Source organism: Neolamprologus brichardi, chromosome 12 (genome assembly GCF_056152115.1).
Source record: "Neolamprologus brichardi isolate AB-2024 chromosome 12, ASM5615211v1, whole genome shotgun sequence".
Taxonomy (NCBI): Eukaryota; Metazoa; Chordata; class Actinopteri; order Cichliformes; family Cichlidae; genus Neolamprologus; species Neolamprologus brichardi.
This window is the reverse complement of record NC_142115.1, coordinates 6,938,989-7,083,167: the sequence shown is the minus strand read 5'-3', so window position 1 is coordinate 7,083,167 and position 144,179 is coordinate 6,938,989. Positions and strand designations below refer to the sequence as shown.

Below are 144,179 nucleotides of genomic sequence, written 5' to 3'. Positions count from 1 at the left end.
ACCTCCTGTGAGGTGCAGCATGTCTAAAAAGACTCTGCTCCAACTTTGGTGCACAAAACTCTAGCATGTTATATGTCTGTTAGGATACTTTATGGATACAGGTTGGCCTCCATTGGACTCCAAAGTTCTAATATGGCAGCCAAAAAGCCAGTTTTGGAGTTCAGACACCTTTAAAATACATCCTGCCCCAACAGGATCTTTGAGCTTAGGTTGATATACCTACATGCAGAGTGTTTTTTTTTCCCTCTGAGGTCTAACATGAGCTTGGCACTGTCCCTTCAGTACCAAAACTAGAGAACAATTTTCAAGTCAAGCATTTGATATTCTGATAGCACAGAGTTAGAGTTTAGGGCTAGGATACTTTTTAAAGAAGACGTCACACATAGAAATCCAAGCACTTACTCGGATTTCTGGCAAGTCATTTATTGTTGCTTTATTCCCTCAATTTTCTGGAAAAAGTTTTAGCAATGTTTTGAGAGAAATGCTGCTGTTGTCAAATAATTCCTTTTGGAGGTCATAAGAGCATTTTATTCTTTATTCTGTTCATATGCAAACAGCCCTGAGAAAAAAAGAATTAAAAAGATCAGTACATAAATTCAGCTTTATTGAAATGAACAGTAGTTTTGATACAAGCAGGAGCTGAGGGAAAGCTCAAAACAGTGCACTGCTCAGATACAAAAACTGCCACTGTCAGAGTTGTTGGCCCACTGGATTAGTAGTCTGGATAATCCCTTTATAGTTGTTCCTTTAAAAGATGGGAGGAATAAAAAGATTAGTTGAAAAACGTGGAGTAGATGGACCCCTCCCCCTCCCACTGAGAGCCAAAAGCTTGATTAAGAATTCTGCAGGAAGCTAAAGTCTTAACTCGTGTAGTAAACGGAAACTCCCTTTATCCCTACACTGAAAACTTCCACACCATTCAAGTCTTTGCGGCATGCGTCGACCTGACGTGTAGTTAGACTTCTCACGAGGTTCCCGTTGGGTTACGTAGAAAGTTACAGCGCATGGTTAAAATGGGGTTCTGGTTATTGCACAAGTTATGACGTAGTTGGGATGTAGAAGTATAATTCACGTGTAACACAAACTGAGTTTTTTTGTTGTCTCCCGCGACCCCGCTTTAAACTTACTTTATATACAGTACAAAACATGCATTCCATGTTATTCCACAACTATCAGTCTTACAATGTACACTGACTTCACAAAATTAAATAGAAATCATAATAAAATCAAATAATACACAAACTCTATACATCCGTCACAGACTCTACACGCAAGACATACTTGGCTACTCCTATTTCTCCAACACTTTTAAAACAAACAAAACCAAAAACAAACATTTTTTCAAGGTTTTATAATTTATACACCACACTGTGCTCTGACTACTGGGCTATTTTCAAAATAGCCTGAGGTAAGCTTTAGCACATGAAGACATCCTGTAGTTCATTTTCAAAGGCTATACAAATTAAATTAAATATGATTTAGTGCCACAAATCATTGAAGACCAACAGACACAAACAAAAGAAATGTAAAAAGGGTTCCTGTTGCATGTTGTTCTCTCACATGTTGTTGTAAACAAATTCACCCACAAAGTGTCAAAGTACATTTAGTCACTTTAACTGACCAAATTTTGTTTGATCAAGTTACAGAAAGTTTCAGTTATCAAGTAGTGCAACACAATTCCAACAAACAAAATTACTCTACAGTGACAGAAAAAAAGGCAAAAAAACTCCTAAAAGGCATGACAGGTCAAAATAATAATGATAATTAAAAAATAAAAAAGACCATTCAGTGTTCCCTTTTATGCTTGCGGCCAACGTCTACTTCATCCAGGCCGGTGGCAGATCTGGACTGCTGCAGTTTTTGGAGCTGAGAGTGTGTACGGAGTGGCTGCTTCTTGAGCTTCTCCAGGTGAATATCAATGGGGTCACGTTCAGGCTCTACGACTGGGACGGGCAGGTAGCCACCGTCCCTGGGCAGGCACATGCACCATCCAGCACCAGCCAGGTCCAACTCGCTGTAATTAAACTTCTTCAGTTTGAAGTCCACCATGTCAGCTGATTCGCTCATCTCCACCAGAAGGTTCCAGAAGATGCAGCTCAGGATGATACCCAGCAGCTGCAGGAAGAGGATCAAGACACAGTCATCCTGTCAGTACTCATCTGAGTTGCTAATCATGAAAAATTTATCAAATAATTGTTATGATAATTTTTTCAAGGAGGATCTAGTGTTTTCCCTTGTTTTCTGTCATATATACAAGGTGGAAATCTGCATTAAACATAGCCAGTTTGAAACAATGAGGTCAGTGTACGTACAAGTAATCCCTAATGGGAAAGGACTTCTTTAATATGGTCATCAGAGCACCTTTAAAGTGAAGATGACTTTAAAGGCAAAGGGGCCAAAACTGCTCATGTCAGACAGACAGGACAACCTGAGGGCCTAAAATAAGATCAAGATTATTTTTGCACTGTGAATCATCCAAAGCTACTCTAGTAGAATAATCAAAAATCAATTTTCTGTGTGCAATGCATTTATTAACAAGGCTGATCAATCATGCAAGAAGCATTTGAGAACTACTAACAACTCCCATGTGCTTCTTACGCGCAGGTATCTTAAATCATGCCAAGCTAAGGTTCGATATATTGAGGATTCATGCTGCTCTGCCCAATGACTCTAATTTGCTGCATAGACCCAGACTTCAACTAAAACAAAAAACATGTTTTGAAGACAAGTCGTTCTGTCTCACCCCATCTCATCCTCCACAATAAGCAAGATGTTAAGGCAATACTCTGCTCTAAGCATCTTTTTCATCTTTGTCATTTATTTGGCACCAAGTCAACAAACAGTGCTGTCGAATAGTATTTGCCCCTTTCCCGATTTCTTAATTTTGTCCAAAAGTCAGTTTTTAAATTACAATTTAATTTATTAAGGGTAAAACGCACTTTCCAACTCTACCTGGCATAAGTGTAACACAGCATTTGATAAAAAGATAAAAAGAACATCACACCAATATTCAAACATGGAGGTGGTAGTGTGATGGTCTGGGGCTGCTTTGCTGCTTCAGGACCTGGACGACTTGCTTGAACTTGACTTGACTGAATCATAAATTCTGGTCTCAACCAGAAAATCCTGAAAGTTCATACTCTGAAGCTCAAGGACACTCATGTTATGCAGCAGGACACTGATCCAAAATACCAACAAGTCCACCTTTGGGTGTTTCACTTCCCTAATCAAAGTCCAGACTTCAATGAGAATGAGATGCTTTGGCATGACCTTAAACAGGCTCTTCATGCTGAAAAAACCTCCAATGCGGCTGAATTTTTTTTTTAAAGTATAAAGACAAGTGGGGCAGAATTTCTCCTCAGTGATGTGAAATATCTGATAGCAGTTATTGGTGCTAACGGGGGCACAACCATTTATTAGGTTTAAGGTCACTTTTTCCACACAGGGTGTGACAAATATGCAAAAAAGAAAAACCTCTAAGAAATCAGGAATGGGACCTATACTTTTTCACAGTACTCTATTATTGAAACAGATTTTCAGTTTATGTTTGAGGTTGGATTCAGTATGGAAGTTCAACCATCCATTGTCTTCTGCTTTTCCTTATCAGGCTGGAGCCTATCACAGCTGTCATAGGGCAGCACGGTGGTGGTTAGCACTGTTGCTAATGTCCGACTCCACCATCAAGCCAGGGCCTTTCTGTGTGGAGTTTGCATGTTCTCTCTCCGGCTACCTGCCACAGTCCAAAGACATGCAGCTACTGGAGCTGGGTATGGAAGTTAGAAGAAGAAAATGCTACTCATCCATACAAGTTCTTTGCTGTCACTTATTTTACCTTTTCTTTAAGAAGCTGGTGGACAGACTTGTACTATAGTGCTTTTCTACTCAGTAAAAAGCACTGAGCACATTCACCCACACTCTCCCTCGCTCTCTCTCTCACGCACACACAGTGCTTTTTTCTACATATTTAAATGCTCAGTAATCATTTGAAACAGATTATTTCAGTTGCCTAAGGACAGCTGACATGCTGACTGGAGGAGGTGGATCAAAACAGCCATCTTCCAATTAGTGGATTAGTGGACATAGTTTTGTTCTATACACTGCACACAATGCCAGTGTTGGTATGTGAACTAGTCAGGGTTTTTGCTGATGGCAGTAAAGCAGCAGCAAAAATGCAGAAGATTTGTTCTGCACGTTGGTGCGAGAGCTGCTCTTTCATGTGCTGAACTCACAACAGTGGACTCTGTTAATGCGAGCTGCCGGCACAGTTTGGCAGAGAAACACTCACAGTGGTAACAGAAAAATTCCATTCATAATTTCCTTATGGAGTTTCGGCCACAACTCTGCTGTGAAGAGAGTCATGTGAATGCTGGCCATGCAATACAATAGTAGGGCAGCAGTAGAGCGCCCTCTAAAATGGATATGTTGGAATGTATTGTATTATAAAAATCATATCCAGCTGTAACAGGATAGAAGTAGCTACTCTTTTCTAAAAGTCAAGTCAGATCAGAGATAAATTTAGAATTCAGAATGAAAATCAACAAACAAAACTGGGTGCTTGTTAGATTCCCAATACTTGATCAGCTTCAGCTGCTTCCAAACAGAGAAAGTCCTCCCAGAAGGCCACCTGGCATCGCACATGCAGATTAACCATTAGAGGTTGCAGGAGACCACAAATTAGGGCTGTGCGATATGACCAAAATCTCATATCCCGATATAAGAATTCTATCGTCCCGATAACGATATAAATCACAAAAATGTAACATTTTCTGTAAATTATGTGAATCTCGGGCAGCTCGACTTGTGGGAAGTGTTTCCAGCTGCGCGTCATGTAGCTGGAGTCGAGTGTTTTAACTGATGCATGAAACTATACATTTTTAGACATAAGTTACAGCCGCCGTTTTCTTTGTGAGTATTTATTACACGGCGTGCTGCGGGGAAAAGCCTGTTCTAACGTTTGAGTCTAAGGTTTATTTTTTTAGCACCTGGCGGCTCTTTTTTACTTCTCATCCGTAAATAATCTGCTCTTTCACGTGATTCAGTTTATTTTGAAAAGTCTCAACAGGATCTTGAGCTTTATTGTGAAAGGTTTATGTGGAACATAAACAAGCGGACACGCGATGGTGTTACTGTTGTTGTTGCTAACCACAACGCATAAAAACAGGTGTTTCTCCGTCTGTAGTGTGGTTATATTAAATATAAGAGAAAGAGAGAACTTTGATAAATTAATATAGCCACTACAGTGACCATCAAAACCATGAAAAAATATTGCCGTAAACAGTTTATTTTGCGACACCACGAAACAAACGATAGCGTAAAATGAAACGATTGACGTTTTTATATCGTCATCCGATATATATCGTTATATTGAACAGCCCTACCACAAATTAAATAAATGATTCATTAGTATTAGTTTATGTAGAGTTGAATGAAACATCACTTTGAACCCACACAACAAATGAATAAATCAGGCATTAACATATAGTTAGTGTTGCTTGATGTAATGTATGAATGTGTAGGAGAATGTTCATTATAGCACCAGTGTGGGGAAGTCACCTGTGATCTTAAACCTGTGCAATTAATTTGAAAATATGTATTTTATCCAAAAATGACAACATTCTATTAAATAAAAATAACGACATCAGAGTGCACTGCAGTTTCAAGGAGACAGACATACAATTATCCACATTTGGCAAAAGGAGACTACTTTGTGAGGGGACACACGGAGGGTTCACCACAAGATGCAAAAAAGCAAGAAACAGCGAAGCCAGGTTACAATTTGCAAAAAGAAATCTGAAAAGCCAGAGCAATACTGCAGCAGGATTCTTTGAACCAGGGACACTAAGATTAAGCAGTGACACAATGACACAGAAAAAATGCCATCGTTTATGATCAGAACCATGCAGCATAACTTCTAAAACACAAATGAGGTAGTTTGGTGCCATGGAGACATGGCTTACAACGACACGGGGACAACAGTGATTAGTAAAAGGCATCCACGAGTTTTAGATGGTAATAAGGTAGAAATATTCTGCATTGACAATTCTGCCAGGAAGACGCACTAACAAAGAGCACAAATGCTTTGGAAGCCTTTACTACAGCAACAGAAAGCAGCTGTAATAAAGAGCTGAAACATATACAAGTAAAATAAACCACTGTTTCCAGATATCAAGCAGCACTCTTTTCTTGATCTTATTTCTATTCCTAACAAAGTGTTAAAAATAACCATTTTGTGTTTGATTATGTCAACTTGTTCAATTATATTTCGGAAGCCGAAAGCAGGGGACTGTGTAGAAAAGCAGCATCTCTATGGTTATCGTCATGGTTTGGTGAAGACCCTCAAATAAAAGCTGAAAGTCTGCGCTGTGTAAGCAAAAGGCAAAGCTATAAAACAAGTGGTCCAGAAATATTGTATTGTGACACAATGTATGATGAGTATTTTACTTTTGTCACAACAAAGAGAAGATATAAATGTGGTAACATAGTTAACAACCACCACTGCAGTGGACACATTTTATTACAATGAGACTATGAAAACAAAAACAACAACATCCACCCTCACTAAATATCTGTATGTTAATCTGTTTCCTCTAAATATTCATTTTTTCCCCAGTCATCAGTGGGAGCGGCGTCATGAGGTCTCCACAGAAGACACAGCGTTAAACTCTGCTGTTAAGAACTTCCTATTATAACCTTATAATGAATCCAAAGAACCACAAATTAAAAATAGCCTGATGTACGCTCTGTTTTGATTGAAGCTTTAAATCAAGAAATAAATATGCATTAAAAAAGAAACTACACTAATGTTTCTGTACAGAAAGTCTCGGTGTGCTGTCACATGTACACAGACTCTTATGTACAACTTCCAGAGTTACTTTCTGTTTCCATGATGCACAATATTCCTCTGTAGAGGTTGTATGAAATCTAAATTCATCCACAGGACAGTTTGTGTCCTGCCGTCTGTCCATAACCTCAGATTTATTAAACATTATTAAGCAGTGAGACTGTCACAATTGGGGCTACTGAAGGAGGCAGGTGAAGGTTAACTTAGGCTTTACTGAAAAAACAAATCCTATTTTTCTTTCTGGCAGCAGAAAAGGTAGACTCTTTCCCAGTCAGGAAAATTTAAAAGCAAATGAACCTAACCGTCAGAGTAAGTGATGGCTTACAGTTTTGATAACAGGATTCTGCGGAAGAAGTGCAAATAGTTTCAAAAAGAGTCGCATTTCAGTGAGTCGGTGCCTCGAGTTTTTAATTACCTGTGGCAGCCCAATGGCACAGCAGAGTCCAACGGTTTTTCCAATGTTGTCACTCATCCAGAGGTTGACTGCGTGGATGCAGCCTCGCACATGGATCAGCTCATGCAGGGTTTCACGCTGATACACAGACCAGACGAAGACAACAACAAGACAGTTTCATTTTCAAAGTCAAACTGAGCTGCTGCTAATAATAAACAGAAGTAGAGAATTTCGACAAAGTACAAAACTGTAACACTAATTAGCCGCAACATTAAAACCACAGACAGGTTAAGAGTTTAACATCTCTTTACAATGCAGTGACCAGCTGGGGTCACTTGTGTGAATGTAAGTTTTACATGAACAAACACACTCCATACAAACGGTGCTCCCTGATAGCAGTGGCTTGTGGAAGGAAGGGTTCAAGGAACCCAACAGAGAGTTCAAGGCATTGACCCGACCAATAGAAATCATCAGATCCCCCTCTGTCCCCTTCTGGTTGCCTGTGCCTCAATTTTATTCTGCAACCTAGACATCCACATTACTCACACTCTCACATAACACATACATATAGGGCCTTGGGGGTGGGCACGTTTTACAGCATCCAGAGGATGGTCGGTGTATTCCACCCACCTCTGGCGCTGGTGCCCTACCCTCAATTTTAAATGCATATAGACACTAAGGGTTTTCGGGAGGAGCCGTGCTGCTCTCTGAGAGGAAGCAGGAACCATGCTCTCCTGTGTTTTAAATGCACTTTAGAACAGCACACAGCAACACTACATATGAGCGGGCGTAGGGAGGTTTGGGGTCTTCACTCACCCCGGTTCTGTTAGCCGTCAGGGCTGGGGGGCTGGGAGGAGGTGCTGGCCGTCAGATTGGGGTCTGGGATGCGGGGCCTCCCTGCTACTGCAGATAAGGAGGTGGTCCGCTTGCCTCCACCCCAGAGAGAAGGGTTACATCTCCTGGGCTTAGTTGCGGCTTGCCCCTCTGGGGGCGGGGGTACCTGGACCTGTGTTATAGAGTATGTTTGAGGAGTGTGACTGTCTGTGCAGTGTCTATTTGTGTCTGTCTACACGTTGGGTGAGTGCTGAGTATTTGGTTGTGTATATGGGGGTGGGAATGCACGTTTGTGTCCGCGTGCGCCTGTTCGTCTGTGTCTATATGTCAGGTTGGGTCTTAGACTCAACCTCTCTGAGTACATCTCAGGCCCTCCAAAGTACGGAGGCCTATCTCCCCTCACCACACTGCCTGCCGGTGGCTGATGCCCTCAGACGTTGGTGTGTTGGTGGTCGACTTGTCAACTGGGGCTGGGCGCTCATGTATGTACCGGCTCACTCCTGGTGGCCGATTGGCGGGCCTGGCACCTGTGGCCCGGCTGGGCCCCTTCCAGGGGGTGGGGTGCCCTCAGGCCTCTGGGCCTGGGTGACGTCATTTGGGGCTCTACTCAGCTCTTCCCAGGAGGGTGGCACCGTTCCCCCCCCTTTTGGTGGTCCTCCTCAGGTCCTCGTACTCTGGGGCCTCTGGATATCTGGGGCCTGGATCTCCTCCATACCTGCTTCATACCCTGGGGGACGGGGCTATGGCTCCCCACACTCCCTAGCAGATCGTTACATGGAGAAATCTTTGGAATACAAGCATGCTGATCCACACAGGTGTGCACACAGGTGTCCACAGACGCGGACTGCCTCAAAGCACATTGTGCGCTGTCTATCTTGTGTGCTGCACAATATCATTTAATATTTAGTATCTACTGTTATCTACTGCTAGCTAGTTTATTGTGATGGTGCTGTTTTTATTATGTTGCTCTTTTTTTGTTTTCTTTCTCTTCTGTTTTTCTTCTCCATACAGGTGATCCAGGTGTTTTGTTTGTTTTTCTTTCTTTCTTCCCCCCTTTCTCACCGTCTCTTCTCCCCTCTGGTTTTCTTTCTCTCCCTCTCTTTCTTTCATTCTTTCTCCCTGTCCTAGCCCCCAGTCATGTCTGTCCCGTTTGTAGCAACCGAAAAATAAAAAATAAAATAAAATAAATACATAATTATAATAAAGGTCAATCAAATGGACCAATATGGCAAGGCCATGATGATCCACTTGGTAAAATAAATCCGCTTGGCATCTTTCTTGGCCTTAAGACAACAATTCTGATGGCTAAAGATCCAAACGGGACATAAAAAAAAAACAAAAAACAAAAAAAACCCATCAGATCCTGATCTAGTCGAGCCTCTGTGGAATGTGCTGGAACAAGCCTGATGCCCCACCCTAAAACCCACAAGAATTCTGTTGCCAATGCTCCAGTGCCAAACACAACAGACAGTCAGAGGATCATTGGCAGAGGTGTTGCTCATGCAGGTGGTTTTAATGCTGTGGCTGACTGGTGTGAGGTAGAAGTCACTTTCTGCAGTCACAATTAAAAAGTAGATATTATAAAAGTAGATATAAAGTAATACAAATGAAAAGCCAACTGAATACAAGATGGGTGACAGCCATTAAAATAAATGCCTTGTTACAGTATTAGCATTTCTACAATACTACATCATACTAATGTCAGGTAAAGAAAAAAAGGGGGTCACTCAAGTAATATATGAGGAACACATTAAAGTTGTATTCCTCATGTATCTTTCAGTGTGTGTGTGTGTGTGTGTGTGTGTGTGTGTGTGTGTGTTCAGACATTTGTTTGTATGTAGATCTCCACATTAAAGAAAAGACAGATTTGGACAGCGGTGTTGAGAAGAGATCAAATTACATTTAGTCACCTACAGAATTGACAGGATTGGACAGAGTAAGGCTGTCAAACAAAGCAGCTGCAGGACTGCAAGATTCACTTTGGATGTCATATTACTTGACAGAAGATCAAGATGTCGGTATTACGAAACAACGTTTGAACAGAAAAACAACAACATCTACTTCAATATACTTTTGTGCATCAGGAGGTGAGGCTTGCCCTCAGTTACATTGTGGTTGTGTTGCCCCGTGTATATGAGATCTCCAAAAATGTTGATGTTATGATCCACAGATAGAAAAACCATGTGATAAAAGTTATTATGTTGTTCCTACCTGTTTATCCAGAGTCTGGTAACCACACAGGGTGTTGATGACGTCTTCCGTCTGTGCAAAGAGCAAAGATGTCCAGAGTCAGAAACAAGATTTAAGCTGAGCCACGGTGACCAGAGACACCACCATGGGAACATGTAGACTGAAGCTCCTCACGGGGGGGTTGCTCCTGTCCCCTGCCAACTAGAGCGTAAACTCAGGCCTTGGCAAAATTGCTGCAGCCATGACAGATAGGAACTGATAATGCCACAAACATAGCCAACGTTCAGCCTTCATAAGCAACTCTTCTATCTCTGCTCTGTGTGTGTGTGTGTGTGTGTGTGTGTGTGTGTGTGTGTGTGAGTGTGTGAGAGAGAGAGAGAGAGAGCTGGATAACTGTCATTAATTTCTTCAGCACACTCCGCTGCTTCCAGAGACGCTATCAGTGCTTTGAGCACAAGAGCAAGAATGATACTCGGCATATGGGAGATGGAAGGTGGCCGCAAGTGACCAACATTTCCCTTAGAGAAAGAAATCATCCAAAGGCTCATAGCTTTGATTCACACCCTATTTCCTGTTAGCTGGATGATGTTTTTCTCTCACAAAATCAATTACGAATGGGTTGTGGAGATAAAATCCCCTCTTCTTTCTTTGATAAAGCACAGGCCATCGCTACCCCGATGAGAATTTGTGGACATGTATGAGCAGGACAGAGATAATCAGACAGAGCAGCAGGTCAAGGTAATATCACTGATGACATCACTCTTTCCTGGCCACAAGATATCAGTATTTGCCAATTAGAGGGCTGAAGTGGCTCTAAAATGTGTTCCCACCATAGAGAGAATGTCCGCGAGGCTGGTTTAAAGAGCCGTTTGAGGCCTTTGAAATAACCAAACATACACAAACTTTGTGTTGTTCATATGCCCATATAGCCATACACCTGTCTGAAAAACAAGTAGTTCAAACCTAAGTTTCTGCTTTAGCTGCGAGCTAAGCTCTCTAACTTTCAGAGGACTTCAAATGCCTATAGCTGCAAGCAAAGGAGTAAGCAGCAAATCACTTTTCACTGACGGTGAGTTAGCATCAAAAGTCATAGCCTCACACATACAATTATCTAGTAACCACGGGAACATAAATGTACAGCATTAAAGCATTAAACTATTTCCATATCTCCAGTAAAGAGGGCAGAAGTTCAATCAAACGCCGATTATTCTAACTTGGTTAGTCTCGGTGTAAAGAAAGAGTCATCTGATCGTCATCCATAATTAACATCAACAGCAGCTGAAGTAAACATTTAGATATTTAAGTACAAATTTGCCTGCGTCTTCTTTCCTCTTTTATGGTGTCTGGGAACTGTAAACTCACTAACAGCAGAGGAAAACTAATAACATATGTCCTCGGTTATATTTTATACAGTGTCTAGCTACAGTGTTAAGCTATAAATTAGACTCTTTGATTTAAAAAAAAGAAGAAGCTTAAAGACATTTCTGAATTTGACTGTCTTACATGGGCTCATGTCGAGCTAATGGTTCAGATGTTCAAATGATTGAGTTTTCTGTGAGCTGATTTATCTTACCTGCTCTTCTTCCTTTTTAAAAAAATCGTTTTGTTTGACCAGCATTGAAACTGAAAGGTAACAACTGATTTTGCTCTCAATTATCAGAACTACAATGGACTGGACTCTAGGTGTAAATAAATCCCTAACCAGCACCAGAAACAGCATGGTTTTAATAACAGCTTCCATACCATGTTTGTATTGTGTGTGTATGTGTGTTGTTTGAACTCACCTTGTGGCGAATACAACATGTGTATGGAACCCCACATGCTAGTGGACCAGTACCATTGCAGAAATGGTACTGGTTGACTTCCCAGTCCTTATACTCATCTCCTCCACAACATGAAAACTGGGAAATAAATGAGGGTAAAGGAAAAAGGCCGTTAGGAGCCAAGCATGAAGCAATAACAAAACAAAAGAGTGCCCAATTCAAAGCGGTGCCTGTATATCCACCTCCTACAGAAATGTCACTGTGGCAATGCAGTAGAAATAAAGTGGTCATGTAAAGACAGGAGAGTTTCTGGCAATCAGTTAAAGGCTATCATTTTAAAGCACTTCGAGGAGAAAATTCTCCCCTTGACAAAGGACATCTCCATCTCTGCAATCACCTGGGCAGCTGCATGCTGTTACACAAGACAGCACACAGATAAGACAGGAGGACAGGCAAGCAGGAGCAGGATTTACTGTGCTCTCCACTGATGAAAAAGTCCTCGATAGAAAGCCTTTGAAAATGCTGTGATAGTTAAGAGGCAACATATCATTTCTGAGTAGACACTGAAAGCTTAAATGTCCTTTTCAGCCGATCTTTAAAGTTCAATAAATAAATATCCTGTATCTGAAGAGTGTTAGGTCAGCAGAGCTGACACTAGGTGCAATCTAAGTGCAGTGCCTATAAAAGGCAAACAACTGAACTCGTTTAAATTTGGCTGTCATTCCCTATGAAGCAGTCACGCTGTGCAGCAGTACACAGGCCATGATGTTTACTGTGCCACACCACACAGATTCCTAATTCTGCACAGTTATTGTCTGCGCTTGGTTCCTGCCCACAGCCGTACCATACTACATTTGTATGCAGCAGAAACAGTCTCCTAACGTTTTGATCACATCTTGTACTAATATCAGAGCTCACTCCCTGGATATCCCACTTGCACTTGGGAGCACTCAATCTCACTCTATGTGTCAAATTAAGGACTTTCTTTTTCCGAAAGTGGAATGTGGTGAGCAGGACGGGTGGTACATCTCAGCCCTGCTGAAAAAGAATAGTTCATAACCCCTAAAACCTCTAAAAATTCCTGTGAGTGTGAACTACTTCATGTACAAACTGTGTTTGCGCATGCACTTCTGAAGGGTGAACTAGCACGAGACTGTCTCCTATTAAGGTGGAGCTTAATATACTATAATAATGAGACAATTACTCTGGTTATCCACTGGCAGATCACTGAGTGAGACTTTAAACACAGTCTGCAAACACACTCAAGCAAATGAAATACTTAAAAGGTTGTCTAGATAACCTCTAGATGGTACAGCCCACATCCTATTATTCCATTGGCTCATCAGTCAGCTACAGCACCTGTATAGAAAAGTATTTCACAAAAAGACGTTGACTGTCTGTCAACATTTTCTAATACATCACTACCTTTTGCTGCACGTAGTCCAAGATGTTTTTGAAGTCGAGATCGTCGTAGTAGTGTTTAATTCCTTCTCGTATAGTGCTCTGAAACAAGGCAGACGTCTAGATGACACAGAGGGAGAAACGCAGAGGAGAAGGAGTCATGGTTATAAATAATAGCAATCATAAAGTACAGCGAAGAAATAATGGGGTGACCAGAGCTGATTATAGTTCTGACTGGGAGTAATGTTCAGTACACTCAGAAGGTTTTCTGATCCTTCAAAGTTTTCTATATTTTGTTATATTTTAGGCTAATTTTAAAATGGATTCAGTTCATTTTCACACTTGTTCTTCTTCAGAAAAACAGGCTTTACTTACTATGTACTAAGTGAAGAGTCTGAATACTTATACTGAATACTTAATAAAAGCACCTTATGAAAGCACCTGCAGCTGCATGATATCTACAGGTCTTTTGGGGATTGATTGTATCAGCTGACACACCTGTATTTACCTGTCCTCCTTCTTCTTCTTTTTTTAAATATATATTTTTTGGCCTTTTTTAGCTTAATTTGATAGACACAGTGAAGAGAGGACAGGAAAGCAGGGGCAGAGAGAGAACTCTAACCCGGGCCAGCCGCTATCAGCTGTATGGCATGTGGTTGCCCGCTCCAGGCACTGAACTAAACCCGCGCCCTCAGGCATCTTTCTTTTTAAAGGTCGTCTTGTTGGCAGAATTGTTCACACTTACCCAGCTTGGTAGGGGAGTGTCAGTGTACAGCAATTTTCAGGCTTGTCCAGTGATATTCTACTAGGTTCATATCAGGACTGTACTACTCGAGAGCATTAAACCATTGTTAACATGGAGACCATTTCCCCTCAGAAGAACAAGAACACTGGAAAACACTTTCCTTCAGGATTGCACCATCTGGGCAGGGCTAGCATAGTAGGTAGAGTGATCGAAAGGTCGGGGGGTTTGAGTACCCCTGAGCAAGGTACCATCCTTACATACTGCTCCCCGGGCGCTGGATTGCTGGCTGCCCACTGCTTCACTGAGTGAATGGGTTAAATGCAGAGGAGTAATTTCCTATGGGGATTGTTAAATATCAACAAAATCCCAACAGGATTAACAAAGTATGCATTATTTATTTAATTTAATTTTATTATTATCTCTTCCTGCCTTCATCCTTTACTTTATTCTGACAATTTTGAACCTGTTGCAGAAGAATATGGCCAGAGCATGATGCTGCCACCGCCATGTAGTACTTGTGGTTTCAGGCACTATGTACCGAAACACTTCAAATCACTGTATTTTATAACTTGCAATGCCCCAGAAACCTTCATGCATCCTTTCCCAGATCTGTGGATTGCAGGAGATTCATCAACTAGGTCAACAGACAGTTCTCTCAACTTCGTGATTTGGTTTTCCATCTGAAATTCCATCAACTGTCTGACCATCTGTAGGCAGGAGTGTGCTTCTGGTAATCACGTCCAGTGAATTCAATTAGGCATATTGCTTTGAGCTTTAGCATCTTAAGGACCTTCACCAGAAGCAGGATGCAGTATAGCATACACAACCGTGAGTATTATAACAAAGGGCCTGAATACAAATATAAATGAGGTAATTCCAGCCTTCCATTTCTAAGAAATAAGCAATTCCAAACTCTCCATTTTGGCTCATCATTATAGAGTTTTGTATTCAGTCTGATGAGGAAACAAAATATTGAAGGGACTGAAAACCATGCAAAATACACTGAACCGTGGACTGAGTAGACTGCAATAGATGCACAGAGGACATGAGATGTTTACCTTTTTTTCAAAGATCAGAGCTGTGGCGAGAGCAATTGCCTGGAGAAGCAGCAAGACACAGAGAACACAAAGGAACTGTGGAAGAAGAAAAAAAAGAGTTACACAGCATAAAAGTATAATGGGTAATGGTGTGCTGACAAACTAAGAAAACAAACTAGATCTTTTTTTTTTTTAAACTAAGAATAAATTTAATTCTGTAATCGAGCAAAATGTGCTCAGTTCAGTTGCTCAACACAAAGACGCACAGCATAATGGACCCGTTTCAGATTAAACTTAAAAAATAAATGGATCAGTAAGGCTAAAAACCCACCAACACTGAACAGCCAAGACCTGCTGTCATACAGAAACTGTTCAAAGCTAATTGGATTTATTTGTTATAAGTATATAACAAATAAAGTATAAGTATATACACCCCCGGCTTTTCCGTGGCATGCTTCCAGAACTGTCTCGTCACAACTGAATCCAAACAGGGCCAGCTAACTCATTTTACTTCTTTAACTTGATGGTTGACAAAAATGAACTGGGCTGTTGAGTTGTTTGTGCATTATCTGAAAGCTGTGATAAACACTTGTTCAAAGATCATTTATAAGTGAGGAATGGCCTCTCTGTAATTCTGTTGTAAATTATTAATAGATTGTAAGAGTTCAGACTTTCAGTTTATTAGGTCACTGACATTATTACTATTAAGCTTATTGATATTGTTGATTTGAACCCGGTCCTCCAGTATTTAAAGTATTTTTGGTTATTTATTTGAACAATACACAAATCTGCAGATGTTCTGCTACTATACAATTTGGCTTAAGCATGTACTGATTGGCTCAAATGTAAGCTTTAGATTAGTGTCTGTTTTAACAGAAAACACTTAAGAACAGGCACACTGCTTTAGTAAAACTGTCATTAAATCTTCAATTAATTCTTCAGTTTTTTGGAAACAGAGTTAAACAAAAAACAAAAGAACTTGGTAAAATTGGGTTGCTATAAAGAGAAGCAAATACCAGTCGAGGGGAACATAATTTGTATTTCCCCATTAACTTCATGTCTTTCATGATATAAAATTAGTTCTTTTCATCACAGTATAAACAGAGGCATTACATTTTTTTATTGCCAACTTTTAATCCCCGTTTTAATTTAAGTTATTTAGCTATAGCTAATTAAATTGTTACACAGCAAACACAAAAAACATTTCCCTGCTCCCTTTGAGTTTTTTTCCTCCTACTACTGTCAAACCACGAGCTGTGCTGAATTTAAGGAGTAAAGAGTGATCAGTGGTTTAAATGGCTGTGAACTCATTTTTACGCGGTTTGATGAATGCGGCAATTTGTGCATGAATATGTCCAGAAACATGTTTAAATAAATGTTTTAATTTTCATTACCCGTTTCATTCTGAAACCAAATGTCAAATTTACGAAATTATCAACACGTACATAAACATGAATACATTATTCTGTATCAAAAAGAATAGCATCAACACAGATATGGTAAATATAAAATACAGTCATGGTCAGATGTTTGTATACACTCATCACGGTCATGAACGTCTGAGTTTTTAATGAATTCTTTGAACTGTTCTTTTTCCAGGGTGGAATGATTGTACAGCATACATTTTTTCTGGCTTTGAAAAACAAGAAGTGTGTGCACACATTTGAATTTGTTTTAGATTTCCACACAAGGCTCAAATATATACACACTCACTAATATTTTTAGTGAAATGTCTATTAGCAAGTTGCACCTTGACCAGATGCTTTTACATCAACAAGCTTCTGGCATAATTCTGACTGGATATTTGACCATTCTTCTTGGTAGAGTTCATTCAAACTGGCTGGTTTCCTGATAAGGAGCTGGCTTAGTCCACAAACTGTCAATATGGTTTGTCATTTCTCAAAAAGAACAGTTAAAAAAAAAAAAAAATTAAAAACCATAAATTACCATGACATTCATGCCCGTGATGAGTGCATATCAACTTCTGACAACAACTGTTTATCATTACAATTAACCTCATCCATTCATGCTTCTTCTTATTTTCTGTCATATACAGGATGGTAGGCGCTCATATTAAACACGTCCAAATCTGAGAATGAATGGATGCAGAGCACCAAGGCCCAGTATAAGATAAACTAGGATTATTTTGAACTGGGAGCCCCCAAAGTGAAACTTTATTAGATTCCAGGAAATATGAAGCAAGGAAATGAGCAGTACCTGCAAGACACATCCCCCACCTGTCCGCCTCTATTTCCCTTACCATGTGTAGCAGGGTCTTATTGTCCCGGAGGGATCCAACCATGCCCACCACTGACACAGTGAACATGACCAAGCCCAGCAGGATGAGCACCACGGCAGGAGCAAGGAAAAGACCCTCCAGGGTTCGATTCTTCTGCCTTTCTACTTCAGCATATACTCCCACGCACAGTACACAAAGACCCATCAGCTGGAGACAGAGAAACAGAATCGGAGGGAGGTCATGCGATGAATACGTCAGAAAATCTTATACAAAAAACTTTATATTTACCTGTGTATTTACTGTGATACTGCTTGGTGAGTAGTACTAACTGAAAACTTTAAAGGACTTAAAAGTCTAAATTTCCTGCTTCAACACTTGCTTTAATATTTTTCAGAATTAAGATGCCCTTTTAGTCAAAACTGTCTGAGAAGAAATGCCAATGCCAACAGACAAGGCTGAGCTACTAAATGGAAACTAAAAGCAGTTTGTTGAAAATAAAAAGGAACAAAAAAAAAACTTGATATGAATTTGACTGGTATGCTTCTCTTACGTGGGTAAAAAAGCTTTAGCATGCAAACAATTTACCCTGCCTGCTTAAAGGCTGACTCAGACATTTAATTGAGAAGTGACAAAAATCCCTCTTTAAAAAAGTATCTTTAATAGTTCAGCAAAGGTCACTTCCACATAATTTCTACAGTCACAGTTTACTTGAGGCCAGACTAACAAATTATTGTTAGGTGAATGTGCTACTTCTCAGCCAGGATGAGGCTCCAGACCACTCAAAATTCAACTATATCTGTCCATCCAACTTAGGTCATGGTGGGGTCTGGAGCCTGTCCCAGCTGTCATTGGGCGAGCAGCTGGGTACACTCTGGACAGGCCGCCAGACCATGACAGTGTTAACACAGAGGACACACAATCGTACACTATCAGCCACGCCTCCTTCTGTGGGAGGAAGCTGGAGAACCTGGAGAGAGGGCACAGAGAGAACATGCAAGGCCACAGCCAGCACCACTATGTCAACTGCAATATACCCACTCACTGACGTTACACAGAGAATGAAAGAAAGTGAAGTCACAACTGGCAATTTATAAGCCCAAACCATTTTGCACTTAAAAGGAGGAAGCAGCGCAATAGCTCAAATTTTAAGTTGCGATCGGAAGCGAAAAGTTTCAGGCTTCACACAGCTGAGCACTGTGCATGTACAAGATTGCACTGGTCTTTAATGAGTTTAATCAAGTTCACACAAAGAAACTTTGAGTTATGAGTAATGACCTGCTGAACCTCAATCTATGCTAGGTTTCTTGCCAGTCTTTATCACTTAGAGCAAAGTTGTATCACTCAGTCGGACAATGCTGTATACCTAATATGGTGCTGACGCAGTCATAATCAAAGAAGTTACTGCAATACATACATAATTAATGTTAATTATGTAATTACACGATTAATGTTATGAAAAATTGATTCATAAACTGATCCGCAAGGCCAGTAATGTTGTGTCTGGTGTTTGAGAGGCGGATGCCCACAATAAGGACAATGCTGGACAATACTTCCCACCCACTCCATGACGTGCTTGCTAGTCACTGGAGCACATTCAGTGAGAGACTGAGATGCACCACTGAACTACACAGGAAATCATTCCTGCCTGTGACTCCCTGCACAACTCCTCCATCTAATGCACAGTACACAGTGCAACAGTTAAACCCTTCTGAACATGCTCTACAGTAAAATAAAGTTTTACAGGTAGAGTAAAATGTCAGTCTGTATATTTCACCTCTGCAATATTATGGATATTTGTAATTGAGCTTTTTGAAAATATTAGAGCTATTTCTTATATTTTGTAAACTTTGTAATATATTATATTATTTAATTTAGTTCAGTTTGTTACTGTTATTGTCAAACAATTTCCTTAGGGATTAATAAAGTATTCTAATTCTAATTAAAACCCAGAAAGAGTGCAAGAGAGAGTTTTGGGTTTTTTTGTCAAGCATGCTGAATTAAACTTCTGGGTGAAATTTTAAGATAATTTAAAATGTCCTTTGCATTACTTTTGATTGTTGAATTTTTAGGCCTCAATTACACCACCGTGTGCCTATATAGGCTCGTTTTTCATCAATTCATCCATCCATTCTCTTCTGCTTATCCTTAACAGGGGGGCTGGAGCCTATCCCAGCTATCATAGGGTGAAAAGCTTCATAGATCTTGCTATTCTGTCACAGGGCTAACACAGAAAGACAGACAACCGTTCACATTTAAGCGGGATTTACAGTCTCGTAAATGTGTCCGTCTGCATACGGACAAAGGGGGGGGGGGACGCATGGGGAGATCCGAGATGTGCTCCTGTGCAGTCCTCCAAGATCCTGAGTGTGGGTTGCTGAAGTAGATGATGTAAGTGAATGCTAAATGTTGAGTGGCTGACAAGTGGGCCAAAACACAGAAGGTAGCTATAGCAGAGTTCACTGGGAAAAGGCATGAAAGGTTCACATAGTGGCTACAGTGACACTTTTTACTGTTTCTAAACTCTTGGTTTCACTTCAGCTCTTTGTATGATACAACTTCACTCTTCTCTCCACCTAGCTGACCAACAACTGCGGCCCACAGACCGATTGGTCAGTAGATGGAGTCGACCTGGTCAACGATCTTACTGTGAGGTAACAGTTCTAACCCACCGTGCCATCGTGTTTCATTTCTTCTATACCATCCCAGCTCACAGCAAATACTAACAAATACCAGCCCTTCAGACTTCGAACCCTAATTAAAAGCAGAGATTAGCCAGTGTATTTTAAGTTTGGATAAACAACACCACCAATCCTACAGGGACAGCAAAAACACTGGAGCATCTTTTAGCCTGCGTTAAGTTTGTTTTGTCACTCTGTGCAATCAAATCAAATGAGAGCAGAATTACATCGTTGCTGCAGTAACACAAAGCAGGAAATGCTCCCTTCAGACATTTTTAATCGGCATTACGCAATATCAGTGATGATGGCCTCATTTTACTGCTTAAATTCTCTTGTATGGCTGATTTAGGAATCGTTCCTAAGAGACATGACCGTTATAGATAAAATCTAAAGTAAATAATCTCCCAGTTTATTAAATGTACAGATTCAGAAGCTTTGGTTTCTTGTAAACAAACCCCTAAATGGGCTGGAGCTGCCCTCGTTGCTCACATAATGTTGGATCAAGGCAAGAAAATGTGAAAGGATTGTAAGGGGCAAAGAAAAAGGGGCAAAATTGTATGCTGGTGAAACATAATGATCACCATTACATAATAACAAACAACCCCAGGTCCATAGTCACACCCTTGCTTTACACTTTGGTGTCCAGACAGTTTCATTAGATACTTGTTACTTTCTGCTGACATATGAGAAAAATAGAGGGTTGTTTAACTAATGGAAGTGGTACAAAAAGGGAAGGACCAACCCGTAGTTGCTTCCCTGTTATTGATTTTCATTTGGAAACAGAGGCAATCTGCTTTAAGAGTAGGGTCCATCTACTTCAGCTCCAATTACAATTCACAACCATCTATAAAGCACTGGCAGATCCTGTACATCTGGCTTATTTCCAATATCAGCGCTAACCTTTCTCACAGAAGTAAAGAAGATAAGAGAGTTAACACAAATGGATCACAAACCCCCAAAACCACATTGGGTTGTGAGGGGGGCAAAAACAGTGACACATTCACACAATTCTGTGCGTGTTTGACTGTAATAATTAATAATTGAGCATTAAGAGAGAGACATAGGTGAAGGCTGACTAGATGAACGGCAGTTTGCAGTGCTAATGGAAACAAGTTAAGCTTATAGCTTATATATAGCTGGCTGTGGTGCAAACTGAACATTACTCTAACATTCTTTCTGCAATTCAAAGTGATATTGAGGTGGGGTTATGGATGCCGGGAGGCAGGGAAAAAAAACACATGCTAAGAATGACTCATCTTTACTTCTTAATGCCCTTGCAAGACATTCATGGACTCTTCCAGCATTTTAAGTGGTTGCCAGATCCTTAATTACCACCAGCCACTTTATGAAGGAATAACACGAGAAAATTCAAGCAGATAGTTCATTAAGCTGCCAAAATTCCTGCAGGGATAGAGAACTTCTGCAGCTAAAACTAAAGTTAAAAGGTTAGGTGCAACTTACTAAAACAGAGCTGGACATGCAATAATGAAATGTCAGATTTTGATGTCACCTTTGCATAAGTGTGACCATCCTAATGAAACTTTATGTCAGTGTTTACATTGATAAAATTTAAATTAGTCAATTTATCTACTGGGCTAGTTAGGAGTCAAAGAAATCTGTTTCTGTTTGCTCACCTTCCTTCACCTTAAAGTAATAAACTGAATAATCTGTGTGTAATAATGTTATTTGTGTACATTAAACTATTTGTACAACCGCGATGATTAAATAAAGATAATCGAATGAACATGAATAAAACACAATTTCTGGATTTAACCTGCATTACACAAATGATACGATGTATTATTAGGAATTATGATAAGGAAAATAATTAGCATCTATCAGCGGCGCCGAATTTTCTGTCGGCGTATTATTTACTCACGTCATCGTACCTTTAACTGGATCCAACGCCCTGCACCACGATGCTGTTTGTTAGTCCGAACCCCCGGTGTATTGTTTTAATGCCAAATTGAGGAATGAATGTCTCGGCATTGTCTTATTTAAAAGGCAGGTGTTATAACAGGTTATGCTTTGGGGCGATACATGGGGCCTTACGGGAAAATGTCTTTCCGCAGACGTAACCAGCTAGCTAGTATCCAGACAATTCCAAACCGAAAGCCATTGGAAAAATACACCCAATTTAATTCTACATTTCCCAACACAAAGTAGTGATTAGAAACTCTTAAATTCCTAATAATTATAATATTTTAGTAAATGTGGAAAGTGTGCTATCGAACTCAATACGGTTTCTTTCAGTTTGATCACACATATATCCAATCTGAAGCTGTGCCCCATATGTATGTGGAATTTAGCTAGTGTACAAGGAAAATCGGTGATTTCCATTCAAATTACAGTTCAAAGACCATTTATCTTTGTTCAGTGATATATGCCGAATTCCATAGTAGATTATGTATTTTTGCAATATGGCTTAAGTTATATGCTACAAAATACACATGACTCTACAGCAGGTGGTATATATTGAAACACCAGTGTTTTCAATGATCATTGGAATGATGTCTTGGCGATGATACTGGATGCTTAGGGTCTTGAGTTAGCGGACACTGTTGCAGCGCAAATGAACTTACTACCAAGGCTGACATTAATTTTTGGACCAGAAACTTACCGAGAAGAGCATTGAGTAGATATTTAAGGTAAATTTGATGAAGTAGTAGAAGTAGTTGGTTTTCCTTAGTTCATTGTAGGAAGGCATGGTTGCTTGCGATAATAAAGCTAGCTTAAAAAAAAAAAAGCTAACTAGCTATCTCTCGTTTAGTTCGAGCGATATAAAAAAATAATGAAAAATAAAATATTCTTGAAGAAATACAAAACAAAAACTTTTAGGAGACCTAGTTGTGTTTTAATAACGTAGCACCTCTCATTTCTCATATATTATTGTGGCTCACCACCGAAACAAAACCACTTCCGTGCGGCCGGCCAGTCCACGCTTTGTTTTGACTACATTCTTAAAGGGGCAGTGCACACAACCTCATTTACGTCAACTCAGCAGCCAGATACTGTACACCTGTAACAGCATTTGTTGCTTAGTTCAAGTTCTTGCACTTATTTATAGATATGTATTTTTGTAGCGTTTATGGGAAAAACATAGCAATGTAAAGCAAGACAGTCTGTATTTTAATTTAAAGGTGCTCATGGCTCCCTGAGGTAGCATAATATCCTCAAAATTGTGACAAAAGTCTGTCTTTGAAAGAGTAGAATTCTAAAAAAAAATAAGAATAAAATAAAATAACCACCCTCAAAAAACAACTAAATAAATAAATGCTTGAAAAATGTTTGTAAATGAATTGGTTTTGGATTAAAAAATAAATAAATAAAATGAGAATATAGGCGGTAGGGATTGTTACAAGCAGTGCGCAATCAATGTGCAGTTTATTAGTTACACCATTTCAGCTGGCAGTTAACACAAATATCTAATCAGCCAGTCATGTGGCAGCAACTCAGGACATTTCGGCATGCAGTCATAGTCATGACGACTTGTTGAAGTTGTGGAATGCAGATAAAAGGTGGTTTATGGGCCTTTTTGCTGCTTATAATGTCCATTGAGTGGACTTTTAACATCCAAAGAGGATGGCAAATGGGTTGATATGAGTATTTCAGAGACTTGATCTGCTGGGATTTTCCCAACAACCATCTCTGGGGTTTACAGTGAACGGTTAAAAAAGCCAAAATATCCGATGAGCAGCAATTTTAAGGGCAAAAATGCCTTGTTGATTTCAGAGGCCAGAGAAGAATGGGAAGACTGTTTCAAGCTGATAGAACCACTTATTATTTGATCCAAATTTGTTGTTGCTCTATAAGAGCATCTCTGACAGCACGTCAAACTTTGAAGCAGGTGGGTCTCAGCCGCAGTAGACCACACTGGCTAAACTCCTTTCAGCTAAGTCTCATTTTCCGGTGTAACATTTGGATGGTAGAGTCAGAAATTGGTAAATTGGGGTAAACAACATCAGAGCTGCTTATAATGATGGTGGCACAATGATGTGAGGTATTTTTCTTGTCACACTCAGGGCCTCTTAGTACTAAAAGAGTATTATTTAAACACCAAAGCCTGTCTGAGTATTGTTTCTTAACCATGTCCATCCCTTTATGGCTACAGTGTACTTATCTTCTGATGGTGCTTCCAGCAAGATAATGCACCAGGTCACACATTATCAAACCCTCTCAAACTGGCTTCTTGAACATGACAATGAGTTAATTGTTCTCAAATGGTCTCCACAGTGATATGATAAAATGGGAGATCTGCATCATGGATATTTAACCAATAGCAGCAGCTGCTTAATGCTGTTGTGGCAATATTGATAAAAATCTAGACAGAATCTTCCACTTTTTATGCATCAATTGCCAAGCAGAATTACATGCTTCTGTTCTGAAGGAAAACAGGGAGCTGAACCCAGTACTAGCAAAAAGTAACTAATAAAGTGGCCATGAGTGTATGTTGCATTTCTTTTAAATGATAAAAAAAATTATATAATAAATGAAAGATATTGAAATGAACATGTGTCTATGTATGTAAAAGAAATGGGAACATGTGTGCAAACAGTTCAGGGGAAGAAACAAGCTGCTATGAGTATTTGTAATGCCTTGAAATGACTCGCAGCTAATCCCAGCTCTTGCTTTACATTGCGTCATTTGTTGCCTCCACTTGTTACTTGTTGGTCATGCTGTGTTTGGCTTGCTTTTATGTAATTGCTTACTCATTCACAAATAGATTAAAGGTATATTATCACAGCCATTTCTTTTTCTGAGATTATCACCTTTAATAGATGTTTTATCTCTGTCTTTTATTTTTTCAGTTCTTTATTAGCGGGACAATCATATAGCTGTGTTGGATTTTTAGATGATGTGCAGCCTCACCTGCTGTGTACGCACCGCTTTGTATGTTGCACAGTAAGGCCTCAGCTAGCATGAGTCATACTAATTTTAAATGAAATCAATTATTGCAATCCTTGTGCCATATAGGGATGGGTACTGGTATCGATACCGGTGCCATTATGGCACCGGTTCTGACATAAACGGTAGTAACCAGACCGAAAAGCAGCGCACATTTCGGTGCTTTATTTTGGTGCTTTTTTTTCCTGAGATGTCATACACTTTGGATTCTAGCCAATCATTTTACCTTTGCAAGCGTAGTAGGCGGGCCCAGGTACGTACTTTCTTTTAGAGCAGAGCTACAGATTAAAAATGCCCAAGGCGAAGCGGTCAAAAGTCTGGCTGTACTTCACAGCAAAAGATGCAAACTCAGCAGCCTGCAACAAGTGCTTTAAGGTGATACTGTGATACTGTGCAAAGGAGGTAACACCTCGAATCCGATGAAACACCTGGCGACGCATAGCGTTTTTTTAAAAGCCGAGAAATGCGCCGTATTTGATAGCTTGCTGCGAGACCTCACACCGTGCACATCTACTGCGGGTGTGATGCCTGTTATCGGACCCAGAGTTAGAAACATCCCCCAAAAACCCGAAGAGGAGAGTCCTGGCCCCTAGCCCTGCCAGTGTAGCAGAAATGATGATGGATGATGGCAGCAGCAGCCGTTCTTCTCTGCGTGAGTAGCTTAATGTTGTTCGTGTGTAATTTACGCTGAGTAGGCTAACCACGTTATTACATTAATGCATGTAAGGTGAACTAGCAAACACCATCGTAATTACATGCGGCTGTCTTCTTGTTTAATGGCAGATACTCCCTTCACCCTGGCCAAAAAGGCTAAAATGACCAAAGAAAAAGTGGGAAACCACTAAACATGAGAGGTTTTTAGACAAAATTGATGTTTTTTCCATTGATTAAGCACTGCTTCCAGCCAAGAGTGATACCATATATGCCCTGTAGCTGGAGAAAATGCTAACATTGTTATCTTTTTACAAAAAAACAGCTAAACATGAGAGGTTTTTGGGCCAAAGTGTGTGTTCTCCATTCTTTAAGCACCGGTTCGAGTACCACTTAAGCACCGGCACCGTTTCAAAAGTACCGGTTTGGTACTGGTATCTGATAAAACCTAAACAATACTCATCCCTAGTGCCATATTAGTCTCTAAGTAGGACGTGGTTTTTCCATGTCTGCCCTTGACTTCTGGGCCCGTATCCCTAAAGATTCTGAGAATCCTCTCAGAGAGCTCCTAACTTAACCTAAAAATTCCTTGCCAGGAGTTTTAGCTTAGAAGTGATTCCAGAACATTTTCAGTGAACTCTGAGCAAGGAATGGATGGAAAATCCTATCTTAGTGAGGAGGTGTGGTTGACCCCGTTGCTAGGTATGAGTCATCATTTCAAAAGCCGTGACTGGTTGATCCTACAAGTTTGATGGAAATGAGCTTTTGGTGATAATGAGCAAAGGATGTACCCTCAAATCAATAAACATAATTATACACTCTAATCTTATGCTGACTGTAATTGTAAATAATATTTCACATTCAAGAAAATATCTGGAAAATGAATAGTAAGCTGTAGGGGTTATAGCCTAACATTAGAATCTAAAATATTCAATTCAATTCAATTCAATTTTATTTATATAGCGCCAAATCACAACAAATGTTGCCTCAAGGCGCTTCATAGATACAGAGAAAAGCCCAACAATCATATGACCCCCTATGAGCAAGCACTTTGGCGACAGTGGGAAGGAAAAACTCCCTTTTAACAGGAAGAAACCTCCGGCAGAACCAGGCTCAGGGAGGGGCGGCCATCTGCTGCGACCGGTTGGGGTGAGAGAAGGAAGACAGGATAAAAGACATGCTGTGGAAGAGAGACAGAGATTAATAACAGATATGATTCAATACAGAGAGGTCTATTAACACATAGTGAGTGAGAAAGGTGACTGGAAAGGAAAAACTCAATGCATCATGGGAATCCCCCGGCAGCCTACATCTATTGCAGCATAACTAAGGGAGGATTCAGGGTCACCTGGTCCAGCCCTAACTATATGCTTTAGCAAAAAGGAAAGTTTTAAGCCTAATCTTAAAAGTAGAGATAGTGTCTGTCTCCCAAATCCAAACTGGAAGCTGGTTCCACAGAAGAGGGGCCTGAAAACTGAAGGCTCTCCCTCCCATTCTACTTTTAAATACTCTAGGAACAACAAGTAGGCCTGCAGAGCGAGAGCGAAGTGCTCTAATAGGGTAATATGGTACTACAAGGTCATTAAGATAAGATGGGGCCTGATTATTTAAGACCTTGTATGTGAGGAGCAGGATTTTGAATTCAATTCTGGATTTAACAGGAAGCCAATGAAGGGAAGCCAAAACAGGAGAAATATGCTCTCTCTTTCTAGTCCCTGTCAGTACTCTTGCTGCAGCATTTTGGATTAACTGAAGGCTTTTTAGTGAGTTTTTTGGACATCCTGATAATAATGAATTGCAGTAGTCCAGCCTGGAAGTAATAAATGCATGAACTAGTTTTTCAGCGTCACTCTGAGACAGGATATTTCTAATTTTAGAGATGTTGCGCAAATGGAAGAACGCAGTCTTACATATTTGTTTAATATGTGCGTTGAAGGACATATCCTGGTCAAAAATGACTCCAAGGTTCCTCACAGTGTTACTGGAGGCCAAGGTAATGCCATCCAGAGTAAGAATCTGGTTAGATACCATATTTCTAAGCTTTTCAGCGCCGAGTACAATGACCTCAGTTTTATCTGAGTTAAGAAGCAGAAAGTTAGTGGCCATCCAAGTCTTTATGTCTTTAAGACATTCCTGCAGTTTAACTAATTGGCGTGTGTTATTTGGCTTCATGGACAGATAGAGCTGGGTGTCATCTGCATAGCAGTGAAAATGTATGCTATGTCTTCTAATGATGCTGCCTAGGGGAAGCATGTATAATGTAAACAGAATTGGTCCTAGCACTGAACCCTGTGGAACTCCATAATTAACCTCAGTGTGTGAAGAGGACTCTCCATTTACATGCACAAATTGGAGTCTATTAGATAGATATGATACAAACCACTGCAGTGCAATACCTGTAATACCTACAGCATGTTCTAATCGCTCTAATAGGATATTATGGTCAACAGTATCGAATGCTGCACTAAGGTCAAGAAGGACAAGCACAGAGATGAGACCACTGTCAGAGGCCATAAGAAGATCATTTGTAACCTTCACTAAAGCTGTTTCTGTGCTGTGATGAGCTCTGAAACATGACTGAAACTCTTCAAATAAACCATTCCTCTGCAGATGATCTGTTAGCTGTTTGACAACTACTCTTTCAAGGATTTTTGATATGAAAGGAAGGTTGGAGGACTTCCGGTGAGCGCTCCAAAATGGCGGATTAACTTTTTGTCCGCTCCTGATCATAAGTGAGGAAGACTCCACAAACTCGATACAATAACCGTATTCATACTGACGATGATATACAATGCGTGGAGGCAGATGTAAAAAGACACAGGGGGGCTCAAAAAGTTACGGAGAGGCAAAAGACACCTTGCGGGACGGCGACAGCGACGGAGCTAGCATGAAGAGGAGCACGGAACAAAGTGAGGAAAACGAGCTAACAATGGCTAAAGCAATACAAAATTTGAGCGATAACATCCGAGAGATGAGGAAAGAAATCAAAGAAGATCTGAATAACCTAAAGGCTGAGATGAATCAGAAGCTACAAGATGCCATCGTGGATATTCGTAATCACGCCACTAGGCTAACTGAAGCAGAACAACGTGTGAACGAACTTGAGACAGTGAATGTGGACCTGAGAGATGCGCTAATTCATTGTCTGGACCAGCAGAAAACTCTCCAGACCAAAGTCACTGACCTGGAAGGAAGATCGCGCCGCAACAACCTCCGTATATACGGAATTAAGGAAGATGCTGAGGGGAATGATATGATGGCATTCATTAACAACTTCATAAAGAAAGAACTTGCCCTTCCCGAAGATGAGGAGTTGCAGATTCAGCGCGCTCACCGATCACTGGGACCAAAGCCGCAAGACATAGCGATTGCAAGGTCTATTGTGGTTAACTTCCAGAGGTATGACATAAAAGACAAAATCCTGAGAGCAGCTTGGGCAAAGAAAATTTCTTATGAGGGCAAAACTATCACTTTTACACACGACTTACCGACTGAGATTAACAACAAGCTCAAAGAATACAAGGACATTAAGAAGATCCTCAAAGAACAAAAAATTCGTTTCCAGACACCATACCCAGCTAAAATGAGAATTCATTGGGAGAGCGGACCACGCCTGTACAAGAGTGCATCAGAAGCGGCAGAGGATATGAAGAAGCGGGGTTACGCTGTGGAGATGCCACGCTGCAGGGACGTCAACTGGGAACAGGTTTTCACCCGAAGCACACACTGGGAGAAAACGGATAGCTCACACTCCGAACGTGTCCACGGAAGGCTTCGTGGATTTCTCAGACAATAAGTATAAACTATCTTGTGTTAGGCCTCACTGGACTAAGCGGCCAAAATACCTGTTTTGGCTCTGTAAGTACTGTTTCCTAATCTCAGTTTATTATAATAGAGGAAGAGGCGTTTAGCCTTCCTATTACATTTTATTTAAGATTTATAAAGAAATACCTCTACCATATGCTGGCATTGTACGTGTTGCTCCCGTAAGGTTTTTTTACTTTATACCTTTTTTTTTTTTTTTTTTTTTTTTTTGCGTTAGACCTGTGTCGTGTAGAACAGACTATGTTGAGAGATAATTAAAATGCGCAGAGACGAGAGAAAGCTGTTAGATGCAGCGATGGAGCTCCTACATATGGTAGGATTTTTTCTCCAATATTGTAAGAATGGACACTATAGAATGACAGGGCACTATAAAGCCCCAGGAGTGGAAGTCAAGGTAACATATGTTCAGTTTTTGTGGTTATTTTGTTCTTATAGTTCTAACTATGTTCAGAGCGTCGACATAAGTGGTTGGAAATACCGGTATGAGTAACTGTGACTTTAGAGCAGCTTCATGGAATGTAAATGGACTTAACAACCCTGTTAAGAGGAGTAGAGTCATGTCTAAGATAAAGCGGGAAAAAATACAGATTGTGTTTCTCCAAGAAACTCATTTATCTCAAACAGAGCATGAGAAGTTAAAGAAGTTTGGATTCTCAAATACATTTTACAGCTCTTTTAAAACAGGTAACAAAAGAGGAGTTGCGGTATTGATACACAACTCCCTACATTTTGAACTTACCAGACAAGTAAAGGATAATGAAGGCAGATATGTGTTGATTCAAGGAAAAATAGAGGGCAAAATGGTAACTCTTCTTTCAGTCTACCTACCACCAAATTATGATTTGAAACTTCCTAAGAAAATCCTTGAATTGATCTCCTCGGAGTCTCAGGGTGTGTTAATATGCGCAGGGGACTTTAATACAATCATGCATAAGGAGGATACCTCTAATAATAAGAGGATCGTGACTTCACAGAGTAAATTGCTAAGAAAGGGCCTGGATGACTTGGGCTTATTGGATATTTGGCGAGAAATGCATCCAAAGCATAGAGATTTTACTTACTTTTCACCTCCCCATGCCGTATATTCAAGAATAGATCTTTTCTTTGTCTTTAGAAATGATAGACATAGGGTAAAAAGTTGTGACATAGGCACTAGGAATATGTCAGACCATTCACCAATTTATCTAACAATTAACCTAGAGACTAGACCAAAAAAAACTATATGGAGGCTAAATACAGGTCTACTTAACAATAAGGCTATTATAAAAGAGATAAAAACCGAAATAAAACATTTTCTAGAAATAAATGATAATGGCCAGGTAAATCCTAACATTTTATGGGACACCTTAAAGGCAGTTGTTAGGGGCAAATTTATATCACTAAGTGCAGCTCTGAAGAAAGCTAAAGAGAATCAGCTAAATGGACTTGAAAATACACTAAAAGATTTAGAAAACAGACACAAGAAGACTCAATCTGACCAGACCTTGAAACAAATTCAGAAAATTAAAAAACAAATTCTCGATATATATCAGGAAGAAGAAGAGAAAAAATACAAATTTATGAGACAATCATATTATGAAACGGGGCCAAGGGCAACAAAATTACTTGCTAGAAAACTTCGTAAAAAGCAAATGACGCATTCTATATGCTCAGTCCTTGATCCCCAAACTGGGAAATTACAAAGTGACCTGGAAGGAATTGACTTGGCATTCCAAACCTATTACAAAATGTTATACGCACAACCTGCACAAGCCAATACAGAAGATATAAAAATGTTTCTTAATTCATTAGATTTGCCATCAATTGGCAAGTGTCAAAATGAATGCCTAACCAAACAGATTCAGAAAGAAGAATTGGAAATGGCCTTAAAGAAACTAAAAAATAACAAAACACCAGGTACAGACGGCCTGCCGGCTGAGTGGTATAAGGCATTTGAGGTGGAGGTGCTTCCAGTTTTGCTAAGGTCATTGAACTGGACATTAGAGAATATGTCCACCCCCCCATCATGGTCTGAGGCAATCATAACAATTATACCTAAAGACGGTAAGAACAAAACGCTGTGCAGCTCATATAGGCCGATATCAGTCCTAAACCAAGATTATAAGCTTTACGCCTCAATTATATCTAATAGGCTAAACTCGTTCATTCCAGATTTGATTGATGAAGATCAAACTGGATTTGTTGGGGGCCGGCAAACCCAAGACAACATAAGACGCTCTCTCCACATAATCAATAATGTAAGAGAAAATAATCATAAAGCGGTACTAATTAGTCTGGATGCCGAAAAGGCCTTTGATCGCGTCAGCTGGACGTATTTGTTCTTGGTCCTAGAAAGATTTGGTTTTGCTGAAAACTCCATTAACAGTATTAAGACATTATATTCGATGCCTACCGCGAGAATCAAGATAAATGGACGAGTCACGGACCGTATAAAGTTGGAAAGATCTACTCGTCAAGGCTGTCCCTTGTCTCCGACTCTTTTCGCTCTTTACATTGAACCTTTAGCACAGGCAATAAGAGAAAATAATAGTATTCATGGGGTCGTAGTTAATTCAAGAGAACACAAAATAGCATTATATGCTGATGATGTCCTTTTGTACTTGTCAAATCCAGACCAGTCCATCCGGACCCTTTTAGATTTGCTGGGAAGGTTTGGGATGTATTCTGGTTACAAACTCAACATAGGAAAAACACAAATTTTAAGTTTTAACTATAGCCCGTCGAGTGAGGTTAAAAAATTTCTTTCTGTTGATTGGTCTCTGAAAGCAATTAGATATTTAGGAGTATGGCTGACTAAATCGTTAGATGACTTGTATAAAAAAAAACTTTGAGCCCGTGAGCCAAAAGATTAAAGAGGACCTCACCCAATGGTCAACACTTGTTTTTGATTTTAGCGCGAGGATGGAGGTCATTAAAATGTCAGTCCTACCCAGACTACTGTATCTGTTTATGTCTCTACCTATCAAAATCCCCAAATCTCAGTTCCATGACTGGGACAAACAAATATCTCGATTTATTTGGAGGGGGCGGAAACCTAGAATTAAATATAGCACATTATTAATCCATAAAGAGAAAGGCGGCTTCTCCCTCCCAAGTCTCAGAGATTACTACCTTGCTGCTCAACTCAAAATAATTATACAATGGTGTGATGACACTTATGGGGCCCGATGGAAAGACATTGAGAATATGTGTGGGGTCATTCCAATACAAGCCTTGATAGGAGATCAGAAGCTGGCAACAGCCTACCAGAAAGAACTGAACCCTTTCGCATCTTTTACATTGCTTATCTGGTTTGAGTTAGTGAAAGAACTAAATCTAAGGAACCACATTCAAGTACTTAAGTGGGTGGCTTATGACTCTGAGTTTAAACCAAACCAATTGGATTTACAATTTAAGAACTGGTCACATAAAGGCATTAATGTATACTGTAAAATACTGGATAAGAATGGCCTGCAAAGTTTTCAAACATTACAAGAAAAATATGGGCTAGGAAAAAGTGATTTTTTCAGATACCTACAATTACGGCAGTATTTGTCCTCAAAAGTGACTAAAGAAATTAATACACAATCCAATGAAATAATTAATCTGATTTCACAAACATACTATAAGGGATGCAAGTCAGTTATCTCTAAACTCTACCAGGGCATATTGAAAAGTAGGGGAACTTCAACAGATTATATAAAGGGAAGATGGGAGAGAGAGTTGTCCTCAGTTATAACTTCTGAGCAATGGGACAATATGTGTGAGACTGCCATTTCAACCTCATCCTCTGCATACTGGCGAGAATTTAGTTGGAAAAACCTGGTACGATTTTTCATAACACCAAACCAACAAACACGAGGAAATTCTTCATGCTGGAGGAGCTGTGGGGAAACTGTTGCAAACCATACCCACATATTCTGGTCGTGTCGAAAACTTTCTAAATTTTGGGAAGATGTTATATCAAAGATAGAACAGACTATAGGCTTTAAATCAAAACAACGGCCTGTCATAACATTTTATTTAGGAGACCTGCCCGAAGAATTAACAAGCAATGACAAATATCTCCTGAAGATTCTTACTGCTGCTGCAAAAAAAGCAATTACTCGTAAGTGGCTCTGTACTGACCCCCCTATTCTGGACGACTGGTTGAGTGTTGTTGAGGAGATTCATAAAATGGAAAAACTTACCTTTTTGGCTGCAAGCTAATATTTATACCACAAGATGGGACAAGTGGTTGAAATATATCCGAAATTAGAATGTTGTTTTGTTTTGTTTTTTTAATTTAATTTATTTTTTCTTTCTCCTGTTTGTGCCTACTCACATCTATATAAACTTCTGCATGCCTCTCCTAAGCTGCTCTTACATCTGTAGATGTGCTGTCAATTCATGAATATAAAGTCATGTTCTCACTGCCAGAATTGCTTTGTGGGAAAAAGCTGTGCTTTCCAGTCGACTGCTTGTTTTGTTATTGTTGTTTTTGGTTGTTTGTTGTTTTCCTTTTCTGTTGTAAAAATATGTAAAACCTTTATTAAAAACTAAGTAATAAAAAAAAAAGAAAGGAAGGTTGGAGATTGGCCTATAATTAGCTAAGACTGCTGGGTCTAGAGATGGCTTTTTGAGTAAAGGTTTAACTGCAGCCACCTTGAAGGCCTGTGGTACATAGCCGATTATTAGAGATAAGTTGATCATATATAAGATCGAAGAATTAATCAATGGCAGGACTTCTTTGAGCAGTTTTGTAGGAATGGGGTCTAAAAGACACGTTGATGGTTTGGAGGAAGTAATTACTGAAGTTAACTCAGAAAGATCGATTGGAGAAAAAGAGTCTAACTTAACATCAATGGTACTAAGAGTAGCTGTAGATAATATTACATCTGTGGGATGATTATTGGTAATTTTTTCTCTAATGATAAAAATTTTATTTGTGAAGAAGTTCATGAAGTCATCACTAGTTAACGTTAAAGGGATGGTTGGCTCAAAAGAGCTCTGACTTTTTGTCAGCCTGGCTACAGTGCTGAAGAGAAACCTGGGGTTGTTCTTATTTTCTTCAATCAGTGATGAGTAGTAAGCTGTTCTGGCTTTGCGGAGGGCTTTCTTATAAAGCAACAAACTATTTCTCCAGGCTAAATGATGATCCTCTAAATTTGTGACACGCCATTTCCTCTCCAGATTACGAGTCATCTGCTTTAGGGTACGTGTTTGAGAATTATACCACGGGGTCAGGTACTTCTGATTAGAGACCTTAGTTTTCGCTGGAGCTACAGTATCCAGAGTCGTACGTAGTGAGGAGGTGAAATTATTAACAAGATAATCGACCTCTGTTGGGGTAGCGTTCAGATAGCTGCTCTGCTCTGTGTTGGTACAGGGCATTGACGATGATAACAGTGGCTGGATTATATTCTTAAACTTAGTTACAGCGCTTTCAGAAAGACATCTACTTTGATAAAGTCCACTCTCCACTGCTGCGTAATCAATTATTGTAAATGTAAATGTTATCAAGAAATGATCAGACAGGAGAGGGTTTTCAGGAAACGCTGTTAAATGTTCAGTTTCTATGCCATATGTTAAAACAAGATCTAGAGTGTGATTAAAGTGGTGGGTGGGTTCTTTTACATTTTGAGAGAAACCAATTGAGTCTAACAACAGATTAAATGCCATGTTGAGGCTGTCATTTTTAGCATCAACATGGATGTTAAAATCACCCACAATAATTATTTTATCTGAGCTCAGAACTAAATTAGATATAAAGTCTGAGAAATCAGACAGAAACTCTGTGTAAGGCCCAGGTGGACGATAGATGATAACAAGTAAGACTGGTTTCTGAGTTTCACAGCTGGGGTGGACAATGTTAAGCATCAGGCTTTCAAATAAATTAAAAGTCTGTCTTGGTCTTTCATTAATTAATAGACTGGCGTGAAAAATTGCTGCTACACCGCCCCCTCGACCTGTGCTTCGAGATTTCTGGTAGTTAGAATGACTCGGGGGTGTTGATTCATTTAAACTAACATAATCATCCTGCTGCAACCAGGTTTCTGTAAGGCAGAGTAAATCAATTTGTTGATCAATTATTAAGTCATGTACTAACAGAGACTTGGAGGAGAGAGACCTAATATTTAATAATCCACACTTCACTGTTTTACTCTTTGGTTCAGATGTGGATACTGTATTGTTCTTTCTTTGTAAATGTTTAAGTTGTTTGTTGCTGGTTTTTAGTTTGTTTTTTGTCTTTTTGGAAGCAGACACAGTCTCTATGGAGATGGGTTTTTGGGGGGGTAGCAGGAGGAGAGAAGCTGCAGAGAGGCGTGTAAAACTGCAACTCTGCTTCCTGGTCCCAACTCTAGATAGTCATATTTTGAGGGGTTTAATAAATTTGTCGATATTTCTGGAAATGAGAGCTGCTCCATCCAAAGTGGGATGGATGCCATCTCTCCTAACAAGACCAGGTTTCCTCCAGAAGGTTTGCCAATTATCTATGAAGCCCACATCGTTTCTGGGACACCACTCAGACAGCCAGCAATTTAAGGAGAACATGCGGCTAAACATGTCACTCCTGGTCTGATTGGGGAGGGGACCAGAGAAAACTACAGAGTCCGACATTGTTTTGGCAAAGTTGCACACCGATTCAATATTGATTTTAGTGACCTCCGATTGGCGTAACCGGGTGTCATTACTGCCGACGTGAATTATGATTTTACTAAATTTACGTTTACCCTTAGCCAGCAGTTTTAAATTTCCTTCAATGTCGCCTGCTCTGGTCCCTGGAAGACAATTGACTATGGTTGCCGGTGTCTCTAGCTTCACATGTCTGAGAACAGAATCACCAATTACCAGAGTTTGACCCCCAGCGGGTGTGTCACCGAGTGGGGAAAAACGGTTAGACAAATGAACGGGTTGGTGGTGTACCTGGGGCTTCTGTTTAGGACTACGCTTCCTCCTCACCGTTACCCAGCCGTCTTTCCCCAGCTGCTTGGGATCTGCCGGGGAACAGCTAGCGGGGCCTACGCTATCTTCGGCTGCACCAGCTACAGGGGCCTGGCTAGCTAAGGGTGAGAGAAGGGTGCAAAGCCGAGTCTCCAGTTCAGTAATCCTGGCCTCCAGAGCTGCAAATATGCTACATTTGTTACAGATATCATTACTACTAAAGGAGGCCGAGGAGTAACTAAACATCTGACACAATGAGCAAGAAAGTGCAGAAGGGACAGGTGAAGTAGCCATGGTGCTAACGGGTCGGCTACGAGCTAAGCTAGCGAAACAGTACAGAGACAGTGAGTGAATACTATAAATTAGGTAGTGAGTACACAGAAAGTGTGCTTCAGATGAAGCACGTGAAGATTATACTGTGAAAAAAGAATGTATTTAAAAGTTGTTAATTAAACTGCTAAGCAAATAAGCTACTCAGAAACACCACTGTGTTTGAGCAGGAACAGGAAGTGATACTATACCACAGAGCGAGCGAGTGAACAATATGTGAAAACTTAAACTCATTACACCCTGTTCAAATAATGATTTGTGTCTTATTTGCTCATATTAATATCCTAGCTGGCATATTTTGTACTTTCACTCCCATATGGACCCCATTGAAAACAAGATGGCCTATCTCAAGGGGCTGTCCTTAATGAAGTAGAAATCAAAACGTTACAAGTCCAGTGTGGTCTTAACGAGGGTAACACGGCTCAGCTTTTATCAATGCCTGTGATTGCTGGCTGGTCTATTTATAAAGGCTTGTTAACAAATATCCTACAAACACAGAAAATGGAGAAAAAAAGGACTCGCAAGCCGAACTGGACTGAGGAGCAAGGTTTGTTGCTGGCCCAGTTGGTGAACAAACATAAAGGTATGTTACGAGGAAAATTTGGCCCAACTGTCACTAGCCAAGGCAAGAGGCGCGCCTGGGACGCAATATCCCAAATAATCAATGCCTCTTTTCCACTGGTGGTGCGGACAGGCGACGATTGTGAGAAAAGGTGGTATGTGCTGCAGTCCAAGGCAAAAGATGAGATTGCAGCACACAAGCGGGAATCCTCACTCACAGGTGAGCAAAATATTATAGCCTACCACATAATCTGGCAACTTGCTCCTGCTGGCAAAGTTAATTTACATGCCTAAGTACTGTGTTCATTGACTGTTTCTTTCTAGGGGGTGGACCACCTGCAAAGCGGCTGTCCCAGGTGGCTGACACTGTCTTTCAAGTCCTGGGACACTCTGAGGTCAGTGTCACCGGGCTGCCAACAGGCATTGACACATCAATGATGCAGGCCCTTTAAGTGCAGCAAAGGTAGGACACAGGGTTATTCATATCTACAGTGTTTATTCATTGCAGAAGCCATTTCATGTGTTATCCATGCTCATTGTATTAAATTAATTTAATCAAAACAATAATTAAACTAGGCCTATGTATATCTGTAGCATGGAGCCATCACAAGAATGGGCCCATCAAGTTTGCCGATGAGATTGCCGCCTGAACCATCTGCAGCTGCTACTCAGGATAGCCCGGCGGATCAAGCACCATTCCCATCCGCAGCACCTGCTCCGTCAGCATCCCTGCAGGAGAGCAGATTACAACTCACAATTGATGTGTTTGAACAACAAAAAAAAGTCCTTTCCCTTCAGGAGGAGTACTACCGCCTTAAAATTGAACACCTAAAAAATAAACCATTTACAGATTGTGTTCTGTGTCTTGCATTTAACAATTGCAGGTGATGTGCAGTAAAACTGTGGTAGTTCTTAATACCATCACAAGTTCTCAAAAGACATGGGGCTACAGCTTGCCTGAAATGTAAATTTGTGAAGTTTGCCCTGTAAGGCAGTCCACTCTGGGCTAGGTTCCCCTGTGGAATGTAAATATCTTCTTCACCACCATCCTCATCGTTGTCTTCATCCTCATCGCCATCCTCCAGAGGTTCTGCAATCTGTCTAACCTTGCAAATATTGTGTAATATTGCACAGGCTATGATGACTTTGACTTTTTCAGGCCTCAGCCGCACCTCTCTGTGGAGAACATGAAAGCGCCTCTTAAGCTGGCCTATGCCACGCTCCACCACCGCTCTTGTTGTCTTGTGGACCCTACAATAGAATACAGAGACCTTTAATTATTTGATGGAAATATTGCACTACTTGGATGCTCTAACATATTGCTTGCATTTCATTTCCATAATTTTTGTATTGTTTGGCTTACCTGTTATAGTTTAGTTGGGGCCCTTGGCGTGGCTGCAGGTAAGGTGTAAGGAGCCATGGTTTGCATGGGTAGCCACTGTCCCCTAACAAGTGGCAATTAGCTGGCACATAGCGTCTCTCAAAAAGCTGTCTGATGCCACTCTCGGAGAGCATTCTCGCATCATGTGTGGAGCCTGGCCATTTAGCCACAATTTCCAAAATCTTACAGGCCGCATTGAACACTATTTGCACATTGATGCTGTGGAAATTCCTCCTGTTAACAAAGACAGCCTCGTCCTCTGATGGCGCAATTATTCTCACATGTGTTCCATCAATTACACCCACAACGCCAGGGAATCCTGCAATGTCCATAAATGCCCTTTTATGTGTGTGTAAAGTGCGGGCATCCAGCGGGAATGAAACAAATTGTGTCACAATATTAGGTTGTGACAAAGCTGTCAGTGTTTGGGTGATGACTCTGCTGACGGAGGATTGGGACAGACCCAAGTCATCACTGCTGCATTGTTGCATTTTCCCAGTTGCCAAATACCTCAGGGTTGTGATTACTTTCGTCTCCGGTGTAATAGCGTTGTGGCGTCGAGTTGGTGAAGTAATTGCATCTCTAAGGAGATCCACCACAAACATGATTCCTGCACGATCCAATCTGTAGCGTCTCAATCATTCCCTGTCATCCAGTGTTTGCAGGACATCTCTCCTGCCTCTTCTGTTGGCCATTTTGTGCAGATGCTTAGGGGAACTCCTAAGCCACTAAAAGTCCTCTTCCCTGCTCTTAGCAGATCTCGCCTTAGGAGCCCTTTTAAGCGCTAGGAATCTTGAGGAATAGCTTTTATATTAACTGGGATTGTCGTGTCACTTTTAGGGGAAATTCTAAGAAAACGTCATGACTCTGAGAATTTTCTTAGAATTTGGCCGCTAGGAGCCACTTTTTGCACAAAGATTCTTTAGGGATACGGGCCCTGATCTCAGGATAAAAGGGGGAAATGAAAAGGGGTAATTTTCCTTAGAGATCAATAAATAATTATGTTACCAAGCACTGCAAATGAAAGGAAGCTTATCTCCACTGCATACATGGGCAATCACCACACATTAGTGGACAAAGGTAAGAATGAATGGTAGTGCTCTGATAGGTTCCCACTGACAGCCCTCATCTTTCCAGCTGCTTCTCATTAGGATATGTATTGATCTATATTGAATTAAATAAATATATCATCCTTGTCTGCATATGTTCTGAATTCTTTGGTGTCAGCAGTTTATAAAAGGAAACACAAAAAATCGTACATCTTCCACAAATAATTGAGATCGCATTCTCCGTGATGGGTAGGAGGAGCTTTATGGCAAAACCTCTGAAAAACCAAAACATCTAAACGTTCAGAAAAAAAGAAATCAGAAATGTTTTTATGTCTCTACGATACCTCAGGATGAGACTGGAAGACAGTTTGCAGGAGTAGAACTGAGTTTCAGCTCAGCTCATTGCTTGCATTAAGTCATCTGAATCCAGCACTTTCTCTGCCAACCTGCTTCAAACCATCAGTGCACACACACACTCACCGAAACTGCCTTTTATGATGACAATAAGCTCCAAGGGACATACTCTCCTACTATACGTTGTAATACATTGTATCATATAGCATATAATAGTTTATATTGTCCATATTTGCTCTATTTTATGCAGTGAATTGTGAATTTCAATCACAGACAACAATAAGATCAGATGCATGTGACCTGTTTTTTTAACAATTAGTCCATCATATCATTATTTGTTCAGATACATTTTTCCTCACCTGAGATGAGGTGAGAAAAGGATCTTTCAGTTTAGCTGATAGAGTACATTGATATTATGCTCTTGCTTGGTTTTTTTCAGAGGCGTCCTTGCTCTCATTGCTAACCTTGAAGTTGAGACAAGATGGTGACTACTTCGGATCACTAGTGGTTATTTATCCCTTTGCTGCCTGAAATCACAGAATGTGACCATCTTTGTGTTCTCTGATCACCATGTTGCTGTTAGTCTCTTTCTGTGTGGACGCCCTTTGCAAGCAAGTGCAGGGAGATGCAGGTGTGTGTGGTGCATCCGTCCGTACATAAAGCTTCTTAACCACTTTTCTAATTTTGGTTTTCTGGTGCATCCGTTAATCATGGTTGTCATACACCCTGGACAGTTCACCATTCTACAGCACGGCTTGAAGTGAATCTGTTAATCACAACTCTTAGTTTTTGCTATTTAACCTTCATCATATAAAAACAGGAAAAATGAACTTGTGCAATTAGTTAATGGCTTCTTCATACACTTTAGCCTGATTTATTTAAAGTGGATATACTTGACAAGCTATTCTTCACTTGGAGATGCTGTTGCAGGTAAATCATTTCAGTGGTGAGTGCAGAGGTGGATATACATGTTAAACCTCCTCCACATTCTTCATTTAAGACTTTTGAATCAACACAAAAAGTTTGCTGAATAGGTAAAAAGATGAGGAACTTAACTTGGCACTTCTCATCACTTAAATGCATTTATCAGACAAGATTCAAGACAATTTACGACTGTGCGTAAATCCCCCCTAATATTGGTATGATCCTAAGCGACTGAGCGAGGGGGCGGGGGGAGCTGCTGCCTGCGAGTGCGCTGTTGGAGAAGGCAGCGAGGCAGACAGAGGAGAACTGAAGTTTGACCAGGTACCAAAGCACATCATTCTACTGTACAAATAATGTAAATATAACGTTGTATCACGAAAGATTGATATCAAACTGATCACTTGACCCATATTACGTTACTTGTTCTTCAAGTGAATCAACAAATGGCGAAATGAAAAGCCGAACAACAACAATACTGTTTTTTTTTAGAGAGTCTTAGCTTACATGTGTGTTTATTTCATATTTTCAGTTGTTTCCCTCCACGGCTAAATAAATCGGTTTCAGTAATGTACTGATATACAAGAATGGACATAAGGAGCTTCTTTCAAAGAAAAAACTCTGGTAGATGTTATTGTATATATTATGCTTTGTATGTTGTTCAGTATATTTCTATGCAAAACAAGAGGAATTTCAATACACAGCAGTATATTCACAGTTGAAACCAGATATTTACATACACTTTATATAAAACAGAATAACATTTTTTTACTGTACAACATCAATTTAGAGTAAACTTGTTTTCTTTTGGATAAATAAATATTGAAATATCTTTTGAATTAGTTAAATGTCAGAATAAAGAGAGAGAGCTGTCTATTTTTTATTACTTTCATCAAATTTAGGAGTACATATACACTAAGTTTATTGTTAATTAATAAGAAAACTCCAGGCTATTCCATTCTGAGCTGAAGAAGCTTCTGATAGGTTAGTAGAGTCCATGTGAGTAAATTGGTGGCACACCTGTGGATGCATATAAGGCAAAACACAGAGCCTGTTTCTTTGACATGGGAAAATCAAGAGATGTCAACCAAAACACCAGGAAAAGAATTGTGGAGCTCCATAAGTGTGGCTCAGTTTTGAATACAATTTGGTGCCATTTACAATTGAGAAATACAGATAGTTTCTCTCTTTACTCTTAAAGTTAACAAATATGTTTTTTATATTTATCAATCTAAAAAAAAATAAACATTTAGTCTGATTTGATGTTACAATTAAAAAAGTGTATCTGTTTTTATCTGAAGAGTATGTAAATATCTGGTTTCAACTGTAGATTTGATGATGTTGGTGTTTGGCTTGATTGTCAGCACAAAGAGGGAGAGAGGGACAGAGATGGAACAAGAGCAGGTGAGACAGACATGTTAGTCAAATGGTTGTTTACCAAAAGTATCACCGTATCATAGGTACTCATGTATCTCGTACCTAGTGTTTCTTTTTAGGTTTGTTATTTTTCAAATTCTATATTTATTAAGTTATGCAGGCTTATTTGCACAACAAGGCTAAATAATTATATAAACTTTTATGAATCTAAATAGTGTACTTTGGTAGAATTAAAAAATAAGTGTAGTGCAGGTCTATGATGATTTTTAGTGCTACTATCATCTAGTTCTGATTCTGGATCTTTCTTGGTTAAATCCTAAGTAGTCCTGAATTTGAACTGTTGTAGTCCTGTTTTAATTCCAGAGCAGTTCTGGGTCTGGTTGAATTGGGATTTAGTCCTGGTTGAATTGGGGTTTAGTCCTGGTTGAATTGGGGTTTAGTCCTCGTGTCTTGATACAGCTTTGATTTTGTTCTGCCATGCTGCTTAATTAAAAAAACTAGTTTAAGGTGTCCTGCATACGTGATATATATTTTTCCCTATATGAAGTCATTCTTTTTTGAACAAAACTCAAAACAGAGCCTATTAATCTTTCAGTCATTTCCATTTCCACTCCCCCCCCCCAATCCCACATGCATACTACCTTTTAGGGCTAAGCCCCGGGTGTATTAAATGTCTGCCTCTGCCTCTGGTACACAGGTGAATGAATGAGAGCCATTTTATATAATTTTGCTGTTTCCATTACAACCAAAAGTATCTGTCACATTTTGCACTTTTACTGCTCACATTGCTTACAACATTATGCCACTTTTCACTCTGACTGACTGGTGCTATTATATTCACATCAAACAAACGCAACACCTCTTTCCATCACAGCAGTTGGGTTTAAGAAGGCACCGGCTGCCGTGGAGAGATGCACTGATGTTAGCTGTTAGAAGCTAAGGCGAAGCTAGCTATTCTTGCTGAAAATCAGACGTGACTGGCAAATATTTTTTCTGATTTAAAAAAAAGAGAGAAGGAAATTGCTTCAGTTTCACCAGCTGCTTCACATGACCGAGGCTGGATTGTATGATGTAAACAACTTGCCAAATTAATCATCTGCAATAGCTTTACTTTGTACTAACCTGCCTGATAGGATGCAAAATTGATTTGACCTCTGTGTAATTTGGTTGGTGCTCTCACTGACCTTGTGGGAAATATGTGTGTTGGCAGTTAATATATGTAATGTCAGAAAGTATTGCAACTGGCATTTTCATTCAGTCAGGAGATGATGGATTTTTGTGTGTCTAATTAAAAGAGGAAGGGAAAGATCAACAAATAGTTGCCAGTGTGGCTTTATAGCTTTGCGTTGCTTTTAAGTTTAAATCAGAAAATAATTACTTTTTGTGTTTAAGCAGTGCTGCCAGTCTGTCCGCTGAGAGATTTTTCATTAAAGTATAAAACAGTTTGTTTAACAGTGGTGTATGTGTGGTTTATGCAGCCTAATCACATTATTTTATATAGGGATTTCTCCTGTCTCTCTACAATATCTGATATTCCAAAATAAATAAATAAATAATAAAAACCATTATCCATTATTATTATTATTATTATTATTTTTAAAAGCAAACTGAAAACCTAACTGGGAAAACCAAATAACTAAGTAAGTAAGTAAGTAAACTTTATTTATATAGCACCTTTCACAGACATATGTCACAAAGTGCTTTACAAAGTAAAAACATAATACAGTCATAAAACAAGAGAAACGAGACTGAGGTACTATGAAACAACTATGAAAACTATGACTTCTATGACAAAACGTGGGGGAACATAACTCAGACGACGTCACGAGGAACTAATAGAAAAAACACAGACTAAATACACAGGAGGTGATGAGGGGAAGGGAAACACATGGGGAAATAGCTGACACAAATTAACATGATGACACCACCAGGAGAAAGTGAAACTAAAACAATGAACACAGAACACAAGACCTCTTCAAAATAAAACAGGAAGCCTAACAGGACACAGACATGACACAAGCAAGATAACATGAAACATGACTGACTAACGGACGCAGACTCCACACGATGCACTGAGAAGGGAGACTAAAACACCGGCATACAGAAAGAAAAATACTGAGGACAAGACAGGCCATATAATAAAGAGAATAGAAACAAACTCATAACTAAGAATACACAGAATAGCCTAAACTAAACTTGAAACTCAACCTGAGAATAATACAAGAACTAAACATAATTTCCATCTACCTAAGAATTCACAAATAAAACAATAAGACCCAACCCTTGACAAAAAGTAACACTTTAATGTAAGTAACACATAATTACGAGTAAAAATTGAGTGTTGCAAACGTTAGTGAACGAATTAACTCAAATATTCTTCTTCTTATATTTTTCACCCTGGGAAAGCAACTCGCATAAAAACATATGTAAAATCTTTGAGTTCCCTCACTTACATACAATCACTGCACTCTCGTTGTAAACAGTATTTTTCTTTTTCATTATTTTTTCATTATGCTAAAACCAAGTTTGTGTTGGTGCAACATGTTAGTAAATCTGGCCCTTACTGGCAGAGTTATTATAGTTTTTCTAATTAGTTTTTGTTTTTATTTCATTTGGATTTTTTTGGTTTGTTTTTAATTCAATTTAATTTCAGTTTCCAGATTGAATTTTCTTATTTCAGTTCAGTTTTTATTGTTTAATTTTATTTTCATTTTTATTAGTCTCAGTGTTCATCTCCCTGTCTTTTTAATCATTACTGGATCCACAGCAGATGTCAGGGCCAGATTTAGAAAAATTCAAAGCTTGTTAAAATCTGTTGACTCCCAATCTTCTAGACATCCAGAGTCTCAATAAAAATAAGTCATAATAAATGTTTACTAAAATGTTTACTAAAATACTAAAACTAAGAATATTGCTTCTAAATTTTAACTTTATTCTGGGCAGTTTTCAAAATTCGCAAAATTCTTTCAAATATATATATTTTAAATTTTAGTTAACTAAAATGCCTTTTCACATCTAGTTTTGCTTTTCAGTTTAGTTTTTGTTGACTAAAATAACCTTGCGCTTTATTTGATAACAGGTGAATCCTCCTCTTATATTTACCCAGATATATTGGAAGCCAATAATAATAATAATAATAATAATAATAATAATAATAATAATAATAATATTTGTTATTGTTGTTGTTGTTGTTGTGCTGAGATAATTCTCTGGCTTTTAACCACTTTAATTGATTTGATAGAATTTACTTATAGTTAGCGCTATTTGTTTGACAAAAGCTCCTTTTTATATAGTTTTGCCTCTGTAGACCACTACAGTGGATTTTAATCCAAACAATCAAGACATGATATCAGCAAAGACTTTTAGCTTTAATCCAAGGAGTTTTATTTTTTTTACATTAACTGCTAGAATTACAGTCATTGTTTACATAATCCTCAAAATTAATTGGGTCGACTGACATAATTTTAAATGTAAGGATGGATGAAAATTGTTTGCAGAGTATGACTGTCTGTAGTTTAGAACCCACTGATATCCAAATGCTGTGTTTTTTCCTTCTGCCAGGCCTGTTTTTCCAGCCACCTTTATTTGCTGCTGGATCTCTCTGCATTCAGACTTGTCTTTAATTACGAAAAAGCATGCTCTATTGGGCTGAGATTAGGTGACAGTCTTGAGCATTGAAGAATATACCATTTCGTTGATGAGAAACCCGAGTTTCATCCATGAGAAACTCTTGGGTCCTGGGTCCGAATGCTTTGAGTCATTATTGTTGGATCATTGGATGAGTCTGTATAGTGTAGCCCTGTAGACTTCAGAATTTATTAACAGACACTAATGGGTATGACTTCCACTGTCAGTCATACACGCTCATGCCTTAGCATTGACTCTGACTCTTCTTTGGATCAGCTCTTCCTATCCTTTCCCACACTTTTTATGTAGGGCTGCTCAATTAATTATTAATTTTAATTTAAATTACGATCTGGGCTTTCAACGATCATTAAAAATGACTGAGCCGATTATTACCACCTCCCTCGTGCTTTGCTCTCGCACTGCTCCGTATGGCAAATTGAGCGCACCTCTCTGCGTTTCGAACACGCGTCACAACAATTAAGAGGACCCGAGGGAAGCTCGGAAAGCTTGGAAAGCTAAGCAGAAGTTAATTGGAGAGGAGAGGGTAATAGCTGCTGAAGAAAGAATGCTGTTGGTTGAAAAGAGAGGTAAAACGACTTCAGTGGTGTGTAAACATTATGGGTTCGCGGAGTCAGACGTGGATCAAGTAGGCATAGTGTGTAAACTTTGCTACGGTGTCATAGCTGCACCACAGAGCAAGCATTGACATACCTCAATGTCAGTTTGATGCAATTGTGCATTGTGTGGCTACACAGCTTGCCTTGATGTTTGGTTATTTGTATGCATAAATATTATGCAGTATTTTGAAGTTCACTAAACATAGATGTTTACATTTTTCATTTATTTTTTATATTGCAAACATTTGCACTGTTATCAGTATTTGCACACTATTTTATATTCTTTTTTGACAATCTTTAAAACCATTATTCAATACATTGTTATTGTTAAATAAATATCGTCAAATAATCGAGATCTCAATTTCAGTGAAAATAATCGTGATTATTTTAATTAATTTAATTATGATTTTTGCCATAATTGAGCAGCCCTACTTTTATGTATTTAAAGATACAAACAAACCAGGCAGAACTGATCTGGCTCTTTTAGACGTTTTCTGACAAAGTCTAATCTGAACTTCTCGTCCCTGAGTATAACCAGTGGTTTGCACCTTGTTGTAGACCCTCTATATTTACAGTCTCTCGACTGTTGACTTTGACAATTATTTGCCAACCTCTTGTGTTCTTGACTTGGTACATGTAATGAAGTTTTTTCCCTTAACCAAGGAAAGAATTCTCTCATCATACACTTTATCTGTCTTTTAAGGTCTTTTGGTGTTTCTGAGTTGGAATTGTATGGGAACAGGACTCACCTGGTCATTAAACTGCTTAACAGTCAATTGACTGATTAACTTTGAGCCTCCAAAACTAGGAGAATGTGTATAGAAAGTGCCCATTATTACTAAGCAGTTAATACTTTTGTGAAACTCTTTGACTTAAAGCTTAAAGTCTAAACTTCAATAGCATCTTGATTTTAGATCCACTTTGGTAAGATAAGAGGAAAACTACATAAATGATGTCTTTGTCCTGTAAATTATGGAGCTAACTGCAGTTTTTATTATTTTTTTAAAAATACATACCTGCAAAACCAATATTATTACATCAGCCTTAAGGGGTGCTAATGCAAAATATTGGCATGCCTGCAGGTTAAATTAAAGAAACAAACTTGGTTTTTTTTCTGCTAAACATTCAAGCATTAGCACATTAATTATAAAAGCTCCCATGAAAACTCAGCAGTAGTACCATGCTGAATATTTTAGGGGAGAAAACATTGAGGGATGTGCCCAGAAAGTAAATATTCACTTTTTATACAATTCCAGCTAATCAACTGATTCATTTACAGCCTAATTAAATTATAAGTAAGATATTTTAGTGCACACACCTTTAATGAATATAGAGGACTATATATTTATATACATAGAAGTACATTTCCCATCCTGCATGCATGCCTTAGAAGGGAAGGTTATTGGGACTGACCTGGTAATTTCATGGCTCGGGCTGTGCAGTCAAATGTGGATGGGGCTGGAAATGAGTAGGAATATTTAACTGTTGTGCATGCCAGTCTGTTATCATTCATAGCTGTGGCTTCTTCTCACACCTTTATTCTCCAGGATTTTGCTCTGACTGTTGTGATGAAGTGGACATTTAAGAGGGGATCGAAGCTTCCCTGGAGACAACTGCAATGTCCTTGAGCAGGAGCAAAATCGACACAGTTGAATGCTATCAATAATTTATTTTCAGAGAATATCTTTTTTTTTAAAAAATTATTATGTTGCTGGTGTCACTGAGGAACTTTTGGCCCAGTTTGGCCACAATTCAATGATATTAAGCTAAAAGTGGCGTTACAGGAATACTAACATGCTTCAAAAGAAGGATCTTTGTCTACAAGGGCAAATACTTCATAAACACTTGTCCTGTATACTCTGTTTAACGTCATGTTATTGTAAACTATGGGTGTCCAGCTGATGCACGTCTTTGCATGTGTGTATTATTGACATGACATCAAGATTTCATTTCTAAAATAAAACCAATGCATGGAATTGTATGCAAATTATATGCATTGGTTTTATTTTAGAAATGAAATCTTGATGTCATGTCAATAATAATTTTATTTTAATAAATAGAAATAATTTTTTCAGAACTTTCTATGAGTAGTACTGTCAGGGCTCTGTGTGCGGGCAGGCTGAGAAGAGGAACCAAACGCAGGACTCGAACACTGAATTGTAACTCAAAAAAACCTCAGCTTTATTTGCTGGCAGAAAACAAAAGATGAAACTGAGCAATGGTACTGAACATGAAAAACTGACACGAAAACACACAGGCATGATCTGATGGTATGACACGACACCGAGCACGGAAAAACACTGGGCTTAAATACACAGGGTAGTAATAAGGGAATGGGCAACAGAAGGGAGACACAGCTGGGAGAGATCAGGGCTAACGAGACGGGGGAACCAAGCTGCACACACTAACATAAGACAAAGGCTTTCACAATAAAACAGGAAACATGAATTACTAAACAAGAACGTAGACTCGACACTGAGAGACAAAATAACATGGAACTCAAACAATACATGAAACCACAAATCCTTAAGCACGGATAAACAGAAACAAGAAAATAATAATAATCATCATCATCACTACAAGAGAATAAGAAAACAATCCATGAAGCAGAATAAAACCAAAATATAATAAACTCAAAATACTGGGTCCGTTGGACCCAGAACGGTGACAAGTAGACCTTTAACACAAGCCTTCAAAGGCTCATGCTGTACACTACAGTATTGTAACTCTACATCAGGGGTGTCAAACTCAAATACACAGTGGGCCAAAATTCAAAACTGGAACAAAGTCGCGGGCTAACATTAATATTTATTGAAAAAAAAAATCTTCCTCCAGATATAAGAATGAATCTTTTCTTATGGACTCAAATAAGTTTTGCTGGAAAACTGAATATGGAACAAGCAAAGCTTAATACTAAACAATATATATATTAGCTGTATAATACCAGTAGGCCAGCTCTGATAGTAATTTGGTATGGCTTTGCGGGCCAAATGTAATTAGGCTGCGGGCCAAATTTGGCCCACGGGCCAGAGTTTGACACCTATGACTTATGGCAAAGTTACAGTCTCAATGTTATTCTTTATTTTTTCTCAGTGTCTTCTTGAGGGACAGTATGTGTATATGTGTACGTGATATTAAATGAATGTTTAAGTGCAGGTTATTGTGCAGACTCAGCACAGAGCATCAAAGAGTTGATTTGTAGTGTGTCACATCAGTGTGGTGGCAGCTGTCCTGGCAGCCATTTTTGGAATTCCATAAGATACTATGATTCATATCAGTATGTCACACATAAACACATTGTATTGAATGACACAAAAACAGAATCTTATGAGAATTATAAGATTCTGCTAACATTCTGTCCACATTTGATAACCTGCTTAGTGATGTGAAATCATCATCAATGTGTGTGGGCAAAACAGAAGCAACTTTGGATTTCTAACTACAAATCCATTCTCTCTTGTTTCTTTTTGTCTTTATCCCACTCTAAAAGTTGGATGTAACAGTGAGACCAAATTCACAACCCAATAGAAACAGATCCAGGTACATTTACAGCAATATTCAAACTGAATACAGGCTGCTGGCCATTGACATGTAGTATCCTTTTGACTTGAAGTCACCTGGAACTGTAGCTGTGCTGTAAACAAATAATGAAGCACAGTTTGACCAGAATAAGAACTAGAATCTTTAACACACCAAGATAATAAAATACACAAGCTATTTGGCTGGTAACTGGCAATAAGCCAGAGGACTAATGGCCCAGACGGCCCAAATGAAACTAGTAATGTCCAGACATCTACCTATACTACTTAATATTCATTAACCTATTTAAAAAGCACTTTTGCTCTGTTTCAGGTAAAGTATAAATCTGCACCTCTGATTTGTGTGATTACATTTTCTCTTTGTCTTTTTCTGCTGCAGCAGCCAAAGTCTGATTTATTAATGACAAACCAGTGGTAGAAGCATCATAACATCAAGAAAACTGGACAGTTAAAGGATTTTTCTTTTTACATAAAAAAGAAAAAAAATGTTTGATGATCTGAAATGTTTAAGTGTGACAAACATACAAATAAATAGGAAAACGCTTTTTCACACCATTGTCATATAAAAGACTTACTTCCTTCATTCTGTTCATTGACCCCACTGTGGACTACTAAAATTTTGTATACTATGTAGTATATACCTTATTTACTTTATTTATTAAATTTTGGGTTTGTTTTGTTTTTTTGCACTACATTAGACAACATCAAAATAGCGTTGTCAAAAATGACAATAGCGTTGGCATTTTTGTTATTTGTGTTTTGTAATCTTTATGAAAACCTAGAAAAAAACACCTCTTAATCTTTGGTATATGGCGAGGCGCTGTGGACATCCAAGTTTGTGATTGTGTAGATTTTTCAAATCAATACCATGGTTGCATCTACTGAAAATCTCGGTGAAGCTTAAATCTCAGTGACCTTGACTTCAAGGTCAGAGGTCAACTTTTCTGAAAATCGGAGGAGTTTCACATTTATAACACAGGTATGTCTACTAGGAGGCTGAAGGGTAGCACTATATATTTATAAACAATCAAAAACAACAATTTAGTTCCAATTTGTATGGAATTTATTTCTGTAAACATGGTGTTTTAGGTCGGATTAAAGGACTGATGTGATGGTAAGGTGTCCGCTGCTCTGCTTTGAATATTGGTAGGCTTTTTTTTTTTTTTAATTTTCACAAGAATTGCTAGTTCCCCTAGAGTTTTGGCCACCCCAGCAATCAGAAGATTCCCTATGAGCAAGCATTTAGCGACAGTGGGAAGGAGAAACTCCCTTTAAAAAGGAAGAAACCTTCGACAGAACCAGGCTCAGGAAGGGACAGTCATCTGCCGCGACTGGTTGGGGTTGGGGGAGTGAAAATTAAAAAAAAAAAAAAAGCCAAAGTGATAACTATTGGAGCAGCTTAATTAATGTTTCCAGTGTAATTTGCTGTTAATATCCTTTTCCAACCCCAGTTTGTATTTTTTATCACTTTTGTCCAGGGTGGAAGATGCCATTCTGGAGATTGACTCTGTATGGTTTTTCAATGTTGATACTTGGGAACCTGTTGGAGAGGCCAGGGTTGAAAAAGGGATGCCGTAGAACCTGAGAGGGTGTTATCCGCTGGTGTGCATCCAAGGCCAACATCTCTTTAATTAGGCTGACAAATAATCGTTGGCCATCTTCTGGTCCTCGTCTAAACATCATTATTTGTTCGAGGTCATCCAGACGCGTCAGTTTTATGTATCTTGTCTCCAAAGATTCATATCCTGTCTCGTATTTAAATTGTTGGGCGGTCTTAAATGTCCAGCGTTGTTGGTTGTAGTTGTAGTTGTCTTTTGTGAAATAGTCTCCAGTGTACACGCCAGGATCGAGAACATGATCTGGTGGCTGACCCTGAGTCTCTATGATGAATTTCAAAACATCATAATATTTTTTTCCAGGGTAGAGTGGTACCCCTGTAACAAGCTCAACAGCCACCAGCCCCAGAGACCACATGTCACATGCTTCGTTATAGGGAAGGCCAAGCATAACCTCAGGCGCACTATAACCAACTGTCCCCACACGGTCACCAGGCATCACTGCAGACGCAGGACATGCGAGGCCAAAGTCTATAAGTCTGACTTTGACTGGAGACTCATAGCGATTTACAACCATGATGTTTCCAGGTTTGAGGTCAGCGTGCACTATTCCCAAAGAACCCAGGTGGGACAGAGCATTTGTGAGTTGACCTAAAATTGGCCTGACTTCGCTTATGGGGAGACGCCGGTTATTCGGGTCCCCTATGTAGTCCCACAGGCATTGATCTAGGAGTTCAAATTTCAGGCAAACTCGCTCTCTGTCAAGGAAAAAGCCGTTCCATTGAACAATGTTGGCAGAATCTGGAGCCAACCTTCGCAGCTGCTCCAGGATGAAAATTTCCTTTTTTGCTTGTTGCAGAATATCAGTGCGGTTCTTGTTCACCTTAATAGCCACAGCTTGGTTGGTTTTGGTATCACGGCATTTGGCTACAATACCAAAGCCCCCTTCTCCGAGGAAAGCCTCTACCTTGTAGTGGTTTCCCAAAATGCTCCCTTCAACTATTTCAAGCTCATCTGAGCTGAAGGATGGGCTGGCTGATGTGTGGACGAATACTTGCTGAGAAAATTCAACCGAGTTTTGAAAACTGCAGTTGATTTTCTCTGATCTCTTGCATTTCAAGTTTGAAGGGTGCTGAAAGACCACCGGGTTTTGTGGTCTTTCAGCACGCATGTCAATGCAAGGGGAACTCTGAGGGTTGAAAAAGGGATGCCGGAGAACCTCCGACGGTGTTATGCGCTGGTTTGCATCCAAGGCCAACATCTGTTTAATTAAGCTTACAAACAAACGTTGGCCATTTTCAGGTCCTCTTCTAAACATCATTACTTGTTCGAGGTCATCGAGACGTGTCAGTTTTATGTATCTTGTCTCCAGGGACTCATATCCTGTCTCGTACTTAAATTGTTGGTCAGTCTTAAATGTCCAGCGCTGTTGGTTGTCGTTGTCTTCAATGAAATAGTCTTCAGTGTGCACGCTAGAGTCTAGAACATGATCTGGTGGCTGACCCTGAGTCTCTATGATGAATTTCAAAACATCATAGTCTTCATTTCCAGGGTAGAGTGGCACCCCTGTACCAAGCTCAACAGCCACCAGCCCCAGAGACCACATGTCACTTGCTTCATTGTAAGGAAGGCCAAGCATAACTTCAGGTGCACTATAACCAACCGTCCCCACACGGTCACCAGGCATCACTGCAGACGCAGGACATGCGAGGCCAAAGTCTATCAGTTTGACTTTGATGGGAGACTCATGGCGGTTTACAACCATGATGTTTCCAGGTTTGAGGTCAGCGTGCACTATTCCCACAGAACCCAGGTGGGACAGAGCATTTGTGAGCTGACCTAAAATTGGCCTGACTTCGCTTATGGGGAGACCCTGGTTTTTCCGGTCCCCTATATAGTCCCACAGGCATTGATCAAGGAGTTCGAACTTTAAGCAAACCCGCTCTCCATCGTGGAAAAAGCCGTTCCATTGAACAATGTTGGTGGCATCTGGATCCAACCTTCTCAGCTGCTCCAGGATGAAAAGTTCCAGTTTTGCCTGTTGCAGAATATCAGGGTCGCTCTTGTTGACTTTAATAGCCACAGCTCGGTTGGTCATGGTATCACGACATTTGGCTACAATACCAAAGCCCCCTTCTCCAAGGAAAGCCTCTACCTTGTAGTGGTTTCCCAAAATGCTCCCTTTAACTATTCCAAGCTCATTTGAGCGGAAGGATAGGTTAGCTGACATGGTGAAATGTGTCGGCTTGGTCAGTGAATTGCTTAGTAACGCGAAATTCTCTCAAAACTCTCCAAAAGGGTTTGCTTACTGTCAGGTCAAGGTCCGTTGAGCAGCAAAGTTTAACAGAGCAAAGCTCCTATTTAAGGGTTTTCTCTCTCAGCAAGATGATGACATCACAAGGGATCAAAGGCATTCTACTTTGGATCAAAGGCATTCTATTTTTGATCCATGGCATTCTATTTTTTCAGTTGAAACACTGAAAAAAATAGTGTTTCAACAGGGCAGGCTGGCGCCCTGTGGGAGGCAGAGGTGATAGGGTAAGGATGCAGAGGATAAGAAAAGATCTTATCTGTCAGCTCATCAGCGAGCAGCCGCAGAATCACAGGTGCAGCTTGGCAGGGGATGGAGAGTGAAGACAAAATCAACAATGACTTATGGCAGGGGTGTCAAACTCAAATACACAGTGGGCCAAAATTCAAAACTGGAACAAAGTCGCGGGCTAACATTAATATTTATTGAAAAAAAAATCTTCGTCCAGATATAAGAATGAATCTTTTCTTATGGACTCAAATAAGTTTTGCTGGAAAACTGAATATGGAACAAGCAAAGCTTAATACTAAACAATATATATATTAGCTGTATAATACCAGTAGGCCAGCTCTAATAGTAATTTGGTATGGCTTTGCGGGCCAAATGTAATTAGGCTGCGGGCCAAATTTGGCCCACGGGCCAGAGTTTGACACCTATGACTTATGGCAAAGTTACAGTCTCAATGTTATTCTTTATTTTTTCTCAGTGTCTTCTTGAGGGACAGTATGTGTATATGTGTACGTGATATTAAATGAATGTTTAAGTGCAGGTTATTGTGCAGACTCAGCACAGAGCATCAAAGAGTTGATTTGTAGTGTGTCACATCAGTGTGGTGGCAGCTGTCCTGGCAGCCATTTTTGGAATTCCATAAGATACTATGATTCATATCAGTATGTCACACATAAACACATTGTATTGAATGACACAAAAACAGAATCTTATGAGAATTATAAGATTCTGCTAACATTCTGTCCACATTTGATAACCTGCTTAGTGATGTGAAATCATCATCAATGTGTGTGGGCAAAACAGAAGCAACTTTGGATTTCTAACTACAAATCCATTCTCTCTTGTTTCTTTTTGTCTTTATCCCACTCTAAAAGTTGGATGTAACAGTGAGACCAAATTCACAACCCAATAGAAACAGATCCAGGTACATTTACAGCAATATTCAAACTGAATACAGGCTGCTGGCCATTGACATGTAGTATCCTTTTGACTTGAAGTCACCTGGAACTGTAGCTGTGCTGTAAACAAATAATGAAGCACAGTTTGACCAGAATAAGAACTAGAATCTTTAACACACCAAGATAATAAAATACACAAGCTATTTGGCTGGTAACTGGCAATAAGCCAGAGGACTAATGGCCCAGACGGCCCAAATGAAACTAGTAATGTCCAGACATCTACCTATACTACTTAATATTCATTAACCTATTTAAAAAGCACTTTTGCTCTGTTTCAGGTAAAGTATAAATCTGCACCTCTGATTTGTGTGATTACATTTTCTCTTTGTCTTTTTCTGCTGCAGCAGCCAAAGTCTGATTTATTAATGACAAACCAGTGGTAGAAGCATCATAACATCAAGAAAACTGGACAGTTAAAGGATTTTTCTTTTTACATAAAAAAGAAAAAAAATGTTTGATGATCTGAAATGTTTAAGTGTGACAAACATACAAATAAATAGGAAAACGCTTTTTCACACCATTGTCATATAAAAGACTTACTTCCTTCATTCTGTTCATTGACCCCACTGTGGACCACTAAAATTTTGTATACTATGTAGTATATACCTTATTTACTTTATTTATTAAATTTTGGGTTTGTTTTGTTTTTTTGCACTACATTAGACAACATCAAAATAGCGTTGTCAAAAATGACAATAGCGTTGGCATTTTTGTTATTTGTGTTTTGTAATCTTTATGAAAACCTAGAAAAAAACACCTCTTAATCTTTGGTATATGGCGAGGCGCTGTGGACATCCAAGTTTGTGATTGTGTAGATTTTTCAAATCAATACCATGGTTGCATCTACTGAAAATCTCGGTGAAGCTTAAATCTCAGTGACCTTGACTTCAAGGTCAGAGGTCAACTTTTCTGAAAATCGGAGGAGTTTCACATTTATAACACAGGTATGTCTACTAGGAGGCTGAAGGGTAGCACTATATATTTATAAACAATCAAAAACAACAATTTAGTTCCAATTTGTATGGAATTTATTTCTGTAAACATGGTGTTTTAGGTCGGATTAAAGGACTGATGTGATGGTAAGGTGTCCGCTGCTCTGCTTTGAATATTGGTAGGCTTTTTTTTTTTTTTAATTTTCACAAGAATTGCTAGTTCCCCTAGAGTTTTGGCCACCCCAGCAATCAGAAGATTCCCTATGAGCAAGCATTTAGCGACAGTGGGAAGGAGAAACTCCCTTTAAAAAGGAAGAAACCTTCGACAGAACCAGGCTCAGGAAGGGACAGTCATCTGCCGCGACTGGTTGGGGTTGGGGGAGTGAAAATTAAAAAAAAAAAAAAAGCCAAAGTGATAACTATTGGAGCAGCTTAATTAATGTTTCCAGTGTAATTTGCTGTTAATATCCTTTTCCAACCCCAGTTTGTATTTTTTATCACTTTTGTCCAGGGTGGAAGATGCCATGCTGGAGATTGACTCTGTATGGTTTTTCAATGTTGATACTTGGGAACCTGTTGGAGAGGCCAGGGTTGAAAAAGGGATGCCGTAGAACCTGAGAGGGTGTTATCCGCTGGTGTGCATCCAAGGCCAACATCTCTTTAATTAGGCTGACAAATAATCGTTGGCCATCTTCTGGTCCTCGTCTAAACATCATTATTTGTTCGAGGTCATCCAGACGCGTCAGTTTTATGTATCTTGTCTCCAAAGATTCATATCCTGTCTCGTATTTAAATTGTTGGGCGGTCTTAAATGTCCAGCGTTGTTGGTTGTAGTTGTAGTTGTCTTTTGTGAAATAGTCTCCAGTGTACACGCCAGGATCGAGAACATGATCTGGTGGCTGACCCTGAGTCTCTATGATGAATTTCAAAACATCATAATATTTTTTTCCAGGGTAGAGTGGTACCCCTGTAACAAGCTCAACAGCCACCAGCCCCAGAGACCACATGTCACATGCTTCGTTATAGGGAAGGCCAAGCATAACCTCAGGCGCACTATAACCAACTGTCCCCACACGGTCACCAGGCATCACTGCAGACGCAGGACATGCGAGGCCAAAGTCTATAAGTCTGACTTTGACTGGAGACTCATAGCGATTTACAACCATGATGTTTCCAGGTTTGAGGTCAGCGTGCACTATTCCCAAAGAACCCAGGTGGGACAGAGCATTTGTGAGTTGACCTAAAATTGGCCTGACTTCGCTTATGGGGAGACGCCGGTTATTCGGGTCCCCTATGTAGTCCCACAGGCATTGATCTAGGAGTTCAAATTTCAGGCAAACTCGCTCTCTGTCAAGGAAAAAGCCGTTCCATTGAACAATGTTGGCAGAATCTGGAGCCAACCTTCGCAGCTGCTCCAGGATGAAAATTTCCTTTTTTGCTTGTTGCAGAATATCAGTGCGGTTCTTGTTCACCTTAATAGCCACAGCTTGGTTGGTTTTGGTATCACGGCATTTGGCTACAATACCAAAGCCCCCTTCTCCGAGGAAAGCCTCTACCTTGTAGTGGTTTCCCAAAATGCTCCCTTCAACTATTTCAAGCTCATCTGAGCTGAAGGATGGGCTGGCTGATGTGTGGACGAATACTTGCTGAGAAAATTCAACCGAGTTTTGAAAACTGCAGTTGATTTTCTCTGATCTCTTGCATTTCAAGTTTGAAGGGTGCTGAAAGACCACCGGGTTTTGTGGTCTTTCAGCACGCATGTCAATGCAAGGGGAACTCTGAGGGTTGAAAAAGGGATGCCGGAGAACCTCCGACGGTGTTATGCGCTGGTTTGCATCCAAGGCCAACATCTGTTTAATTAAGCTTACAAACAAACGTTGGCCATTTTCAGGTCCTCTTCTAAACATCATTACTTGTTCGAGGTCATCGAGACGTGTCAGTTTTATGTATCTTGTCTCCAGGGACTCATATCCTGTCTCGTACTTAAATTGTTGGTCAGTCTTAAATGTCCAGCGCTGTTGGTTGTCGTTGTCTTCAATGAAATAGTCTTCAGTGTGCACGCTAGAGTCTAGAACATGATCTGGTGGCTGACCCTGAGTCTCTATGATGAATTTCAAAACATCATAGTCTTCATTTCCAGGGTAGAGTGGCACCCCTGTACCAAGCTCAACAGCCACCAGCCCCAGAGACCACATGTCACTTGCTTCATTGTAAGGAAGGCCAAGCATAACTTCAGGTGCACTATAACCAACCGTCCCCACACGGTCACCAGGCATCACTGCAGACGCAGGACATGCGAGGCCAAAGTCTATCAGTTTGACTTTGATGGGAGACTCATGGCGGTTTACAACCATGATGTTTCCAGGTTTGAGGTCAGCGTGCACTATTCCCACAGAACCCAGGTGGGACAGAGCATTTGTGAGCTGACCTAAAATTGGCCTGACTTCGCTTATGGGGAGACCCTGGTTTTTCCGGTCCCCTATATAGTCCCACAGGCATTGATCAAGGAGTTCGAACTTTAAGCAAACCCGCTCTCCATCGTGGAAAAAGCCGTTCCATTGAACAATGTTGGCGGCATCTGGATCCAACCTTCTCAGCTGCTCCAGGATGAAAAGTTCCAGTTTTGCCTGTTGCAGAATATCAGGGTCGCTCTTGTTGACTTTAATAGCCACAGCTCGGTTGGTCATGGTATCACGACATTTGGCTACAATACCAAAGCCCCCTTCTCCAAGGAAAGCCTCTACCTTGTAGTGGTTTCCCAAAATGCTCCCTTTAACTATTCCAAGCTCATTTGAGCGGAAGGATAGGTTAGCTGACATGGTGAAATGTGTCGGCTTGGTCAGTGAATTGCTTAGTAACGCGAAATTCTCTCAAAACTCTCCAAAAGGGTTTGCTTACTGTCAGGTCAAGGTCCGTTGAGCAGCAAAGTTTAACAGAGCAAAGCTCCTATTTAAGGGTTTTCTCTCTCAGCAAGATGATGACATCACAAGGGATCAAAGGCATTCTACTTTGGATCAAAGGCATTCTATTTTTGATCCATGGCATTCTATTTTTTCAGTTGAAACACTGAAAAAAATAGTGTTTCAACAGGGCAGGCTGGCGCCCTGTGGGAGGCAGAGGTGATAGGGTAAGGATGCAGAGGATAAGAAAAGATCTTATCTGTCAGCTCATCAGCGAGCAGCCGCAGAATCACAGGTGCAGCTTGGCAGGGGATGGAGAGTGAAGACAAAATCAACAATGACTTATGGCAGGGGTGTCAAACTCAAATACACAGTGGGCCAAAATTCAAAACTGGAACAAAGTCGCGGGCTAACATTAATATTTATTGAAAAAAAAATCTTCGTCCAGATATAAGAATGAATCTTTTCTTATGGACTCAAATAAGTTTTGCTGGAAAACTGAATATGGAACAAGCAAAGCTTAATACTAAACAATATATATATTAGCTGTATAATACCAGTAGGCCAGCTCAGTAGTAATACAATGGCACTTTTTTGTTGTTGTTGTTCCTGGAGAAGGTATTTAACTGAGACCTATGCTAGGCCCAGGGTGAACTCTGCATTCGTCGCGACAACACCACTTTCTTTGAGATCATCAAAACTATCATCGTTCTTTATAACATGGACATCTTAAACGGTAAGTAAAACAAAACCTATTATTGTATTTTTAAAAGTGTTATGTTAACATATTATAGGATATTCAAACTATCTTTTTCCTAAAACAAAAGCTTAATTTTCAGGAGTTCGGGAGAACGGCACAGCACCCTTTTCTTTAGAAACGGGGGCTTTTACAGATGGAACAACTTCTCTAACAGGCACAAGGTGTGTACAGAATTACGCGATTTTTAATCGTATGTATGTTTTAAGCTTGCGATTGTTTTAAATTATATAATAACAGAGTTTTTCTTTGATTTGTTCCAGGGTTAACAAACTGAGCAGGAAAACATTCAGACACCGTGACCACAGAGCCCATCCTTACAAAAGGTATGTATACAACGGGGTGTATAATTGTGTATTTTTAAAAAAAACAGCAAATGGGTTTAAACAATTCCAAATGTTCTAAAACCGACCGTTTTACACATACAGAGCCACGCCAGAGAACCTTATGTGCGGAGAACCAGGGCCGTCAGGAATAACGCACACTACAAGGTAAGCATAGGTATATATAAATTAGATAAAAAGAGATAGAGAGGGAGACACGCTTATTCTGTTTGAAATGGGTACATGTATAAATGTTTTAACACATATCTATCTTCACAGACTGCAGCACAGTACCCCTCCTCATAATGATCAGGACACCGTACTCCAGACGTTTTTGGAATGTTTAAGCAGTATCGACCTCCCAGAACAACAAAAACCTGGAGCTTTGTGCAACAGTGGAGAGTCAGAAGCGATCTTCATCAGCGGTCCTGCAACACCCCCGAGTGAGTGCTTGCCTCGTGATTTCTCTGATGTTTTCGAGTACAGTATATCAGATTTCGATCTTGTTCATATACCCACCACACCAGAATGTGTCAGAAATAGCATTGATTCACACATAGATTTTGAAGACGACGGTATAACAGACTCTCAAATATCAGAGGCGTATGATGCTTACATGAAGGTTTCAGACGCTCAACCTGTTGAACAGAATCATATAGCTTCATTAGTTGATAAATTATGTTTGATTGAAGTTAGACTCAATCAATACCACCAAGAAGCACAGATACAAAGGCAACAGTTTATCAAATTCATAAAAAAAAGTGTGTAGTACATTAGACATCATCTGCAGCAAAATTTCAAGTCCCTGACTTTTAAAATCCAGACCATGGACCCTCCAAATAAATTATTTAAGCATAATAACGGAACCTCCACTCCTGTTAGATGTTTTGACTTAGAGACTTTTATGCAGTGGGTTGAAGAAACAGATAACAAATTAGACGATATTATAGCTAGACTTAATAGTGTGCCTGCATCAGCCTCATCTGATACACATCCTTGTCAGACTGTTCCTACGCCTGCTATTGCTGATGGGGCTATTGTTGTTGTTAATAATAGTGATAGTACATCAGGTGTTGCTCGGACCACTGTTATTACTGATGCTAACCGTATTGCTGCTGCTGCTGCTGGTGTTATTGAGTCTGTTACCGCTTCTACTAGTACTACAGACACACATGCGTGTCCGGGCGCCGCTGCAACACCACACACCCCTTCAGTCATTGTAAATTTCTCACAAAGTGATACTATCGTGATTGAGCCCGTTGTGCAATCTGGATCTGGCAGGCGCTCCCAGCCACACATTAGAGAGATACCTAATTTTAATGCTCGCGAATTGCGTGAGCGCCTTGATTTTAGGGGTATAAGTCTTGATCATCCAGAACAAGTACCTGAGCGAGTGCGCGAGTGCTTAGCCAATGTGGTAGACCGAGCTGTGGCTGGATCTCAACAGGGCAGTGTTCTAAACGTGGTCCTGCGTGGCCCCTCGCTGGCTTCAGATGTTCAGGCTGTTTTAAACGCTGATGATCGGTATGATCCAGAGCTGTTTCTCGATCGAATTGCACAAGTTATGCAGAGTAATGATGAATCTATCGGTGATGATGAATTAGAGTTTATTGTCACGGTAGCTCAGAACAGTAGTGGTGGGGCTCGCTTAAGACTGGCACAAATCCCTTATGATGAGATTCTCTCAAAGAAAGGCAGACATTTATACACACCAAACAACACACACAACAATTTGTGCTTCTCCCTATGTATAGCACATTCATTAAACTCATCAGCCTCTGAGTTAGAAAAACTCGCTACAGCTAAACGGATGCATGCTGAAGTAGGTCTATGTGACACACAGCAAGTATCATTCACCGATGTCAGTAAATTTGAGAAGCACTTCAACATTAAGATTGTAATCTATTACCACACAGAAGGGCGTAAACGCCTGGAATGTTTTTTCACACATGAAGAGCCAAACACAAACACGTTGATGATGTATCTCCATAATCAACATTACCACATGATTTTAAACCCGACCGCTTTTCTTGGTGCATCCTATGTGTGTAATTTCTGTTACAGTACATACAATACACCATTACACCATAGCTGTAAACATAGATGTAACACATGTTATACACTCTGTCAACACCACAGGGGTCCCACAGTGAAATGCAGCGACTGTAACCGCATCTGCAAATCACAACACTGTTACCAGCAACACAAATTACCAGAATTAAAACACAACATGATCCCCTGTGATAATATGAAACATTGCATGCACTGTGGCACCACATATAGAGAATCCAAGAAATCGCCACACAGATGTGCCCAGCCTAGATGCGAGCACTGCCGCGAGCCTAAATTACCCGGAGACTCCGACCATCAGTGTTTCATACAGCCTGTTGAAAAACAGAAGCCTAGCGATAAATACATTTTATATGATTTCGAGACTAGGTACCACAATGGTAAACACGAGGCTAACTTTGTGTGTGCGTCTGATCTGAAGGGCAATAAGTTCACATTTAACACATTAAAGTGTGTGGAGGCGTTTGTGCAACATTACAGACGCCCAAGGTTTCGTGGGTACACGTTCATAGCACATAATGCATCTGGCTTTGACAACTACATACTCCTCGAGTACTTTGTCAGACAGTGTATAACACCTAGTGTCATAATGAGCGGCAGCCGTGTGATTTTGATGTATGACAGGGACTATGACCAGCGATGGATTGATTCGTTCAGCTTTTTGCCCATGGGCCTTGCCAAAATACCCTCTGCTTTAGGTTTTCAAGACCTGCAGAAGGGCCATTTCCCACACAGGTTTAATACGAGGGATAATGAGCATTATGTGGGCCCGTACCCAGACCCCTCCTTCTACGGCTATGAGCACATGTCTGAAAGCGATAAGGTGCGATTCATGGAATGGTACCAGGTTGCCTCACAGAATCCCTTTGATTTTCAGGCTGAACTCAGGCGTTACTGTGTTAACGATGTTGATGTCCTGCGTAAAGCATGCAGCATTTATCGTGACACGTTACTGGGTTGTACACAAGTTGATCCATTCATGTATACCACCTTGGCTGCATTTAGTATGGGTGTGTATAAAACGCTGTTTCTGCCTAGAGACACGCTCGCTCTCACGTATGACGGGGCATACGTTGAGCAGAATAAGACGTTTTCTAACGTCTCTATCGAATGGCTTCAATACGTGTCCCACACCACCAACAAAGTGGTAAAACATGCTCTCAGAGGAGGCGAACAGAGGGTTGGACCGTATTTTGTGGACGGTTTTGACCCCACAAGTAATACAGCTTATGAATTTGCAGGATGTTTTCACCACGGCTGTGTTAAATGTTACCCCGAGAGTGAAGTTAATCCTGTCAGCAAAGCATCCTATGGACTGCTGCATCGCATGTTTTGTGACAAAGTTGATGCACTGAGATCACAACACAGTGTGAGCGTAATAGTGATGTGGGAATGTGAATGGGCTGCCTTGAAGCAGACAGACCCTGCAGTTGTGGCTTTCATGCACACATACAGAAAGCCAGAACGCATGAATCCCCGAGACGCCCTTTTTGGAGGTCGCACAAATGCTATAAAGCTGTACCACAAGACTGGTTGTGATGAAAAAATATTTTACTACGACTTCACCAGTCTCTATCCCACAGTGCAGTCTAAAAAAGACTATCCTGTAGGACACCCTCAAGTCATTTACACCAACTTTGACAAGCTAGAAAATTATTTCGGCTTTGTTAAATGCACAGTGCTCCCCCCTAAGGGTCTTTTTCACCCCGTCCTTCCCTACAGGTGCCACGGAAAACTGATGTTTCCACTCTGCAGTATGTGTGCTGAAGACCAAAACCAGCATACTGCATGTGGACACAGGGACAGTGAGCGGGTGTTGAAAGGCACTTGGGTCTCATTTGAGCTTGAAAAAGCTGTTGAGAAGGGATACAGGGTTCTTGCTATTGATGAGGTGTGGCATTTCCCCAATAAGACCGACACATTGTTTAAAGACTATGTGAAAGCCTTCCTAAAACTCAAACAGGAGGCCTCGGGGTATCCTGAACACGTCAAGACACCTGACGAACAGAAGAAGTACATAGACGAGTATTATGAGAAGGAGGGAATAATGCTAGACCCATCCAAGATTTGTGTAAATAAAGCTAATCGTAACTGTAACAAGCTGTTGCTAAACTCGTTATGGGGTCGTTTCAGCATGAGGTCAAATATGGCATCATCTGAGCTCATTACAGACCCTTCCAGATTTAGCCAGCTAATGTTTAGCGACCAGTACGACGTGCGTCAGTTTTGTTTCATCTCTGACGACGTCGCAATGGTGCAGTGGCGGCATGCTGATGGTAGAGCTTCCCGTGTGAAGGACGTTAATGTCTTTGTCGGGGCCATGACCACTGCACACGCCAGACTCATGCTGTATGATTTGCTAGACAACTTGCAGCAGCGCGTGCTGTATTGTGACACGGACAGTGTCATTTTCACAGCACGCCCTGGCGAGTGGATGCCTCCTCTAGGTCCGTTTCTGGGGGATCTCACAAGCGAATTAGACTGTGGAGAGGGTGGTGTGGAGGATTACATAGCGGAATTTGTTTCTGGTGGGCCAAAATGCTACGCGTATCACACATCGCTGGGCAAGACCCAGGTCAAATGTAAAGGCGTGACACTGAATGCATTAAACTCAAAAGTTGTCACCCACGACTCCTTGAAAGGTTTAGTCCACAAGTTTGTAACCAATCAGACATCAGACGCACACCTAGTTGCCGTGTCTGATAGCATCAGACGCGATAAAAAGAAACTTCATTTGAAGAAAAAAACCATTGTGAAAAAAGTTAAAGTTGTTTACAATAAGCGCCGTGTGCTCCCAGACTATACAACCGTACCTTATGGATTTTAAATTAGAACAGGGGTTTGACGCGCGGTTGCAGCACCCGTTCAGTATGGTGGTCAGCGGTCCCAGTAACTGTGGCAAGACTTTTTTTGTTAAAAGCATAATTGAAAATTCCTCCAGGATTATATCATGCAGCATTGACAATATTGTGTATATATATACTCATGCTGGCAGCCATTATATGACCAGCTTCTTAAGATAAGAGACATAAACTTTGTTAACGGTATACCCGAATCTCTTGCTGATGACACCCTTCTTCCTGCAGAAAAGAACAATTTGTTAATTATAGACGATGTAATGAACGATGCAGCTAACAATTTAGAAGTACAAAATGTGTTCACAAAGTATGTGCATCATAGGAATTTGAGTTGTATATATCTAGTTCAGAATTTGTTTATTCAAGGAAAATCCAGTAGAACCATTTCCTTGAACACTAACTACCTAATATTGTTTAAAAATCCGAGAGATAAATATCAGGTTATGCTTTTAGGTAGGCAAATGTTTCCGGGTAATACTAAATATTTTATAGAAGCGTTTAATGATGCCACATCCACAACATACGGGTATCTTTTAATAGACTATAAAGCTAAGACCCCGGACTATTTAAGACTCAGAACAAATTTACTATCAGAGCGTCCGGTTGTTTACATTCCAAAACAAAAATCAGCAAAGAGGTGAAAGGATGTCATCACGCATGCGGAGGAATCTGTCTCTGTTGGAGATGATATACAGGGCTCCTCCTACTCTACGCAGAGTTATTATTAGTAATTCAAACTTAGATTTTATCAATGCGCTGTGTGAGATAGCCTTTAATGTATTGCATGGTAACATTCCACTGACCAATCAGCAGTACAAACAGCTGAAAAAGAAAAAATCAATATTCAGACTGATTGCAGACAAAAAAATAAAAACTTTGAAAAAGAGAAAGACAATCAACCAATCTGGAGGGTTTTTACTACCGCTATTAGGGGCTGCAATCCCTTTCATAACCAGTCTGATAGCAAACAGGTGAAAATGGAACATGTGCAAAAGATGTTTTTGGTACCCCAACACCAGTTGGACTTAATAAAACAACAGCAGCAGCAGCAGCAGCAGCAAACAGGCAGCATCAGACAACAGTCTCAGAACGAGTTGGACAAGGAGATGTTACAAGTGTTACAAGATTCTGACATAGATGTGTATGAGAAGGCTAAAAAATACAGCGATATTCTCCAAAGATACCTTACCCTTGTGAGACAAGGTGCCCGTGAAAAGAATGTATTGTCTTTATCATTACCTGAACAATTTAACAGTGCAACCCCAGTCGGCGGACACATCGCCTGTTCATGGTGATGCAGGGGTGAGGGATCTTGTTGCGGAGAATGTTTTAACACACATACCTAAAAGAAGTAGGAGGAATGCAGAACTTATTCTATCAGCGGTGAGCCGTTCGCCACACTTGATCTCTTACAACGACAAAGGCGAAATTGTTGTTGATAAACACACCATCCCTGGTTCACACATTTATGATCTAATTAAAGGCGTCACAACCACACACACACCCTCTGAGGGTTTGAGACCTATCGGCTGGACAGAGTTTTTAAAAGCTGTCTCAGATTTAAACGTACCGTTATCAGCCATATCTAACACAGGCATACGTAAGACCGTCGCCATGTATAAAACCGATCACACACTGTCTGAAGACCCTGGTTTTTTAAAACACACACCAAAAAAGATCACCCCTGGTGGACCGCTGCGACATAGTACACTAAAAAAAATAAAGAATAAAAAAAACAAATTAAAGGGGGGTCCTGTAGAGTGGTTGGATTTTTGAATTCAGGTTTTTTCTTATTGCACCTGAAATTGTTTTTCTGCTAAAAAATATTTGCTGTTTGGTGTTTTTCTACTGTAATGTTTTTTTCACTTATTGCTGCTAAATTGTTTTGTTTTGTTTTATTTTATTACTGTTAAATATATTATGTCTTTATTACTGTTAAATATATGTTTTTCTTTTTTATTAGTGGTTAATGTTTGATTTCTTTTATTTATGTTTAAACAATGTATGTTGTAAATCTATATATTTATATACAAGATTTGATAATAAATACCATTGACTCGATTATCATGCTCTCATGTTGTTTTTATTATTCTCATTAGTACATGTCAGTATCCGCATTGTACACACACGTAATCACTGCATACAGCAACAGGTTGTATGTTGTTGACAAATCGACACACCATAGCATCATTACAAATTAAATCAGACCCATACATGTTAAGCAGACGCTCATAAGATACACCATTTTGCACATGATATAAAAAAAATACACAATGTTGACCGCATGTGATGGAGAAGTCGTTCTGCACTTGTTTTCCTGAATATAAAACAGTGGAACAGTTTTTTAGAAGAAACATCTTTATTGCTGGGGGAAAACTGTCTAACGAGTGACCAAAACTATCAAAAAAATAACCGCGTCTGTCTCTCGAAATATAAACAGCAAGCCAATGTTCCCCGGGCATCGTAGAAGGGTGGGTGTTTACAATACCCATAGCAGGGAGTCTTTGAAGCCGTTCAGTGGTTAGCTGATCATAGGCTAACACGCCTAGGAAATGTGTGTTTTTATTGATAATGCTGCCGATCACGGCTGATAGTTCTATAGTGTTCATGACCGTTTTTGTCTCAATAGTAGTCCAAGAGCACCTGTCTCATGTTAGATATTTCAATGACTGAATCAAATACCGAATAACACAAGAGGTTCACTGTACGGGGTAGTGGATTTCTGAAACGGGTTTCCAATCTCACGTTCCCAGTTTTAATTAACGACACATTCCCTGAATGTCCTTCGTCAGCTTCCAGATTGAAACAGAATAAAGTGTAGCCGTTACCAAAGTCAGCACGTGTAATAGCTAAGGATCTGTCCTTTAAATGTCTTCCTGTGGTTTGTATCAGCTGGTAAAATTCTCTGGTATAGTGTTTTCTCTGGAAATTTGGCTGGAATGGTTTAGCAGGATAAGCCTGACTATCAGCATATAAAGACATAAATTCTATATCGCAGTTTTCAAAATGAAATGGATTACGCTGGTAGGAGCCAGTGTATGCTTCATTGTCTATAAATGCAATGATCACAAATTTAGGTATCCTACCCATAAATAAATTGTCATTTGTTGATATTCTAGCCCCTGCAGGTATGGAGAAGGTCTTTAAAGACACTCTGTCTACCGTGTATTTTGCGTTTGCATGGTGCAATGCCTTGCTGTGTGCAAGTCTGACGGTCGGTGATACACTAACTTTCTTGACAAAGAGACTGGCTGAGACAATTTTAACTCTGTATGCATTGGCATCCGCTGTCATGAGAGCAAATTCGTCTTTAGAGCGCACAAATTTCAGTGACAGGTCGATTCCATTAAGTAACAGTTTTTCTTGAAAAAACAGGTCTGCATGTACTGGTGCAATCAATTCAACAATACTGCTATTTGCTGTGTAGCCACCTCTGGTCACCAGGCCCTGGTTCTCTCCTTCTATAGATGTGTCATTCATGTGTGATGATGTATCCTTACAGAATAACCCGGTGCTGAACTGTGTGTCTAAAGTGTCCTTATTATAATTGATAAGACATTCTATCACACCTCTGTATGGATATGTGTTGGATGATTGACTAATGAGCCGGTCTCCCAAATTAACATCAACTTGACTAAATATGCTGCATCCAGGATAATTAATAAATCCTACATTAGCGTCCCTAGCCAGGTTTGAGCCATCAGCGTTTGTGATTCTCACACGTGTGTAGATATATGAGTCATTTAGATCCAGGTAATCTTCACCGGACGATGAGATGTAAAACTCGATCGGCCCTCCATCAGTGATTGCAGATACAGGTGGGATTTCGATAAATGTACTTTTCTCAATGCTAGTCTGTGTGTAGGGAACAGTAAACAGGTCCAGCTCTGTTTTTACACATTCTCCAGAATGACTGTGTAACAGTGCCATTTAGAATATGTCAAACGCTGCAGTTTTTGAACGACTGGTTCTGGGTCTTTTCACTCTGCGTGGCGGTGTCCGTTTGCTAGCTCTCTTGCTAGGTTTTGTGGTTTTACGCTTTTTAGACAACGGCTGCCCTGGGGGTGGATGGTCTGGGCGTATACACATACAATCCGCTACCGTCCTGCTTAGTGGTTGAGGGTCTGGTTATGTTGGTTATGACATCAGACACTATGCCCGATGCGGCTGTTTTTAGGTGTGGTTTGACTATGCTAACCCCTTTTTTAAACAGTGGTACAGCAAATCTAAACAAGCTGCGGAACAACCCACCCAGCCCTGACCCATATTGCGTACTGGTCCCAACATACCCTCCGAGCTCTCCACCAGCCTGTGATAAGTAGTATTTTACATATTTTGAGTCATCAGTGTTGTAGACGGCCATCCTTTTTTTTTCAAAAATGGTGGGTTATCGGTCGGAAGTGTAACTTGACAAACACCTTGCCGTATAAAAAGGGTATGTGTTGATTTCGATCGTCTTTCAAATCAATTTCTATGTCGTCGATCAATGTCTTAGACACAGGTGTGTAGTGTGGGCTGTCAAATTGTAGAATAGGCAAGCGGCGGTCATCGTCCGTGATATTTATAGCTCTTAATAGCCTCGCGTGGGCGTCACCCACAAGCTGGTAATCAACGATATCTGCATAAATAAAGATGTTATATTTTCCCCCGTATATGTCTGCGGGGTGCGGGGCATATGTGTTTTTATAATGAAGTACAAACGGCTCTCCTGTTTTGAATCCTAGGATTTCCGCCAGTCTCCCTCTAAATGTGAGAATAGTCCCCCTAGGTCCCATAACACAGGCATGGTTAGTAACTGTGTTGTATTGCATTTTAAGGTCTGCAGTGGTTTGGTACTGCTGACATTTAAAATTAAATTCTTTTATTATCTGTTCCACAGATGCATAATGACCCACAGACAGTTCGATCATGGTTATGGCGATGGTTCCATCTTTGACTGGGTCATGAATTTCCACTTGCGAATCTGATTGTGGAAAAGACATCCATATGCGTGGGTACTGTATCTCTATAACAGCAACCTCATACGGCTGATCCAAAACGATAGGTTTTGCTAGCTTTGTTCTAAAATTAGATATCTTATTACCCGGGTAAACATGCGCCGAAGCATTCGAGAAGAGGCTTACATAGAAGCCTGCATTGTTGTTGTTCTTTTTATTCATGCTTTCTCCGTCTATGCTCAGTGTTGAATGAATGTGTGTAGAGCTGTGTCATCTGAGTTAATTACGCCTCAACGATGTCTTTTTCTGGAATCCACGAATTAAAGCTGTCGGGCCATCCTAGCCATTTCACTAGCACATGCTTTTTCCGACCCACTTTTTTTCTAGCCAATATGTTTTCAATTTTAAATGTTTTGTTTTCATCAACAACCACACGTTGTATCTCAGGCTCATAAAATGACCCTTTCAATACCTCTCCTGCTAGATCCGCTAGTCTGTACACTGGGGGCTGTCTCCCTATACGTTCCTTGACTGTGAAAATCTCATCGGTGTAGGTCTGCTCGTATCCTTTTCGAAACTTTCCTCTCAGTTTTGATATTCGTACAGTGTCACCAATATTAAATTTAAAGCACAGTTCCTTCTGAGGCCTCGTTTTGTACAGTGCGTTAAAGACCAACTTCTCATTATCCTTATTCACCTCTGCCGGAGCCATTTGGATAGATCTGTGATAAGCATTGTTATATGCTTGTGTGAGATCTGGTATGACATCTACATATCTCCGGGAGTTGGCTGATGTTAAGTACTTCCACATTCTGCCCTTGAAGGTACGATTGAATCTCTCGACAATACTGCATTTAACCTCGCTAGCTGTTGAGAAATGCTTGATATTATATCGCTTCATTAGCTGTTTAAAGGTTGTATTATAAAACTCTTTGCCTTCATCTGTTTGTAGTTTCACAGGGATCCTACCCTCACTAAGTATATCCTCAAAAGCAGCTGATACAACATTCGCTGTCTTGTTTGTTAGGCATCTAACCCATGCGTATTTTGAGAATACATCTATACATGTTAGCAGATATCTCACATTATCATTATCTGCCACATATTCACACATGTCAACCAGATCGGCTTGAAACTGTTTGTCGACCCCTGTCACCAATACTCTATTTCTGGGGAAATGGATCCTCACAGGTTTATGGAGTGTGTAAGTGTCGTCTTGTTCTAAATAATGTTTGACCTGAGATATTGGAGGTGTTACACCTGATGCCTCCCCTGCCGCTATACGTAGCTTATTTAAACTGGCCTACCCCGCAGGATGGGCTGGATCATGATATATTTTATGCAATGTGCTTTCCATGACTGTGCAAACCACAAATGACTAAGAAGTTGGTGTTAACACGTCTTTTTATTTAATTTTCACACAGACACAATCACAGACAATGGATACTTGAACAGCACACATTAAACCAGGTGTCTCCCACCCCAGTAGTTTCCAATCATGCGGAGCATGGCTGGTTTAACACGTCGGGCGCAAGTACTTGCTTCTAGCAGGTCCACAATGTTGTCATTAATGGCGCATACTATATTTCGCTCTGATCTCAGTTCACACATGAGGTGTTCTGCAACTCTGCGGATTTGTGTTCCAGTCCCATCTGTGGTGTTTGAGCGTACAAACAGCCGGATGGCTGGGATGAATCGGTCAGTCTTGAGCCTTATCATGACATCGTCATAGTAGGTGTCGAAGAAATACTCAGACAATTCCTGCAAGCAGCTGTGTTGCACCTGACTGGGGTGGCCTGTTTGGCATCCGTAACATGTCTCTTGTAGAAACTCATTCAGCGCCAACATCAACAGGTGGAGAGTTGCGAGTTTGATGTCGATTACAGTTTCCTCCCACAGGTCTGATATGAGGGGGTCCTGCGAGCATGATGGTGAGGGTGGTGGAGTCTGGGGGGTCGGGATTAGCAGCCCTATTGATGGTGACTCTGACAGGTCCCACGACGGCGTGTCATTCTCTGTAAAATGAAAACCACAAGCTCTTAATTTGTCACATAGATACACACACAACCCCACACACACCCCTCACATTAAACCTACCAGTTTATTGTTTAGTTGTCGGAAGGTCTTATGATTTTAGGTTTGCACAGGGTAGCAGGCAAACCAGTCTTCGGACAACTCGCCAGATCGTCAAAAACAAGGCGTTTTCTAATACTCTCGTACGCAGTGTTGAGTCTGTCCCTCTTGATCGCGTCGTCAATCTGGCTAAACAGACGCGACAAACCTCTCCAGTCGCACCACTGTATAAAAAACAAGTCCTTAAACCATCTTGTGCGCTCTTCAAGGTTTAGAGGGTAAGGATTTAACCTCCAGTTTTCAAGCCCTCTGGAAGCAATAAGACTATCCCTGTCATCACATACACTGAGAAAAATAAAGTCTTCAGGGTTGCGATTGAAACGATCAGCCTCAACCCTGTAAAGCTCAAAAAAAGTGCCATTGTATTACTACTCAGCTCTAATAGTCATTTGGTATGGCTTTGCGGGCCAAATGTAATTAGGCTGCGGGCCAAATTTGGCCCACGGGCCAGAGTTTGACACCTATGACTTATGGCAAAGTTACAGTCTCAATGTTATTCTTTATTTTTTCTCAGTGTCTTCTTGAGGGACAGTATGTGTATATGTGTACGTGATATTAAATGAATGTTTAAGTGCAGGTTATTGTGCAGACTCAGCACAGAGCATCAAAGAGTTGATTTGTAGTGTGTCACATCAGTGTGGTGGCAGCTGTCCTGGCAGCCATTTTTGGAATTCCATAAGATACTATGATTCATATCAGTATGTCACACATAAACACATTGTATTGAATGACACAAAAACAGAATCTTATGAGAATTATAAGATTCTGCTAACATTCTGTCCACATTTGATAACCTGCTTAGTGATGTGAAATCATCATCAATGTGTGTGGGCAAAACAGAAGCAACTTTGGATTTCTAACTACAAATCCATTCTCTCTTGTTTCTTTTTGTCTTTATCCCACTCTAAAAGTTGGATGTAACAGTGAGACCAAATTCACAACCCAATAGAAACAGATCCAGGTACATTTACAGCAATATTCAAACTGAATACAGGCTGCTGGCCATTGACACGTAGTATCCTTTTGACTTGAAGTCACCTGGAACTGTAGCTGTGCTGTAAACAAATAATGAAGCACAGTTTGACCAGAATAAGAACTAGAATCTTTAACACACTAAGATAATAAAATACACAAGCTATTTGGCTGGTAACTGGCAATAAGCCAGAGGACTAATGGCCCAGACGGCCCAAATGAAACTAGTAATGTCCAGACATCTAGCCTATACTACTTAATATTCATTAACCTATTTAAAAAGCACTTTTGCTCTGTTTCAGGTAAAGTGTAAATCTGCACCTCTGATTTGTGTGATTACATTTTCTCTTTGTCTTTTTCTGCTGCAGCAGCCAAAGTCTGATTTATTAATGACAAACCAGTGGTAGAAGCATCATAACATCAAGAAAACTGGACAGTTAAAGGATTTTTCTTTTTACATAAAAAAGAAAAAAAATGTTTGATGATCTGAAATGTTTAAGTGTGACAAACATACAAATAAATAGGAAAACGCTTTTTCACACCATTGTCATATAAAAGACTTACTTCCTTCATTCTGTTCATTGACCCCACTGTGGACCACTAAAATTTTGTATACTATGTAGTATATACCTTATTTACTTTATTTATTAAATTTTGGGTTTGTTTTGTTTTTTTGCACTACATTAGACAACATCAAAATAGCGTTGTCAAAAATGACAATAGCGTTGGCATTTTTGTTATTTGTGTTTTGTAATCTTTATGAAAACCTAGAAAAAAACACCTCTTAATCTTTGGTATATGGCGAGGCGCTGTGGACATCCAAGTTTGTGATTGTGTAGATTTTTCAAATCAATACCATGGTTGCATCTACTGAAAATCTCGGTGAAGCTTAAATCTCAGTGACCTTGACTTCAAGGTCAGAGGTCAACTTTTCTGAAAATCGGAGGAGTTTCACATTTATAACACAGGTATGTCTACTAGGAGGCTGAAGGGTAGCACTATATATTTATAAACAATCAAAAACAACAATTTAGTTCCAATTTGTATGGAATTTATTTCTGTAAACATGGTGTTTTAGGTCGGATTAAAGGACTGATGTGATGGTAAGGTGTCCGCTGCTCTGCTTTTAATATTGGTAGGCTTTTCTTTTTTTTTAATTTTCACAAGAATTGCTAGTTCCCCTAGAGTTTTGGCCACCCCAGCAATCAGAAGATTCCCTATGAGCAAGCATTTAGCGACAGTGGGAAGGAAAAACTCCCTTTAAAAAGGAAGAAACCTTCGACAGAACCAGGCTCAGGAAGGGACAGTCATCTGCCGCGACTGGTTGGGGTGGGGGGAGTGAAAATTAAAAAAAAAAAAAAAGCCAAAGTGATAATTATTGGAGCAGCTTAATTAATGTTTCCAGTGTAATTTGCTGTTAATATCCTTTTCCAACCCCAGTTTGTATTTTTTATCACTTTTGTCCAGGGTGGAAGATGCCATGCTGGAGATTGACTCTGTATGGCTTTTCAATGTTGATACTTGGGAACCTGTTGGAGAGGCCAGGGTTGAAAAAGGGATGCCGTAGAACCTGAGAGGGTGTTATCCGCTGGTGTGCATCCAAGGCCAACATCTCTTTAATTAGGCTGACAAATAATCGTTGGCCATCTTCTGGTCCTCGTCTAAACATCATTATTTGTTCGAGGTCATCCAGACGCGTCAGTTTTATGTATCTTGTCTCCAAAGATTCATATCCTGTCTCGTATTTAAATTGTTGGGCGGTCTTAAATGTCCAGCGTTGTTGGTTGTAGTTGTCGTTGTCTTTTGTGAAATAGTCTCCAGTGTACACGCCAGGATCGAGAACATGATCTGGTGGCTGACCCTGAGTCTCTATGATGAATTTCAAAACATCATAATATTTTTTTCCAGGGTAGAGTGGCACCCCTGTAACAAGCTCAACAGCCACCAGCCCCAGAGACCACATGTCACATGCTTCGTTATAGGGAAGGCCAAGCATAACCTCAGGCGCACTATAACCAACTGTCCCCACACGGTCACCAGGCATCACTGCAGACGCAGGACATGCGAGGCCAAAGTCTATAAGTCTGACTTTGACTGGAGACTCATAGCGATTTACAACCATGATGTTTCCAGGTTTGAGGTCAGCGTGCACTATTCCCAAAGAACCCAGGTGGGACAGAGCATTTGTGAGTTGACCTAAAATTGGCCTGACTTCGCTTATGGGGAGACGCCGGTTATTCGGGTCCCCTATGTAGTCCCACAGGCATTGATCTAGGAGTTCAAATTTCAGGCAAACTCGCTCTCTGTCAAGGAAAAAGCCGTTCCATTGAACAATGTTGGCAGCATCTGGAGCCAACCTTCGCAGCTGCTCCAGGATGAAAATTTCCTTTTTTGCTTGTTGCAGAATATCAGTGCGGTTCTTGTTCACCTTAATAGCCACAGCTTGGTTGGTTTTGGTATCACGGCATTTGGCTACAATACCAAAGCCCCCTTCTCCGAGGAAAGCCTCTACCTTGTAGTGGTTTCCCAAAATGCTCCCTTCAACTATTTCAAGCTCATCTGAGCTGAAGGATGGGCTGGCTGATGTGTAGACGAATACTTGCTGAGAAAATTCAACCGAGTTTTGAAAACTGCAGTTGATTTTCTCTGATCTCTTGCATTTCAAGTTTGAAGGGTGCTGAAAGACCACCGGGTTTTGTGGTCTTTCAGCACGCATGTCAATGCAAGGGGAACTCTTAGGGTTGAAAAAGGGATGCCGGAGAACCTCCGACGGTGTTATGCGCTGGTTTGCATCCAAGGCCAACATCTGTTTAATTAAGCTTACAAACAAACGTTGGCCATTTTCAGGTCCTCTTCTAAACATCATTACTTGTTCGAGGTCATCGAGACGTGTCAGTTTTATGTATCTTGTCTCCAGGGACTCATATCCTGTCTCGTACTTAAATTGTTGGTCAGTCTTAAATGTCCAGCGCTGTTGGTTGTCGTTGTCTTCAATGAAATAGTCTTCAGTGTACACGCCAGAGTCTAGAACATGATCTGGTGGCTGACCCTGAGTCTCTATGATGAATTTCAAAACATCATAGTCTTCATTTCCAGGGTAGAGTGGCACCCCTGTACCAAGCTCAACAGCCACCAGCCCCAGAGACCACATGTCACTTGCTTCATTGTAAGGAAGGCCAAGCATAACTTCAGGTGCACTATAACCAACCGTCCCCACACGGTCACCAGGCATCACTGCAGACGCAGGACATGCGAGGCCAAAGTCTATCAGTTTGACTTTGATGGGAGACTCATGGTGGTTTACAACCATGATGTTTCCAGGTTTGAGGTCAGCGTGCACTATTCCCACAGAACCCAGGTGGGACAGAGCATTTGTGAGCTGACCTAAAATTGGCCTGACTTCGCTTATGGGGAGACCCTGGTTTTTCCGGTCCCCTATATAGTCCCACAGGCATTGATCAAGGAGTTCGAACTTTAAGCAAACCCGCTCTCCATCGTGGAAAAAGCCGTTCCATTGAACAATGTTGGCGGCATCTGGATCCAACCTTCTCAGCTGCTCCAGGATGAAAAGTTCCAGTTTTGCCTGTTGCAGAATATCAGGGTCGCTCTTGTTGACTTTAATAGCCACAGCTCGGTTGGTCATGGTATCACGACATTTGGCTACAATACCAAAGCCCCCTTCTCCAAGGAAAGCCTCTACCTTGTAGTGGTTTCCCAAAATGCTCCCTTTAACTATTCCAAGCTCATTTGAGCGGAAGGATAGGTTAGCTGACATGGTGAAATGTGTCGGCTTGGTCAGTGAATTGCTTAGTAACGCGAAATTCTCTCAAAACTCTCCAAAAGGGTTTGCTTACTGTCAGGTCAAGGTCCGTTGAGCAGCAAAGTTTAACAGAGCAAAGCTCCTATTTAAGGGTTTTCTCTGTCAGCAAGATGATGACATCACAAGGGATCAAAGGCATTCTACTTTGGATCAAAGGCATTCTATTTTTGATCAATGGCATTCTATTTTTTCAGTTGAAACACTGAAAAAAATAGTGTTTCAACAGGGCAGGCTGGCGCCCTGTGGGAGGCAGAGGTGATAGGGTAAGGATGCAGAGGATAAGAAAAGATCTTATCTGTCAGCTCATCAGCGAGCAGCCGCAGAATCACAGGTGCAGCTTGGCAGGGGATGGAGAGTGAAGACAAAATCAACAATGACTTATGGCAGGGGTGTCAAACTCAAATACACAGTGGGCCAAAATTCAAAACTGGAACAAAGTCGCGGGCTAACATTAATATTTATTGAAAAAAAAATCTTCCTCCAGATATAAGAATGAATCTTTTCTTATGGACTCAAATAAGTTTTGCTGGAAAACTGAATATGGAACAAGCAAAGCTTAATACTAAACAATATATATATTAGCTGTATAATACCAGTAGGCCAGCTCTAATAGTCATTTGGTATGGCTTTGCGGGCCAAATGTAATTAGGCTGCGGGCCAAATTTGGCCCACGGGCCAGAGTTTGACACCTATGACTTATGGCAAAGTTACAGTCTCAATGTTATTCTTTATTTTTTCTCAGTGTCTTCTTGAGGGACAGTATGTGTATATGTGTGCGTGATATTAAATGAATGTTTAAATGCAGGTTATTGTGCAGACTCAGCACAGAGCATCAAAGAGTTGATTTGTAGTGTGTCACATCAGTGTGGTGGCAGCTGTCCTGGCAGCCATTTTTGGAATTCCATAAGATACTATGATTCATATCAGTATGTCACACATAAACACATCGTATTGAATGACACAAAAACAGAATCTTATGAGAATTATAAGATTCTGCTAACATTCTGTCCACATTTGATAACCTGCTTAGTGATGTGAAATCATCATCAATGTGTGTGGGCAAAACAGAAGCAACTTTGGATTTCTAACTACAAATCCATTCTCTCTTGTTTCTTTTTGTCTTTATCCCACTCTAAAAGTTGGATGTAACAGTGAGACCAAATTCACAACCCAATAGAAACAGATCCAGGTACATTTACAGCAATATTCAAACTGAATACAGGCTGCTGGCCATTGACACGTAGTATCCTTTTGACTTGAAGTCACCTGGAACTGTAGCTGTGCTGTAAACAAATAATGAAGCACAGTTTGACCAGAATAAGAACTAGAATCTTTAACACACTAAGATAATAAAATACACAAGCTATTTGGCTGGTAACTGGCAATCTAGCCTATACTACTTAATATTCATTAACCTATTTAAAAAGCACTTTTGCTCTGTTTCAGGTAAAGTGTAAATCTGCACCTCTGATTTGTGTGATTACATTTTCTCTTTTCTTTTTCTGCTGCAGCAGCCAAAGTCTGATTTATTAATGACAAACCAGTGGTAGAAGCATCATAACATCAAGAAAACTGGACAGTTAAAGGATTTTTCTTTTTACATAAAAAAGAAAAAAATGTTTGATGATCTGAAATGTTTAAGTGTGACAAACATACAAATAAATAGGAAAACGCTTTTTCACACCATTGTCATATAAAAGACTTACTTCCTTCATTCTGTTCATTGACCCCACTGTGGACCACTAAAATTTTGTATACTATGTAGTATATACCTTATTTACTTTATTTATTAAATTTTGGGTTTGTTTTGTTTTTTTGCACTACATTAGACAACATCAAAATAGCGTTGTCAAAAATGACAATAGCGTTGGCATTTTTGTTATTTGTGTTTTGTAATCTTTATGAAAACCTAGAAAAAAAACACCTCTTAATCTTTGGTATATGGCGAGGCGCTGTGGACATCCAAGTTTGTGATTGTGTAGATTTTTCAAATCAATACCATGGTTGCATCTACTGAAAATCTCGGTGAAGCTTAAATCTCAGTGACCTTGACTTCAAGGTCAGAGGTCAACTTTTCTGAAAATCGGAGGAGTTTCACATTTATAACACAGGTATGTCTACTAGGAGGCTGAAGGGTAGCACTATATATTTATAAACAATCAAAAACAACAATTTAGTTCCAATTTGTATGGAATTTATTTCTGTAAACATGGTGTTTTAGGTCGGATTAAAGGACTGATGTGATGGTAAGGTGTCCGCTGCTCTGCTTTGAATATTGGTACGCTTTTTTTTTTTAAATTTTCACAAGAATTGCTAGTTCCCCTAGAGTTTTGGCCACCCCAGCAATCAGAAGATTCCCTATGAGCAAGCATTTAGCGACAGTGGGAAGGAGAAACTCCCTTTAAAAAGGAAGAAACCTTCGACAGAACCAGGCTCAGGAAGGGACAGTCATCTGCTGCGACTGGTTGGGGTGGGGGGAGTGAAAATTAAAAAAAAAAAAAAAAAAAGCCAAAGTGATAATTATTGGAGCAGCTTAATTAATGTTTCCAGTGTAATTTGCTGTTAATATCCTTTTCCAACCCCAGTTTGTATTTTTATCACTTTTGTCCAGGGTGGAAGATGCCATGCTGGAGATTGACTCTGTATGGCTTTTCAATGTTGATACTTGGGAACCTGTTGGAGAGGCCAGGGTTGAAAAAGGGATGCCGTAGAACCTGAGAGGGTGTTATCCGCTGGTGTGCATCCAAGGCCAACATCTCTTTAATTAGGCTGACAAATAATCGTTGGCCATCTTCTGGTCCTCGTCTAAACATCATTATTTGCTCGAGGTCATCCAGACGCGTCAGTTTTATGTATCTTGTCTCCAAAGATTCATATCCTGTCTCGTATTTAAATTGTTGGGCGGTCTTAAATGTCCAGCGTTGTTGGTTGTAGTTGTCGTTGTCTTTTGTGAAATAGTCTCCAGTGTACACGCCAGGATCGAGAACATGATCTGGTGGCTGACCCTGAGTCTCTATGATGAATTTCAAAACATCATAATATTTTTTTCCAGGGTAGAGTGGCACCCCTGTAACAAGCTCAACAGCCACCAGCCCCAGAGACCACATGTCACATGCTTCGTTATAGGGAAGGCCAAGCATAACCTCAGGCGCACTATAACCAACTGTCCCCACACGGTCACCAGGCATCACTGCAGACGCAGGACATGCGAGGCCAAAGTCTATAAGTCTGACTTTGACTGGAGACTCATAGCGATTTACAACCATGATGTTTCCAGGTTTGAGGTCAGCGTGCACTATTCCCAAAGAACCCAGGTGGGACAGAGCATTTGTGAGTTGACCTAAAATTGGCCTGACTTCGCTTATGGGGAGACGCCGGTTATTCGGGTCCCCTATGTAGTCCCACAGGCATTGATCTAGGAGTTCAAATTTCAGGCAAACTCGCTCTCTGTCAAGGAAAAAGCCGTTCCATTGAACAATGTTGGCGGCATCTGGAGCCAACCTTCGCAGCTGCTCCAGGATGAAAATTTCCTTTTTTGCTTGTTGCAGAATATCAGTGCGGTTCTTGTTCACCTTAATAGCCACAGCTTGGTTGGTTTTGGTATCACGGCATTTGGCTACAATACCAAAGCCCCCTTCTCCGAGGAAAGCCTCTACCTTGTAGTGGTTTCCCAAAATGCTCCCTTCAACTATTTCAAGCTCATCTGAGCTGAAGGATGGGCTGGCTGATGTGTGGACGAATACTTGCTGAGAAAATTCAACCGAGTTTTGAAAACTGCAGTTGATTTTCTCTGATCTCTTGCATTTCAAGTTTGAAGGGTGCTGAAAGACCACCGGGTTTTGTGGTCTTTCAGCACGCATGTCAATGCAAGGGGAACTCTTAGGGTTGAAAAAGGGATGCCGGAGAACCTCCGACGGTGTTATGCGCTGGTTTGCATCCAAGGCCAACATCTGTTTAATTAAGCTTACAAACAAACGTTGGCCATTTTCAGGTCCTCTTCTAAACATCATTACTTGTTCGAGGTCATCCAGACGTGTCAGTTTTATGTATCTTGTCTCCAGGGACTCATATCCTGTCTCGTACTTAAATTGTTGGTCAGTCTTAAATGTCCAGCGCTGTTGGTTGTTGTTGTCTTCAATGAAATAGTCTTCAGTGTACACGCCAGAGTCTAGAACATGATCTGGTGGCTGACCCTGAGTCTCTATGATGAATTTCAAAACATCATAGTCTTCATTTCCAGGGTAGAGTGGCACCCCTGTACCAAGCTCAACAGCCACCAGCCCCAGAGACCACATGTCACTTGCTTCATTGTAAGGAAGGCCAAGCATAACTTCAGGTGCACTATAACCAACCGTCCCCACACGGTCACCAGGCATCACTGCAGACGCAGGACATGCGAGGCCAAAGTCTATAAGTTTGACTTTGATGGGAGACTCATGGCGGTTTACAACCATGATGTTTCCAGGTTTGAGGTCAGCGTGCACTATTCCCACAGAACCCAGGTGGGACAGAGCATTTGTGAGCTGACCTAAAATTGGCCTGACTTCGCTTATGGGGAGACCCTGGTTTTTCCGGTCCCCTATATAGTCCCACAGGCATTGATCAAGGAGTTCGAACTTTAAGCAAACCCGCTCTCCATCGTGGAAAAAGCCGTTCCATTTAACAATGTTGGCGGCATCTGGATCCAACCTTCTCAGCTGCTCCAGGATGAAAAGTTCCAGTTTTGCCTGTTGCAGAATATCAGGGTCGCTCTTGTTGACTTTAATAGCCACAGCTCGGTTGGTCGTGGTATCACGACATTTAGCTACAATACCAAAGCCCCCTTCTCCAAGGAAAGCCTCTACCTTGTAGTGGTTTCCCAAAATGCTCCCTTTAACTATTCCAAGCTCATTTGAGCGGAAGGATGGGTTAGCTGACATGGTGAAATGTGTCGGCTTGGTCAGTGAATTGCTTAGTAACGCGAAATTCTCTCAAAACTCTCCAAAGGGGTTTGCTTACTGTCAGGTCAAGGTCCGTTGAGCAGCAAAGTTTAACAGAGCAAAGCTCCTATTTAAGGGTTTTCTCTGTCAGCAAGATGATGACATCACAAGGGATCAAAGGCATTCTACTTTGGATCAAAGGCATTCTATTTTTGATCAATGGCATTCTATTTTTTCAGTTGAAACACTGAAAAAAATAGTGTTTCAACAGGGCAGGCTGGCGCCCTGTGGGAGGCAGAGGTGATAGGGTAAGGATGCAGAGGATAAGAAAAGATCTTATCTGTCAGCTCATCAGCGAGCAGCCGCAGAATCACATGTGCAGCTTGGCAGGGGATGGAGAGTGAAGACAAAATCAACAATGACTTATGGCAGGGGTGTCAAACTCAAATACACAGTGGGCCAAAATTCAAAACTGGAACAAAGTCGCGGGCTAACATTAATATTTATTGAAAAAAAAAACTTCCTCCAGATATAAGAATGAATCTTTTCTTATGGACTCAAATAAGTTTTGCTGGAAAACTGAATATGGAACAAGCAAAGCTTAATACTAAACAATATATATATTAGCTGTATAATACCAGTAGGCCAGCTCTAATAGTAATTTGGTATGGTATGGGGTGGCTTTAGCTCAGGTGGCAGAGCAGCCACCAAAGGTCGGTGGTTCGATCCCAGGCTGCCTCCTGGCTGCATGCCAAATATCCTTGGGCAAGATACTAACCCCATGTTTGCCTACTGGTGGTGGTCAGAGGGCCCGGTGGCGCCAGTGTCCAGCAGCCTCGCCTCTGTCAGTGCGCCCCAGGGCAGCTGTGGCTACAATGTAGCTTGCCATCACCAGTGCGTGAATGTGTGTGTGAATGGGTGAATGACTGAATGTAGTGTGAAGCGCTTTGGGGTCTTTAGGGACTAGAAAAGCGCTATACAAATGCAGGCCATTTACCATTTACCATGGCTTCGCGGGCTAAATGTAATTAGGCTGCGGGCCAAATTTGGCCCGCGGGCCAGAGTTTGACACCTATGCTCTACATAAAAGACAAATAATATTCCAGTATGGAGATTAGGGTGAGCTGCTGCTACAAGTGACCATGAAGGGGGGAACATGAGGTAAATTGAAATGCATTGTCACATATTGTATCCTGGTAGGTGGAGAAAGTAAGAAAGCGAAGACAGGAGAGAAAAATGAAAGATTATTTTCAAAGGTAAGGATCGCTCAACAAGTGACTTTTGATAAAATGGAAATTTAAAGATTACTTATAATGTCCTAATTAAGTTTAGAGTTTTTAAATTTGATAACTGGATATATACATGATGTGTTGCTTAATTGTGTTCTTGAATTATACCAATTTTTGTGTTATTCAAGGGTTACATGGAAAACTGGGGCTATTTAGGGCAGGATAAACTGGTTAGTGTCATATGTCATGTAGCCTGAGGACCCCAAATGCAGACTCATGGACAAATGTTAAACGAAAACAAGCTTTTATTTAATATAAATCAAAAATCCAGTAGGAAAAGCGGGAACATGGGGTAAACACTGGGAGCTAGGAAAGCTACAGGAGCAGTACACACCACAGGATGTAAAGTAACAGAAACTGGAACTTTTATAATTGCAGCGTCTTTACAATATAACATGTCTTGAGGGAACTGTTGTTGTGATTTGGTGCTATTTAAATGAATTGAGTTGAATTGGAAGCTGGAAACAGGCTGCGGGAAACCGGATGACACGACAAATCGCAATTAGAGACTCAGACAATTTATACACACAGCAATGAGGCAAGGGGCAAACAGGTGGGAGACACAGCAGGACACAGCGGGAACAAATCATGGCTAATGTGACTATAGAAGTTAAACTCAGCACAAGAGAGCAACAGTGTAATGCCCACGGACACTTTAGAAGGGCCTTCTAGGAAATAGAGGACAACTTGTTCAGGGGGAATTAACTGATTAAAGACTTTATGAAATATGGCCTCTAGAACTACCATCGGGTAAAGCCTCAAGGAGTAGTCCTGACCTGATACCACTAGAATAAAATACTAATTTCTTTAAAATGTATAGCTAATAAACGACTGAAGGCAGTCAAAATACAAATAACCTCTTTTTTTCTTGATAAGGCAATAAAAAATGGGCCCTAAAAGAGTGGGGCTACATAAATACCCAGCTAGGTGCCGAGTAGTTAGCATTCACACGGAGTGAGCATTCAAGAAAGCAATGAAAGGAGCAGTGGTAATAAAGGTAGAAAATACTGGAGTATCAAAGTTGTGAATGCATTCATAAGAATGCAGTATTATTGTGGTACTCACTATATTTCTATTATAGTAAGACCTGGTGGCCTCGAATTTCTGGCTTTAAATGAAGAGATGAGTCTTATCACATTTGGAAGGTACAGACTGTCCATGGAATTATATTTGATGTCTACAAGACAAGCTCAGAGATAGTCAAGTCATACAAGCATCTTACTGAGTGAATAACTACATGCTGAAGCAGCTCAAAGAACTTTCCTCAGTAAAAAAGAAAACTGAATATAAAGGAAAAGAAAATCCTCTAAATAATTTAAAGCAGGAGTAAATACTGTATTATATTATGAATCAAAAAGTGTTAAAATCAATTCAGTAATGTAAATGTGGCTCGTAATATGAAGACCGTTGAGAGTAAGAGTAAGACTAGAGAAGCACTGTATAAATGCCAGAAGCTTAACATATTTATCACAGCTACAACATTTTTGCCACTAAAGACTCCCTTATTCCAGTGATAGGAGTTATGGTTCATTCATGTCACACTCTCCAGTCTTTCAGTACCATAAATTGTTCGATGGCAACCTGCAAAGAAGTCCTCTTAATGAGTTCATTCATTCTCTCACATTACTTTTCCCGACAGACCTAAAGACAGATCTTTCTGGATAGATATAAAGACAAGACAATGCCCACATCTGTCTCATTGTCATTAGACGTTTTATTGGTACATTATCTTAACAATATATATGTGATCATCTCCTCATATGATATGATACGATATGTTATGATATGATGTGATCATATATAAGGGCTGTAAGAAGAGCCGTGTGAAAAGAATGACAGGACTGCAGATTTTTCATTTATATCCTGTGAAGCAATCAATCTTCAATCAAACCACTCCAGTACAGAATCCAAGACCACAAGAGGGGGTAGTGAGTGAGAGGACCTGGGTGTTCATTATGGCACCCATCATTCTACACTACAAGCCACAGTCAGAAAAGGTCATTTTTAGCAGCACCTTCTTAATGTAACCCAGAACCAAGAAGTAATAAATTTAACACTATCATAAAAATACATGAGTGTTAAGAGAGACACAACTTATGCACTAAGTAATTTTTATGTAATGCATAAATTTGAGGGCATTTGAAACGAAGTCAAACAATGTTTCCTTATCTTACATTGTAATTATGACGTAACATATTTTCACAAGTGGTATCTGTCTTTTATTTTTAAATTGCACCAACAATGCCAAAAAAGATATATTATTATTTTGTACATCATAACTGTAACTGTCCATGAAGGAATTATAGTAAAATAACATTAAATGAAGTATTTAGGCGTAGTAATCTAGTTGGCATCCCCTCGCAGCCTAATCATAATTACCCAGCCAGCCTGTTGGACGGGAGCGCAGAAGCTCTCTTCAAAAGCTGGTGTGCAGCCGCTCAGTCAGAGTAGAGGAGCAGCAGGAGGACAGCACACAGACACGGAGAGAGACACAGACGGAGCTGAGCTGTTACCATTGCCAGACTCGTTTTGGTGCGCGTAAAAGACGCCTTTCTGTTTTTGCGCACAGCAAAAAAAAAAAAAGGGAAAAAAAGGGGGAAACGTGCAAAGATTGATATGGAAGTTTCGACTTCAAATACTTTTTCTGGCTCGTTGACTTTATTATTTGTAGGAGAGCGGACTCTCCGCAGACTACAACTGTACACTTAGAAACGAGCGTGACGCTTTCGGAAACTTTCCAACATTCACTTGCGTTTGGAATCGTTAACTTAGTCGTGTAATTAATTGGGGTTATTTCCGCCGGTTTAGTGACATTTTCGCTTCTAAACAGTAAAATGGATCCTTTATTCAGTACTACCAATGCGTCAAATTGGACCAGCAGCTCCAATGGTACCAATAACGGGACCATTTACAGGAATCAGTTTGTGCAGCCGGTCTGGAAAATCGTCCTCTGGGCCATTGCCTACAGCTGTATAGTTATCGTGTCCGTAGTAGGTAACATCACAGTCATCTGGATTATTATGGCGCACAAACGCATGAGGACTGTCACCAATTATTTTCTCCTGAACCTCGCGTTCGCCGAAGCGTCCATGTCTGCATTCAACACGGTGATCAACTTCACCTATGCGATGCACAACGAGTGGTACTTTGGACTCGCCTACTGCCGCTTCCACAACTTCTTTCCGATCGCGGCTGTGTTTGCCAGCATCTATTCAATGACTGCCATCGCTCTGGACAGGTAAGCTTCTGTTTGTACTGCTTCTGCTTTCAGAATACACGAAAAATGATCAGTGTGCCCCAAGTGTTTGGTATTGGAAAACACCCGTAAACACCCGAGACCGTCTAATGTAATCTGCCCATTCACGGTACAGTTTGTTTCAAAATTCCACGAAAGCGAAGAGTACATCCATACATATCGATCATTATGAAAACAGACTACTATTGATTTCTAAGGGCGTATAGGTGTGGTTAAAAAAAGAGGTGCTTTCACATTGTTTTTGTTTGGTTAAATATTACTGACTCTTTGGGGGAAAAAAGGTTTTAAATTACATAAGAAACTTCATTCACTAGTTGGTGTAAAAGTACTATTGACAGTATTTGTTTTCCTTCGCTGTCTCGTTTGCTTGCATATGGGCAACCGTGGCTCAGGGGTTGGGAAGCGTATCTGTAACCGGAAGGTCGCCGGTTCGATCCCTGGGCTCCCTGTCCTGGTCGTTGTGGCCTTCCTTGCCTTCTGGATCAAACCCTTGTCAAAAAAGGAAAGAAAAGCTGTTGCTAAATGTTTTGTGCATTCGTTTTATGTCTCCATATATACTCCTGTTACTAAAAATATAGCCTTTGGGGGAAAATATTTCTTCATTTCTAAGTCTTTATTCACTCTTAATGAGCAACCTTGTGTAGGAACACACACAGCATAATAATCCTGAATGAAAATGAATGCATAGAAAGCCCTGCTCTATTTGAGTAGGTGTTTGTGTGAGTGATAAATGTGTGTTGTTGTCCTTGTGTGTTGTGTTGTATATATAAATCTGTGAAGTATCTATCAATATTTCTATGTAGGTAATTATCTCTGTATGCAGGAAGGAGTGTGTGAAGATATGTGCATTGCTCAGTTTGAAACACATTTATATGTGTTATGTGTAAGTGTGGGTGGGTTTACATTTGAGACATCCATTTTCCTGCATAACCGCATGAAGCTGTGTTTGCAGCTCTGTATTTTCTGCATCTCAGGACATGTTAGCCACTAATTGTCTCACTGTGGAACACCATTAATCTGAACTTTCCAAGATTAAGTGAGAAATTTGGTTAGAGCTGAACAGAGCACAAAAGGGAAGCGACAACACATGCTATATTCAGTCTGCTCACTGCAAACATACTGTTATGAGAGTTTGCCAATCAGGGGATATAAGAATCTAACTATCCATGTGCATCCACACAACACAACCATGATATTAAAATTCCTGTAAAGGAACATTAACTTTACCTTGATTGCCCCATATGTATGCAGCCAGGAAAAGATAGTATTTCAGAATATTTCAGAGATGTGGATGATTAAGCTGGAGGTAGACACCCACTGTGACAGCACTACCTTCACAGTTAACATTTCATCTCTTAATGACATAGAAATAAAATCTTTTCTGTCTGTTGATCGTATGTTTGATAAATGTGTTAAATAGGGGAGGTGGCGCAGTCTTGCTGTAGCTGATAAGACGTTCCTTTTCTTATCTCCATCCTTTTCCTCATCATTTCTGGGGTGCTCTTGCACTGCACTGCCCACAGATCAGCAGTACAGCTGCGTGCTGAGATCAGTGTGCTGCTCCAATGCTGACTGTATTGAGGTAATTGGTAAAAAACAAAACAAACTCAGCTGTAGAAAAATCTACTGGGGCCGTATGTGGATTCATTGGGTCATTTATAAAATGGAGTTTTCAATTTCTTTTGCCCTAGATTTTGGGTAGAGGGAATTAAGAGAATTTGTCAAAGTGGCAAAACAGTACAAATCTAAAACCTCTGATTACTGTAGTGGGAAAAAGACTATAACACATGAATTGATTCTTCAGTATTTTGATGATTACATTTGATCGAAATTCATGGTTAGCACTGTTGCTGCACAGCAAGAAGGTCCTGAGTTCAAGTCCACCATCAGGCCAGGGTCTTTCTGTGTGGAATTTGCATGTTCTCCCCGTGTTTGTGTGGGTTCTCTCTGGGTACTCTGGCTTCCTCCCACATTCCAAAGACATGCAGTTAATGGGGATAGGTTAATTGGTAATTCTAAATTGCCCATAGGTGTGAATGTGAGTGTGAATGGTTGTCTGTCTCTATGTGTTAGACTGGTGACCTACCCAGGGTGTACCCTGCCTCTCTCCTTAAGTCAGCTGACCCTGAAAAGGATAAGTTGAAGAGAATGGATGGATGGCATTTCACTGGCGAGGGTGGTGCAGTGGTTAGCACTGTTGCCTTTAACCAAGAAGGTCGTATATTTGAATCCATGGGTGAGCTTGGGGGCTAGCTGTGTGACGTTTGGGCACTCTGGCTTCCTCCTATAGTCCAAAATAAAGCTTGTTCAGTTCATATTCTACCTAGTAGGTGTTAATGTGAGCATGAATGGTTGTCTGTCTGTGACTGGTGACCTCTGCAGGTTGTACTCCGCCTCTCCCCATTTGACATTAGATAAACTGAAGAAAACTGTCTTGTGAACTACACTGTTGAAGTCTTATATTTGGGAATCATTTGTATTTTATTATAATTATTATTATTAAGTTAGTAATGGGTAGCTGACATAGTTACGTAAACTGTATATAAAAGATAGATGGTCTTAAAAGTAAAGTTTATAAAGTGGATTCCTACAAAATTTATGCGTTAGTTGAGTTTCACCTGTGACATCCTGGGGCGTACTCAAAGGAGGAGGGTTTCCCCCGGTAGGGCAACTCTTTGAGCTGATCTCTCCCAATAAAGTGTAATCCTGTAAATAATGAAATATGTTACTACTATAATATTCAAGTCTGTGTTTTGTTTTTAATTCCCTGGTGTGGTTTTTGTTGTGTGTCTAGCAACTTAGGTACAAAAACACCTAATATATCGCAGATAAGTGGATATATAGGAGCCAGGGTTGCTGTGAGATACTCGTAGATCCGTGCCTCTTCAGTACCCCATGACAGGGTTTTCTCCAAAGGCGGAGAGGTTGATACCAAAAATAGAAACCAACTGAGCAAAGTAAAGTGGAAAAAAAAATATTATTTCCCAATAAAAATTAAGTTACCATCACCCCAGTATTCACAAGTACAATCACTGTCTCATCATTTGAAAACACTGCAACAGTTTTAACATAAACGTCTCATATCCTGTTGGATTTATTTAAACACTGACAAGGGTTTTTTTTTTTTGTCATCTATAGACGTCTGTTACCATTACTCACACATTAATAATAAAAAGAAAATCAGATTAAGCTATTTTTATTTCTATTCTAGCCAGTGATTATTCCCAGGCTGACGCTTACAAATAGTTGAAATGGCAACAAAGGTTTTGACCAGCAGAGGGGGGGTTTGTGTGCACATGAATCCTCAAGAAATGAATTTTTTTGTAGAACCGATCGGATGGAAAGCTCCCATCTTTTATGCACCAGGTGTGATCATATGTCGATAATTTCTTTGAATAGAAAGGTGTGGTTAGGAAGTAGAAACCCTTCTAAATAAACTGCAATGGAAACACTATATTTGTGTGAGTCTCTGTGTTTATGTGAAAGCTCAGCCTCTTAAACTCAAAACTCTCCATTCATCAAGATTAGTTACTATATAAAGCAACACAGTGCACAGTGTTTTTCCAGGATGGATGATGGCATTGATATTATTAAGTATCCACATTCTGAGTGCGCACGATTATAGATACGATGCTCTCCAAAAGGCTGTAATGGCATAAAATGTACTTACTGCAAACAAACATAATGCAACGGGCCACATTTTACAAAGTGCCAAAAACATCAGTTTTTCAACAACAGTTGATGGTGATGACGAAAAAGTATAAGAAGTCTTTGTTTGAAATCAGCTCTGTAATTCACTATTGGAGATTTGAAATAATTGAGAGTTTAAAGCAATATTTTACGATACTTATAAAACAGATGTCCTTAACTTCATCTGATTAAATTTATGTGTTTATATAAAAACAAATATGCAAAATGTACTGGCCTTTCAACAGCCACTTTGCATAAGGCATCAAGGAATATACTCCAGCTTGCAGGGGTTAGAGAGTGCAGAAAATCCATTGCTGAATATTGTTCAATAGTATTCAGTGTACTTATAATCACTGTGCTCACTGCAGCATGGAGGTGGTGACAGAAAATTCTTATTGTCTCTATCAGCCATATTTCTCTTCCATTTTGTTTCTGTCATCGCAGATAGCTGTTTCGTCTTGTTTCACTCCCTGATGATAATTTTCCCTCATGTTCATTCTTAAGAGCTGCTGGTATGTAGTAATGAGTGGTTTACTCTGAGTCGATAGGTTGCAATTATGAACATCAAGGATTTTGAATCAGCCGGTGTGGAGGCATAAGTATGCATGTTCAAGTACCCATTAGTCTAAAGAAGCTCTTAATCTACTGATTGGACAGAATGAGCCAGACAGACACTATATGCCAATTAGCTTCATGTATATGCATTAAAGGAAAATTAGCCTAATGTTTTCTAAGCTATTAATGGATCAGCTAAAAGTTATTTAACGAAACTAAGGAACCTCTTAATCTTACCTAAGAGCGAGGCCAGATTTGACGTCATTATGGGAACCAGGAGCTGAAATCAGTTAGTTTACCTGAACAGGCAGCAGCATTCCTGAAGAAGAAAGAATTTGCTCTCTAAGGCATCAGACTGTAGCTCCACTTTAAAGTGCTTTCTGTTTGGTCAGTAGCATTAACAACTGACTTTCAAGAGATTTCGGTGATGGTAAATTTTTACATGCTGCAGTTTTGCCTGGAAAATAAAGGGATATTTATTGCTGAGGAAAAGTAGAGAATTAAAACGTTTTTACAATTACAAACTTAGAGCCATCAAACAGCCAACTTTGATTATTCCCGTCTAAATCAGAGCGTCTTAGGATATTTCAGCTTATTCATTTTATTCAGCTCTCAGATTCAGCAAAACACCTCTAAACCCCTCACATAATTATGAAATTATGTGATGGTCATCAATAAACATGCTATCCAGCAGATCAGAGACTAATGCTTACAGAAAACAAATGAACAGTCCAATATGATGTTGTACTGAATTTTAGTTTATGGTTTTCACTTTTAATGTTTGCCAAAATGTTTCCATTTCATGCCAGCATTTTGGCTTTTCTACAGCTTGTTCTTTGAAAAATGTAATCTCAAAGTGGCTCATTGAACATGACACTGTTCAATGTAATCAAATGGCCTACACTGTTATCAGATCTCAATCTTGGCCACAGAGAATTAAAACAGCTCTTTAGGCAAAAGGGGGTTTAACCCAGTACCAGCAAGGTGTACCCAATGAAGTGACCAATGAGTGTACTTTTATCTGTTGTACAGAGCACTAAGAAATTGTAAATCTGTTATTAGTAATCAATTACAGCTACCAGCTGGACCACATTAGGTGCCAAATTAGAAAATGATGCCAAGAATAGCAGCACAACAGTAACAATGGCTCCCACTTCTCTTCTTACATGTTCCAGTTATTTCTCTGCTCAGAGCAGAGACTTTATAAATGGACATAACCACTTAACCTCCTAAGACCCAAACTCTTCCACTGCATGCATTTTTAAATTTCTCTTTGATATTTGGGCTGATTGTGTCATGATTAGGCTGTGTGCAGGCAGGAAACCAAACAAAAAACAAGGAGCATGATACCAAAACTAGTCCACAAATACACAAAAACAGTTCAAAACAGGGAAGCAATGTCCATATAGAACAGAAGGTTGACCCGGGGGCGACAGCACAAAAGTTCACAGTTCAGCTGTTCCGGAGGCCGGCCGCGTGGAAGACGGCGGCGGCTACAGAGCGGGTCCGGAGGCCGGCCGCGTGGAAGATGGTTGCGGCTCTCAAGCGTCGGGCGTACTGGTCGAGGTTTGGTGGGCACAAGACCAGACGAGGCAGGACCGGACGGTAGCGTGGCAGCCACAGGCGAGGCTGGAGCTGGACCAGACGGTGGCGTGGCAGCCACAGGCGAGGCTGGAGCTGGACCAGACGGTGGCGTGGCAGCCACAGGCGAGGCTGGAGCTGGACCAGACGGTGGCGTGGCAGCCACAGGCGAGGCTGGAGCTGAAGCAGAGGAGGCTGGACCGGGCGAGGCTGAAGCTGACGCTGCACCAGGCGACGGCGTGGCAGCTGCGGATGGTGACACCGCAGGTGACGGCTGGACGGGCCCCTCGGACCCTCCAGCGGAGATGAGGAGGTACTGGCCCGGCTGACCAGAGCCGCCAGCGGAGACGAGGAGGTGCTGGAGCGGTTCTCCTGAACCCCCAGCGGAGACGAGGAGGTGCTGGCCAGGCTGACCAGAGCCGCCAGCGAAGACGAAGAGGGGCTGGAGCAGTTCTCCTGAACCCCCAGCGAGAACAGATGCAGAGCCAGCAGGTGGGGAGATTTCTGGCTGAGGGGACGCTAACTGTAGCTGCACAGGGCACGCAGTCGGATTGGGATGCAATGGCTGGGGCTGTCAGGGCAAACAGTCTGTCCAAAGTCTGTCAGCACCACGCAGTCCTCAGCTGGCGGAGAAAGCTCACAAAGGCTTTCACCTGAGGTTGGCAGTGTCTGAATGGGTTGCTGAGCAATTAACTGGGCTGGTGACTGAGCTAACGACTGAACTAGAGACTGAGCTGGTGACAAAACAGGGAACTGGGCTAATAACTGAGCTAATGACTGCGCTATGGACAAAAGTGCAAGTTGTAGTGGTGGTTGTAGTGATGGTGGATCAGCAGGTAGCTGAACTTGTGACTGAGCAGGTGACTGATTCTTGGTTGCTCTCCTCCGGGGAACAGGAACGGGTGTTGGGCCTGGCCGAACACCAGCCATCCCCACCCGAGGAACAGATACGGGTGCAGGGACGAGCTGGGCTCTGGCTGCCTTTACCCTGGGGGCCGGTGTAGGTGCAGGAGCTAGCTGGGCCTCTGCTGCTCCCACCTGAGGAACTGAGACGGGTGCAGGAGTCGGCAGGGTCACAGTTGCCCTCACCCGGGGAACCGGAACAGGCACAGGCACTGGCTGGGTGTCCATCAACCCCACCCGAGGAGCAAGTACGGGTGCAGCCTCTGCCAGGCTGGAGACAGAAGCAGAGACCAGCTGGACTTCAGCCACCCTCACCCAAGGAACTGATACGGGTGCAAGGGAAAGCTGGGCCCAAGCTGCCCTGGAAACAGGAACTGGAGGTGGAGAGCGAAGCACAGGAACAGTAACAGTCACTGGGTAAACTAGGTTATTGGTGCCGAACTCAGTTTTAGGAGATCTAGGTTTAAAGCAAGCAGGTCCTGCTATTAAACTAGCGGTCCTGGAGGAGATTAGCTCAGAGACAGTCACAGAAGCAGTTTCAAAACAAACAACATCACTAGCTGTCTCTTGAGGAACGTTGTGCTGTCTAACACAGGTCAGGGAAGGGAGATCGCCAGAGACAGTTCTTTTCAGAATCTCGGATGGAATGAAAATCACAGGTTGAGAAACAGAATCAATTTTCAAACAGTCCATAGGTGAAGCGATACGGCTGGCCGACTCAGAACTAACTGGATGGGGAGCCACACATTCCAGGGACGAAGTAACACCCACAACAGTTTTCACAACAACTGGTTCAGAGGAATAGTGAACAGGACCAAGCATGCATTGCCGTGGGTCACTGAACTTGACTTGATCAGCCAACTCTGCAACGCTTAACACAAGTCTTTTGGCTAGCTTAACAAAGGAAGCGGCCATCTTGTTACCACTCACTCGAGAAACTGAATGATTAATCACTGGTTGTGGAGCTGAAGATACTAACCCCAAGTTGCTCTCCGATGCGTCCATCGGAGTATGAATGTGTGTGAATGTAGCTAGAAAAAGCACTAAGTACAGATAAAGTGCTTGTGAGAATGGGTGTGACTGGGTGAATGTGGCATGTTGTATAGAGCGCTTTGAGTACTCCGGGAGAGTAGAAAAGCGCTATATAAGAATCAGTCCATTTACCATTTACCATTTACTGGACAGGTCAAAAGACAAAACGGGTTGGAACATGCAACAGTCACTAGAAGGCGCATCAGCTACAGAACACTCAGTCTCAGATGGCTTGTGCTCCTCAGCATGCACTGTTATATCTAGAGCTGATGATGGTGGTGGTGTGTGGCTGAGCTCAGACTGGGAAACCTCAGAATGTACAGGCTGAGTAAAACAGTTCTGCGGGGCTACAATGCTGGTAGCAGTATGTAGGTGAGTCTGGTGTGGAATAACAGTCTAACTCTAACTCTATCAGCTAACTCTACAGGTGAAGCATTCATATTGGCTAACTCAAGGAGATCACTGCGAGCATTACAAGAATCTGATGGCTCAGGAACACAAAGATCACTAGTTAGGACAGCCGGTGAATAATCTGACACTGAGGTGCCTCGCTGTGTAGTGTCTTTAGAGTCCAAACACAAAGTGGCAGAATTGTCTGAGTTAGGCAACACAATATCCACGGAGGGCCAAACAGTGCTACTCACAGTGGTGGATAAGTCATGAAGTCCGGGTTCAGAAAGTTTGGGCTGAGTGTGTGACTCACAGTCACTCTCTCCCACGAGTGCAGCCTGCTCAGTTGTACTGGAGCGACGGCGGCGTCAACGCCGTTTTCGCCAAGAAGGGGGAGGAGATGAGCCGGGCTGCGAATCCTCCAGCGGACCGGGCTGAACATCCTCCGACTCTTCATACTGGAGAGGTAGCTCTGGGCGGATATGCACAGTGGAGACGAGGAAGTCCTGAATGAGGGGATGTAGCGTGCCGAATAGCCAAGGGAGTCCGGAAACCATCCTGTAACATTGAGCCTTAGGGAGATCTATGACAACTGATGGGTTTTTGTAACTTGAAGTGGCCATTGAAGGAGCTGCAGTTTTTACACTTGTGTGGCGGTTTCATTTTTCAACCCAGAATTGACAAGCATCAACTTCTAGGAGGTACTTCAATAGTTGCTGAATGATATGAATCTGAATCAAACAAACTGTACATTTTAAAGTTGTAACAATTAGTGTTGCCATCCATGTGTTGTGATAAATGCCACTTTCTTTCATAAAGGAATCCTTTAAGGGTGCCACTTAATCAACAATCAATATGACTGAGGAGTAAACAAAGAAATGAAAAATCACCAGCTGAGACTGGATCAAAGCAGATGAAGTACTTTTTATATTTACCTACTATAGCTGGAGGACAGCTTACACCAGGAAAAGCAGGTCTTAGGAGGGGTTTATTTGCTGCATACCCACTACAGCTTAATGTGTTCTTCTCTCCATCTCATGTCCTTCCTCCAATTTCCACATCTTCCCTTCCTGTTCTGTCTGCTATATCCAGAGGGACCATCAAGGGAAGTTATTCTGGCTTCTGCCTCCCCTCTGCTTCTCCATGATTCATGCCTTGTGCATAAAAAAATGGGAAGAAAGAGATCACTCCTCACGAGAGGATTCTCTGATGTGACTAATCAGGAAAAATGCTGACAGAGCATTGCTTTGCTTTGCAAATTAGCATGAATATTAGCACAGAATGTTCATTTGATGCTATTACGTTTTTCCCCATTTGAGTTCCCAAACTATACACAAATTTAATCCAATTTGTTTTATTTGTCAATTAATATGCAAAACCACAATCTAGTTCAATATCCAATTAGGCACTCCACAAATCAAACATTCATCAAGTTCATTTTATTAATCAGGGTAAGTAAGAATGATGCTGATACAACAACAAACTGAGAGATCAAAACAGAATAGTGAAACAAGCTGATGAAATAAACACGGTAAATAGCCATGCTAGTGAAACCTAGAAACCTGCTATATTATGTTTATTGAGGCAGATATGGACTGCACCTCTAATGCACAAAGAGAACTCGGGGTACAGCAGTGGTACAGGGAACGGTACAAATCCTTTATCACTTTATCCTACAGTTAGGTACAAGTACTGTACCTCTGAATATGGTATGCTTTTGTAAATTCTTGCCTGTAGTAAGAATAGCTCTGTGCAATTATTGACCAAAAAATATACCTTCATTCATTCACTCTCACATTCACACAATGGTGGAGGCAAGCTACAGTTGTAGCCACAGCTGCCCTGGGGCAGACTGACAGAAGCGAGGTTGCCATATTGCGCCATCGGCCCTTCTGGCCAACACCAGTAGGCGGTAGGTGAAGTGTCTTGCCCAAGGACACAACGACCAAGACAGACAGAGCAGGTCATCGAACCGATAACTTTCCGGTTACAAGATGAGCTTCCCAACCCCCTGAACCACAGTCGCTCCAAATTGCAGAGCAAAGTACAGACCCTTTTTTCCATTTTAATATATGCATATATGTTTTCAGTAGACAACAATGGCAGTAAGAAACATAATTTTCACTTATTATGATTACTTTGACTATCATATCAATCTATTTGTCATGGCTGGGGCAGCAGTTGTGTGGTGTATTGAGAAAAGGATCCAAAATGCAGGTACTGGCTGGGGTGCGAGGGAGTGTTTATTTACAGAAGTGACAAAGTGGCAAAAACAGGAAGAGCAGAGCGGGGGGTTAACAAACCTAAACTAGGGAAAACTCAAGAACTAACCTGAAACCAAACACTCACGGGAGGAGGAGCAAAATGCACAGAAAAAGATGGCAGAGAGACGCAGAAAGAACACCAGGTTACACAGGCTGTGTCCCAATTCAGGGTCTGCAGCCTTAAAGTACACAGCCTCAACGGTCCTCAAGGGCCGCGTACTCAAAGACCGCTAAGGCCGGAAGTGTGAGGCTTGTGAAATGGGACGGTCTAGCCTCCGTCACACTGCCCAGGTTGCCTAGCAACCATGATAGCTGGAAACGTGTGGTTGACAGAAATGAAGGAGAACATATTTTGTTCGTTTGTTTGTTTCTACATGAGCTTTGTGTGATTTAATAAGTATCTGAGGCTGGGACCACAGGACTGTAAAACATGATTGTTGGGCTTCATATCTGTGCTGAACAGTCATATAAGATTAGCTAGTAAATAACAAATAGTTAATGTTGTTCATGAGACTAAAGTCAGTGTAAATATGAGATGGCCAATATTATAGTTATTATATTAATCATTATTAGTTATTACAGCAGTGAGTTTGAACTCTCAAATCAAATCACTTCTATTGTCACATCACATGTGCAGGTACACTGGTACAGCACATCTGATGTGAAATTCATGTGAGTGAACTCTGTGTCTAATACTGAGCTTCAGTAAAGATTCAAGTTGCAGCTATTTATGTCCTATCACCTTAAATCTTCACTCAAAGACACTCAAGTATCTTTGACAGTGTATATATAGATGTATTATATATCAGAGACAAATGTTGTTCCTTCAGTATGTTGGCATTACTAAATTTGGTTCAGTGCTTACATATATGTGTGAAAAGCAAATGTACGAGCCGTGATAACTGTGTCTGATAGAATGAAGAGTAGACTGATATATTAAATATTCCTTTATTGGGTGAGAAAATCAGACCATGTCATAACTGATTTAAGTCATACAGAATAGATATCAGAGCCTTAAACAGGCTGACTTCTGTTAAATGGGTCAAACTGGGCAGAAAATATACAAACACATAACATCCTTATAGAATATGATGTAACACTATAGATCAACTTACCTCAGAATATATAAAGCATATAAACAATTACAGCAATATGATGCAACAAACACAGCAGTACCACTAATCCAAAATACTCAAAGCTCCATAGAACTGAAACAAACATTTATTTTTAGCTCCATTCTGCTGCTGATACATACTTTAGGTTTCTGAATATTAAACTTGTTGCTGCCTTTCATGGTGTGTAACTTGAAGGCCCTGAGTACTTTCTCCCACACTGAAAACACTGGAATGATAAAATTATTTGAACATTACCTAATAAGGCTGATTCAGGACAGACGATTAGTTATTTTAAACTTTTCTAGCAGTCCTTCACAAGCAGGGAACAGTCTGTCTATTCTCTCCATCTGTCAGCTGCTGCTGGCTCTTCCTCCTCCTCTTCCTCACACACTGCTGAGTTTGTCCTGGTGGATCATCAGGGGTGCAAAGCCTCACAGATGATGTGCAGCAGTGGGTCCCTCAGTCTGTCCTCACTCTGGACACTTGCAGTTGTGACACATGTAAATCAAATGTGTGATAAGCTGCAGGATTCAAACACAAGTGTAACTTATTAATAAATGTTCATACTTTTATTCCACAATCAGAGAGAAAGAAACAGAGAGAGAGTGAAGGACAGACAGACAGGTGACAGTCTCAGGTGTATACACTGCTACAAACAGGAGGATTAGTGTTTGTGTTATTACGAGTGCTAAACAAGAAGAGTTCCCAGATGGTACAGTGGACACATGTGTGACTGCTGTGATTAAAGCATCTTTCTTTCAGCTTAACGAGTGAACCGTCAGCTCGTTCAAACACACGTTAAAGTCTGTTTGGCTCGACACCACCGAACAGAGGCAGCAATATAACATAGCTAACATTAACAGTGCAGTGAATCTTGCTTGTGCCGTGATATTCAGGACTGCAAACCGAGCAGCATCACTGACTTTCAGCTTGTTGTGTTTGTGGATATATGACCAGTGTTGGGGAGTAACGGAATACATGTACCGCCGTTACGTATTTAAAATACAAAATATGAGTAACTGTATTCCGTTACAGTTACCGTTTAAAAAGGTGGTATTTAGAATACAGTTACTTTGTTGAAATAAATGGATTACACGGCGGTACTTCCCTGTTTTATATTGTGGCGGTATTCTGTTGTTCCAGGTGGCAGCGTTACGGTTGCCATGGTTACAGGGTAACGCTCTCTCTCTGCGTGTTTCCTGGGTGAGAGAGCCCTTTTTGTTGTTGTTGTGCTAAGCTAATAGGCAGAATGCTACAGGTATAGCTCTAAAGAATGTAGCTTCATGGGCAGTGTAGTCCGTGCTGCAGGGAGAATGGACTGCCATACACGTTATGTGTCTGTGAGCGAGGGAGGGAGAAACAGGAAAAGTACGAGCTGTCATCGAGCAAAAACGGGAGCTGGAAGCATGTAAATATAATAATAACCACTGCAGCCAAGAAGAGTGCCTGACGAGCCCAGTTGTAAGTAAGCTATTAAGACTCGACTGTGCACCGTGTTCGTGTTTTCCTCCCAAAACAATAAGTTCCGTTGGAGCAGCCTTTCAACGCCTCTCTCTGTCTCTCGCTAGCAAAGTTGACCCAGACAACAAAGTAAAGCTAGTTTTCGGCTACGAGCCTGACACAGAACCCAAGTATTAGCCAGAGGTCCCTTTACTACGGTTCGGAGCCGCGGACCTTCAGTAACAGTAATAAATCACAGCAATAGTACATTCATGTAGTTGTAAACAGCATGATAATACATTAAGTAATCCAAGTAAATGAAGGACGCATTTGAGGGCCGCATTTCGAGCAGCCTTTGAATTGGGGCAGCCTTTGAATTGGGACAGCCTTCGGCGCGCCACTGTGACGTAATCGGCCTTAAAATGCGGCCTTTAAGGCTGCAGACCCTGAATTGGGATACAGCCACAGAGTAATGCAGACTTGCACAGAGTAACACAGGAAAACACAGGGCTAATATACACAGGGCGGTAATCAGGGAATGGGCAACAGGAGGGAGACACAGCTGGGAGAAACTAGGCTAACGAGGGGAAAAGTACAACTAAACACATTGACATCAGGCATGAACATGAACCTTCAAAGTAAAACAGGAAACAAGACACTTTACTAAGACACGGACTAGACAGAGCGAGACAGACCTGACACGAAACTAAACCTGCAAAAATAATAACCATAATCAAAACAGTATCACTAAATAATCAGAACATAAATCAGAATCAGAAACACACCAAAACATAAGAAACACAGAAAGCTGGGTCAAAATGACCCAGGACCATGACACTATGGACCTTGAAAGAGAGGTCAGAGTTCAATTGACATAATATTTTAAATCTTTATACTGTTTCTTCTATATGCTGTCAATACACAAACACACTTGTAAGGATAGTTTCTAAGTTGGTCGATTTTCAACCAATAAATCATTTTGCTGACTTTGGTGGATATAAGCCAAATTTTAACAAACTGTTCACATGACCCCACTCTACACCGTTACAAAGTTTTATCAGAAATTATTCAAAGCTTTTCAAGCTTCTATGTTTGCAAACAGAATGATGACATACGCGCACACACACATGCAAACACTACCAAAAACATAACCTTGTTGTAAATGACCCAGATTATTTATCTTATTGATATTTTTCAAACAGTTAAATCCCTGAACAAATTATACCTTATAATATAGATTAGACTCTTATTTTGAAATTTGGAACGGGCAACTTCCGGGAAGGAAGATCGTACTGCTACTGCTTGCCATAGAAACGGTTAATGAGAAAGTTACCGTTTTCCATCCATCTTTAAATTAGCATCTAGCTGGAAGGCGAACAGGTATGTTTGTGTGTTGTACTTGTTGTTTACATTTTGGACAATTTGTAAATGTATTACTTGATTGTTAATAAGTTTATGAGTGATCTAGCAGGCTGATGCTAGCACCTTCTGTGCCTTTTCTGTGAATTAATTAGCATAACGGAAACGTGGTTATATCAAGTGAATGTTTATTTTGTTTTATGTCATGATTACAGTTCTTACGATGTGTCTATGGTAACTTGTAAATAAATGGGTTGGAATACCCCACCATGGTCCATCCGTAATGATCATTGAGTGCATCGTCTGAATAAAGTCCGGCTGGAATGCTACAGTAAGAGCTGATCCCCCGCATCATCCTGCTGCCACTCTGCACCACAGAACCAGGAGGACGAGTCACGGAGCTGTGTTGCTATTCGTCTGGGATTGACAAGACATTTCACGGAGCAGCTCAGTGCCATTCTATGGGTCTTCTAGACAGAGACTTTATAATCATCATGCAGCTGGCTTAATGGTTTGATGTGACGGTCAGAAAAGGTATGGAACATTTCATTCTAATCGACAAGGAAAGGACATTCATTCTCATCAGTGGTGGTTAAAGGGAGAGAGAAGGTCATCAACTACTGTGGACATCTGCTGCATTAAGACACAACGGACATGAAGTAATAACAAGTGAAGTAATTTTGTTTATTGGTATTTACCACCACTACTGTATATTTATCATTCTTTCTACTGACCCAAAAGGGGGTGAAAGAGGGGTCATTTAGTTCCATTTGTAACTGCACAGTCTTAATGGTGTATTGATTTGTGTTTAGCATAAGAGGTTTACTTTACCACATCAGTTTGCAACAGCTAGCAGGTTGCATTCATTATTTTATACATTTCTTCTCAACGTTGTGTTGGTTATCTGCTTCTATTTCAACTTGGTTTAAAGTGCAAATATTCTCCTCCCTTCTGTTAATGCAGCCTGTAAGTTATAGTAACCACAAGCAGCTCAATAACTAAAGCCTGCAAATTAGATAAGTAAATAACATAAACATGAAGGAAATGGAGAATCCCTCCTCACAAACAGAACTAGAGCATCAGATAGTCGACCTGCAGAATAAAATCGAAAGGCTTAAGGCGTCTCTTGAAGACACATCAGAAACTACGGAAACAGAACTTTTGGAGAAGGAAATTCAACACAGAGAAGAAACGTTGAACAACTTGCAAGGCGAGCTTAAAGAAGACCTCCGACGCTCCACTCGAACAAAAATCCCAACTCCAAAGGTGCTTGAAATGCAACAGGAGGAAGCAAGAAAAAGGGAAAGAAAGTTCATCTTAACATACGAAAGATTCGAGCCCGAGAGTCAAGAGAGCAGCTCAAGTCAGACATTAGTAAAGGCGAGCTGGCATCTTTGATGGATGCTATGGAGAAAGAGAAAGAAACTGTGTTAAACACTTACCTTGAAATCACATTACACCTTCTCCAGAATTAAGACATCACGTTGACAGTTGTGAGGCAGTTACAGCCGAAATTATGAAAGTTACCTACGAGAGAATGTCAGACCTCGATGGTGATTATGATGCAGAACAAGTACATTGCCGTCTCAGGGAGCTGCTTAAGAACAGCTATGCACGCTCCATCTATGGATCCACTGCATCTAGAGTGACAAAGTCAATCCGTAGTCACAAAAGCACTTCTCTAACACTCAAACAGGCGGATGCCGCAGCAGAGCTAGCTGCTAAGGAAGTCGAATTTGAAGGGTTGCTGGAAGAAGAGAGACAAATGGAGAAGATAGAGGAACAGCAGAGAAAAATGGAAGTAGAAAAGCGCAGACTTGAACGCCTTCAAGCAGAAAAGAATTTGAGGGCTGCTCGGGCCAAACTGCAAGTCTACAGCCAGGTAGCCTCGCAGGAAGGCAGTCTCCATTCCTCTAATAGTTCAGTGGGAAATCATCATGTTCCCCCTGCTATCAGCCCTCCAACTCCTACCGTCACAGCATCGCCACCCGACCTAAACGTGTCATCCCTTGCCCAAGCCCTACAAGACAGTATGGCTCTAAATAGACTTCCAGTTCCAGAGCCATCTGTATTTAATGGTGACCCCATTCAGTTCATTCAGTGGAAAACTTCATTCATGTCACTTATTGACAAAAAGGCCATCTCCCCAGCAGACAAACTTTATTACTTGAGGAAGTATGTAGGCGGCCCAGCTCGTAAAACATTGGAAGGAACTTTCTATAGAAATGACAGCGACGCTTATAAGGATGCATGGAACAAACTTGATAACAGATATGGCCAAACCTTTATTATACAGAAAGCCTTCAGAGAAAAGCTCACAGATTGGCCAAAGATCCAACCAAGAGATACAGAAGGATTAAGAGACTTCTCAGATTTCTTAAATGCTTGCCAAGATGCAATGACACATGTGAAGAGCCTTGAAATACTGAACGACTGTGAAGAGAATAAGAAGCTAATCCTCAAACTACCAGAGTGGATAGCATCTCACTGGAACAGGAAGGTTACTGAAGCCTTAAAGGGCAATAAGGAATTCCCTAGTTTTAAGGACTTCGCCGCATTCGTGGCGTCAGAGGCAGAGATCGCTTGCAATCCGATCACCTCAGCTTATGCCCTCAGCAGCTCTGAGTCGAGCACTGCAAAACAAGGCAGCAGAGATCCTAAGAGGAACAAGGCAAGCGTTCTAAACACACAGACTGAGGCTGACACTGAGAGGCTCAAGCCAGTTAAAGGAAAGGAAAGGCCTCTTTGTGCCTTCTGTCAAAATAATCAGCACAGACTACATGGATGTCCCAAGTTTATTGCTAAAACTCTGGAGGAGCGTCGAGATTTTGTCAGAGAACATAAGCTCTGCTATGGCTGCACCAAACCTGGACATAGTGCAAAAGACTGTCGACATCGACACTCATGCAACACGTGCAAGGGTAAACATCCCACTTGTTTACACAATGACTATGTAAAGAAGGAAAGGGTCCTGCCACAGGAAACCACTATCCTGAGCAACGCCGGCCAAACGGAGGCTGCTGCAACTTCAATGTCAGTGAAGAAGGAGACATCCACTGTGCACTAGTCATGGCCAAATCTCGCATCGCCCCAACAAAGGTCACCACGATCCCAAGATTAGAGTTGACAGCTGCAGTCATCTCTGTGAAAACCAGCAATGTTTTGAAGGAAGAACTTGGATATGCGGACATTAAAGAGCATTTTTGGACCGATTCCAAGGTGGTACTAGGGTACATCAATAACGAGGCTCGACGTTTTCACACATTCATAGCCAACCGTATCCAGAAGATACATCTCTACACGAATCAAAGGCAATGGAGATACGTCCCTACCGACCAGAATCCTGCAGATCTCCTGCAGTGCTTCTAGAGGTTGTTTCGTCAATGAGCTAATATCATCGAACTGGTTTACCGGCCCTGCATTTCTATGGGAAAGGGGAGTTGACCTCTCAGAAGAGGTGGCTCTGGAACTGTCAGTCGGAGATCCAGAAGTTAAGGAAACACGGACTCTAAACACGGAAACTGTAGAACATGATTCTCTTACTTATCAGCTGACAAAGTTCTCGTCCTGGACTCGTGCCATCTGTGCAGTGGCTCGCATTCTTCGAAGGATCCACAAGGATAAGTCAATTGGCCTCTCTACAGTGCAGGAAAGAGAAGAAGCAGAGCGCCTCATCATCAAAGATCTGCAGAGACAAACATACTCGGAGGAAGTGCGGCTATTGAGGAAAGGTCGTCAGCTGCCACCTCATAACAAGCTACATCACCTCAACCCCTTCTTGGACAACAATGGTGTAATTAAGGTGGGAGGTCGACTCCGTGATTCAAACCTTCCTCTCTCAGTCAAACACCCTACCGTCATTCCAAAGGAACATCATGTTACAAGGATGATCATAGCATACTGTCATGAAGAAGTCAAGCATCAAGGCAAGGGGATGACTATCAGTGCAATTAGGACAAGAGGTTACTGGATACCAGGAATTGGTAGGACGGTTGCATCCTATCTTCGCCGATGTGTAGTTTGTCGGAAGCTTCGGAAACGGACAGAAGAACAGAAAATGGCTGATCTCCCTCCAGAGCGAGTAAATCCATCTCCACCCTTTACCTACTGTGGAATGGATTGCTTTGGACCCTTCTATAGCAAGCAAGGACGTAGTGTGCGAAAACGATATGGTCTCCTTTTCACCTGCTTCTCCTCTAGAGCCATCCACATTGAAATGCTGGAGGACCTATCTACAGACTCATTCATAATTGGACTGCGCTGTTTCATTGCTATACGTGGAGCCGTGCGCCAGATCAAATCTGACCAAGGCAGTAACTTCCTAGGAGCCAAGAATGAACTGCAGGTAGCCCTCATGGAATTAGATGGTGATAAACTGACGAACTTCCTTTCTAAGAAGCAGTGTGACTTCATCCTAAATGCTCCTGGTTCAAGTCATGTTGGTGGAGTGTGGGAGCATCAAATTAGAACAGTCAGGAGTGTTCTCAACGCGACCCTTGGACTCTCACCTGGAAACCTACCTGATGCTTCCCTCCGAGCATTCTTCTATGAAGCAATGACGATAGTTAATAGTCGTCCTCTCACTATTGAAAACCTACATGATCCTAACAGTCCTGAGCCACTGACACCAAACCACTTACCCTGAAGTCTACCATGGCCCTTCCTCCCCCCGGCAAGTTCATAAGGGAAGATATGTATGCGAGAAAGAGATGGCGCCACGTACAATATTTGGCCGAGCAGTTCTGGAGCCATTGGCGGAAAGAGTACTTGGCCAACATTACCTTTAGACAACGCTGGCACACCCCAAAGAGAAACCTGCAGATCGGGGATATAGTCATAATGAAGGATGAAGACTTGCCCAGAAATGAATGGAGGTTGGGAAGAGTCGTAGAGACTACAATGGACAGAGATGGACTGGTTAGGAGAGTGAAGCTCTGTCTAGGTGACAGGAAACTTGGCAAAAATGGTGAACGTCTTACTAAACGGTCAGTGCTCGAACGGCCAGTTCAAAAACTAGTCTTATTGTTGGAAAATGACTAGTTCATTCCTTGCATACTATACTTCTGTTCTTTGGTCATTATTTGTATTATGAAATCATTTGTGTTCTCTCTTCCTATGGTTATGGAGTTATGATGTTTGTTACACTAATGATTTGGTGGGAGTGTAAATGACCCAGATTATTTATCTTATTGATATTTTTCAAACAGTTAAATCCCTGAACGAATTATACCATATAATATAGATTAGACTCTTATTTTGAAATTTGGAACGGGCAACTTCCGGGAAGGAAGATCGTACTGCTACTGCTTGCCATAGAAACGGTTAATGAGAAAGTTACCGTTTTCCATTCATCTTTAAATCAGCATCTAGCTGGAAGGCGAACAGGTATGTTTGTGTGTTGTACTTGTTGTTTACATTTTGGACAATTTGTAAATGTATTACTTGATTGTTAATAAGTTTATGAGTGATCTAGCAGGCTGATGCTAGCACCTTCTGTGCCTTTTCTGTGAATTAATTAGCATAACGGAAACGTGGTTATATCAAGTGAATGTTTATTTTGTTTTATGTCATGATTACAGCTCTTACCATGTGTCTATGGTAACTTGTGAATAAATGGGTTGGAATACCCCACCATGGTCCATCCGTAATAATCATTGAGTGCATCGTCTGAATAAAGTCCGGCTGGAATGCTACACTTGTTAACAACATTCAGTATTCTGACTGATGATTTGGTTATGGTAGTGGCTTATCTCATGCCATGGTACTGACATCGTGCCTCACTGTGTTTATTAGGTAGGGTATGCTTTGCAGTTATGCAGCTGTTAAAACATCAACCTGTTGATGTTTATCCTAAGCTTGAATTGTCATAGGAAACTGTAGGGTCTACTAGTCGTTGTGATCGAGCTAATTGTTAAATATGATTGTAGCTGATCGATCAGGAAGTCGCAACAAGATGTAGCTAAGCTGATTTGTTTAGCTAAATTAAATTTCATTCTTCCCAACAACAGTCATCCACACCTCATGATGAGAGCACTAGGAGGAAAGCAGGAAGAGCATGTTTTGTCCTGTCCTATCAGAGATACAGTAAAATGTGTGGTCATGTTTTAGTCACCAGTATTCAGACATTGCTAAAGTACAAGGACTCGCACAAATGTAGCAAAGTGCTGTTTGGGCTGCTGATTTGCTGTTAAACGCTGATATGAAGTGTTACTATGGTTACTCATTTGAGAAGTCAAGGGCATGTTGGTCACAAAACACCTAATATAGAAGAATATAGAAATATAGAAGAGTTATATCATTATAATTAATTAGTGGTGAGAGGAGATACCATCACATACGTTCGCAAACATGATCTTATTGAAACAAAAAAAAACATTGTTATTTTATGTGCTGCAAATATTTCAAAAGACAAGTCACTCTCAGATCTTCGGTAAATGCACATGCATCATTTAGTCTCAGACTTTAGTCTCATCTTTAGATAATTTTGAAAAGGTGCCACAGAGCCATGTCACCTCTGAGCGAAAAAAATAAATACTGATTTTAACACTTGTCATTTCCTGTCACTGAACAAAATCTACTCAGGTTAGAGCTTGGAAAAAACGGCCATGAGGCTGGATGTGTCTAATTGAGGGCACTTAGCTGACTGCTGGCTGCTGTTATTAATGTTATTATTTAATTTGGTGTCTGTAAAGGAAGTTAAAAAAAATAAGCTATAAGATAATTGAGTGTGGTGGTGCTGAAGTAATTTAAATTACTAGCTTAACTTTGGCTCCATTATTATAAGACCACATAGGACTGCAAATTTTGACAGTATTTAGTTTTTCTTATAAGTATGTAAGGGAGAGCGGTCTTTATCACCTGCAATCTTGCCTGATGTGGTTGTTTCTGTGCTTCCATGATTAGTACCTCTGTGCTGTCTTTTGGTCCAAATTTGTCCAGCCATTGGTGGGATTTCTCAATATCAGCAACTTCTTCTATGGAATGCACTGAAGATAGGAAAAGGAACTATCAAAATAAAACAGCAAACATGAGACCTTCACAAAGACACAGACTTTTTTTTTCAACTTTAATTTTTATTAGTTTAAGTTAACATTGAAAACCATACAGTAAAGAAAATTACAAACATACAACCAGTCTGGAGTTTAGATTTCTTTTTCCATCTGTCACATGAAAATTTCTTGTTATGTTGTGTTTTTGGTGCCACTTCGGAATGCTTCCACTTCATATTTACATCCCATCAGTCTAATATTGAATGTTATTTTTTCCATCTCTGAGATACCCTCTACAATACTAATCCAATCTCGCTGAGTGGGAGGGTCTGGGTGTAACCACTTCTTTGTGATTGCTTTTATGGTTGCGGCTAGAATTACTTTTACTAGATATAAGTCCTCCTTTTGTATCTGTTCTTTTATGTTTCCAAGATACATCACTTGGCAGGTGTTTGGAAGTGCATAACCCAGAATATTATCCATGGTCATTTTAAGGTCTTCCCAATACTTTTTCATTTTTATGCACTTCCAGAATACATGTGAATGATCTGCTTCTGTTTCTCCACACAGTCTCCAAAATTTCTGTGGACTTGAGGTCTGTTTGCTTTTAATTTTGGGTGTAATGAAAAAACGTGTCTAATTTTTCCAGCAAAATTCCCTCCACAACGGCGAATTTGTTGTGCTGTGTTGTATTTCACACATACTGACCCATTCCTTCTCTGTTATAGTTATGGCCAGTTCAGCTTCCCATTTCTTTTTAAGGTAAAAGGTTGTGTCCTGTCTATCTTCTTCTAATGATCTATAGAAAGTGGAAATAGCTTTAAATTGTTTATGTTCATAGCAATTTTTTACTATTCCAATAACACCCAATGATTTTTCAAGCCAGTCAGACTCCCTAAAATCCCAATAAACTTGCAGATATCTAAAAAAAATCTCTATTTTCCCATTTGTATTTATTTTTTAATTGTTGGAAACTCATTAGTGTTCCATTTTTCATTAGAGTACAAACTGCTGTAATCCCTTTTAACTCCCACCGTTTGAATGTTTGGTCCAATTGTCCCGGCTTAAATTTTTTATCATGTCTAAACCATCTCAGCAAAAATAATTGTTCTTTTAACTGATGTTTTTCTATTACTGTATGCCATATGTCTAATGTAAATTTCACAATTTGATTCATTCTACTTTAGTAAGAGGTCATTAATTGTTTGTCAGAGATACAAATTTGAATTTTGTTTCCCTCAATTTCTTTTTCAATTTCCTTCCACCGTGCCTCATATTCTGGTCTACACCAACCAACAAGAGGTCTAAGTTGGGCTGCGTAAAAGTATTCCCTTAGGTTAGGCAAAGCCATCCCTCCCTTACACTTCAGGAGCTGCAATGTTGTTAGCCTTGTTCTGGGCTTCTTCCCATCCCATATAAACCTTGAGATCATCTTGTCCCATATTTTAAATTTTCTTTGAGGTATAGGAAGTGGGAGTGATTGAAACATGTATAGCAATCTTGGGAGAACATTCATCTTTATTATTTGAATTCTAGAGTAAAAATTTGTAGGTGTTGTTGACCACCGTTCTAGGTCTTTTTTTTATGTTACCCTCCACCTGATTGTAGTTTGTGTCCAACATAGCAGATAATGATTTTGTCAAGGTTACACCCAAATATTTCATGGTATTCAAGTGCCAATTTAGTTTATATTCATCTCTAATCTTTTGAGAAGGTGTATAATTGAATGATAAAATTTGTGTTTTGGATACATTAATTTTGTAGCCCGACAAGTGTTCGAAGGTATGGAATAGTTGCATCAAAGTTGGAAAGCACTTGTCAGGATCTCGTAAGAAAACAATGACATCGTCAGCAAATAATCCAATGTTTTTGTCCGGCAAGAGTTACCCCCTCCAGATTTGGATGCTGCCGCACTGCTTGCGCTAGTGGCTTGGCATATAAAGCAAAAAGAATTGGTGACAAGACACAGCCCTGTTTTGTACCTCTATGTAGCCGAATTCTGTCCGTCAGGCTACCATTCACCTTGATTCTGGCTGTAGGTTGATTATAAATTGTCCTTATACATTGTATTGAACTGTCCTTAAACCCAAATTTTTTCATTACTTCAAATAGGAAGAGCCAACTAACACTATCAAATGCCTTTTCTTGATCTAAACTTATTAACACAGTACTGATATTGGTCTTTTCTGCATTGTCGATAATGTGAAGGACTCTTCTTATATTATCCTGTGCCTGACGTCCCTTAATGAATCTGGTTTGTTCCACTTCTATCAAGTCTGGTACAAAGTTTTGAAGTCTTTTGCTAATAATCGAGGCGTACAGTTTGTAATCATTATTAAGAAGGGAAATGGGTCTATAGTTCTTGCAATACTCTTTGTTCTTACCTTCTTCAGGTAAAATTGTGATGATGGCTTCTCCCCATGATGGTGGGGCTATTCCCTGTTTCAGAGTCCAGTTAAAGCACGATAGAAGAAGTGGCTTGAGTTCTTCTTTGAACACTTTATAAAATTCAGACTGAAAGCAGTCACTTCCTGGGGCTTTGTTTGTTTTCTGCTCGACAATAGCTAATTCCTTATCAGTAATCTGTGAGATCAATAATTTGTTTTGGGTATCCCCTATGGAGGGCAAGTCGAGCGGATCAAGAAAATTTTTAATTGTCTCAAGGTGTGCAGCAGCCGGTTGTGAGTACAGTCTTGTGTAGTATTTTTTTAAACTCATTTTCTATCTCATTAGGCATATAATGTAGTTTGTTACTGTCTAAGTTTCTTACTTTGTTAATAATCATTGATACCTGCTTTTAACGCAGTCTTCTTGCAAGTATTTTAGTTGCTTTGGGCCCTGATTCGTAATAAGTTTGATGCATGAATCTAGCCTTTTTTTCTTCTTCTTCTTTTAGTAATTCATCAATTTGGTTTCTAATATCTGATATTTCTTCTAGAATTAGTGAATTTTTAGATTGTTTGTGCTCCTTCTCAAGACGTTTAAGTTTTTCTGTTAAATTTTTATATAAAGCCAGTCGCACCTTTTTTTGTGCTGCTGTTAGAGCTATTAGTTTTCCCCGTAAAACTGCCTTTAGTGCATCCCAAAGTATGATTGGGCTCACATCTCCAGTATCATTGTCTTCTATATACGTTTTAATGTCCTCTTTGATTTTCTTAACATATTCATCCCTATTTAGAATACCCAAATTAAGTCTCCATGCTGTATATATTTTCCTATTATTAAGACTGAGTTCTAGACCAATCAAACTGTGATCTGAAACATCGGCCACACCAATTTTGCATTCTGTAACATTATGAATTTCTTCAATACTAATTAGAAAATAATCAATTCTCGAATATGTAGCCTGAGGGACAGAGTAATGGGTATAGTCCCTAGTTTGAGGGTTGCGTGTTCTCCATACGTCAATCAATCCCACCTCCTGTAATATTGTGTTCATAAAATTTGTCAGGCGATGTTTACATGTTGCAACACTGGTTGTGTCGATGTTCCGATTTAACACAACATTGTAGTCCCCTGCGCATACCACCAGACCTTCAGATTCTTGTGTCACTAAATTGAATAAATCTTTGAAATCACTTTTCTTACTTCCTGGTGGGGCATAGATATTGACCAGGGTGACTAGTTTATTTTCCAATTTCCCTTTAATTAATAAGTATCTACCTTCCTTATCAGACACCTCTCTGTGACATTCAAATTGGACAGAATTTGCTATTAAAGTAGCTACTCCTCTTTTCTGACGTTGTCTATAGGAGTTATAATAAGTGTTTTTATTGCCAAATCTTTTCAATTCTTCATGTTCCTGTGGAGGCAGGTGGGTCTCCTGCAAGAATATTACCTGTGCCTTTTCTTTTTTGAGTTTTGCTACCACCTTACTTCTTTTGATTGGGTTATTCAATCCATTCACATTTAGTGTCACCAGTTTAATATTATTAAAAGACATATAATCTGCACAAAGACACAGACTTGACACTGTGATGAGACATGACTGAATAGGGGAACAGAGGGAACATGAAACACAGAGACAACAGTAACTAAATGTAAAACACAGGGAAGGGACAGTGAACTAGGAACTATAAATATCACACAAGCAGAAAACAATAAAAAGAACCAAACACATGACAAACAATAAATCAAAGAATATAACTTAAACCAGAATTACACAAACTGGGTCACAGCTAGATGTCATCTATGTAGATGAGGAGGCTGATTTTTCTCCATTTTGAGGCGATTCGGGCCTATGCATAGCAGTATATGGGACAGGGCATCTCCTTGGTAAATCCAACACTTAATGGTGACTTGCGTATTGGTTTGAAGTTGGCCTTTAGTGTTGCCACGTCCCTGAAATCCTCATCAAGGCTCTTTGGAGCCTGTTGGTCTTGTAAAATTCTTGCTGTCAGTCCAGGCAGTACACAGGTTGGTTAGTCTGGTCTTACAGTCTTGAGTGACTGCTCTGTCTACCAGGAGCTGGTGTTTTGCCCCCTTGTGCCACTTACTTTGTGGGCTATGCACCTGTTCGTTTTAGCCGCTATTATGCCTGATAGGAGCTTCCATGTTGTACTGAGGCAGGTTATTCCCCGCCTTCTGGGGATCCTTGGGGATCTGGCCTTCGGTTTGCCATTTCTGCGATTTTGCATCTCATCCAGTAGCAGCTGGTTCATTTGTGCTGTTGTGCTCATTGAGTGCAGTTAGGTTCTTTAGCCAGTAAGTGTGAATGGTGCTGTCCAACTCATCATACTTGGGACACTTTCTTGGATGTCTGCTGCTGGGATGGTAACTGGTTTCTATTCAGGGAAGTCCCTGTGGACTGCTACTATTGGTTTTGCATGAGTGAGTGGTGGCTGAAGGATTTACAGGTATGCAGAGAGTCTATAATGGCAACAACAGATGCAATACTTCAAATTACATCTCACAAACACAATGAACTCTCACATACAGAAACACACACAAGCTTTTCTACCATCATTCAGCTTCCAGCTACAGATGGAAATTTATGTAATTTGCTGCAAAAAGAAATAGAAAACCAAAAAAGATGAAGGACCACAAGAAATAGATTAACAATACAATTACCACCGCCTACATTCAAATACAATTTCTGAAAAAAATAAAATAAATAATTAATCAATCACCTTTACTGTCTCATTCTTAATCACTTACATCACAGGAAAACTCTGTAGCAGGTTCATGGTGTTTATATTGAACCACTGCATTGCCATTGCAGTTTTAGGTTCAATTTGTGGATAACTGGAGGTGTATGTCAGACATGAAATCCAGCATTTACTGCCCAACCTATCTGCTACCTTGTGAGAGGGAATCCTATTGAGAGGAATCAGATATTGCCTACAGACAGATGTTTGAAGTACAAAGTCTCAGGGGTGTGTTTACCAAGATAAGAATGAAACACAGGGGTGCTAAGATCTCTACCAGCAAATCCATGAAAATGAAATTACTTTCGGGTAAAGAAGTGTGTCTGTGTCTGAATGTGTTTTTTATTTTATTTTATATTTTTTAACTGCAGGAGAAGATTAATCTAACAGAATCAGGCCCCAGGTGCAGGCTGTGTGAAGATGCCCCTGAGACAATACAGCACATAAAAGTAGGGTGCAAGATGCTAGCAGGCAAAGCATACATGGAACGCCATAACCAAGTGGTTAGTGTACAGGAACATCTGTACGGAGTATGGCCTAAGTCCCAAGGTCAATATGAGACACACTCCCCCTAGGGTGGTTGAGAGTGACCAAGCTAAGATCCTGTGGGACTTCCAAATACAGTAAGACACACTGGTGATGGCTTACCAACCAGAAATGATAGTGGTAGACAAGCAGAGGAAGATGGTTGTAGTAATAAATGTAGCTATACCGAATTGTGGCAACATCAGGAGGAAGGAACATGAAAAGCTCAAGAAAACCCAAGGGCTGAGAGAAGAACTCGAGAACATGCAGAGGGTGAAGGCAAGTGTAGTTTGGTGTCTAGTTTGCATGCCAGTAGGGATAATAATGATGATTTGGGCTTTGGGGCAAGCGGACCACTGTTCTCTGCAGGTGTGTGTTTGAATCTGACATCACCAGCTTAAATATGACTCACCTACATGAAGGCCAGAGCCTTTTGAAGTAGAGCTAAGGTAAAGCCGAGGTACCGATCTCCCGCTTTCAGTGGACTGCAGGGAGCATTTGATTTTAAAAGCCTGCTCTTGTGCTTGATATAATTAGAGTGAGAATATCCATTTAGCAGATTCATTTGGGTTATTAGTGGGATTAAGCCTTTAATTAGACCTCTTTGGCTCAGGATGGCATTTGGCTGGAGAGCTTTTCTGAAAAGAGACGAAAATTAGTAACAGTATACTGTGTACAACAAAAATATCAACGTTATAGGCTTTTCACATAGTGTGGGAATTTAGTAATTGAAACTGAAAATCCTTGAGAAATGACTTCCATAAAGTAAAGACTTCACCAGATAAGCATACCTTCAAGATTATGGAGCTAGCAGGAAAAACATGAATTAAAGTGCAACTCAGTCAATACAACCAAATCTCTAATAAATGTAAGTCAAAAATCTATACAGAGGTTTAAAATAAGAACGGATGGGGAGTCGATAATTATTTCTTTCTCTCGCTGAAGTATTGCATTTTCACTGAGGAGAAATGAGATCCAACAGAAAAATGACTTTAGATGGACTTTGTAATGAAGCTCAGTGTCAATGATGTGCAAGGTCATTTTAAGTGATTCCTGCACCTCTTCGTCTCTGATGAGCATGAACATGGCAGTATGAAATCACTATGGAAACATCGAGGGAGCCTGATGGGAATCCTTCACACATTTTATGAAACACTTTTATGTTGTAATTCCAGTGTTGGTGTCTCTCTAGGGAGCATAGTTTCACAATCCCGTGCAGAAAAAAAATCATCTTCAAAGTACAAATAATTTTTGAACAAATCAAAACGTCATGTGATTTTCAACCTGTAAATATGAAAGAAAAAAGGTCATGTTTTTCCTGGTGCTGAGTGGGCAAGTGCGTGTGAATATTCACATCCCAGAGGTGACGTCATGTTCAAGTTACTCTCAAGAAACTTTATTTCTGTGAGTGTTTTTACTCTTTGTCTACGTCAAGGACTTAAATAACTTGTGATCCCATGCTTAAAAAAAGAATCTTCTCTCTGTAAAGCTCTTTATTCTGTCCTATATTCTTCTTTCATGTAAACCATGAAGCATTTGTGTCCCTGCAGGTACATGGCCATCATCCACCCTCTGCAGCAGCGCATGTCCTCCACAGAGACCAAGGTGGTGGTGGGTGTGATCTGGGTTCTGGCTCTGCTCCTGGCTTTTCCTCAGTACTACTATTCCAACACGGATGAGCTCCCTGGCCGAGTGGTGTGCTACATCGACTGGCCAGAATACACTGTCTTTGACTTCAAAAAGATGTGAGTCTCTCTGGCAAGCAGCTATTCAAGTCAACAAGCCTAGTTAATTATTTTCCCATCAACAGCAAATTTGGGAGGTTTGTGAAATTTGTGTGTATTCAGTGAAAATGATTAAAGCTCTTTGTACTTTGGAGTCGATGAATTGAAGGCACATCCTAGTAGATTGGTGTTCTCTCACTCTAATAGAAAAACATTTCAACATTTCATTTTCCCTTTGTAATTTTACAACTGCAGCTACTAAGAAGGATAGGGAGAATGTGTAAAAGGGATGACACAGAGCCATGGAGCTAGAGTGGATGATCTTGCAGTGCCCAACACTATTGGACAGTTTTCCTGCACTTTGCTTGCTGTTCGTGTTATGCATCCTTTTGCATAACTGTATTTTGGATATTTATTTTAACATATCCAACTGCTAAGTATGTATATGTAATCTGAAAAAAAAAATTACATATATATAGGTAATACTTGTAGGATCAGGCAGTTTCCAGAGTAGAGTGTGCAATTTATTTTTTTCCCAACATCACCTGGGGTAATCTCTCTCTGCAGCCTAACTGCAGCTTTGGATAAAGCATAAACGGATGGATGATGCCTTTCAGCTTTTTATCAGAAATGCTTCAGGCTAATATTTTCAAAATAAAAATCAGAGTTCTTCAAGTCGAATCTGAGAAATATTATCCCCTTTTTATGATAGTGCAGCGTATTAACATATGTCCATGGCTTTTAGTCCTAATTAGCAAGCTTTCAAAGTAAGTCAAGTGACGGCACTCAGACAAACCGCCTGTGGGACAACAAAACAGAAGAGCTGACTCAAAAGCCTAATGTAAACAGAACCTACGGCTTCATTTGGCTGTTTATTAAACCACAGAAGACTGACTGCATGTGGTGCATTTTGGACAAGTGCCCTTGCTGAGCTATTGATTCCAGCTTGTCTAAAAGCCAGCCTCAGTTCTATAAATGAAAGAGCCTGTTCAGTCATCAACTTAAGTAGCCAAATGTGGACTTGATTTATTTTTTATTTTGTTATCTGAAATGCGACAGACTAAGAGAGTTAAGCCAGAGGGTCGCACAGAATTCAAAATAGAGTTATTACCAGCATTCAAGGAAATTTTACTCCTGAGGTTTCTAATTCAGTCATGTGGGGTCAAAGTCTTCTCTCTTATACCGCTGAATATTCAGTAGCTCATTTTCTTCTTTTCAGCACTTTGCTGTGATTTTTATTTAAAAGTGGTCAGTGTCTCTCATGCAGCAAAAACACTTTTTCGTTAATGTTGTCTTTACTGGGGAACATTTGGAAGAAACATCTGCCTGGCAGACACTACACATTTACACATTTAACCAGTTTTAATGCACTGCTACAGCCTATTACTGTCACATTTTTATAAACCAGGCTGCTTTTAGGTTTTATGACAATTGGCAAAAAGAGGAATTATTACTCAATAATACAATAACAAACATGAAGTTATGCTTTAATGGCTAATTTAAAATACTAATAAATGCAAAAATCAAGAATATCACTTCAAATATGTAGGTCAGAAACTTTGAAGTTTTTGTTAGTTAAATGGTGGAAACTAATTAGTTAGTTGAATATCTTTTAATTACTTAAGTCTGTCTTATGGAGAAGTTTGATGGAAGCAACTATTGTTTTTTCCTGAAGTTTTCACATCCTAATCATACTGTTGGAAGTCCGGGCTACTGACTGGCTCCCTAAATTATCTGTATTTTCCACTTTAGGCTGATTTCAAAGAGCCTTTAGTGCCAAAATCTTTTAGCGTCAGACTGTGTTTATCTTTCTGAAGACAGAAGGCAAAACCCAAACAACACACCCTTAGGGAAGTAGATGTGGACCTTAAGTGAAACAGCATTTAAACAGAAAAATAATATCACTAAAAGCTGCAAGCTGCAAAAACCTTTAAGCATATTTGCACTGCACAAGACACTTACAAATGTGGATTGCACAACACTGGACATTATATTCTTCATTCCCAGTTAATACTTGTACAGCTGCTGTTATTGTGTATATATATATATATTTATATTTATATTTCTTCATACATTCTTATATATTTCTATACTGTGTATTGTGTATTTTGTTGTACAGTTATTTTATTTTCAACTTTAATTTATATATTTTATCTTATTCTTCCCCAGTTAAATTTACCCTTCATTCTAATTTGTGTTGTACAGTTATTTCATTTTTAACTTTAATTTTTATATTTTATTTGATTTTATTCCTTCCTAGTTAAATTTACCCCTTTTTAATTTTCATATTTATTTCCTATCTTATTCATAGCCTTTTTTTTTTTTTTTTTTAAGTCACAAGCAGTTGTCTAAGCATTTCACTGCATATCGTACTGTGTATGACTGTGTATGTGACAAATAAAATTTGAATTTGAATTTGAAAATTTGAAACCTAGTACTAAACAGAGTACTAAATGATATTAAGTCAGAAAAACATGAAAGGAGGAGCTGGGGTGGATTTGTGTTTCAGGCTACGTCCACACGTACACGGGTATTTTTGAAAACTGAGATTTTCCGTTTTCGTTTTAAAAAATAATCCCGTCCACACGTAAAGGCAGAAATGAAGGAAAACGCTGCTAGGAACATACCAAAGCAACAGGTGGCGATATATTCCTAACCGTGCAGAAATGTTGGCCAATCAGAAGTCTAGAAGCCTCTGTGGGAAAAAGTAAACAAAGCTGGGGCATAGAAGCAGAACCAAGTCGTATGTGTGGAGGGACAGTAACTGTGTGTGTATATGTAAGCATTTAAACACTGCAGAGAATACAATTAACAGTAATAGCATTGTAGAAATTCATTTCACCGAAGCAATAACGTGGCGCACAGTGTGACGTCAAAAAATGGGCACACCTTTGACGCTGCGTTTTCTGCGTTTTCACCGTTTTTCTCGTCCACACGTAAATGCAGAAACTGAGTTTTCAAAAATATCCACCCTGGCCGGAGTTTTTTAAAACTCCGTTTTCAGTGACCAAAAACGCCGTTTACGTGTGGACGAAAGATGCAAACGCATAGAAAAATCTGCGTTTTCAAAAATACCCAGGTACGTGTGGACATAGCCTCAGAGTGGATCGCAGATGGGCAGCAACAACTGTGGGCTGGGTGCAGCAGCTTAAATATTGTGCCCTATCTGAGATTTGGATTGGATGGACCCACCGGCCGATGGGTTGATGTTGAGATGAGCTCACCTGTTGAGATTGGTGCTGTGCTTGACTTTGTGGTCTGCTTGAACTAATGCCTGATGTTATCCACTGGCAGATTTGAGTACTCTCATCATGTATTATATGAAACTGTGAGTGCTGCAGAGGTTTGACAAGATGTGTGGCAGATATTTGGATGAGAGATGCTGCAGGTTAAAGAAGGTTAAAACAGGCTCTTCAAATGGTTTACTACTACTATGTGAGCCTGGTCAGGCAGTTCATTCAGGCATGACCAGTCAGTACCCTTTCCTCCAATTATCATGTTTCCTCTGGTTGCTAAAATAGGACCAAAGAGCTTTCATATCAAGGCAGCGACTGAACATTAACATGAATCATTTTAACACCACATTTATGCATTGCCTGAGCAGAGGAAACAGCAAAAGCTGCCACTTCTGTCGAAGTGCTCCAAATGCATTTCCCCTCACCCCGTGATCTGAGATCAAAGAAAAGGCAAAGAAATGTATTGTTGTGCAAATGCACCTGTTAATCTTCTCTCTGCACACACGGACACCTTGCTGTGTTATACAAACTTCAGAAGGTGCTTTAGACAAAGCTGGATAAACACAACATGTCTAACAAGGACGAATCCCCACTTTACACCACCCCAGTGACCTGCAGTTTCTCCTGCTTGTCTTCTTGTAATCCTAGTGGCATGACTGTCCAATACCACATATGATGCCAATAACACAGGTAGATTCTACAAATGTCAACACAGAAAAACACCCACACAATGACGCACAAACACAGGCTGATCGCAGCCCCACTGATGGCACCCTCTCAGCTCATCAGCAGCGATGTTTACTCTGCTTCGGTGCCAGTCTGCCACTGCCGTCCCCATATTCTCCCACATTTCTCCATGGAAATATAGCTTATTATAAACAGCACAACAGCAATTTCATTGTTCATGATGGGGTGCCTGATACACTTATTATTTTTTTAATGAAACCGTAATCAGTGACATGCCGGAGCTGAGTGAGAAAACAGTTACTAAACTGAGCTAACAAGACTGTAAATGACACTTGTGATTAAAGCCCAACGCAAGATGGGTCCCACATGTCGTTCCTCCATCGGCACTCCCTCTGATGGCCCACTGACTTTGCAGTCAGTGGGAATTAGTATGCAAGTTCTCATAGGTGGGTATAAATAGATGTTACTGCATGCTTTCACTGACAGCTTACAAACTATTCCCCCATAACATGCTACAGCATGTTTTGGGCATTGTAAAATTGTGCGACATGAGCCTGTCATTAGTGACAGTGAAGCAGTCTGGAGTGAGTCGTCCTCCTGTTACCTCCAGTAATCTTTTGCCTCTGTTAGCAAGCAAAGTCAAAAAACAGCTGACCTTCCTTCCATATATATCTATATATAGATATATTTATTTATTTATATTTATATTTATATGAACGCTACTATTGAACAACAGGCATGCATTCATTTGTTCCCGTGTGTTAAAAATGTATTCCATATTCATTAATTATTATGGATTTAAAGACACACATGCACACACACACACACACACACACACATTAACCTGTATATATAAATTACAGGTTAATTGACTTTGTCAAGCACAGCACCAATCTCAACAGGTGAGCTCATCTCAACATCAACCCATCGGCCGGTGGGTCCATCCAATCCAAATCTCAGATAGGGCACAATATTTAAGCTGCTGCACCCAGCCCACAGTTGTTGCTGCCCATCTGCGATCCACTCTGAGGCTATGTCCACATGTACCCGGGTATTTTTGAAAACGCAGATTTTTCTATGCGTTTGCACCTTTCGTCCACACGTAAACGGCGTTTTTGGTCACTGAAAACGGAGTTTTAAAAAACTCCGGCCAGGTTGGATATTTTTGAAAACTCCGTTTTTGCATTTACGTGTGGACGAGAAAAACGGTGAAAACGCAGAAAACGCAGCGTCAAAGGTGTGCACATTTTTTGACGTCACACTGTGTGCCACGTTATTACTTCGGTGAAATGAATTTCTACAATACTATTACTGTTAATTGTATTGTCCCTCCACACATACGACTCGGTTCTGCTTCTATGTCCCAGCTTTGTTTACTTTTTCCCACCGAGGCTTCTAGACTTCTAGCTTTCAGCACAAATTCCAGCTTCTTAAGCTGTTTTTAGCACAAACTTCAGCTTCTTTTCAGCAGAAAGTCTGCTGATTCAGCTCTTTTCAGTACAATTTTCAGCTTTTTCACCTCTTCTTAGCACAATTTTCATCCGCTTCTGCTCAGTGCACATTTTTTTCCTCTCATCATATCTTTGTTTGGGACCAGAACTGGTTTGGCGCAGTGGGATGCACAGCTGCTATGAGATCTGGTGGCAAGGGTTCGAGTACTACATGGGACAGATGCTGCACATCTTCCCTGCTTGCATGCGATCTGTTTTCTTGACACTTTTCAGTGTAGTCTTTCAAATAAAGCAGAGTTCAGCTTCTACACCTGTTTTCAACAAATAGCTCTCCTTCTTCTGCTGTTTTCAGATTCCACTACACGGCATTCACACTGCATTTTCGCAGGAAATGCAACTTTTTCTAGTTTGATTACATTTCCTGCTGCAGAAGTTCACGATTGATTATGGAACTTCTTTTGTTGATATTAACAGACTTCCTCACTGAGATTTGGTTCACACTGTGGAACAGGCCTTTCTAGAAAGAGTGGTCGAGTAACACAGGATGTTATGTCTAGATTTCTACTGGAGCTGCGACATGACACTAACCAGATCGACTCAGAGTCATTCTGCTCAGAGGGCCCGAGCAGGCTCTTATTTCTAAGTGATGAATGATGCTTTAGGGAAAGGAAGCTGCAATATATCACCAAACTGACATACAAGCAAAATCCATAAAACCTTACTCAGTGGAGGTCACAGCTGCACTGACAAATTAAAAGAGGTGAATCAGCAGACTGTCTGCTGAAAAGAGGAAAAGAAGCTGAAGTTTGTGCTAAAAACAGCTTAAGAAGCTGGAATTTGTGCTGGAAAGTAGTGAAAAACTGAAAATTTTGCTAAAAAGAGGTGAAAAAGCTGAAATTTGTGTGGAAAAGAGTTTAAACAGTTGAAGTGTTAACTGAAGAAAATGTTGCCATAAGCGGGATTCGAACCCGGGCCTCCTGGTCTGAGAACGGGTGCTCATCTCACTGAGCTAAAACATGGCTCAGCCCAGCAAGCAAAACTGGTGATCACACTGATAATGTGGTCCCTGTCAGCAAAATGGGCCAAAAAATGTCATAAAAAGCTGATCATCTCAAAAAGTATAAAAGTTATCATCACCAAAAGATATAGCAGTCGAAAGCAGAAATAGCAGAACAGTTTAAAGATTGAACGGTAAAAAATCGACTGAAAACTGAGGGAGTAGTTAAGCGGCAAAGAAACGGAGCAACTAGAATAATAAAGGATAAAGAATAAAGAGAAACAGGAACTCAATAGTGTGAATGCCTGTGAGGCATTCACACTATTGAGTCTCTAACTAAGCTTCTAAACTACTACAAAAAGAACATCTTACTAACCACATTGCTACTACGTGCTCTATATATTCAATGTATTTTTTTTTTTTACAAATATCAACAAAACTAATAAGTCAGAGAAACTCAAATACACCCAAATACAAGGCCATAACAACCATTATGAACTGTAAAACGTGCTGGCATTGGAAATGCTCCTCCTTTAGGAATGTGGTCAAGTCAGGTGGAGGAAAACAGCTGTGGGCAAGAAACAAACCTCCAGCTTTTTTTTTTTTTTTCAGAACTACGGCTGTGCTCATTATTCTGATTTGTGGAGATGGCCTTCATCTCAGTGAAGCTGTATTTTAATGGCATTTGAGTTTGTAGGAAGTGTAGAATTTTAGAGTAATGCTACAAAACTGCCAGCCGAGACTGATTATACATGAATGTTAGTGACTGGAGAGCTGCTTTGTCAACAAAACAGGAGCTTAAATAACTGGATATTTGTAATCATATTTGGAAACACTGGCACACAAGCACAGACTCACATACAGTACAAAGCAAGAACCTATAAGAAGTTTCACAGAGAATACAAATGACAACGAAAGTACCAAATACTGAGAAGAGAAAAACCACAGATAATCTGTCAAAGAAGGAAAAGACTATAGCGATGATTGGGCAATGAGAAACAGGTAGAAACATTCAAGGAATTGCAGAAGCTGAAAAATAAATGAAATAGTCAAAAAAAAAAAAGATTTGCCCATGAGTTCTCACAAGGTCAAAGTAATAATAATAATAATAATAATAATAATAATAATAATAATAATAATAATAATAATAATGGCTTGCATTTATATAGTGCTTTTCGGGACCCCTCAAAGCGCTTTACAATACCACTATTCATTCACTCTCACATTCATACACTGGTGAAGGCCAAGTAAAAAAGATTTCATATTTATTTCTAGATTATTTGTTCGTCGTATCTTCTTTCCTTCTCTACCTTCATGTAGAGACGATCCAGTGTAAATCCTTTTATTTAGGCTTTTTGTGACTAAAGTTGAACTTGATTAATGATCATGCTTAAGTTTGTCACTCACCATGAGCTCAATAGTGGTCAGATAATGAGCCCCATGTAACTATTCTGTAACCACTGCACATTTGTTCAATTGTCACTTGTCTGTCTGTGCTGAATCCTTTACAAGCGCTCTTAAAGGAAAAACAAACATTAGAACAACAAAAACAAACAACATTATCCTGGTGGTCAGGCGTAGGCCATCCAGATTCCAGAGGTGCTGTAAAAGGTCATAAAGTTAACACTCTGCTGTAAAAAGAAGTAACACTGGTTTTAAACACAGTATGTGTCACACTGTATTCACTTCTCCCCTGTAACATTCACATTTTCTCCAACATTTTCTCAACAACACAGTGTAATTTCATCACCAACAAATAGCCTGTAACCACAGTTTTCTTCACACAAAAACTCAGTAATCCTGAAGTAGAAAAACATTAAGTTGTGTGTCCTGCTGTAAATCACATGATCAAATCACATGATTAACCCTCTACTGTAGAAAAGAAATGTTAATGTTAGCGCTGCGCAGGTGTATACACTCTTTCTCACAGTGATCTCTGTGAGCAGCACAGGGTGGTGAATAACACCCTTGGTAAATTCAAAAACCCAGAAAAATTACAACTAAAAAGGTTAAATTTGCAGAGTTCACATAGTCATGTGACCCAAGTTTCCTCCTGTGGTCTCCTATTGCTCCTGCAACAAGAGACACACACAGAGATACATCCACACCTTTGTCACATCAGCATGGGGGTTAAGTTCACATAGTGGTGTTAAGTCAGTCAGTTCTTGTCAGCTTTTGTCAGCTTTTATCAGTCAGTCAGTTCCCCATCTTTTTTATTTTCACTCATCATTAATTCGTTAATTCTTTCTTTGCTGATAGCGGAATCTATCGTCGCATTTTGTTTCCACCTTCAGCAAAACGACAACATTTCGAAAAGAAAAAATTTAGACTGGATTTCCTCGTTGAATCCTCATAGAAAAAGGGACTCGCTTCCTAATTGTCCCAAATAAATGGCTTTCTCCTGAGCCCATTTTAATTTTGGAGAAACTCACTTTGCAACCGTTCGCAACAACATGTTGTAGTTCTTCCTATTCAACGTTCAGATCTGCTTAGATGACAGAGGCACAGAGGCAGATGACACTCTCCTAACGCCCCAAATGGCGGAGATTCCGAACTCTCCTCACGGCGGAGTCACCGAACCTAGGTTGTCTCTACGCCCCAAACAGCGGAGAAGCCTGCATCTCTCTCACGCGGCTAGCGCGCTCCTGTACCTGCGTTCAACGCACAGCACGTAGCTGCTCTCTAAGGCCTTCTGTACTCACTGTTCATGTTGTTTTTGTCCACGGGAAAGTCTCTGGATCCCATCAATCGCCATCAAACCGGAGGGGAGTTCAGACGCAAACTCTCCGGGCGGGTGATAAAGTTAAGCACCGGGTCTTTCATCAGGCATCCAAGACGCTGGCTGCTAGCAGACTGCGGCGGCGTCATCTCCCTCTCCTCGGTTGGATGTGTTGGTATCCGGCTCGGAAGTACCAAATAAATGTTGGGTCTGTGTTTCCACATGCCCCGCTAGTTTAGAGACTTATTCCTCATGAAGAACACAAGACATAACAGAACATCTTCAACCGGTCTTTAACTCACTAACGAGGGAAGCCTTGGTCAGAGCCAGGCGGTGGAGCATAATGCTCTAGCCCAAATCCTTCACATGGGATGTGCTTGTGATAAAACACTACAGCCTCCCCCCAGAACCTTGAGAGGCTGGGGAGGGGGACAAAGGAATGCCTTGATCACAGAGTTTGAAACAATGTAGAGGTGGTAAGCATAAAAATGACGACATTTAACAATTCACTTTAACAGCAGCTGTGTACCAGTTTCATGATAAATTTAAGAACATTTAAGGAAAGACAGGTGGTGCATGAAGGCAGGATTTCATTAAAAGATATATTTGTAACATCAACTCCTGACTCTTGCAAACAAAAGGAGGTAACTTAAGCTGTGAAATTATCTACATTATCTTGTTTCCTGTTAAATGTATGTATAAACTGGGAGAAACAAGTTGTTTCAGCTGCTGTTGCCTTCTTATCTGGCCATTCGTCTCCAGGCTCTAACACCAATGAGGCATTTTCACCCAGAGAGCTATTTCCTCTTTTTCAGACTAGTCTCTGTAAACTTTGGGATGATTTTGTGGAAAAGTCACAGTAGGTCAGCAGTTTCTGAAATATTCAGACCAGCTCGTCAGGCACCAACAACCATGCAGAGTCTAGAGTTATTTAAATCACCTTTCTTCCCCTAACTGATGCTCAGTTTGAACTTCAGCAGGTTGTCTTGACAGTTATAGCCATTACTTTGGCTGATGAGATTTTTATGTGAACAATTAAGTAGATAACGAAGTGGGCGATTGCATCTCTATGTCTGTACTCCTCAATCTCTGGTCCTCTACTAGAGGCCTGGGAGTTTGAGGCTACTGAGCAGCATCTTAGGTGTTCCTTGAGCTGCACTCTTATGGACAGAGGCCTCTGATGTTGTTGTTTGAACTTTGTCTTCCACATCTGCTCCAGTTGCTCCTTCAAGTGATTTTATGGATGTCCAAGCCCGGCTTTATACTCAATGTGGACTTAAATCCCACAAACAAATGACCAATTCCCTATTACCCTATATTCTCTTAAACACACATTGTTTCTTTTTCTCTTTTACCATGAAATACCATATTACCTTAAACTCAGTACTGTCATTCTCAAAGTTTCATTATCCTTACTTCAAAGCTTTACTTTATTCTCAAGAATTTCGTTTTACCACTACTGAGCCAATTTAATAGTTAATATCGTCAACTCAGCGAACAGATAATTTAGAATTCATCCAATCTGCACAAAAATGCTTTTTGAACAGGCTTGTGCCTACCTTTAAATCTTTTTAGACCGGTCTTCTGTTCGCCTCATTTCAGATCCAACCTTCGGCCACATATGGTCTCTCTGTTGCAAAGGGAACCGGGCAGAAAGACCAAATATTAAACCAGATTCTTTGATCCCCATGATAGAACAGAGAAAACCCGACTCAGGAGTGGTCAAAACATTTATAATTCTTTATTCAATTATCTTCCGGAAGAGAGAGCCCTGCACAGCCCAAAGTCAGTTGCAGAATCTCTAACATTAGAAGCTAAAAATGTGTCTCATATAGGTGTTATTTTGGTCCTTCACACGTCACACATCGTTTCGATAAAAACAAGTCCTTGTATGTACTAGTTCCACTTTTCTGTCTGGTTTCATGTATTCTATTAATATACCTCTGCAGCTCTACCCTAGACTTCCTGTTTTTCAGGCTGGCTAAGCACTTTGTTTTTGAGTCAAAAGTGGCCTTGCTTTACAAACCTTCATTATTAAAGTACATAAAATAACAATCATATATTAATTACATGACACTCCCTAGTACTGCTATATTTTCTCATGTTCCTTCTTCCTAATGTCACTGTGGTGGGATTGCTACATCTATCACAACTGCAGTCTCTCCTCCTGAGTTCCTGATGAGTGTTTTGGGGTGGCTGTGGCTCAGGAGGTAGAGCAGGTCACTTTTTTGGTTATTTGTGTTTTCCCTATAGGACCACTTACAGCATTATTAGTCATCTAGAAATGTACTGAATAATATTGTTTACGTTGACACTCTGTGTGTGTGTGTGTGTGTGTGTGTGTGTGTGTGTGTGTGTGTGTGGTCATACTATGCAAAATTGTAGTTTATTGCCTTGGAAAGGTCCTTTGAGGTTCCTCTGCCCAGGGACTGTCCCTCTGTGGATGCTGGAGTCAGGGTGTCACAGTTTGGCAGGGCAAACCGTGGGGAAGTAGGGAAGGGAGGACCCAGTCGCGGTACTCCGTGTCTAAGCAGTGCATTTATTTACATTGAATGAAACAATAACAGTAAATCCCCATGCTCCCCCGTGCTCTCCCGTGACTCCCGTGTCGTGTCTTCTCAAAAAGTCCGTGCACCGTGTTCTCCACTCTCGTGTGTCCACACACACCGTGTGCCTGCTGCCCTCCTCCACGCTCCTCCTGAGGGGAAAATAACAGAGGCAGCTGTCAAGACACTGTATTCCAGTAGGCATACACTCACAGACTTTAACTGCGCTAAGACTGACACGAAGTCTCACGCAATGATCCCGCGCTGGTGGGAGTTCCATCGGTCTCCTAAATAGCTCCCCCAACGAGCCTGATCAGCAGCAGGTGTGTGGGGCTTCAGGCGTGGCCAATCCTCTAGCAGGACCACACCCATCAGGCCTGCAGGTGCTTGGCATCCACACACACATATATACGCACACATACCTACACACGCCTACACATACAATAAGTGGAACACCGGAACAGAAGCATAGACTTACAAATACATATCACAATAAGAAGTCCATAACTGCTCAGACCCAGGATCCCTGACACAGGGGCTCTCAGATATATATAACACGATTTTCCACATTTTAAAGGACGTTAATGCATTGGTGCACAGATCAACATACCATAAAACACACAGTGCACAAAGTTTACAGTGAGCTAACATGATCAAACACTGTGTCTGTGATAGATTTGCAAATCATTAGTCACTAAATGCTGAAGCTGTCATAACTAATTACTGCATAAAGGGTTTCAGTTTATTGGACAAAGAAGACTTCTAACTGTTACTCTCACATCTGAAATTTCATTATAAAGTATCAAAATATAAATTTCTAAATTCCTCCTGCAGATACACTGAGGATTATTTGATTCAGTCCTCCACTCACAGTTGTGTTTATTTTGTTGGTGCTCCAGGGTAATGGAACTGAAACATACTCAGAGACCTTTTATTAACTACAGCAGGAACTTCCACTCACCAGTGACCTGCCTATGAGCTCAGACCACTTATAAATAATTTATTTAGTTTTCTTGATTATTTTATGCTGCCATCAGTGTCTAGCTCTAAATAAGGCATTTGTTTAAAAAATATGCAGCAAGAGAAGGCTGAACGTTAATAGGACTGAACAACATTTGAAATGCCTCATTGAGTGCAGTGGATATTCAGCAACTTAACATTTGCTCTGATACATCACATACACCAAACTTTTCATCGAGACACTGTGGTGGGGTCTATTATTTTCTATGTTGTGGTCTGCTGGAGTGGTGGAATGGCAGAGAGGGACAGGGGGAAACTCAACAAACTGGTCAGGAGGGCCAGCTCTGTCCTGGACTGTCCGCTGAAGTCCATCGAGCAGGTTGGGGAGGAGAGGATGTTGTCTAAGCTAACATCCATCATGGACAACACCTCCCACCCCCTGCATGAGACTGTACGAGCACTGAGCAGCTCGTTTAGCAGTGGACTTTTAAACCCACAGTGTAGGAAGGAGCGCTACCGCAGGTCATTCTTACCAGCAGCTGTCAGACTCTATAATGCAGCTTAACATTCTTTTGGTCTTACTCACCAGCTTGTTTGTTTACTGTACATTTTATACATAGCTCTGTACATTTTATACATATCTCCATAAAATTTTTCAATGTTTCTATACATATTTTGTACATTGTTACCTGTATATACCTGTATGTACAAACTTTGGTTGCTTATGTTTATAGGACCACCTTCTGTGTCTTCCTTTTATATTTTATTTCCCCTTGCTGTAAGAGCTCTGTAACACCGAAATTTCTCATCCGTGGGATAATAAAGGTTTATTCTATTCTATTCTATTCTAACAGTCACTTTAGGGACGACTAAGCTGATGCTCTGCAACCAGATCACTTCGTGATGACAACAACAAAGGAAAATCATGGGACAGAAAAATGTTTCTGACACTTTTTTAGATTCAACAAACTCACCATGGCTCACACCAAGAAGGCTGTAAAACCCTCAGGGAAATTGTTTCTTTGGGGGGTTTTTCTTCCTATGAAATCTGTATTTGTGTGTGTGCAACTTTTTGTGCCTTTTTTTTTAAAGGGAAATTATTTTAATTCCCCAACAGTATTATCAGTAGTAATGGGTTCACTTCAAGCCTCACTCTGGAACAATGCACAAATTGAGCACTACTTTGTCTGTTGATACAAATAAAGCTTTCGAGCTCATTCCAAGATCAGAGCTGCCAGCTTCAAACTCTTTAGGCAAGGACAGCACAAAGAATTGGTCTGAATAAGTGCATCCAAAAGGTACACTTATGTGACTCTGCACCCGCCTGCCAGAGTCTAGGACTAAGTCAGATTACAAAATCCAGTTCTTTCACTTTTTGATCCAACAGGTACCAGAGCAGGTTAGTTATGCAGCATAAGATGAAGTTCTTGCTCCAAATCCTACTTCAAAGTGCAAGTTTCTGGAGTATTGACTACTGTTGACTCTATGCATTATCCTAGGGTCTAACCTACAATATAAAACGCCTTGACACGACTGTTGTTGTGTTTTGGCTGGTATAAATGAAATTGAATTGAACTGAAATTGAAATGTTGACTGATTGATAAAGATATGAGTTCAGCATATGGTATCACATCTTGTGCCTTGTCTTGACTAATTTGTGCTGGAGTGGCTGGGAGTCAGTTAGGCCGGGTCATACTTCAATCCTGGCTGCTCTACAGTTTTTCCATTGGATTTACTTTGAATGCCTGAGTAGAAAAGAGCTAGTTCATTTACCATGCAATACATGCCAATGCGTCTGCTTTTAAAAATGCATTCACTTATTGACTTTATTTGAATAGATAAATATTTTTGTAATAATATAGAATATGTGTCTGTAGGTACTACGTGTGTGTGGTCATCCTCATATATTCATTTCCACTGCTGCTGATGGGTTGTGCTTACCTGGTGGTGGGACTGACACTCTGGGCCAGTGAGATCCCTGGGGACTCCTCTGACCGCTACAAGGAGCAGCTGACTGCCAAACGCAAGGTAACCTGCCTACTGGATTTCACCACTAACGTAATCAGAATATTTTTTGTGTTCTGCAGCCCTGAGTAGGATGTGACTGATGTCTCCTCATGTAATAAAAAAAATCATCATAGCATCACACACCTGAATCTGAGTTCTCAGTCCTTTCTTCTATCTTAGACTGTTTTTTTCTTTCAGACCACTTTTTGCTATTTTAACCAACTGCAGTCTCTTAATCCACTCTTTTCACCATTAGCTCTTCTTCTTGCTCATTAGGTGTAGAAAACCATGACTCCTCCGCGGTAAATTCTTTTGTCACTTTGGTGAGCCACCGTCTTTAACAGCCACTATGAGATCACTTTCATTTCTCCAAAACCTGCTGAGCTAATTGCATTCTCAATAACTACACCCTCAGGAGTTCTTTGTGGTCAGTGCCAACTTCTGCTAAAGTTTAGCATGCTAGCAGTGCATATGCTAGAGTTGGCATTTCCCTAAAGCACTTTTATTATTGGACTTATTCTACTTCTTACAATTAAAAATATTGTATTTTTTCAAAATAGAGAGTGATTAATGTGTCTAATTATCTGTTTATTCTCTCTTAAATGTCAGTGAGCACTGTCTGTTCTTGGCAGCGCTGACGGTGTCTCATGATCTATTATATTTTTATTTTGCCCCAGAAAGATTTCAAAGTAGCTCAGACTTTTCTGCACAAACAAATGTCTTGTTAAAATGACATTGGTGAATGCTGAGTTCTCAGTGGAAACAACTGATGCAGTGCAGCTTGTAATCTCATCATTAAGAGAGAACAAATGAAGCCGGAAACTGACAATACCTGCTGTAACACTGTTGTGAGTACTGGTTTTCTGAGACACGTTTTACTGGCTCACTCTCTTATTTGGGGAACTGCTCTCGCTAATCATGGGGAGCCTCAATGGGGGTGTCTGTGTGGATTTCCTCTGGGTGTTAGACAGCATATTGAGTTCATCTATGACTCTATAAACTCAAAATTCTCAAAAGTTACTACACTGTGTAAAATATTGATAAAATCAGAATGCGGCGATTTGCTAATCTCAAAAAATCAAATTTAATTCACTCTAGAACATATAAAACGTATTAAATGTGCAAGCTTTCAATGTCATAGGGCAGGGGTCAGCAACCTTTAACACCCAAAGAGCCACTTGGACCCGGTTTCCACGCAGAAGAAAACACTGGGAGCCGCAAATACTTTACACAACTACATCTAAAATAAAGATAACACTGTATATATTGTTTTTTACCTTTATGCTTTGTGTGAACAACTAAGGTGTGTTGCTTATGAAGTGCTATAGAGAAAATTACATTTTATTTATGTAATTAACACATTTTGAACTCTTAAAGAAATATAACAAAAGGAAAGACACCCAGCTGAACTAAAATGATCCATGTAGCAAACAAAAACTGTTGTGAGCCGCCACCCTCATATCGCCTTTGGGCTTTTGGAGCCTTGACCTGACTTTTAAAAAATAATTGGAAAAAAAGCACTATGCTGCTAAAAAAATGAAAAAAAGATTTTTGCAAAATTCTGCCTAAATATTTATTTTAATTGGTTAATGTGTGTGGCGGGGCGTGGTCTGCAGCACCGCTGCAGGGGAGGCAGACGCACCTGAGCGGCACCCGCAATCACGCCTCGCCGCCTTAACGTCTGTGCTATCTATGCTGTTGTGTTGGTGTGTGTCGGGCTGTGAGCTGAAAAGCTACAACCGGCTGTGTGCGTACAGCAACCGTGTGTGAAAAGTGGTCAATAAAGAGATGCTGAAAAGCGTGTTCATGCAAACATCATCGGGTCTGCCGTGATATGTTTACAATGGGACTTCTGCTCCTGAACCTCTGCGCACAGCGTCTGCAAATCGGGGCTGTACGAAGTCACTTTCATCTTTACGCAGGACTGTAAGTTGTCATCTGTGAGGCGTGTGCGGCGTTTGTTTTTAACATAGTTCACGGTGGAGAACAGCTGCTGACATAATGTGGATCCGAATCTGAATGTGGCCTACCTGGGGTTGAAAGTCTCATTAAATGCACGGCGTTTCAGCGGGTAAACCGGCTTTTGCGAGTGTGACGCTTATTTTGTGCGATGAAAAAATAACAGAATAGAATTTTATTTTTATATTTCAATATCACAATAATCCATTTTTTGCTGAAATCTTATTTTAATAATAATGACCTTAAGGCTCCTTAAGGATACCAATTTGTAATTGGTCTGACATTAATCTTTGTTTGACTGAGAATCATGTTCACACTGGAGAAATCTACAAAACATAATTGCGTAATCATGTATTCAACAGGTGGTGAAGATGATGATTGTGGTGGTATGTACTTTTGCCATCTGCTGGCTGCCCTACCATGTCTACTTCCTGCTGCACCAGTTCTTCCCCGAAATGTTTGAGGAAACATACATCCAGCAGGTCTATCTTGCTATCATGTGGTTGGCCATGAGCTCTACCATGTACAACCCCATCATCTACTGCTGCTTAAATGACAGGTTAGTTAGCACCTCTAAACCATTATGCAACTACTTCACCCACAGGCCATCTTATTAGTTCCACATATCAAATACTGAGGTTTAGAACTGTCTTTATTTTTCCTGTCGTAGGCTCAGCTGTGAGACATTCCTCAAAGATTCTGGTTAAGACTGACATGACAGCATCCGTCTTTTGCTTCAAACTTGTGGACAGCAACCTCATAATGCAATTTTCTTATTCAAGTACATCAAAGAGTCATTGATTTGGATTGAGATGTGGCTGACAAGAGTAGCACACAGTACGTTCTAAACAGCTTTTGTTTTTTCCATTAATGCCCCGTTAGTCTTGCTCTGAGCCATTATCTAGCTCAATTGAGATTGAAAACTTAGGATTTTAAGCATCACAGAAGGATCACAGCTCCAAGGGATGGAGTTAAAACTCCTCATGCAACTTAACCAAAAAGTTTGAGAAAATAAGGGAAAAAACAATCAGCCCCCCATGACAATGTAGGCTTTGGATATTTGCTTCTTTAATGAAGCATCTTCCATTGTCCTCCATTGCTGTAACCTGCTAATTGCCTTTGAGCTTTCAGAGAAATGCGATTTCACACTTGAGTATTTTACCTCCCAAGTCCCAAAAATGAAAATGTGTGGGCTGAGGTGAGGTTTATAGGTTTAGTCACTGGCGGTTTTTGTCTCCCTGAGCTCATATGCATAACCAATGTGAGTGTTTTTTCATCAGTCTCTTTCTTATCGCTCGCTCTCAGCGACAGACATGTTGCCTTTCCCTTCATTCTTCTCTCTCTGTCAGGGCTTCACATTTGGTTGTGTTTGTCTACTGAAGATGTTTCATGTCAGGCTTTTCTCATCTAAATCGCAAAATACTTCCATCGTGTCTTCTGTCAGTGTTTTGATTTATTTTTAGTCTTTTTTTGTAACACCTGCAAATGTGTTAATGAACAGTAACATTTGGACGTTCACTGCGCATGTGTGTTAAACTGTTACAGTTTTGCATCTGCTGTTAGCTTCATGCCCGAAGTGCCATTGACAGATGATCTTTTGATTGTACACACACGATGTTCTAGTGTCTTTGGCATACAATTGCACCACAGATATAATGTTAATAACTCAGATTTACAGTTTCCTTTACATTTAAAATATCTAGAGCATATGTGTTTCACGGATGGATGTTATTGTTGTACTGTAGTTCACCAGTAAGAAGATGAGGAAGAAATGAACCAGCTGTGTCCTCTAAACCTGCATTAAATGACTTTTTGTTTACTTGGAGGCTGTGCAACAAGCTACACAAATTTCATTATAAAGTTGGAATGAGTAATGTGTCACCGTTCTGTTTACACAACCAGAATCCACAGAGAGCTTCATTAGCTTCTATTTAGAGCTGTTTCTCAGTCCATCTGACCAATTTAGGTCTAATGTTCACTCTCTAACCAACTCCTGTGTGGAAATATCTCTTTAGCTGCTAAATGCTCCACTGAGTTTTTACTGGGGCTTCACAGAGAGGTAACGTTGAATACTTACAACACCAGTTTGACTCTGAGTGTCTCAAGTATAACACCACCCTGCTTACTGTGCTGCCACTGCCTGGCACTGTACTCCTGGCTTCATCCACACACAGAGATCAAACAAAACCAGGCCATTTGCAAACAGTTAGCTGAAGATTAAAAAACTCTGCAGAGCTAAACTGGTGATAGTTTTGTATGTCTGTCATCTTTTTTTGTAACTTTCCCAAGTTGTCACTCCTGGTCAGACATTAAAACAAAATAGCAAATTTCTCCCTTAAATTTAACAAGAAAAAATCAACTGCACGGTTGATTAATTCAGCGCTCTTACCTTTAAACCACCATAACCTCACAGTTCACATATAGTGGTTGATGCCAGATAATAGATTTCGGGGTTTTTATTTGTTATTTTTTTCACATTAACATGTTTCAGATTATTAAACACATTTTAATATTAGACAGAGATCACCAGAGTAAAGAATGCAGTTTGTAAATGATGATTTTATTTATGAGGGAATGATAGATGTCAATAAGGGAGAGGGGGCTATCCAGGTTTGAACCCAGGGTTCTCTTGGGGTGAAGCAACAGTGTAAACCTCTGAGTCACCGTGCAGCCAAATTGTCACGGCGGGGTGCGCCGGTGTGAAGAAGAGGTAGACCCAGATGCAGACACGGTGGAGACAGAACTAGGTTTCCAAAAATAAAGCGAGCCTTTATTGTGGCTGATGGCATGACAAAAACACTAGAGAACACTGAAACTGGGAAAACTAAGGAGACCAAGAACACTGTGTAACCTAAAAAGACTATGACACTCTGTGAAAGAACTATGAAGAAACTATGAACACAGAGTAACTAGGCAGGCTATGAAACAGTGACACAATAACGGAAACTATGAAAAGATGAGGTGAGGATAACAGACAATCTGACCCCGACTGAGCAGAAACACACGGATTAAGTACACATAAGGAATGATCAGGGGAAGTGGAATCACATGGGGAAAACAGCTGACAACAATTAACATAATGACAGGACAGGGGACGTGAAGCTAAATACAAAAAAACACAAGGATCCTTCAAAATAAAACGGGAAACATAACGAGACCCAGACATGACTCGAACTAGACAAACAAAGAAAACTTGGACATGAAACATGACAGATAAACACACGAAGACTTAACACAGAAAACTTCACACAGGGATGAGACAAATGGGGAGCTTGATAAATCATGAATTAAAACTGTAACCTAGGCATGACAGAATGTAACTAGATAAACTGAAATGAAACTAGACTGAAAGGAATAACAAAAACATCAAGAAACTCAGAATACTGGGTTACATGACCCAGGACCATGACACAAATCACAGGAGAACAGATTGATTTGTGTATTTCCTCCACAGGTTTCGAGCTGGTTTTAAACAAGCATTCCGCTGCTGCCCCTGCGTCCCTCAAGGCTCCTATGAAGGCCTCGAACTCAAGTCCACTCGCTATCTTCAGACCCAGACAAGTGTTTACAAGGCCAGCAGGATGGAGACCACCGTGTCTACTATTCTACAGGTTGGGGACGATGTAGAGCAGCCCAAGGTGAAAGTTATAGGAGGCCCAGCGCCTGGCGGGGCTGTGGTTGAGGCCAGACCACACAGCTCCTCCATGGACCTCACCTCAAATGGTTCATCATCCTGGAGTGTCTCCAAAACAGTATCAGAGATGTCGAGTTTCTACTCCAGTAGCAACCTAGAGGAATAGACTTCAAGTGCAGGCAGCATTTTGCTGGACAGCAGGAAAAGAATGTAAGTTGAGCGATCACGTTGCTGCTTTTGCCTGCGTGTGTTTATGAAAAGTACAGCAGGAATATGTGAGTTTGTCTGCCGGTGAATGTGAGTTTTTAATGAACACATTTCCAGTGTGTTTGCTGGAATGCCATGCTGGGAAATATTGTCCCTGTTCACAGAACTGTAGTTTCACTTAGTTATCCAATTCAGAGCTAATGGTCAGCTGGCATTCGTAGGATTTGCCAGGTGCCAGAATGGCTCGAGCTTCAACAACAAGAGCACATGTCAGTTTCAAAAAGCTAAACTGAAGCCGACACTAGCGCCTCCATTGTTCACAGCTTCTGCATGTCACCCCAGTCATCTCAGGTTCACACATGCTTGATCACGCAGGCTGCGTGACTTCGCACAGTCTATTTTAGAGTGAAGCTGTCACGCGATGCCAATACACTGCTGTAAAAACGGCGGCTTCTCCTTTTAACAGAGGGGTTTTCTCCGAAGAGACAAAGTTTTGAAAAAAGTGAAGGCAAAATGTTTTACACAAGAGTTCTCTAACAGACACTGAAACACAGGCAGATGTGGGATTTTAGTTCAAAGGGTCTCCCACAAGGGGAGATAAAAACTGTAAACAACAAATCTACTCTGAACTTGCCAGCTCTGTCTCACTGAGCAGTCCAACATGCAGAGCAAGCGCCTGTCTGATTGAAGAAGCGCTCAAAAGATCCTCTGCAGGTGTTGCTGAAAAGTTCTGGCAATCAGCATAAACACCAGCAGTGTAGGAGTCCCCCGTCATCAGGCTACGCATTGACTTCAGCAGCTGGCAGCATCATTTCTGAAAAACAGAGGCGCTTCAGATGCTAAAGAGGCTGCTGTTTCAAGAGAAGGCAAACATTTAGCTAAACACCCCACATGCCCAATATGAACCCTTAAATGATGTGAGTCCACCATTAATTCTGTTCAACACAAAGAAATAATCGAGTGTTCTGCAGAAAAGAAATGATCGAGTGTTCTGCAGAACCAGTACATTATTTTAGTTTGTTTAACATGCTCCTCCTCCATCAGATACATACACTTCATTGGTGAACTGAAAGACAGGCACTGCTTTCAGAGTGTAAAACATTTTTTTAAAAACTTTTTTTTAGCTGGCACCAACATAAAATGATCTTTTCAAGCAATTGTTCACCTTAAAATCAGATTTATTGGGCTTTCAGTTCTGGACATTCCCTGGGGTAATCCAGCAAACCACTTTAGTTTCACTTTGTCTGTTATGGTTTTTTATTTTCTTGTATTTCTATGTTAGCTTTATCGTTCTCTCCCTACACTGTTTTGGGCTGAATCTGGTACATTATATGGGTAGGCTCCATTGTTAAGATGGGCAAAGTGAACTTTAACTTCCTTTGCATGAGATGTCACTGGACAGTTGTTTCAAATACTGTTTAAGCTGTCAGTCCAAAATGTAATCCAGCTACAACAGGACACAAGTTAGTATCAGGTTTAAAGTTCTTTGCAGACTTTTTGTCCTTGGATGTGCAGCTTGTTACCTGTGGCTCTTTTAATGTGCAGTGATGTGCCTTGCTGCTTTTCATAATGTCTGAAACAAAACAAAAACACACACACACTAAACAAAACCCAAAAAGACATAAAAACAAAATTTTCCTTTTCGATAAAGCATATAGTTAGGGCTCGATCAGGTGCATTACGTGGGTTTTGCACATTCAATCACCTTCTCCACTCACTATGTGTTTATACACCTCTCTGTATTTAATTATTAGTTATTATTCATCTCTGGCTCTCTTTGTCGTGTCTTCCCCCCTGACCTCTAATAATCGCGACAGACGGCCACTCCTCCCTGAGCCAGATTCTGCTAGAGGTTTCTTCCTGTTAAAAGGTTTTTCCTTTGTCCTTCCAAATAATGGGAAGTTGTCAGGGTTTTCTTCATTTTATTTTTCTTTTTTTATTTTTGTATTATTGTAGGGTCATTACCTTATAATAAAAAGCACCTTGAGGGAACTGTTGTTGTGATGTGTCACTATATAAATAAAATTGAAATGAAAAGCCCACAGGGACAAACTGTCATTACCTCCTACAGCAGTAAACACTCAAATGTCTACATACAACTGCTGTAATAACAAAATGCTGTGAGGTGCAAACCTATGGTGACACTGTTCTCACAGTAGAAAAACTGTAAATACTTTTAACAACTGTAATGAAATTTTAAGATGTTTTGTTGCTGCTATATCTGTGAATGAATATCTGTATACAAATATCCTGCAGTGTGCTTAACAGCTAAATTCACAACAATTTACATATTTGCTGGATGCAGAGCGAACACACAGCCTCAGATACGCACATCCACAGCACTGCAGAGCTATCACTTATCAGACAAGAACACACAAAGCAAGAAAGACTGAATCCATTTGAAGTATTTCAGTGATTTTTAAAAAAACTGAAAGTAAGTAAACAGTTATTGCCATTTTTTTTTTACTTGCTTTGCACTGAGAATCAATTCACTGCTATCACACACTGAACACAGTATGCAGTAGCAGCCCTTGGTTAAATATAGTTCCAAGATGGATATTGTTTTCAGTGTGTGCACACAACACGTGCACACATGACAAGAGAGTGATCACCTGCTGACACCCATCAATGATTTCCATACAGACGCACAGACCGCTCACATGCTCCCCCCTGATTGTTGGTCTATTCTCGGCACACAAGGCCTGTTGTTATAAATTCCAGTGTCAGCTGACATGAAAGTGAGAAGCAGTTGTGAAGCAACATAAATACATTGGATTCAATAAATTCTATTGCTTTTTTCACTGCATCGTCTTGTTGACAGTGAACCATACAGCATTTAACATGGACACTGTGCACGAATAACAGGAGGTCACATTCAGTGCGGAGAGGGAAAATGAAAGGCAAATACCAGACGTGTCATCACCCGAGTTAACATTCCAGTGTTTTACCGTGGCAAAGCAGCTAGTAATAAACACAACATAGCTAGACAGGCGCATCGGTTGAGTGTTAAGACCATCAGAATAATAGCTTTGAGATTTCATATACACATACCGGACAGCCATGTTGAGTGACAGTCTAGTAAATCTACTCAAAAGAAAGAAAATTCAAAGAAGGATATCTTTCCATTAAATTATCATGCTTGTCCAGCCACTGGTGAGCAGTGTTGGGTAAGTTACTTTAAATTAGTAACTCAGTTACATTACTAGTTACTTCTATCAAAAGTAACTCAGTTACTTCAAGTTACTCGTTACTTTCAGAGTAAGTAGTTACTAGGGAAAGTAACTTTGGTTTTACTCAGAATTCTCTTGTTAATGTGTTGCTTCCGTAACTGGATACCCAGCAAGATTGCCAGTCTTCTAGCTTGCTTACTTGCCACAAGTGCACTGTGCCACCTACCAACAGAAAGGAAAAAATAATGTGCACATTTCCACGAGAGAAATCCCACGCCTGATTCTATCATAGCCTGCTTTTTACATCCAACACAAAAACTGCAGTCGTGGTGCTTTCGATTGTACTCAGAACTCGGAAATTCTGCCTTCTGAATAGGAAGATGTAGGTAACACCAGACTGCAGATGAGCTGCATACAGGGCTGGACTGGGACAAAAAAATCGTCCCGGGCATTTTGACTAGAGACCGGCCCACCGTTATAGGAAAAATCATAAAGCCTTTGAATGAAAATAAACACTGTTGTGACAGTGATGTACACTGTTCTGATGGTATATATGTATCAATCTATCAATTGTTTGTTGTAAGACTCAGATAATTATTTTTTTAAAAGTGAGACATTTTAAATGAGAATAAGAAAATATTTCCTTGTGCCCCCCTTTCCCTTTTAATGCCCTACATGGGCCCCTGCACAGTTACCAGCTGTCAGCTACTTAGAAAAGGATCCTGGTGTTATTTGTCTCTCAGAAACAGTTCATAACTTCCCTTCAACTCATTCATGTCACCTAAAAGGTAAACCTGTTTCTCCATCACAGCTCTGATGATTCAGTAAGGACATCTCCTGGTTTCATCTTCATGTTTCCCTCTCACCACATATCCAAACCGATATCATGACCAGCAGGTTTACAGCTGTGGCTCCAGCAAACATCAGCTGATACTAGAAATTAATATTAAATAAATTCTAACAACAGCTGATCAAGCTTAAAAGTGCTGCTGTTGTTTAGCGCGACATCTGCTGGTTTCCTCTTTCTGGTGCAAAGTGGGCGATAAATAAACAAGAGAGAAAAGCCGATCAGCTGATCATTGATCAGTTTCATGATTGAAGTAGAAACAGGAGAGGGAGGGTGAGAGGATGAGAGAAGAAGAGGCAGCTGTGCAGCGTAAACACAGAATAACTCCACCTTTGTGTCTTTTTCATTGTAGCTGAAGTCCGGGACAAATCAGTCGTCATGCTAGCTAGCACGCAGTACGAAAAAGTCAGCACAACGAAAATAAACTCCACCTAAACTTGGTTCATATCTGACCCAGATGGACTGCAGGTTATAACTTCTTACCTGAAGTTCAGTTCACCTGACACTCTCGGACCAGCGGCCGCTTCGGGTCTCTCCTCTTGCCTCCCTTTTCCTTCATCCACCTGCTGGCCTCCAACACTTGCTAATGTTATTGAATCTGTGGAAGCGATAGCCACCACACGAAGTAACGAATAACGAGCCTATCTAAATCCCAGTAACGAGTAACGCGTTCCCGGTTTTGGCATAATAACTAGTTACCGTGCTCGTTACCACAATAATAACGTAGTTACTGTAACGCGTTACTTAATAACGCGTTAGTCCCAACACTGCTGGTGAGGTACTCACATTCACACCTACACGCCATTTAGAATCACCAGTTACCCTAACAAGGATAAATTTAGACTGTGGTGGTGGTGATGGGGTTCAACACAGGTGCAGGATGTATTATTCTTATTTTATAAAAGTACAATGGCAGGTGCTGTTGTACCATTCAAAGATGGTACAATAATTCAACTTACCGCCAGCTCTGACAGCAGATATGTAACCAAGCAACAGAAACCAGGTGTGACCATATTCTGCACTAAATAGGAAGGTTAGGACGGAAGAAACCCAGGCTTCGGCCGCTAGCACTGCTAAGGTTAGCCGAACTAATCTGAGCCTGTGTGTGCTCAAGTCAAGTCAGTGACATTTGAAACACGATTTCACATTGTTCCTAAAATACAGACAAAATATTTGTTTGGCCAATTATTAACCCTTTAAGACCTACCATAGAACCAAGTCCGCCAGAGCTTATATTATATTTTTACATGCTGTAGTGCCATTTTTCGGCAAAGCGTGTTTTTGGAATATTATGTTTTTGTTGCTGCAAGTGCTTTTTATGCAGTTTTTGCAAAGCTATATGTGGAAGGAAACCGTGAACTAGGACAAGCTGATGGCATAAGATGTAAGTACAACTCCTCAATAAAATAAAAATAAAAAAATTATTGCGCTAGCTTACGTGGTTGCAGTGCTACCGGGATTTAAAAATAGTTATGCAAAACGGAGCGTGCTGCTCCGACCGGCTTTAAAGGGTTAACGTCCTAGATTTAAAATGTGCCCGGTTTCCTGTCTTTTAGACTAGGCGTCATTTCTCTCATTTAAATAACTGTTTATTTAGTTGCTGGGAACATTTCTACTGCTAACTGCTTCATCGTGCTGCCCAAAGATGGATGATCTCTAATACCTGAAAGAATTCATTATAAAACATATACATTTACATGTCATTGTTACTTACAGCTTGCCATATACAGTGGCTTGCAAAAGTATTCGGCCCCCTTGAACTGGAAAAGTTCAAGGGGGCCGAATACTTTTGCTCTAATGTGACAAAATGTGGAAAACATTTTGTCACATTAGAGCCACAAACATGAATCAATTTTATTGGAATTCCACGTGAAAGACCAATACAAAGTGGTGTACACGTGAGAAGTGGAACGAAAATCATACATGATTCCAAACATTTTTTACAAATAAATAACTGCAAAGTGGGGTGTTATTCATTCAATTATTCAGCCCCATGAGTCAATACTTTGTAGAACCACCTTTTGCTGCAATTACAGCTGCCAGTCTTTTAGAGTCTGTCTCTACCAGCTTTGCACATCTAGAGACTGAAATCTTTGCCCATTCTTCTTTGCAAAACAGCTCCAGCTCAGTCAGATTAGATGGACAGCGTTTGTGAACAGCAGTTTTCAGATCTTGCCACAGATTCTCTGGAAATTGCAATAACTACAATTTGCAGCTGCATCACCAGGGCAAGTATTGTGTTTCTCTGTTGAGTCAACTAAAGTAACGAATTCATTTCAATTCAGTTCAGATTTATTTATATAGCAACCTCCGACAGCCATCTGCTGCATCTAGTTGGGGGGGAGGAAAGGAAGACAGGACAAAAGAGAATTGGAAAGCTGTGTAAAATGTCAAATACAGTGGGGCAAAAAAGTATTTAGTCAGCCACCGATTGTGCAAGTTCCCCCACTTAAAATGATGACAGAGGTCAGTAATTTGCACCAGAGGTACACTTCAACTGTGAGAGACAGAATGTGAAAAAAAAATCCATGAATTCACATGGTAGGATTTGTAAAGAATTTATTCGTAAATCAGGGTGGAAAATAAGTATTTGGTCACCTCAAACAAGGAAAATCCCTGGCTCTCACAGACCTGTAACGTCTTCTGTAAGAAGCTTTTCTGTCCCCCACTCGTTACCTGTATGAATGGCACCTGTTTGACCTCATCATCTGTATAAAAGACACCTGTCCACAGCCTCAACCAGTCAGACTCCAAACTCCGCCATGGCCAAGACCAAAGAGCTTTCGAAGGACACCAGGAAAAGAATTGTAGACCTGCACCAGACTGGGAAGAGTGAATCTACAATAGGCAAGCAGCTTGGTGTGAAAAAATCAACTGTGGGAGGAATCATCAGAAAATGGAAGACATACAAGACCACTGATAATCTCCCTCGATCTGGGGCTCCACGCAAGATCTCATCCCGTGGGGTCAAAATGATCATGAGAACGGTGAGCAAAGATCCCAGAACCACACGGGGGGACCTGGTGAATGACCTGCAGAGAGCTGGGACCAAAGTAACAAAGGTCACCATCAGTAACACACTACAACGGCAGGGAATCAAATCCCGCAGTGCCAGACGTGTTCCGCTGCTGAAGCCAGTGCATGTCCAGGCCCGTCTGAAGTTTGCCAGAGAGCACATGGATGATACAGCAGAGGATTGGGAGAATGTCATGTGGTCAGATGAAACCAAAGTAGAACTTTTTGGTATAAACTCAACTCGTCGTGTTTGGAGGAAGAAGAATACTGAGTTGCATCCCAAGAACACCATACCTACTGTGAAGCATGGGGGTGGAAACATCATGCTATGGGGCTGTTTTTCTGCCAAGGGGACAGGACGACTGATCCGTGTTAAGGACAGAATGAATGGGGCCAAGTATCGTGAGATTTTGAGCCAAAACCTCCTTCCATCAGTGAGAACTTTGAAGATGAAACGAGGCTGGGTCTTCCAACATGACAATGATCCAAAACACACCGCCCGGGCAACAAAGGAGTGGCTCCGTAAGAAGCATTTGAAAGTCCTGGAGTGGCCTAGCCAGTCTCCAGACCTCAACCCCATAGAAAATCTGTGGCGGGAGTTGAAAGTCCGTGTTGCTCGGCGACAGCCCCAAAACATCACTGCTCTTGAGAAGATCTGCATGGAGGAATGGGCCAAAATACCAGCTACTGTGTGTGCAAACCTGGTAAAGACCTATAGTAAACGTTTGACCTCTGTTATTGTCAACAAAGGTTATGTTACAAAGTATTGAGTTGTATTTTTGTTATTGACCAAATACTTATTTTCCACCCTGATTTACGAATAAATTCTTTACAAATCCTACCATGTGAATTCATGGATTTTTTTTTCACATTCTGTCTCTCACAGTTGAAGTGTACCTCTGGTGCAAATTACTGACCTCTGTCATCATTTTAAGTGGGGGAACTTGCACAATCGGTGGCTGACTAAATACTTTTTTGCCCCACTGTATATTCAATAGTTTAAACACTTATTCTACTTGCATTTATTGCCTAAAAATTTGTTTTGAATTTGATGACAGCAACATATTTTTTTTTAAGTAAAGTTGGGATGATGGCAACAAAAGGTTGAAAAGATAAGCAGTGTGAAAATCAGCCAGAGGAATATTTTGCAACTAATTAGGTTAATTGACAGCAAGTCAGTAACATGACAGAAGTAAAGATGCACACAGGTTCACCAGTCTGCAAAACAACTGTGGAACAATTTCAGAATAATGTTCTTCAATGTAAAGCTGTGAAGACTTTGATTATCTCATCATCTACAGTACATAATATCATCAACAGAGTCTGAGAATCTGAAGAAATATCTGTGTGCAATGGTCAAGGCCAGAAATCAGCGTTATATGATCTCTGGGACCTTTCTCATGCAAAATAGAAGTCAAACGTGAACATGATCCCTGCTGTTCTCATAGACAGTAGTGTGTGTCATTTAAATTGGCCAAGCATAAAACTTCAACATATTGAAATGTCTCACATGTAATTGGCTTTCCTTACATTATCAGATACTAGCAGCTGCAAAATAAATTCACTTTGAGAATTAAAGTGTTTCAAGTTTAAAGAATGATGTAATCCAGCACAAGACATATATACATACAGTGTCTAGTGTGTCTAG

At 40.6% G+C, this 144,179-nt stretch overlaps 5 protein-coding genes and 1 pseudogene across 5 annotated transcripts; 1 reads left to right on the top strand and 5 right to left on the bottom strand.

Moving 5' to 3' along the window:
* The window catches only part of LOC148100146 (uncharacterized), a 5,556-nt pseudogene extending 4,550 nt beyond the window's left edge, over positions 1-1,006 (bottom strand).
* On the bottom strand, positions 496-23,062 carry zgc:110329 (tetraspanin-15). The gene is made up of 8 exons (XM_006797530.2): positions 22,743-23,062; positions 17,466-17,651; positions 15,227-15,301; positions 13,448-13,543; positions 12,044-12,160; positions 10,281-10,331; positions 7,257-7,373; positions 496-2,115 (listed from the first exon to the last, which is right to left on the bottom strand). The coding sequence occupies exons 1-8, from the start codon at positions 22,827-22,829 to the stop codon at positions 1,786-1,788; spliced, it is 1,059 nt and encodes a 352-aa protein (XP_006797593.2). The 5' UTR covers positions 22,830-23,062; the 3' UTR covers positions 496-1,785.
* Positions 23,063-51,626: 28,564 nt separating this feature from the next.
* Positions 51,627-58,064, bottom strand: LOC148100145 (uncharacterized). Its single transcript, XM_087848811.1, has 2 exons — positions 56,650-58,064; positions 51,627-53,979 (listed from the first exon to the last, which is right to left on the bottom strand). Exons 1-2 carry the CDS (start codon positions 58,056-58,058, stop codon positions 51,627-51,629), a joined length of 3,762 nt encoding a protein of 1,253 aa, XP_087704937.1. The 5' UTR covers positions 58,059-58,064.
* Positions 58,065-74,551: 16,487 nt separating this feature from the next.
* LOC148100144 (uncharacterized) lies at positions 74,552-76,873 on the bottom strand. The gene has a single exon (XM_087848957.1). The coding sequence runs from the start codon at positions 76,871-76,873 to the stop codon at positions 74,552-74,554; it is 2,322 nt and encodes a 773-aa protein (XP_087705083.1).
* A 2,602-nt stretch (positions 76,874-79,475) lies between these two features.
* LOC148100143 (uncharacterized) lies at positions 79,476-81,867 on the bottom strand. The gene has a single exon (XM_087848958.1). It carries the CDS (start codon positions 81,835-81,837, stop codon positions 79,516-79,518), a length of 2,322 nt encoding a protein of 773 aa, XP_087705084.1. The 5' UTR covers positions 81,838-81,867; the 3' UTR covers positions 79,476-79,515.
* Positions 81,868-85,591: 3,724 nt separating this feature from the next.
* Positions 85,592-137,995, top strand: tacr1a (tachykinin receptor 1a). The gene is made up of 5 exons (XM_006797528.3): positions 85,592-86,364; positions 114,923-115,117; positions 129,570-129,720; positions 132,021-132,217; positions 135,113-137,995. The coding sequence occupies exons 1-5, from the start codon at positions 85,961-85,963 to the stop codon at positions 135,456-135,458; spliced, it is 1,293 nt and encodes a 430-aa protein (XP_006797591.1). The 5' UTR covers positions 85,592-85,960; the 3' UTR covers positions 135,459-137,995.
* Positions 137,996-144,179: the final 6,184 nt, after the last annotated feature.

Coding starts and splice junctions, on each gene's coding strand:
- zgc:110329 (XM_006797530.2), bottom strand. CDS start 22,829: ATGCCTTCCTACAATGAACTAAGGAAAACCAACTACTTCTACTACTTC. Junction 17,652..22,742: donor TCTACTCAATGCTCTTCTCG/GTAAGTTTCTGG, acceptor CTCTGTCTCCAG/CTGATGGGTCTTTGTGTACT. Junction 13,544..15,226: donor CTCTGATCTTTGAAAAAAAG/GTAAACATCTCA, acceptor TGTGTCATCTAG/ACGTCTGCCTTGTTTCAGAG.
- LOC148100145 (XM_087848811.1), bottom strand. CDS start 58,058: ATGATGTTTAGAAGAGGACCTGAAAATGGCCAACGTTTGTTTGTAAGC. Junction 53,980..56,649: donor ATCTTCCACCCTGGACAAAA/GTGATAAAAAAT, acceptor CGCGTTACTAAG/CAATTCACTGACCAAGCCGA.
- LOC148100144 (XM_087848957.1), bottom strand. CDS start 76,873: ATGTCAGCTAACCTATCCTTCCGCTCAAATGAGCTTGGAATAGTTAAA.
- LOC148100143 (XM_087848958.1), bottom strand. CDS start 81,837: ATGTCAGCTAACCCATCCTTCCGCTCAAATGAGCTTGGAATAGTTAAA.
- tacr1a (XM_006797528.3), top strand. CDS start 85,961: ATGGATCCTTTATTCAGTACTACCAATGCGTCAAATTGGACCAGCAGC. Junction 86,365..114,922: donor ACTGCCATCGCTCTGGACAG/GTAAGCTTCTGT, acceptor GTGTCCCTGCAG/GTACATGGCCATCATCCACC. Junction 132,218..135,112: donor TACTGCTGCTTAAATGACAG/GTTAGTTAGCAC, acceptor TTTCCTCCACAG/GTTTCGAGCTGGTTTTAAAC.